The sequence below is a fragment of the Micromys minutus genome (genome assembly GCF_963924665.1).
Source record: "Micromys minutus genome assembly, chromosome: 15".
NCBI lineage: Eukaryota > Metazoa > Chordata > Mammalia > Rodentia > Muridae > Micromys > Micromys minutus.
This window is the reverse complement of record NC_137984.1, coordinates 3,496,335-3,633,252: the sequence shown is the minus strand read 5'-3', so window position 1 is coordinate 3,633,252 and position 136,918 is coordinate 3,496,335. Positions and strand designations below refer to the sequence as shown.

Below are 136,918 nucleotides of genomic sequence, written 5' to 3'. Positions count from 1 at the left end.
AGAGAGACGGCTCTGCATATAGGTCCTCAAGATGCACATGGAGTATGAGGTTAGCAGGACCAGTGGTTGACAATGGGAGAAAAGGCCACCCCCAAAAGCAATCTTAGTTTATCTTCTCATCACCACTGAGTCAGCTTACCAACCACCCATGAGAAATGGGCTCCCCATTTCATAGTCAAGTATACTTTTTTTACCCCAAACTTGGTTCTGATTTTTAATTTGAATGTTTCCAGAAACCTGATGAAAGGACAAAGTTTCCCTCCATTAGAACTGGCCAAATACACGTCAAAGTTTCTAGAAGCGCTCAGCAGACAGTTTCCAGAGTGGCCTTCAGTCTGAAAGGAAAATGGAATAAGTGTGTATTGTCAGCCACCCAAAGCAATCAATGATGGGTGAGCTGTCCTCGCTGGAAAAGTCAATGCTATCTGCAAGGTTACAATGTTTCAAGCATCTGGGGACAACCAGGAACCATTAAGGACTAAGGCACCCCCTGTAGACAAGACAGAGAGTGAACACATTAGCCTGTTAGCAACAGTTGCCAGGGTTATACAAGGATTATATGCCTAAAGTGGAGACTCAGATTAAAGAAACAAGCAGAAAATTTAAATGCTTTTGTGAGTTTTCCAGATCACAAAATGTTGTGTATGCTCTCACACACAAGCACATACCAATCTTTAAACACTTTTAAAACTAAAATAATGTAGCACATCTGCAGGGTGGATCTGGGAGACACGCCACCAGGATGTGGCTTCTGCCCTGTGTTGATGCCTAGCCTGCACCATTTGGGTTTTTATAGGTAGTTATGAAAACGTAATTAACATTCCAAAATCAGAAGAATATGGCCCATGTCTAGCATACCACTCAGATTGTTTAGCCACAGACATTACATTGCCTTTGATAAAGTCTTGCCTCTGTTTTGTTTATTCTGAGCGGTTAGGGCCACAACATCTTACTCCAAAGTATAGTAAGATCACGGCAAGTAAAACATCACCGTGGCTTCTCCGGGTGAGGTGAAAGGTTAGTGTTTGGTCTCTAGGCCTAAATCAGCTGTCTCTGGGGCTATGAACTCAACTTAGCACATTAGCAGAGATGGTACTCTAAGAATGTAAAGGATTTCTTATTTTATTATAATTTGTAAATATTTAAATTTGGTCCTCTTGGTACCTGAAATGATAGATGTTGCTGAGGCCAAAATACCGCTGCAAACCAGTCCACTTGCACTGGAGCTGCGCCATCCCAAGGCTGAGAGACACCCTTTGCTTTTCAACTTTGACATGCGCTGATGAGTTTAGCAGCAGCTGCTAATTTCTCCAGCTCTGTCCTCTTGGCCAATCTAATCCTGAAAATATCAAGGCAGGTCTAAAAGGAGAAATCCACAGAAGGTTTTCATCTGTATGTGGTCCAGGAAAAAAATAATATCATGACTTTTGTTTGTTTTTAAAATTTTGTTCGGCATCCTCATTTTTTTTCTTTTTTTCTTTTTAATAAAAACCCTCTACAGCACAGGGGCCACATATTCCTGGCCCCTGACCCCTCCCTGGTTCCTTCACTTATAAGCTGATAGGAAATTTCACTTTCGTCTCTAAGTGCCAAGAGATTGTTCTGCATTTCCCCAAACTTTAACTGAAAATCCCAATATATTATTTCCACAGTTAAATCCCCCAACCACCATGCCTACAAGAATCCAGAACTATTTCATAAATTATGCATATTTTATACATAATCTTGAGGAAGGGAGCTGCTCTGGGGCATGGGTTGAACAAGGGGGAGGGAAGGCAATTCTTCACATTGGTACTGGACACCATCTTTGCCACCAACACCCCATCTCCATTCTTCCTATATTTATCTCAGTCAAAATCTGTCACTGGTAGATAATTAAATTTTATTGACTTTATAAACTTAAATATTTATTAAATATAAATACTAATATGTATTAATAGCATTAATGACAAATAGCTTTTTAATAAAACTTTCTTAGTTTTACTAATGTTCATATTATGACATTTACCCATATGATTGAGCAGCTGTTAACAGGTCCAGTTTAGAAACCTGTCATCTGAGGAAGTTTCTTCCTGTACATTTATAGTCCAAAACCTGCTTCTGAGCGGGAGAGACGGCTCAGCAGTTCGAAGCACATACTGATCTTGCAGAGAACTGGAGTTCAGTTTCCAAATTACATCTGCTTATAACTACAGCTTCAGGGAAACCAAATGCTTCTGGCTCCAAAGATTCTAACACTCACACACACACACACACACATGCACACGCACACGCACATACATACGTGCACATACATGCCCACTTAAAAATAATAAAAATAAATCTAAAAATACTGCTTTCACTTCAGCCCCCAACTTTTAAAATTACTTTATTTTTCATGTATGAGCTTGTCTTTTTCTAAGAAATTTATGTAAATGGTATTCTATAGTAATTTGTGTATGATTTCATTCACTGGACACATTTAATCTTCCATTGGTGCTTGCCCATATAGGGATGGTTCTTTACTCTGAATGGACGTGCCACATTGTATCTTTTCACCAGGCCCTGAATGTTTGTATCATTCCCAATCTGAGCTATTATTAACTTCGCCACTGTGGACCCTCACTGTATGCCATTGAGAATCAGAACCTCTGTGTTGCAGAGTGAACAAGCAGGAGTAGAAATGGGATTGAATGTCAAACATGGTTTTAACTTTTTGAATGATTCATTGTGTCAGACTTTTCTCATTGCCATGACAAAGTGTCTGGCAAAGACAAGGAAAGGATGAGTTTACTTGGAGTTTGAGTGGCTGGAGCACAGGACACAAGGACTGGAGGTCACTGGTCACATTGTATCCATAAAGCCAAGGGAGGAGAATTTGCTTTCTTCTATTTATCCAGTCCAGGACTCCAACCGATGAGAAGGCACTTCCCACAATCAGGATGGCTGTTCCCCGAAGGTAAACTTCTCTTTTAAAAAATGCAGATACATATGCCAGACGTGTATCTAGATAATTCTACGTTCTATCAAGTTGCTAGTCAAGGATACCCAGCATGCCGGGAAACTGCTAAAATGAAAGTGATTTATGAACAAGCAAATGAAGCACAAGGATATATTGTCAACTTCTACGCTCAAGAAGTCTACCTGTTATGATGGGATGATACTTACCCTGTAAATCATACTGGGGAGACTCGGCCTCTAACTGCTATGCCAACTGCTCTGTGAATGTGCACATTTATGCGACCTTCAGTTTTTCTCAGGATTGACATCACTATTAGACCATCTACCTCCAGCTCCCGATCCCTTTTGCCTATTTTTTCTTAAACATTTGATATTCTTATATTATAACTGGAATTATTTTTTTAGTTGCACACTTAGCTAAAATGACCTAAGTGTTCATTGCAATATACAAGAAAGTTTTGTGTATTTACTTTGTAACCTGTGACTTACTGGTTTTGACTGTTTTATTTGGTATGGTTTTAGAGATGTCTTAAAATTTCCTAACTATAAATATCTGTAGCTGTACATTTTTCTCTAACATAGACTTTGCACTGTATCCATATACATTCTATTGCATCATATATGAGTATATTATATGTAATATAATATATATTGATATATACAATTATATATTATGTATATTCAGTATACATAATACAAACCTGAAAGGAAAATAGTAGTTACTGAGAATATTGTCTTTGTTTGCTTTGTTTGACAGGGTTTCTCTGTGTAGCCCTGACAATCTTGGAACTCCTTTTAGAGCAGGCTGGCCTTGAACTCAGAGATCTGACTGCCTCTGCCCTCCAAGTGCTAGGATTAAAGGCGTGTGCCACCATGACTGGATGAGAGTATTGTCCATTTTTATATTGGATTTGGGGGAGAATTTGTTGATCCTTTCATACTCATACAGTTGGAAATCCGCAACAGAGATTCTCATATTGGATATCAGATGCTTTCTATATTTGTTTCAACTTTTAAATATCCAAAACTGAGGCAATACTTTAAAAATATAGTGGAGGTCCATGGAGAGCACCTAAGACAGCAACAGGTCCAGATCCATAAATGTCAGAGTCTGTCCTGGGGATATACCAGATGGACCTGCAGAGTAACCGTGTCCCCTTGGTCTTCATTTTAACTCTAGACTAGGGAATCTCTGCCTATACCTGTCCCTGCTCTGAAAGGGCAGACTCATGTCGTTACGGTCACTTTCTGTGTCTTTAAAATGACTCATAGGAATCAAACAGCCAAATGTGTGGAAGTGAGTTGAGACTGGAGATGTCTGGGGCGGGATTCGTTCTCCACTGGATAATTGACGTGTTGTTCTGAAACAATGAGGGTTTCATGCTAGATGACAAAGATAACAAGGGTCAGCTAAAATCTCTTTGGCTCCTTATTCAACGTCGGAATTTTCTGAGCATAATTCAGTCTCCGTAGGCAGCTTTACCTGGAACAAGAAACTGCCAGCAAAGGACCGCTCTTTTTATACTCATGGTGGGCATGGTGCCCGTTTTCTGGAAATCCTTTGAAGTTTTAAGGAGCCTGCATACAACAGAGTAATTTCTTTTAAACCCTGTCCTCCTGAATCACCAGAGATTGAATGAGGGGATTAAGAGTTGCATCAGTACCTCAGGTCTGTTGGTCTCTTTGTAGTTACTCATTCAGGGAAATGAATACGCGTGTCCTTCCTGTTAGTTTATCTGTTTCTACTATGCCCCGATGTTTGAGAGCCAGGCTTGACATGGTGGCCTTTCCCTTGATTCCGTCACAGATTCCTTTGCATCCTCACTGTCTACAGTCAGGGTCTGGTCTGAGGTGATCCGTGAATAATGCCCACCATGTCTTCTGAGATGCTTCTGGCCATGGCTGACTTGTTTTCTCGGCCCCACCAAGGTTCAGAAATATTTTATAGCTCTCTATACTCCTCAGTTTGTGGTACAGCTGCAGGTGCTGCCGAGTAAAGCCACGCCCTCCACCCCACCCTACTCTGAGTTCAGATTTGACCCCTGGCACAAGAGTCACTTCCTAGAACACTGAGAGCCACTTATTACATAAGCCATTAACTAAAAGCATTCCAAATCCTCTACTGCTCGTGGGAACTTCTAGATTCGTCTCTTCCTACAGAGCACTCAGTGTGTGCCTCAGAGTTCTGCCTCAGGAACCACCAGAGCACACTGCCAAGTTATGTCTCATGTGGAAGAAACTGGTTACCCAGCATGGACGACAGAAACAGAACCATCTTCCAACAGGACCCGTTCAGAATGAGAGGAGAAAACATGTCAGTCCATGGCTTTCTGTTCAACTTACTTAATAATCCCAAATCTACAGTTCATCTTACTTAAAGACTGCGTAAAATTGTGCAGCTGAGGGTGTCCTCTAACTCCTTTCACACGTCCGCTTTTCACACTACACACAGTGAGGACTCAACTTCCCCTCGCTCCATGAGAGCGGGAACTCACTGCCTGCCATTCCTTACATCCTGAGAATAGCATTGCTAACACAAAACGCAAAGGGGGAGGCACTCTGCTACTCCATAAGAAAAAAAAAAAAAACAACCTTTGAAAGAAAAAAATGTAAATGTATACAGAAAACCCATGTAACTGTGTATAAAGAAAGTTAAGAAGCACCCGACAGCTCCTGTTCCATTCCATTCTAATATTTTGACAGAATGGGTAACAGTATTGTCCCTCCCCCCCTGAATTTATAAACATTTTACCAGATAGATAAAAACATAAAAATTCTCCACTTTAATGGATGCTGTGCTGTATGAGTTTAGATAGTGTTTGTTTAAGTTAGTTAATGTTCTTAATTTTCTTTTCTTTTCTTTTTTTTTTTTTTTTTTTTTTTTTTTTTGAGCAACTGTTTTCTGTAAAGCATAGGCTAAGTTACACCATCAGCAAGAAAGTAAAGAGGCTGCCTTTCTCCACATGCTTCTCAGCTGGCTCCAACCTTTCATGCATGTTTCAGTCTATGTTTCCTCAGTGATTAGCGACATTCGCCATGTTTACTTTTATTCCTTCAGAGGTCTTATTTTGAGGAGTACTGGGGGAGGGTGTTATTTTGCTATTGGGTTCTAGCTCTTGCATGCTCCAGGTTTCAAGGATCGGATGCAGGGTTCCACTTATCTTCCTCATTTTTCACTTGTCCGGTTGCCTCAGTGATCATGGCCTGAGGACATGCAGAATTTTACTTTCCATGATCCCATCTCTCTATTTCTGCTTTGGGTTCCTGTCCTTTTGGAGTCTTAGCCAAGAGACTCTTCACCAATTCCAACATTCTGAAACGTTTCTTGTTTCCTTAGTTTTAGGTCTGACATGATTGTATTTAACCCGCTTTGAGTTGACGTTTACAACTAGTGAATGGGAGGAACCAACTTTTATTCTCCTGCTTGTGATTATCCAGGTTCTCCTGCACCAGAAAACCCGCCCCCTCTGTGATTTCTGCCTTACATCTTGATTATGAGGTGTTCTGCATGTATTCATTATTTATTCGTTTATTGTGTGGGTCCAACTGTTCTTACATCCTGAGATGGGTCCTGCTTGATTATGATGAATAATCTATTAAACACACTACTGGGTTGGTTTCTGTTGAGAATTCTTGCACTGAAGTTCATCAAGAGTGTCTGTGCTGACTTTTAGCTAGCTAGCTTTCTTTTCCTTCCGGGTATACACATCTAGTTTGGGTATCAATGTAATGGTTGCCGTGTAGAACACGTTCGTAAGAATCGATCCATCATTTTGTTTTTTCAGTTCATTCAAGCCAAAGCTCACTCCCTAAACCAGAAGTACAAAAAGTCGAGACGTAACTAGATTTATATGCGGAACACCCTGAACCAGGTATTTTGCTAGGAGGAAGTTTTGAGGATAAAAATCTGCTTGACAGTTAGACTAAGTGGAAGGTTAGATTCTGCCTGACTCTACACCCCCTCTGTCAGAAGAAAAGTGGCACTCTTTGTGGAGAATGTTAGCGCAGAATGAAGCAGCCTGTGGGCTCCTCGACTCCAAAACAGACAGGCAATAAATTACTATATTAACATGTTTAATTCACTGCTGTATAACTACCAAGATAAAGCATGATGTAAGTGTTCATAACAAATGTCAGCACATGTATGTACTTCCCACCGTGTACCAAGGACTCTGAGGAGACAACGGAGACTTGAAAACAAAGGAGCATCTTTTTCTTTCCCAAAGGTTCTAGTCCAGCGTGCTAGCAAAAGTTATTATAGTGTGTTAAGGGACACAAAATGGGGAGCATTGATGGGAACTCACAGGAAAGCAACCAACCCCAAAGTGAGCGCCACAGATCACATGGTCATTGTTGTTTATGTGATGTGAGTGTGTGCCTCATGCACTATGACCATGGCTCTGTTCCCACTTTCATGACTAATAAGAGCAGTGAATGTTATTGGGGGATGTTTTTGTGCACTGTGCATTCGAATGCTGATTTCTGCACACGTAGGACTGGTTGCTGGACCTTGGTATTGTTATTATGAAGCCGTTACTATGAAGTATTTGTAACAATAGTGATCTCCATCTTCTACTGGTTAAATAAAGACCTGAACAGCCAATAGCTGGGAAGGACAGAAGGTGGGACTTCCAAGCAGAGAGGGGGAGAGGGTCTCAGGACAGACCTGGTGAAGAAGTGATACTAGGAATGCAGATAATGGGGCCACCTGGCTGAGAAGCAAGCTGAGCTGTGGTCTAAGACCAGCACTGTCCAGTTAGAATAGCTCAGAACCTGCCTGGCTAGCATGCCTGAAGCGTATTAATACACAGTTCTTCGTGTGATTACTCAAAGCCTAGGAGGGTGTAGAAAAGCCTCCACTTTTACAGAATCTGGACAGTTGACTGACTTTGCTGAGACTAAGTTTTGTTGTTGTTGTTTTGTCTTCAGCGATGGGGTTTGCTGTCCCCTGATCATTTTCCATAAAGTATTCCAATACTCAAAATGTAGAAACCGAGGCAAATGGAAACAGTATTGGGCTGAGTTAGCAAAGGAGTCTCACAGACACAGGACAGGAAGCACAGATGGGCCTTTGGTGTAAGAGCGGAAGAGGAGGAAGGAGCCTTGATGTCCCAGTGCTCTACCTACGTCGTACAGGACTCCCCCCTACCTTGCTCCTTGTCTTTGGATTTTCTTCTTCCTTCACTCCTACAACAACCACCTTTCTATTTTGCCATGGACTGATTTTATTGGATTCGTTCCTTTCCATACTAAAATCTTAACCACAATGGAGGTCACAGAAGAGTTCCTGAGGGCAGTGATTTCTGGGTAAATTTGAAAAGCCAGTGAAAATTAGTCAAAGAACGGAAGGAAGGAAACAGACATGAAGACTCACAGAAGTGAGGTGGCAGATGCCTATGCAGCAGAGGGTGACATTCTCTGACATCAGTGGGAGGAGAGGCCTTTGGTCCAGCGAAGGCTCCTTTCCCAGTGTAGGGGATGCCAAGGCACTGAGGTGGAAGAGGGAGGTTGGGAGAGGGAGCACCTTCATGGAGGCAATGGGAGGGGAGGGGATGGGATTGGGGGAAGGGGACAACATTTGAAATGTAAATACAGAGAATATTCAATAAAAAAAAGTGAGGTGGTACAACTCCAGAGGGACCAACCGCACAGCCAACACTCGGCACAACTGAGGCTCGTCTCTGCTTGACAGAAGAGACCAGAATGTGCATCTGGCACCCTAGGAACAGAAGGACAGGGTAACTGAATGAGGCCACCCACCTCTTCACACATCCCCTGCTACCATTCGAAAGCTGAAGTATGAGTTCCGAAGAGTCTGATAAGCTAATGGAAAGATGAGCTGGGATAATCCGACCCCACGGAGAAGCCTGGCGTTAGTGTTGCTGTGGGTAAATACTCCATTTTGAAAATTAACTAAATAAAGAAAAAATAGGTTTTCAAACTGTTGCTGTTAAAGAGCCTTATGTCGGTTTGTTTTAAAGTCAGTATGAGGTGGATAGAATGCTAATCACTCACAGGTTGTAAATCTTCGACAGAGACCTAAATCAGGAGATGCTGGTTACTAGGTAAAGATCAAGATAGTGATGGTTAGTTTTTGTCAACTTGACACAAGCTAGAGTCGTTTGAGAAGAAGAAATATCATTTAATAAGACATGTCCCCAGCAGATTGGCCTGTGGACAAGCCTACGGGGCATTTTCTTAACCGATGACTAGTATGGAAAGAGTCAGCTGACTGCTCAGTGCCACCCTTGGGCCTGAAAGCAGGCTGCAAAAGCCACTAAGCATTGCTCCGTAGACTCTGCCCTGCTTCCTGCCTCCAGGTTTGTGCCTTGAGTACCTGCCCTGACCTCGCTCCAGGATAGGCTGTGGTGCAGATGAAATAAAACCCTTCTTCCCCAGGTCACTCATGACATTTTATCATAGAAGAAGATACCTTGCGACAGAAATAAAATCAATTTAATAGAACAGAAAACATCTACAAGTCTCCCATTTTGGATCATTTGGATGGTTATACTTCTTTTCGAAGAGGTCTTAAAATTGCAAAGTATTATCAAAGTACCAAGTTTACATGAAAATTTTACAAGTAATTAACATCAGTTACTAATGGTGCTCTCTCTCTGTCTGTCTGTCTGTCTGTCTCTCTCTCTCTGTCTCTCTCTGTGTCTCTTTCTCTGTCTCTCTCTCTCTCCCTCTCTCTCTCTCTCTCTCTCTGCCCCCCCCTCCTGATCTCTCCCTATCTGTTTTGAGAAAGGGTCTCACTGTATAGTTCTGGCTGTCCTGGAACTCTTTCTGTAGACCAGGCTGACCACAGACTCACAGAGACCCACCTGCCTCTACCTCCAGAAGACTGAGAGCAAAGGTGTGCTTACCAAGAGTTGTAAAACAAGAGGTGGAAAGGTGGCTCAGTCGCTGAAGAACTTGCCTTGTATGTACAAGTTCTTGAATACAAATCCTCAAGCATCCACACTGACAGGACAGTGCCTTTGACCCCAGCTCTGAGACAGGTGAGACAAGAGATGTCTGCAACATGTTAGCCAACTGACATAAACAAAAAGAAAGCCATTATCTTTTAGGTGAGAGATCTTGTCTCAAAAATAAAAAATTGCTGAAGAACAATTGAGAAAGACACCCAATATCACCCCTGGTCTCACAAGCATGCACACCCAGGTTCCCACCCGTCAGCCTACATATGGACCCATACAAACATATACCCACACCATCCCATGAAAACAGAAAATTTATATTAAAATTTAACTGTATGAGTGAGATTAAATAAACTCAAGCAAATATGTATTTTAACGTACAGTGTTACTTAACAAGGTGAATAACATTATCTCACATATATTGCCATCTGACGCTTCAGCTTGATTCTCTGTAAATGCATATTGTTATGGTTTGCCTCTCGAATGTCCCCTGCAGTCTTATGACTTGAATATCCAAGTTGATGGACAGTTTAAAAGACTGTAAATTTCTGAAAGCGAGTCCTGGTTGGGGGAAGTAGGGCAGGGCTCAGACATTGAAGGGAACATCCAATGCTACCTCCGCTCAGCTCTGTTTTCCTGGTTAGCTGCCTTGTGAGGGAAGTTTCCACCAAAGCATCTGGCTCCCACACTCCCTGGCTGCCACAGACCGATGCTCTTCTCTGCTCCAATGGGACAAAGTCTCTCTGAAACTGTGATCCAAAAGAAAAGTTTCCCTCCCATGCTCGGGGATTTTCTCACAGTGACTAAATGAAACCAAAGCATATCTTCACACAAACTCATATGCATGTATATGTGCCGTCTTTCTCATTCTCTCGTTCATAGAACACGGGGGAAGTTCAACTGTGAGAAATAATATGGCAGCATCCAGTACCTGAGGGAAGTCTATGCAGTTTCAGTTTCTGAAATCACAGCCGTATGTGTTCGATCCACTTGGATTCCCATCACACTGAACAGATTCAGGAGAGAAACTAACGGTCACGTCAGCTATCTGAGATGGTTAGGATAAGCCTGGCCTGTGGGAAATGGAGGCGCCATTGAGAGGAAATATGTCACTGTGTAGACAAACTTTGGGGTCCTCTGTGCAGGATCCACTCAGTGTAGAAGAGACCATCTTCCTGGCTGCCCATAAAACAGTCTCTCCTGGTTCCCTTCACTTCAAGATGAGGAAATCAACTCCTTCTCCAGCAACATGTCTGCCTGCAAGCTACTATATTTCTTGCTATGATTAATGGACTAAACCTCTGTGGTGTCTCTGTACTGCAATGCAAACCCTAACTAAGACAGAAGTTGGTACAAGAGACTGAAGCTTTGCTATGATAGGCCAGACTATGCTTTTGTTTGGAGGTATGTGGGTTTGGAGACTTTGGATTTGAAAAGTCATGGAATTCTTTAAGTGAGACATGGTGGGCCAACCTAGTGGGAATATGGAAGGCATTGGCTCTGAGGACAATTTGAACTTTGGCGATCATTCTTACAATGTTTTGGTGAAGAATGTTGCTGCTTTTTGCCCTTGTCCAAAGAGTCTGCCTGAAGCTGAGGCAAAGAGATTTAGATTAGTTGCATTGACAAAGGAAATGTCAAAAGAACCCAGCACAGACCTTGTCCTCTGGTTTATTCTCAAGAGACACCATGACCAAGGCAACTTTTAGAAAGGCAAATGTTTAATTGGGGCTGGCTGACAGTTTCAGAGATTTTTGTCTGTTATCATTTTAACAGGAAGCATGGCAGCTTGCAGGCAGACACACATGGTGCTGGAGAAGGAGATGAGAGATCTGCATCTTGATGTGAAGGAAACCAGGAGGAGATTGTCTTATGGGCAGCCAGGAGGAGGGTCTCTTCTGCACTGGGTAGAGCCTGGACATAGGTCCCCAAAGCCTACCTACACAGTGACACATTTCTTCCAACAAGGCCACACTTCCTAATAATGCCATTACCATGGGTCAAGCGAATTTAAACCACCACACTATGGCTCTGCTGAATAAAACTTCAGTCTCATTCACTTGTTCGTTCTCCTTTTTAAATTTTTTTATGTTTTTACTTACTCACTTTACATTCTGCTCACTGACTCCCTCCCAGTCGCCCCAAAATACAATCCTCCATCCCCTTCCCTTCTTCTCTGAGCAGATTACCCCTGGGTACTACACACACACACACACACACACACACACACACACACACACACACACACACACACCCTGGCACTTCAAATCTCTGAGAGGCTAAGTGCTTCCTCTCCCACTGAGGCCAGACAAGGAAGCCAGCCAGAAGAATATATCCCATGTGCACAGGCAACAGCTTTGGGGACAGCTTTTGTGCCAGTTTGGAACCCATATGAAGACCAAACTGTACATTTGCTACATATGTGTGGGGAGGCCTAGGTCCAGCCCTTGTATGTTCTTTAGTTGGTGGCTCAGATTCTGAGAGCCCCAAGGGTCCCATTTAGTTGGTCTTCCTGTGGAGTTCTTATCCCCTTCGGGGCACATAATCCTTTCTCCAACCTTTTAATTTAACTCTGCACCAAGCATTTATTAAGTCTGTATAGTAAGCTGACAGCTGGCCCAGGTCTGAGCTACAGCTAAAGGAACATCAGCCCCACAATGAGACTAGCGCATACTGGAAAGAGATTGAATTATATCCAGAAAACATAACTTTACAGCTCATAGGCAGTGGCACTACGGTAAGAAAGTACAATGGGCCAGAAGAACACATCTCGGGAATATCAGAATCAGTCTGCAGGGCAGAGTGTGGTTAGAGGACTGATGTTTGCCCAAGATTTGAATGACATACAGGGTGTGGATAGAGGAAGCAGAAACAGACACAATCTTCACAGGAAAAGTGAGACGGGTTAGATATGGTTGAGTCATGAACTGAAGACTCACTTCTTAGCTCCCAATCTTTTTCTTCTCTTTCTTTTTTGAGATAGGGATTCTTTGTGTACCCTCTCTGACTGTCCTGAAACTCACTCTGTACACCAGGCTGGCCTTGAACTTTCAGAGATCTGCCTTCCAAGTACTGGGATTCAAGGCATGTGCTACCACTGCCCAGTTCAGTCCCAAACACTTCCATATCAGAAATCATCCAGAAAGGAGGTGTTTGAATCTATCTATCAGTAAACAAACTTCAAAGGGCAGGGAATGATAAGATGCCTTTGAAGAGTGATTCAGATTATATGCATGTTAAAAATGGTAACAAAACCAGTATGTAAATTACACATTTGAGAATAGATAAGAATCATTTTCAAGCATAAATGCTCCATGACTTGCTAGCTGGCTATATTCTAATACAACTCTGCAAATTGAAAATACTATGATCCAAAAATGCATTCAGCACACTTAACTGCCAACCAGCTCCCTCTAGCCCACGATAACCATGCTTGAAACCAGTGGGTTGGTTTACAGTTTACCAAAGTGTTGAGCATCTCCAGCGATTATTGGCTATTGATGCTAATGTAGAAACTGGCGTATATAGGTGAGACTCCTACAGAAAGAATATTGCTTGCACACCGTCTTAAAGGAAAACATTGCAAATTGGGAATTGTCACTACCACTATAGCTGTACATATATTTTAAGTGTAGATTTGCATGTAAACTCAGTCTATTTAATGGAAAATGGGTTTGTATATGAATCTATGTAAAATACATATTTTTGAAACCAAGGACAACCACGATAAAAGTAGAGACATTTGAATCTTAGAGTTCACAAACTGTAAAATGTATCAAAATTATATTTTTATAATTTGAATTAAGTTTATTATTTAAAAAACCTGGAAATAAAAAAATCACATGCAAAAAAAATTAACCACACTCAAAATCTGTACAGTTAGAGTAGGTTTCTGACATTGTGGGTTTCACAATGGATTTTACACTTTCACTACTGAATATATTCATATGCCACCAATACCAGAAACTTCCATGACAGTTAGGAAAGCAGTTAGGTTTACATCCTCTCTCAGAACTCACAGCCAATCCTCAGTCCTTCCTCTTCCCTTAATATTTAGCCTTTTTGTTGTTTGTTTGCTCTCTTTTCTACTTGCTATACTGTACCCATATGTACACTTGATTGCAAATGAGTGTGTGTGTGGTGTATATGTGGTGTGTGTGTGTGTTTGTGTGTGTGTGTGTGGTGTGTGTGAGACTGTGGTATGTTGTGTGTGGTGTGTGTGCATGGTATATGTGTGTGTGTGGTGTATGTATGTGTGCATGGTGTGTGTGTGTGTCTGTGTGTTATATATGGTGTGTGTGTGTGTTTGTGTGTGGTATGTGTGTGTTTGTGTGTGGTGTGTGTGTTCATCTGAGCCAATGTCTCTATGTCACCTGAGATTTCAGAACACAGTGTACATCTATCTCTCAGTATCACAAAGATAAACTTGTCTCTGTCTTCCAAGAGCTGGGATTAAAGGTGTAACTCCCAGACCCAGTGTAAGGCCTGGACAATGGCCCCTTTTCTGAATCATAGCTGGTAAGATGTTCTCCCATTCTGTGAGCTGCTGTTTACACTGCTGACTTTTGGTCCTTTGGTGTCCTTTCTGTTTTCACATAGTTCATCTGTTGACACTTGGGTCAGTTCCTGTACTATCCGTGTTTTGTTCAAAACATTGCCTGCTCCAGTGTCTTGGAGGGTACTCTCTATGTTGTCTTCTAGAATAAATATTTGTGTGTGTGTGTGTGTGTGTGTGTGTGTGTGTGTGTGCTCCCTTTAAAACATAGGATCTGGAGAAGGTAGGTCACAGTATCAGGCCACTTTCTGTCCACAAGGCAGCAGTTGACTCACAGTTTAGAGACAATGCCACCTCAGGAGATGGTGGCCGGCAGCTCTTCCACAGCTGCTCTTGCAGGTAAGTGAGGTAAGCAGTGATGAACAGAGACAGGACCGACTCCAAGGACCCACTCAAGCGTGCTTTCTGGCAGTAAGCCATGACCAGGGCCAGCTGGAAGGCAGCCACTGCTGGGAGGACAGTCTGGCCGCCAACGTGAGATAGAGTTTATGTTTTGGAGCCAAGTCAAGAAAGGATGACTTTAGTAGAAACTGATATAAACAGCCATGAATGTCCCCCAGGAGCCTTGTGGGAAAATGACAAATAAGAAAATGACACCAGCTGTCACTTAGCCAGGCACCTACAAAACACTAGGGCTAAGTCGTAGGATGAGTCTCTGCTTGGGGAATACTTGGTGGTTTTTATCCCTAACAGTGGCAGCAGCTGTCAGCCTCATGCAGAGAGTAAGGTGTGCACAGTACACCACAGCAATCTGTTTTACCAATGGACCTCGGGCGTTAGGTTGGCTCTGTCTTAGGAGCGCCGTGTTAGAATCATCCCCTCTGCCTGCTATAGCTCCTGCTGCAGTAAGTATTAATTTGTAGGACTTGTTCCTTTATCGGCCCCCGCGGTCTCACCTGGTGGACGCTGCTCTAGTGTTGGAGCTGAGCACGTGGACTTTGTCACTCGGTCCACAAGCCGTGCTCTCCGCACAGTTGCCTCTGCAGGCGGTTCACTCGGCCCACCCTGTTGCTTCCGTCCCGGGTGGGTAACATGTATAATATCACTGTTTGCACCCACCTTTACAGCAGACATATTACTCGTAGTATTTTTGATTTCTAAGGAAAACAGTCCCTTATGTACAGCGAATGACTTTACATTTTTGTCAGCCATGCTTGAGGGTTTCTGTGGCAGCTTCCAATTTCTGGGTACGGCAAAATGGCAACGCGGATGCTTTTTGTGTTGCTTTTTGTGTCCTGGTACCGATCCTAAGTGGCCGACGCCCATTAAATCACTTTATTAAAAGCATCTGAGGAATAGGCACAGCATTAACTTGCTATCGTCACTTTTGGATGAGGGATCTGAGGCAAATGACAACTAACAAATTTGTCTCTGGTGCCGGAGAGCGATGGCTAAGCCGATAAAAGCAAATGCTGTGAGTCTAACGGGCTGCGCATGGTTCTCTAACCCTTTCCAGGGGAGGACGGAGAGAGCTCACCAACCACACAGAGCTGTCCCCTGACCACCACACGTGTACCACGGAACATACACACATACCCATCGACGTTAGAAACAAATTCCATCCTGGGTGATGGGATGAGTTGGTCTAGCGGGCTTCAAAGTCCAGACTGGGCTCTGTGACTCTGGTTATCCTGTGCACGTGAGTGAAGAGGATGCCTGTATACTGTTCTTATGTGCCCAGTGTATAAGAAGTAACCTCCATGCAAGAATTTATATTTCTCTTTCGGTGAATCAGGCTACTACTCACCAACTTTCCTATGAGGAGTAGAGTAGCTAATGTTTGTGAAACGACTCTTTAGACCGCACATATGTACCCTATGCATACATGTTTTTGTTTCGGTCTTCTAACTAATTAAATTATTATTATTATTATTATTATTATTATTATTTCATTATCACACCTTTAATCTTCGGTGTTTTATATCATACTTTATTGTAAAGAATCTTCCCTCTGAGCTGTTTTTTAGTTCTCTGGTGTTATGCTAGCTACTTTTTAAAGTTTCTACATTTTACTCTTTGGAATATCTGTCACTGCTGTGTCATGATAGATGCATGTGAACTTTTCAGTGTCCTATGTTTGGATACTCCAGTCCTCTTAAATTACTCTCTCTCTCTCTCTCTCTCTCTCTCTCAACTCCCTTTAAGGCACCCCAAACCACTATTATCTAACTATCCAAGTAAAGCAGAAAATGCAGTCGAGACCATTTGGTACTCGGATTTATCTACTTTACATTTGACTGTGTATTTTATGAACCAGTCAAGGCCGTCAAGAGACCACTGTCCAGATATCTTTTGTCTCTCTTACAGTGGTTCCGAACTTCTGCCTTTTCCCTGGGTGATTACATCATCTGGGGGGCACAATGTCAACGTAGATACGCAGCATCGTAGGTGGTCCCTTGTCCCTACAACTGTGTGATGGTTTTCCTCGGCACAAACTGAGCTCACATGAACATTATGAGACAACTACGTCTGTTCTTTCCTGTTAAGCCTTAAGATACTTGGAAACATATACTCTGTTAATTCATTGGCCCCACGAGCCAGGCTTGAGCCAAGACCCCACTTATTGTTTGGCATCATGAGCTCTAGTCATTGGAAGACCTTGATGTGACCAGATGAGAGATGGAGCCTGGGGTAGCAGTGCCAAGTAAGGCATAGAACTGACTGTTCTGGGAATGCCTGGGTGTTTTTGTTTCCACAGAGAAAGTGGCTATGGATTCATTAGAAAACAACTGTACAAAACCATTAACACATGTACCTGCTATGATAGACACTGGTGTCTTATCTCATCTGCTTAGAGAGACCCAGTCTGTGACATAGTTTAGTTTATAAGGTATTTGCCTTGCAAGCATCAGGACCCAAGTTTGCCCAGTAACCATATTTTTAAAAATTTTCATGGCTATGTCCCAGGGAAGAATGAAGTCTGCTGTTGATAATGAAGCTTCTTTCCTACAGCTAAAAGTTGCTATACAGGCTGCGAAGGGAGAAAGTCATTGTGGTGGTTTGAATATGCTTGGCTCAGGGAGTGGCACTATTAGGAAATGTTGGCCTTGTTGAAGTAGGTGTGGCCCTGTTGAAGGGGGTGTGGCCCTGTTGGAGTGGGTGTGGCCCTGTTGGAGTGGGTGTGGCCCTGTTGGAGTGGGTGTGGCCCTGTTGGAGTGGGTATAGCCTTACTCGAAGAAGTATGTCACTGGAGGTTTTGAGACTTTCCTCCCAGCTGCCTGACAATAGTCTTCTCCTAGTGGCCTTAGATGAAGGTGTAGAATCTCAGTTCCTACTGCACCATGTCTGCCTGGACACTGCCACGCTCCCAACTTCATGATAATGGACTGAACCTCTGAACCTGTAAGCCGGGCCCAATTAAATGTTGTCCTCTGTAAGAGTTGCCTTGGTCATGGTGTCTGTTCACAGGAGTAAAACCCTAACACAGTCATCAATAGTCTTATCCAGTTGTGAACTCTTTGAGCTTATGTTCAACTCGGTCAAACATCCCTTGATGTGAAAGTGACATATGTGTTTAAGGAGAGTAGCCAACCACTTTCTGATTTAAGTTAAGGCACCCACAGGATAAAATTCATACCCAATACTATAAACCTGACCAAGAACTCATGACTTAGGCCCTAGACTATCTGCCAGACAATTCTACTGCAATTACTTTGTTAAATGCTCACAGTACCAAACAGCTTTCTAAATTTTTATCTATACACCCCACAGATTGCTTTCAGTCCTCGACAGAGAAGCTTCTTTCTGTAGTACATGGTGACAAACACAGAAACTTACAGCTGATCACAATGCACAGAACAAGCAACTGTTGAGTGCCGGCCCTAAGTAGGATCTGTCAGTCATCACACACCCTCCCCACTCATAAAGAGGACCTGTCAATCACACATTCTCCCCATGCATAAATGGGACATGTCAACCACACATCCTTCCCACTCAGAAAACATTATGGAAGAGGAAAAAAAGATTTTAAGAAGCAGAAATTTGGGAAGACTCCTTCTAAACAGTGTTGTGTAGATACACTGCACTTAGGGACTCAAGGTAGCCATGGCTGCCTGCACAAGACTAAACCGGTCAAAACTGCATCATGGATGGGGGAGTGCTTCAGCAACTGAAGGTTTCTGGGACAGGTAGAATCAATTATCTTCAGAGAAATGGCTCCTGGTAAGCTGATCTAGTAGATGATTTTTACATGCATACATATATGGACAGCCCTGACTGAAACACAGAGAAAAATATGGTAGGATGGTCTAGAAGGAATTAGGTGGGCATGCAGGCTTGATGTGATCAAAATACATTGTAGACACAAATGCATTTGCCAAAGAAACATTTAAAAGAAAGATCAAGCCTAACCTTAAGTCCATGAGATATGTTTCTAAAATTAACTTGGATCTGGCAAATATACCAGATGTGACATATCTGGGGTGTCTGTATTCATCCCTGGGTCATCCATTCTTGTTTCCTTTGTAGTTCAGATATCGATTGCGTTTGTTGTTTCCCTGGATCCAGGGATACCATGCTCCTCCAACCACCTTCAGAGGTCTTAGAGTAAGCTCTTTGGCTGCTACTCCTACAGGCTGCTCACTTGACAACACCACTCACTTCATTGTAGATCTTTAAAAGGTTGTGTGTGTGTGTGTGTGTGTGTGTGTATGTATGTGTGTGTATATATGTATGTGTGTATATGTATGTGCATGTATATGTATGTGTGTATATGTGTGTGTGTATATATATATGTGTGTGTGTGTGTATATGTACGTGCATGTATATGTATGTGTGTATGTGTGTGTATGAGTGTGTATGTGCATGTATGTGTGTGTGTATATGTAAGTAGAGGGGGCACATGCCTGGAAGCCAAAGGACAACATGTGACATTCAGTTCTTTCCTTTCACCCTTTCCTGGAACGAGACTCAGGTGAGGTCAAGAAATGTCCCTGTATTAAGTCATCCCACTGGCCTGGTCATATGCCTTTAATTAGGGGATTTAACCTCCGGAGATGAGGAGAGGAGAGGTGGGTTCAGGAAGGGCTGGAAGTGTTGTCAGGCTGTGCCCAATGTCCCTGAGTTCCCAATGGCACACACCATTGTTTTGGAGGTTCCCCTGATTAAGGTGTAAGTAAAGAAAGTCACGTGGATGAGGTGAGAGCTGCAGCCTGAATGAGGCTGAGTCCTCCACACCCTGGAACGGGTGCAAGCCCAGAGCCAGGACATTGACTTCATTCTTCACTTGACTTCCAAAGTTTAAAGTGGAGAATAATTAAGATTCTGGAGATGTAGCTCCGTAAAGCATTGACCTAGCACATATAAGGAACGCCAGTTACATTAGATTCTGTTAGACCAAGGACTGACTTGACCCTGGTCCAGCTGTGTAGATTTAACCAATTTGATTAGCCTTGGAGCTCCTGCCGTGATTACTACTGAGAAGTTCAAGTTTAAGGCAGAGTATTCCTACAGATAGCACTGCGTACTCTGGTGTGGCATTGGTTTCCTCTAAAATTCCTTGAATTGTTGCCATGTTTCAGCCTAAATAAATGTTAGTAAATGGATTATGTGAGCATCATGTCATTTAAATTGGCAGTCTTTTCTATTCCGTGCTGAGAAAGGTTTTTAAATGTCTGTGAGAGTGACTTTTCAGCTTCTGGTCCTCCAGTCTCCACCCTCCAAGCACAGGGATTAAGGGCCTGTGTGGCCACACCCTGGTTATACGCTCCATACATCCTCACTGCAAAGGAGGCAAACTAGTTTTTCTAAACTGCTCCAAACTGCAATACTTCCCTGCGGTGATGGCGGCATGAGTCTGACATTTCTGAGGATCCAAAGTAAATTTATAATTATACAGGATGCTGAGCAAGAAGATGATCCTGTATTCCACTGTAAAGTTTGAATATTTTTTTTAGAAAGTGTATTCTTCTGAGATCAGAGCTGCAATAAAGAGCTGCCCCCATCCCCCACTCCCACTCCCCACCCTCCACCAGCACCTCTATCCTCTACCCACACACACACACACACACACACACACACACACTCGCACTATAATTATCTTCACTCCTAAAGAAAGAACATAAAGCTTACTTGCTGTTTGCCTGTCTGGCTGCGTCCCCAGCCTGGCTCCTTCTCACTTCCTTTGGGTCTGTTACTCCCAGGTGGCCTGGAGCACAGTTTGTTCGCTGCCTTGCCTTCATCTGGTTTTCTGTTTGTTTGTTTTGTTTTGTTTTGTTTTGGACACATAAGCTTGCTAGTAGCTTGACCTGGCATCAAATTCTTAATCCTTCCTCTTCAGCCTACAGACCTTGTCTATAACATGTCGAATTTTCAGATAATAAGCAACATTCGAACATCCTTCCCTAAGAAAAATTCTCATGTTCCGTGCCTCTCTTTAACTACCCTCTGCCTCTTTCCAAACACTATTCTTACCATATGACATGCATGCTAATAGGAACATTTGCTGTTGCTGTTATAACTGTGAGTAGCTATAGATTTTGCTAACTTTAATCAATTCTTGGAGTAGAAAGAAGTCCTTATAAGTTACCATTTTGCTATGCAATGGCTCTTTGAAATGATTCTCCTGTTTATATCAAGAGCTAAAACTAAGCTTGGAAAGATGGCTCCCTGGGTGAGAGCACTTGCTACAAGAACATGGGGGCATAAGTTCAAACCCCAGCCCTCATGTGCTGGCTGCCTGCCGAGTTCAGTGGGAGACCTCTGTAAGAGATTGCAGGGCACCCTCCTCAGGCCTGCACTGTACACGTGTGTACATGTACACACATACATACACATGTGCAGTGTGCACACATACATACACATGTGCAGTTGGACAGAAGCTACATAAATAGTTTTAAAAGAATCTCACCACGGGAAATCATTAAGCATATTAATTAAGCATGATCTGTTTACATAGCATCCTCTCCATCAGAACAATATATCTACATGTCTTAGACTTGGGGATCATCTGCTTTACTTAACAAATGGCAGGCAAACAGGAATGGAGGGAAAGAAACGTGTACCAAATTGAATAATTCCAGTTGGTCGTTCTCCTTAGTCCAATCGTTGGTGAGACAGCCAAATCCCTGTTCTTGGCTGGCATCCCACACGGTCGGGATAGAACCCAGATGCTAAGAGATAATTGAGGCAGGTGGAATGGAGGACAGCAATGGCAAGCAGTCCCCCTCTTCTCCACGGTCAGGACAGCGGGGCCCACACTGAGATCACGTGTATTTAAACCGACAGTCTGCTGTGGAAGACTGTAGATATTAGACCGCTGAAAGCTATGTGTGCTGAACCATATGTTTGCAGGAAAAAAATATTTTTTGATGTAATACAATTCTACCTTTGAGAAATTGTGAAAAAAATGTTTGTGTTGTTTATTGTTGACTTCTGGAACATTGAGATGGTCTTTACATATCCCCTCCTTTCAGTTCCCTGTGAGAAAGGCTTGGTTTGCATCCCAGAGCTCAGGTCTGAACTGGGAATGCCCTTTGTTTCCCACTCTCTGCTGAGTGCCTTCAGCATCTCTGGGCCACACAGGAAGCTAGCCTACACTCCCGCAGAGCAAACCGGGAAAATTCCAGGTCCTAAAACATGGCAATTTCCCATGAGAGGAAAGGAAGAAAGGGAAGGGAGGGCATGGAGCACATTTGTCTGAACACAAGCCTTTTGCTAAGTAACTGTAAGGAAATCCATCAAAACCAGATTTCACTGCTGTTCTCAGAAACTTGTGTGCAGGATTAATCACCCTCTGATCACTCTTCGCTCTCCACATCCTGGAAGTGAGCCTTATGAATAAGAGCGTACTAACGTCTCAGAAAACCATAGGAAAGTTGAAGTCATGTCTACTAGGAAACCTAGGAAAGACTCACCCATGCTTTCTATACCTGCCAAACTGTCTTACATATTCTCTATGTTCTCTCTATACTCTAGTGTGATCATTTGTTGCAGGGGCATCAAGATGGACATCTTTACTGTCTGCCAGAATGATCTATTCGGGCTTACAGAAGGGATGATTGGTTATCCAATCATATATAGCTTTTTTTCCTATAGCTTTCTAAGTCTTTCTATAGCCAAGACTTACTGAGCCCTGAAACTCCTCCATGATTAGAGGTGACCCTACAGTCTTCACATTCTGTGATTAGAAACTGTGTTTCTACTGCACAGAGACCTCCAATCTCAAAAAGGACAGGTCTAACTTCCCAGTTAAGGCTGGCTTCATCTCATTTATGTCACATGCTGGCCTAGATCTCAAAGTCAAAGTTGGCTCCAGTACCCCATTAGCAATACATAGATGCTGGGAACACATCATTGCTGTTACAAATGCTGCTCATTAGCTTTGACACTTTATGAAATACAAAACAAAAACAAAAACCCTTATTAGGATATGAGCTATCCGGCTGGAGAGATTGCTCAGTGGTTACAGCACCGACTGCTCTTCCAGAGGTCCTGAGTTCAATTCCCAGCAACCACATGGTGGCTCACAACCATCTGTGATGGGATCTGATGCCCTGTTCTGGTGTGTCTGAGGACAGCTACTGTGTACTCAAGTACATAAAATAAATAATTCTTTTTTTAAAAAAAAGGATATGAGCTATCTTCTCTAGTACTTCTATATAATAAAAGATTATGACAACTTAGGGTCTAATACATGAAGGGAAAAGAGCATTGTGTTTTTAACTGACAAATGGATAAGGAAGTCAATCTACACATTTGGTTTCACTTTGTGTCAGGCTCGCACTGACAGCACACTCCTTTGGAAACAACAGTAGCTAGTGAGAAAAAAAATAAAAAAGAAAGTCGGATCGGATCGAATGTGATCCAGCAAAGCAAGGGGTAGAAGGAGTTTCCGGGAAGCCCACGGCGGATGATCAGGAGAAAGTGTCCCAGAAGGATTCAGAATCGCTTTTAGAACATACAGATTTCTATGAAATGGCATCCCCACGTTTCTTTAGTGGTCAGGCGCCCTGGTTTCTGCTGCGTTCAGCGTTCCCTCTGTCCTCTGCCATCCAAAGACATTGATTCTCACAGCCTGTAGTTCTGCGTCCTCGCTTCCTGTGTGCCCAGGTCATCCGCCTCGAGACTGTTTTCAGAGCACCGAGCTCTCACCTCGCTCAGGTGACGCGGTGACGCAGCAAGGTCCTTACGCTTCTGTCTAGCCATACACGAGACAGATAAGTAATAGAAGCCTAACAGGCATGTCAAGTGTCGCAGTGACCTTTGGGGGAAGAGGGGATGTGAGTAAGAAGACACCTAATATGTACCATGTAGCCAGCGGTAAAGTCTCTGGACTAAAGCGGGAAGGAGCCCAGGATGTCTCTGGAGATGGTTGCAGTTTTCATAGTGACCATCAGAGAGACTGAGGTGATGGATCCAAGACTTGAAGAAGGGGAGGGAAGATTTGCAGGAAGCATTACCCATCAGGTGCACAGATCTCAGGCTGAGCCAGTTCTTTCCAAGGACTATGCAGATGATCAACGCAGCCTGATAGACAGGAATATGGGTTGGACTGATGGACAACAGATGGATAAGATGAAAGAGATAAAGAGGCTGTCCTTGGAAGACAATCTGACTGGCAAGAGTAACAACCTGACCTTCCCCTCCCTCTTCCTAAATCTTGAATACTCCAAATACTTCTTCAGTTCTCCCCCTAAGAAACCAGTAGGACTTCCTGTCCTTTATTTCTAGAACAGTCAGAGGATGCGCTGTACATCTCCAGATCATCATCCCTAACTGGACCCTCTTCCCCTTTAAGGCAACTTATTTCTTGGTTCCCTCACTAGGAGTGATGTCAAGTTTTTACAAGTACTTTCTTATTTGCTTTCAGTTGCTATGGGGATAGAAGGCTATGGAGCCGCGTTTGCTGATGGTTTTGCCATCAGTTAATCTAAGGGCAAGAAAGGGGCACGGGAGAATTTACAACTGGGGATAAGCACGTTCTATCAGGTCATTAAGAGGATCAACAAGAGATAACAGTCCTGGGGCAGATGAGAGATGCGAGCAAAGAATTCTCGTCCCAGTTGCTCTAAAGCTGTGACAGGGTGTCCCCGACGTCCACAGCCATTGTGTTGCCACCGCACTGGATAAATATGTGCTTCCCAGACAACAGCAGCGGTTGGTAGATTACGCTGCTCTGCTCCATGTCCTTGGAGGGTTGAGGAAGAAGGATCACCGGAGCCTAGGAGTATGGGGCCAGCAGGGGAAGCATTCAAAACCTTGTTCTCTCAAACCCCCGGATGCCATAGGGATTTTAACCTCCTACCTCACCGTATCCAGATAACAGAGTGTCCTCGGATCCGACCTTCTGATACTACGACGTTGTCACCTACAAAGTCCACGCTCGAGAACCGCACAGTCAAAAGACAACTCAAAACGTTTTAAGTACATTTATGATTTTGTAGTGGGCCACATCCTTAGCTGTGTGAAGTTGCAGGTTGCTTGTGCCTGCAGGAAGGAGCCTTAAACTACTTTGAGTCCCACACTAAATTTGGGAGACAGACAGTAATGATTTATACCCTCTGTATTATAAGTCTACCTTACTGTCTTTATATTCACAAACATTCCATAAAATTCGTCTGCTCTAAGGGCTATTAGGAAGAAGACTTTCTTCTGTCCCAGATGCTGTGTGACCCGTGCATTAACTCTTCAGGTGTCCTAACTTATTTAAACAGTCTCCAGGTATCACTATGACACTTTTGGATGAAAATAGTGGTGTCTGGATGTTCAGGAAATGTTCCTGTCACTCCAAAGCACGGCTCTGTGCCTCTGCATACAGTTAAAGGCACACATCTACACCTATTTTTTTTTCAGAAGGAGGCTTAGAAAACACTAGACGAACCCAGCAAAGCACTACAAAGCAACAGGCAGATGGATACCATCAAAACTATTGTCAGAGCCTCATGGGTTTCTCTGCTGGGTGAGGGATACATTCTCCAAGCCATGGCTGCAAAGCTGTAGGAAACCTTGGCTTCTTTGTGGTTTATAGTCTGCAGTAGGCTTGTACTAGACACAGACACATTGTTTCAGTTTTTCCACGACTGAGTCCAGTATCAACCAAGAAGCTCAGAATGTTGTGCCTGGGTGGTGTGTGTGTGTGGGGGGGGGGAATAATGGAAAGAAGCTAAGTGGACTGAGAGGCTCCCGATTGCTCAGCTGCAGTGTGGAGAGGCTGATCCGTGGCTCCACTTTCTCCTGTACTCAGGAGACGCAGGACAAGAGGTGGTGAGACTAGAAGCCCTCCTGGTGGAAGACACTGATAACTCCAAGACACACTAGCTGTCCTGAATAACCACTACATCTGCAGCCTCTCCGTCCACAGATTCAACCAACCCTGTGTTAAAATTACCTGAAAGGGGTGATGAGTAAGTGTAGGTTTATGTTAAGGTGCTGCCTGATTGCACAGTGGAGAGGTAGGCAGGGAAAGGGCTGGAGGAGTGCAAGAGGAGGCGGTAGGCAGAGATTGAGGGAAGAAGAAGATGTAATCAGGTGTGTATGTTTCTCTCAGTGAATCTCTAGCTGTGATAAAGTTACTATGATTATTTCTAGGGTCTCTATGGGTCTAATTTATCTCATATAGATGGGCAGTTTATATCTTTGTGAATTGGTTGTAAGCTTACTATGTAGAGGGTTTGTGGATTGAGAATTTAACATATAAACCTGTTTGATAAGTTAATGGATGTGGAGTCATGTTTGTAGGGGGCGGTGGAGTAAACCTCACCTGAGTTCTTAGAGGTGGCATTGAGCGCCAAGTTAGAGATCCCCTCAGTGCCAGATGGTCCCCATGGGAGCCGGCACTAGGGTGGGATAAAATGTTTCCACCTTTTAATATTTACCGCAACACTTGCCTTTGCATCATTCCCTAAGCAATAATTTGCACCGCATTAGGAATGACAGGCAACTCGGAGATGGCTTTGCACCTGGGATTGATCACAGTTGTTTTACAAATGCTATACCATTTTCTATAACAGACTTCAGCATCCCAGAATGCAAACTCCCTGGAGTTTTTTCTACAAGATTATCCACACACTTTCTCTGAAATTTTCCTAGAGCTTTTATTTACCAAATTCCACCCAAATTCATCACATTCACAGAAAACTAAATCACACATATGACTTAGTGGCATTCTAAAAAGTTCCATATTATTTACTTTTGATTTTTCACAAGTTGAATGAATTTTTTTTTCATGATATACATTATTATTTCGGAAATTCATTCTACAGTGAGGACACCTTTTATATAATTCATATTTGAATATATGTGTTTGTGTGTAATATATTCACAGTCTTTTAACCTTTTCTTCTAAATGTTTTTAATATTTAATGTTTTTTTAGTCATGATAACTTTATTGTTAGAATTTTCCTTTGATGCAGGGCTACACTCTTAATAATGTGGTTCTTTTGTACATAATGTAACAAACATTTCTCACTTTTCATTTTGGCTCATGATTTATCACTTCACATTTATTTTACATTTATTTTAAACTATGGAAATATATGTTAATATGAAAGTTATGTTAGTCAAAAACAAACTCAAATTGTTTTAATTCACATTTAAAATGTTTCATGAACATGATGGGATAGCTAGGGACTGGACCGCTTATGTGTCCCAGGAACTGCTAACACAAATACAGGTTAGCAAAGCACATAGTAAGCTCGGAGATCATGCTCATTAGCACTGAGCAAAGGAGAGATTTGTGGAAACCAGTCCTTTGTGGTAGGATGTGTAATCCATTGGGTCTATGTCCAGAAATGGTGTAACCGAGTAATACATACAAAGTTTTATTTATTTAATGTATGGGTGCTCTGCTGCATATATATTCAATGCCTGAAGAGGGCATCAGATCCCCCTATAGATGGTTGTGAGCCACCATGTGGGTGCTGGGAATCGAAGTCAGGACCTCTGGAAGAGCAGCCAGTGTTCTTAACCACTGAACCATCTCTCCAGCCCAGTAGATCACTTTGTTAAAAAATTAAACAATTACTTTTATCCTCATTCATAATGGCTTCATTAATTTTCATTCCCCCAAACAATAATGAAATGTTCCTCTTTTGCAAATTCTTATCAACATTTGCAATCGAAATTCTTTATAATAATCATTCTAATTGGGTGCTTTATAAATGTAATTTTAATTTGCATTTCTCCCATAAGTAGAGTCTTTCTACAATGAAAATGAAACAGAAACTCCATAGATGCCCATGAACAAAAGAACACATAATAATAATGTGTGTACATTCACAAGGTCATTTTATTCTGCTTAAAGAAAGAAATTAAATCTTTTACCCTCCTCACTCTTTCTTTTGTCTTTATCTACCTCCCTAACCCCAGTTAGAAAAGCCCATTGTCTTAGTCAGGGTTTTACTGCTGTGAACAGTCACTATGACCAAGGCAACTCTTATAAAAACATTTAACTGGGGCTGGCTTATAGGTCAGAGGTTTAGTTCATTATCATCAAGGCAGGAACATGGCAGCATCCAGGCAGGCATGGTGCAAGAGGAGCTGAGAGTTCAACATCTTTATCTGAAGGCTGCTAGCAGAATACTGACTTCCAGGCAGCTAGACTAAGGTTCTTAAAGTCCATACATGCCCACAGTGACACACCTATTTGAACAAGTAACACCTCCAAATAGTGCCACTCCCTAGGCCCATAGGCTTGTTCCAACACATGAGTCTATTGGGGCCATATCTAGCCATAGCATAATTTTTAAAGTACATTTTGTCCAGCTTCCAAAGACCCTATAGTGTATAGCAATATGAACAATGTTAAAAGTCCAAAGTTCAAAGTCTCTTCTGAGAGTTGTCCAATTGCTTAACTGGAATCCCCAAGTCAAGACAGAAAACCAGCTGAACAAACTCCAAACTCAGCATCTCCATGTCTGATATCAAAGCAGTTTTCAGATCTCCAACTCCTTTTACATATTTGTTGACTGCAACGAACTTCTTTTCCTGGGCTGGTTCCACTCCCTGATAAGCAGCTTTCCTCATGAGATATCCTATGGCTTCTGCATCTGGAAAATCTTTGGATCGCTGAGGCAACTTGAATGTTACAGCTTCTTGCTTGAATATCTGGGATCCACACAAGATCTTCTGGGCTCCTCCAAAGGGCTAATATCACATCTCCAGCTCTGCCCTCTGTAGCACTCATGTTGATCCACTCCACTGTCACTGCTGTTCTTGGTGATCGTCCCATGCTACTGGCATCTCTAATACACTGGGGTTTCCTGCTACAACTAGGCTTCACCAATAGTCTCTCATGGGCTCTCTTTATGGTGCCAAGCCTCGACTTCTTTGCATGACCCTTTCATTCCTGGACCGTCAACTACAACCAAGGCTGCACCTTCACCAGTGGCCTTTCATGGTCTCTCACAGTGACAAGCCTCATCTGTTCTTCATGACCCCTTCATGCCTTCAAAACCAGTACCACCTGGGTAAGTCTTACACATTACTAAGTCCAGCTGCAACATGAGGTACAACCTTGGCTATCTCTGTAACACAGCTTTGTGTTCTCAGAAAATTTCACCTCAGTGATGCTGGTCTCTTCTTAATCACTGCTAATTACTTAGCTCCAGCATCAGTTGTCCCAGCCATCCCTTCTATTCTGGACTCTAAAGCCAGAGCCACATGGATGAAGCTGTTGAATTCTGCAACTTGCAGGAACTGAAACATGGCCCCCTTATTGTATTACATTGTCACTAGCTTTCTGTTTTCCAGCTTTTTCATTGCCTAAGCTTGGCTATCCTGGATCTTGCTATGTAGATTGGCCTTGAACTCAGAGATCTGGGTACCTTTCTTCTGGGATTAAAGGTATGTACCATCATGCCTGGGTGGAATCTTGCCCCAAAGTCTCACTCCCTTAATCTGCCATCTCCTAGAACACAGGATTAAGTTCCATTTTGCTTCCTGGTGCCCGTTACTACTCAAACCATATATTTTATATTTTTCCTTTCTAAGCTTGATATGCATATTCAAAATGTTCTTCACGAGACTTAGCCAGAGAAAATGTTTTCTCTGCTGGACATTTTTAAGATTTCCTTTGTCAATTAGCATAAATCTTTTTACCTTAACCTCAGGTAGACTCTTCAGACATGGGCAAAAAGCAGCCACATTCTTCACCCAAATACCACACAACGGTTTCTAGGCCACATATTAAAATTCAATACCAAAACTCTTGGAACAGGTCCACACAATTCAAATCACTCTCAGTAACAAAGTCTTCCATATTCTTACTAGGATGGCTCATTAAACTCCATTTAAAGCATTTCATTGCTTTCCAAATCCAAAGTTCCAAACTCCACATACATTCTTCCAAACAAAAGCATAGTCAGGCCTATCACAGCAATACCTCAGTGCCTAGTACCAACTTCTGTCTTAGTTAAGGTTTACTGTGGTGAACAAACACCATGACCAAGGCAAGTCATAAAAAACAACATTTAATTGGGACTGGCTTACAGAGGTTCAGTCCATTATCATCAAGGCAGGAATATGGCAGCATCCAGGCAGGCATGGTACAAGAGAAGCTGAGAGTTTTACATCTTCATTTGAAGGCTGCTAGCAGAGTACTGGCTTCCAGGCAGCTAGAACTAGTGTATTTAGGCCCACACCCACAGTGAAACACCTACTTCAACAAGGCCATGCCTCCAAATAATGACACTCCCTGGGCCAAGCATCTTTCTCATTTTCCTTTAAAATCACTATATAAACAGCTATTTTCCTCTCTTTTTCTCCCATACCCCTGAATGCTTCCTTTATACTTTACTGGTTCCTGGAGTTACTTGAGGCTGTACATTCAAATCTCAAAGTATGGAGCTTGAATCCTCATAAGCAAGATCATCTAACACTTGTTTTTCTGAGTATGGGTTATATAACTCAACATTACTTATTATAATTTAATCTGTTTACATGTAAAGTTTGTGATTCTTACCTTTATTTACATGTAAATTCATTCCAATATTATATATGCACCACATTTTCATTATGCACTCATTGAAGGACATTCAGTTTGCTTCCAAATCCTAGCTGTTGTGAACACACCAGCAATGATCATGGCTGAACTATCTGTGAAGTAGGATGTGACACAGCTGAGTAAACTGAGAGGTTATTTACTTACATCTGCATTATTACTTTTATATTTTACAGTCCAGTCATTGCTCCCCTTCAATATGCCCTCCCACAGTTCCTCACACCATTCCTCCCCCCCCCCACTCTTCCCCAGGCCTCCCCAGTCCCTGGAACCTCAAGTCTCTCCCACTGAGGCCAGACCAGGCAGTCTTCCTGTATGTCGCCTGGTTGGGGCTCAGTGTCTGAGAGATCTCAGAAGTCCAGGTTAGTTGAGACTGTTGGTTTTCTTATGGGGTCACCCTCCTCCTCAGCTTCTTCCAGCTTTTCTCTAATTCAATCACAGGGGTCTGAAATATCAATCTAGTGCTCGGTGATGTGCCTTTGTCTCAGTCATCTGCTTGTTGGCTCTCGCAGAGGACAGCCATGCTAGGCTCCTGTCTATAAGCACAGCAACCTTTGAACCCTGAGAGTCTCTCACCTCCCAAGTCTCTGGTACTTTCTAGCAGGTTCCCTCCAGGCCCCCCTCTACCCAAAATTGCAGTTTTTCATTCATTCTGCAGACTTTAAGGATTTCTCTCCTGTCTCCTCCCACCCATACCCAATCATGTTCCCCTTTCTTTAAATATTATTTTCTTTAAAAAAAAAAAAGTCTTTAATTGAAATAGAATTGCATCATACACACACCCTTCAACTCTTTCTAAGTACCCTGTCTCTAACCTCTGTCACTCCCTACCACACTCTACAGCTGATATCCTCTCTTCCTTTACTCATTATTGGGGTGTGTGTGTGTGTGTGTGTGTGTGTGTGTGTGTCCTGGTGTATTTCATGAGGGAAACTCCTTACTTAGGGGCTCAGCACGTTCCTTTAGGAGCTTTCTACAGTCAGAGGGAAGCAATTCTTTAGTGTTGTAGCCACTGGCAAGTTGTTCACACTCTAGTTCATAACCCTACACCCTTGCACAGGAAAACTAACTAAACTACACACACACACACACACACACACACACACACACACACACACACATACACAGAGATATGAACTAGAGAATGGTGTGTTAGGAAGATGAAAGGGGTCCAGAAGTGCTATAAGGGGATTAGAAGAAGGGAATGGGGATGATAGTAATCAAGTACATTAGATACATGTAAAAACTGTCCAAAATAAAATTACAAATATATAAAAACAAATGGACAAAGAAACCAATTCACTTTTTTAAAATTAAGATTTCTTCTTTTTTGTTTTTTTTATATTTATTTATTCATTGTATATGAGTACACTATAGCTGTCTTCAGACACACCGGAAGAGCAGTCAGTGCTCTAACCACTGAGCAGTCTCTCCAGCCTGCCAGTTCACTTTTATCTAGTGGGCAAATTCTTAATGTGTTGGTTTATTAAAACATATCTTTTCCTATCTCTCAGTAAATAACTCCGCGAATTTTTCTGTCAGCACTAAAGAAAGGCATTGCTACCATCAGGCTGGGGGGACGTGGGTGGGGGGAGAAATTAAAAAAAAAAAAAGAAAACATTTGAGGCAGACTTATGTGAGCCACTAAAAAGCTAGCATCATTTCCACTGACCTGGCAACTAACAGGGAGGCGACTTCACCTTCTTCCTCTCAAGTATAGCGAGTGTACGTTGACTCAGGTCTGTGTGTGAGAACTTGTGTTCAGAGAGGGCTCGAAGGCCCCCTCGGCAGTTCCCACAGGAGAATTGAGGTCAGCGCGATGGCTGATTGAAAAGAAAGTGAAGTTGTCAAGTTGAGCAGACATCTGACCCTGGAAGCACGGCTGAAGAGAAAAGCACAGGTGTTTGCCTGAGAGAAAAGAAAGAGAGAGAGACAGAGAGAGAGAGAGAGACAGAGAGAGAGACAGAGGCAGAGAGAGAGGCGGGGGCGGGGGGGAGAAAGCTTTGTTTCCAGGACCAAAAAAAAAAAAAAAAAAAAGTCCTTCAGGGTGGAGTTAAATGCTGGGTGTTTGCAGAGATCTGAATCAGGAAGGAACGCCTCAGATGCTTTCTCCGTTTTGGTCCTCACGTGCTACATGAAAACCTGAACCTCTTTAAAGCACCCGTGTCCTTGAAAGCTGCCTCTCTTGTGTATCCAGGCCCACCTCCCCGAGCTGGCTCCAACTGCTTCTCTCTCAGTTGGTTCTCGCTGTGGAAGTGGGATGCAGTTAAGACTCCCAGGTCTGGACCACGGCTGAGGCTCTGTGGGTAGAGCATCTGCCTAGCACTCATGAAGCTTGGGTTAGATTCCTGGTGCAGCATTAAGCACAGCGTGGTGGCACGCACCTTTCATTCTGGCACTGGGGAGGAGGTCAGGAGTTCGAAGTTAGCCTTTGCTAGCTACAGCGAAAGTTTGTGCCAGTCTACGATATGATACATGAGAGTCCCCGTCTCAGAACAGAGAAGAGAAAGAAACTGTCCACAGAGAAAGCTTATTTACCCAAAGGGCGGAGGTGCTAACCCACTTCCTGTGATCACGGGTGACTCTGTAAACTGAAAGGATACAAAAGTTGGTAGTGCTGCTCAGTGGTAGAGCTGCCCTGGGCTCAAGCAAGCAAGAAGGGAAGAAGAGAAAGGAAGGAGAAGAAGGGAGCATATAAAAAGTCCCAAATTAACCTCACCTGCCTATGAATTGGAATGCTGGGAATTGTAGTTCTTAGAAAATAACAAAGCCTCATGGGAAAGTATGGTGCCTATAGGTTTGTCCTTATAAAACCCTTTCAACATGTGGCTCAAGGCCATCTCCGCTGGGAAATTCCAGAGAATGATCCTCATCAAAGTACATCTTTTGGTCAGAATTTAATATTTAATAAAGCTTGCTTTAAATTTGTCTCAAAATGGTGGAATTGGCACTTCTCTGGTGAATCTCAGGATTAACGGGGTAAAGGAGGGGCAGAGAGGGAGGAGGACAGGAAAAAAAAAAGGACACAGAAAGCTGAACCTATAAATGTCACTTACAGACCCTTGGTGGCCCAGTCTCATTAAAATATGAAACGACAGTGTGACAGTTGTTTCCTGCTTTATAAATGGGACTCCAGAGTTTCCCAATACCTCGTTACACTCTGGAAACGGGTAACCTGCTAACTCCGGATAAGAAGGTCAGTTTGATTACTCCAGTTCAATAAACACTTTTGAATTTGGGCTTCTGTTCCTTTAAAAGTCACGCTTACCTTCAAATTAGTTTTGGTTTATGGATGCCTCCTCGGAAGGAAGAAGTGCTGAAGAAGAAAGGAGCCTTTCAAAGAGACCTGGGAAATGTATGAAAAGATTCTTTGAAGCCACCACACTGGAAACTGCCTTCCAACGGCTGCTGTTGGCTGTGGCGCTCAGTTTGAATAAACTGAATGGCTTGGCTTTATTTTTAGTTCCTAATAGTTCACTTTTTCCTACTATTATCAAGTAAACCAACTATCCTGCTTTCTGCTGCTTGCTTTACAAGACTAAAGACACAGAAGTAGCATTCTCTTCCTCTAGTAACTTTTCCAGAGAATTCTGCTTGTCTGAGACGCCGTGACTAAAGAGAGCTCTAGGCACACATTTAAGAAAATAGACATCTAAACCCTCATTTTTGTTAAATGGCAGTGCTGTCTGAACACTGCGCTTTGGGGATATGGAATGGGGGAAGGTGTCGAGTTTACTAAAGAACTGGCTTCCTGGATGACCTTCTTTAGACAGAGGTGGAGGAAGGGAATCACCCTTTCCAACTCTGTGTGAGCGTGTCCACAGCACAAGTGTTCACAGAGGCAGAGGAAGGAAACTACTGACATGCCCAGTCCACGGTATGGTCAAGAGGAAGGTTCATATCATGGGTAAAGGAGAAAAAACATCCAGAGCCTTCTGGAAGGGTACTGAGCAGAGAAAAGGGAAAGCTGACAGGATATGGTCAGGGAGAGAAGAAAAATAGCAGAGACAAGGGGGAGGGAGGACAAACAGGTTCTTGGGAGGAGGGAAGCTTGTAGAGGTGAGAAGGGTCAGGATGCTGGGGTCTTTGAAATGTATCAACAATCCTTGTGAGTAGGGAATGAAGGAGCTGAAAGCTAGTGTGAGCTTTGACACACATTTCTAGGTACCGTATGCCCCCTCTGGCCAGGGGTAAGGGAAATGACTCAGGGTTAGGCTTTGGCAGATGGGAACTGATTTCACAAGTTCCCAAGGAATGCTGGCTTTTATCTAACTGCCAGAAATCTTTCTGTAGTCCAGGTTGACCTCACTTCTGGACATCTTGGGACTAACACCAGTGTGGTGGATTCTGACCATAGACTATCCACTCATCCTCCTGCAAGGTTTCTAACCTGAATCCAGTCAGCCCCTCCATGCTCCAAAGCTGTTCTCTGCTGATGCTGACCTCTGATGAATAAAATAAGTATTATGCTAAGCACCTTAGGCTCACAAGCAAACTCAGTGCTCACAGAAACTCCTTGAAGTGGGTACCATTTTTCCCCTTGCTCCTACAAGGGCAGAGAATGAGACCAGGAGTTCCTCTCAGACAGTGATTAGTCTGATGGTGATAGAAGCCAGAAGAGCCTGGTACAGTTACACCTATCCACTCAAAAGCACAGCTCTCACTTCAAAGGGGATGATATCATTAACTTAGAGCCAAATAAAAATGACTATGCACAGAAGTACAGGTTCAGATTATCCGAAACACCATACTTCAACAAAGGAATAGTTTTGTGGGACTTCTATACTAAGAATAGCCACAAATTGAGGCATTAAAAATACATCAGTGAACTTTCAATGCAGCAGTTTGTGTAAGAGTAGCCCCTTGGGTGCAAATCCTGAGATTTGCCATAGAAAACCCAGTTGTGCCATTTTGAACCAAACTTAAAACAAGCTTTATTAAATACTGACCAAGATGAACTTTGGTCACAAACACTGGAACTTCTAGTTGGGTGGCCTGAGACACATTTTGCAGGCATTTATAAGAAAAAAAACCCATAGGCCACCGTACTTTCCCATGAGGCTTTATTATTTTTCAAGAATTACAAATCCCAGGATTCCCAGAAGTTACCCAGTCCTTAGGTGAGTGGGGCTTACTGGTTAATTCCAGGTATTATACAGGCTTATCAGTTTAAATGCTTAATCCCCAGTTTATGCAATGTTTGGGAAGGATTGGATAGTGTGAACCTATACAAGGTGTGTCACTGGGGATGTGGGCTTTGAGGTTTGGAAAGCCCACGCCATCCCCACATTCCCAGTATCCTCTCTGCCTTCTGTTTGCAGATCAGGATGTGAACTCTCAACAGTCCCTGCGCCATAACTGTGCTTCGTCACTGTGGACTCCAACCCTCTGAAACAGTAAGCTCAATTAAATGCTTTCATTTAGAAGTTATATCAGTCACAGTGTTTTGTCACAGCTATAGAAAAGTAACTAAGACAGCCAGGTAGGTGGGTTACAGCCAAGCCAAAGAGTCTCTACTGTGGGTCTCAGATGACTTTGTAGGCCTCAGTGACATTGTCAGCCTTTGGGTTGGGAGAAGCTAAGGATTGTGCACATTACATTAGTATTTTACTAATAGTTACAAGGATCATACACAATAATAACCATGTAAGGGTTTAAAAGTATCCCAAGATAGACTATCATGGAAGAGGGTGCTAAAGAATGGGAAGGAACACTGTCTTAGTCAGGGTTTCTGTTGTTGCACAAAACATCATGAAGCAAGTTGGGGAGGAAAGGGTTTATTCAGCTTACACTTCCATAGTGCTGTTCATCACCAAAGGAAGTCAGGACTGGAACCCAAGCAGGTCAGGAAGCAGGAGCTGATGCAGAGGCCATGGAGGGATGTTACTTACTGGCTTGCTTCCCCTGGCTTGCTCAGCCTGCTTTCTTAAAGAACCCAGGTCTACCAGCCCAGGGATGGCACCACCCACAATGGGCTGGGCCCTTCCCCCCTTGATCACTAGTTGAGAAAATGCTTTACAGCTGGATCTCATGGAGGCTTTTCCTCAAATGAGGCTCTTTTCTCTGTGATAACTCCAGCTTGTGTTAAGTTGACACAAAACCAGCTGATACAAATCCTGTAAAACTCTGTCCCCTGGACATGACCCCATTTTAGGCATGGATTCAGCCTCAGTGGCTATCCACACAGGATCTTCACAGAAGTAGGTCCAACAATATTTCAGGATGGAGGGTAGAGGAGCTCACAAGGTTCTCACCTTCCCCCAGGAGCCACTGGAAGCTAATGGATGATGCGAAAGTAGAAGTCGGTAGCCCTGCTTGATGTGGTCCCTGGTAAATTGTCCTTGCTCAAGTAAATTAATCTCCATCTGTGCCTGGGCAGACCAAAGACACTGAGAAACTAAAAAGAGGAAGGGGGTCAGTGGGAGAAGGGAAGGGGACGATCATGGGGCATGCTCAACTACATTTTGTGTGTGTGTGTAAAACTGTTAATAAATTTCTTTAAAGCTCAAGATAATTTGACTCTCAACCTGCTTTCCACAACCACTGTTTTTTCATTTATCAGTTTTAGGGTGCTTTTTGTGTGTTTTATCCTGGAAATGCCAGCTCACACCCCCACATGTTTCTCTTACCTGAGGTTCCCCTAAGATGGACCCACGTGCTGAACTCAATCTGTGGGATTCTAAAGAAACAGAGATCCCAGGTGGGAGTCATAATAAACCACGGATGTGACATCAACACGGATGTGACGTCAACACGGATGTGACGTCAAGCCTAGACGAATATCTTCCCCCTGTGGGACCTGCCACACAACGGTATAGTACAGAATAGTTTATTCAGGTCATCGGAGGGTTTAGAGGGTGGTCGAGGCAGAGAGAGAGAGAGAAGAGAGGGATAGAGAAATAGAGGAGTAGTGGCCATGAGCACGTGGAGAGAGAGAGGGGAGAAGGGAAGGGGGAGAGGAGGGATAGGGGTGGGAGAGCAAGAGGGAGCAACAGAACAAGAGAGAGAGGAGGGAAAAGCAGCCCCTTTTATAGTGTCAGGTCACTGGGGCGGAGCATACATGGCTATTCCCAGGTAACTGAGGGGTGGGGTTTACAGAATCCCCACAGGAAGCGTATTGGCAGTGCCTAAGGAGTCCTTAGCCAACAGCTCCAAGCTCTTCTGAGGATCCATGAGACTCATCTGTTGTGTTTTACTCAAAGGCCGCCTTTCCACCGAGATAACTGTTCCGGCACAAAGGAGCCGTTGTGGTTTAGAGCTCACAGCTGATTGCTGGGTTAAGATAAGTGTGGTTCTCTTGCTTGTTCCCCCTGAGGCCTCAGATAGTCCAGTACCTTTGACCTTGTGAAGCAGATATCCTCTTTCCCACTGGGAATGAGAGGGGGAGGGGGAGGATTGAGGCATCCATTCTGTTTCCACCCCGCACACAAGCTGGCAGACATCTCCCCTCAACAGACAGCTGAGGACAATGTAGTGATCAGAGGCCCCCAGATAAGTGGAAACTCTGTGAGGACAATGTAGTGATCAGAGGCCCCCCAGATAAGTGGAAACTCTGCCCCTCAAGTAATCTGATGACCAAAACTAGCACAACTAACAACATTCCTCTTCAAAGCATTCTCTCCTCCCTCGTTCTTATGTATCTATTTTTCTTTCCAAAATAATTACAAAAGGTACAGAAAATCAGTACTGTAAAAAAAAAAAATAGGAAAATCAGTACTGTAAAAAAAAAAAATAGGAAAATCAGTATTGTAAAAAAAAAAAATAGAGAGCTTGAAATCCAGAGGCAATTGCCATTGGGCGTTGTATAGATTTCTAAAGCTTTCACTGGATTTTAGTTTATTATATTTGTTATTTTTGATTATATATATATATATATATATATATATATATATATACATATAATGTACTATATTACACCTTTCTTCTTCCACCAAACATTCCCAAACCCCTTTCCACTCCCTCTCAAATTCAGAGCAGCTCTTTCCTTATATGAACATGGCCTTTGCTCAACAACAACACATCATGAGGGGCTTTCCTCACGAAACATTACACATCTTCTTTGGCTGCGGCCCTACAAACTGCAGAACCTGGGTGCGGTCCTACACCATCAGGTTCCTTGTTACATTCGGCCATATCTGTCATTCTTGCAGTATTGAGCCGATTGTCTCCTCGAGGTGAATGGCCAAAGCTCAACACTACTTTAAGGCTTTGGAAATATGTTTCCAGAGAAAGATAGTATTCTCTGATAGTTTCACTAGAACCAAAAAATAGCATAAAGACCTTCTAAAAGAGCAGAGCAAACTGAGGAGTCCCCACAGTGTCCCACCAGAGCCAGCAAGCCAGGGACTTCTCTGTGACATCATAACCTGACTCTCAATATGCTGACACCAACTCTTAATAATTCACACCAGAGGATGTAAACAACTGTCCCTCTGGTATCCTCAGAGAAAAGTTGTGAGGTGCAACAGTGGTAGAGATAGTTAACAGCCTAGAGCAGCTCACACTGATCTGAACAAAATTGCCACTGTGTGGAGCGTAGGAAGAAGGCACAGACAAGGCCAACGTGTGGTGTAAAAGCCGGCACACCTGGGGTCCAGACTGCTAGATATGAATCCAGTACAATCCATCGCTTAAATGCCAGCTCTTGTCTGGTTGGCTTATAAATCTCAAGCTTTTCTGATCTCATAGTAATCTTATAATAAGGAAGATGACGTTTTGATCCTAATTTTTTCCAGAATAACACTTTGTGAGTGTTAGAGTTCGTATGTCTAACCACAAAGCTGCTTTGCCCATTAGATGTCCCTGATCACACTAAAATTATTCCCAGCAGTGTCCGAATCCGGGGGTACTGGATGCCCCATTCTCCAGTGAGCAGGAAGCTCCCACTGGGAGAGCCTCAGAAAACATGAAGAAAACAACGTTGCCCACAAAAACAAAAAAAAAAAAAGCCACTCCATCCCCAAAATAACTAAAATGAGTTTATATAGCAGTGTGCTCCGTATCCAGTTTACTCCTGGTCTCTCTCGGTATTCATCAGCTTTGGTTACCCTATTTCCTGCAGAGACGCATCTGTTTCTGTCAGTAAACAGAACTAGGAAATTTAAGTTCTTTGTCCCTTTGACACATGTCATACCTCTCAGTCTGAAAAACAGCCAGTTTGAAGGTTCTGGGGCTCAATAAATAGGATCGGGACCGTTTGCCTGATGTCTCCTCTCTGCTTTCAGCTCCGTCCCTATTCCTTGCCTTCGTGAGCTTCCAGCTGGCATAGGAATTTGCAGAAATTTGCAGAGGATAATCAGATATGTTGAAAGACATAAGTATGTAGGGACATTGATCAGACAGATCTGATAGATAATAGACTCACATGTAATATTACATGTATTTAAAATTCAGCCATGTGATAAAATTTTCACACAATTCAAGACCTTGCATTATTTAACTTTAGACGGCTTCTTGTTCCATGAGCAATAGAATTCGTTCTTAAATTTCACCATAACTTGTCTTCTTGTCTGCGGTTGATGGAGAAATCAAGCCCATTGTTGCATTTTTATTGATATGCCCACTCACACAAGTGAGCCAGCGCAGGCTTCTACTCTGCTACAAAAACAGCCTGAGGCTTTCTCATCCTAAAAGCATACACATGTGTGTGCATGCTCACACATACCCTAACCCCCACACACACCTGAACACCTACATACACAGTTACCATCTGCAACCCTGCATTCCTCTGGGCTCCAGATGGCATGTTATCACTAGTCCTTAAATTCATCAGACTTTAAAGTCTTTAATCTGTGTCATTGCAATTTGAATGGCCTGAACCTTGAGTCCTCAAAAATTCAGATGTTAGAATCCTAATCCCCAAGGTCAAATTCAGAGATGGTGCCCTTTAACATGTAGTTAGGTCAGGAAGTGGAGGCCTCACAAAAGACAAGCTGAGATCAGGTAGCTCCTGCCACCATGTGAGGCTTGGAGAAGATGAGGGTGTAGCCTTCAGAGACATCAAATGTCAGAGCACTGATGGAAGACTTTCCAGGCCCCAGAACTTCAAGGAGTTTGTTTCTGCATCTATTTCCTAGTCAGTGGTATTTTGCTATAGCAGTGCAGGCTTAAGGCGTACCCCAGAGCCTCAAATGCTAACCCAGCTCAGTCAATCTGAGCATTTACCTCTCCATCAAGCTAACAGATTATTATAAAAGAAACTTTCATACACCACCTTTGACCCCTTCTATCTTTCCCACATGACTCACGCCTTTTATTAATTACACACATTTTAACTAATGATATGTAATCTTCCGTACTCTTAAACATTGTTTTCAACAGCACCATTGTTAAAATTTTCCACATCACTTCCAGGATTTTCTTTTACGATACATGTAAGATCATAGGGCCACACTCTCGTGGGATGTCCCTGTGAGTTCATGTCACACTGTGTCCACACGGCTGCTGAAATCATTTCTATTTAATCTCTAACTTCATTCCTTCCTAAGTCTAGATGAACACCTGAAGCAACCATTGCAGCTTTAATGAGCTACATTGCTGCTTTGTCATTTTATAATCTATAAACTTAACTTTTCTTTAACACACATCCAGCGTATTCAGGAAGCGTGATGATTCAGGAAGGTTTTTGCCAAGTAAAATTATTAACGGCAGCCATCTATGAAGTGTGAGTCACCTCCTAAGCCACCTCTCCTCACTTACTATTCCCCTGCATCCCCTTCCCATGTGGTTCCTTACCCATGATTCCCTCCTCCTGGAGAGGCAAGTGGGTACCCTAGAAGGTAGGAGGCAGAGAGAGGGATGTTAGAAGAACAAAGACGAAAATGAATTCCTGCTATTCTATCAATTGTTGAACTTCCCAGTATATTATCTTCCTTTTCTGCTCTATGATGGGAGGTGGCTCACGCTGCCTTGCAAGCCACCGGAAACCATCAGACCAGCTAACGATTTTCATGTGCCTAGAGGCTTACCTTCTAAGAAGCAATCTTTAAAACCACACGGCCACAATTGAGGGACTGCTTCATAAAACTTATTATAGCCTTTCCTGCTTCTTTAAATTGGCTGTTCTAAATATACCCAAGCGCTTTGCCAAAGCCCCTGTTGATTAACATGAGTTGATTCTGCCTTTGTTTAGTCTCTGTCTTCTACTTTGTTGTTGCTTTCTCTCCTGTGCATATTTTTTTCCTTCTGATTTCACTCCAACAGGTAGGGTCTCTCCTGCCTGTGGGGTTTGGGGTGTCTCTCCCCTCCTTGCTTTTGTCTGATGGCTTGTACCTTTTGCCTCTAGTTTTTCTCATTTCCACAGCAAAATTGTGCTGGAGACTGAATACCATCACCATCTAATTTCCTGCATTAAAAGTCTTGATTAACAGGACAGCCTATTCAACAAATGGTGTTGGTCCAACTGGCACTCAGCATGCAGAAGAATGAAAATAGACCCTTTCTTATCTCCTTGTACAAAGCTCAAGTGCAAGTGGATCAAAGATCTCCACATTAAACCAGGTACACTGAAACTATTAGATGAGAAAGTAGGGAAAACCTTAGAACTCATAGGCACAGGAGAAAATTTCCTGAACAGAACACCAATAGCTCGAGCTCTAAGGTCAAAGATTGACAAATGGGACTTAATGAGATTGCAAAGTTTCTGTAAGGCTAAAGACACTATCATGAAAACAAAACGGCAGCCAACGGAGTAGGAAAAGATCTTTACCAACCCCACATCAGATAGAGGCCTAATATCCAAGGTATACAAAGAACTCAAGAAGCTAGACACCAGAGAATCAAACAACCCTATTAAAAATGGGGTACAGGCTTAAACAAAAAGTTCTCAATCGAGGAATACTGAATGGCTGAGAAACATCTGAGGAAGTGCTCAACATCCTTAGCCATCAGGGAAATGCAAATCAAAACAACCCTGAGATTCCACTTCACACCAGTCAGATTGGCCAAGATCCAAAACTCAGATGACAATAGATGCTGGCGAGGATGTGGAGAAAGAGGAACACTTCTCCACTGCTGGTAGGGTTGTAAACTGATACAACCACTCTGGATCAGTCTGGTGGTTCCTCAGAAAAATGGACATAGTACTACCTGAAGACCCAGTTATTCCACTTCTGGGCATTTACCCCAGAGATGCTTCAACATATAACAAAGATACCACAATGTTCATTGCAACTCTAGTTATAATAGCCAGAAGCTGGAAAGAACCCAGATGTCCTTCAGTAGATGAATGGATACAAAAATTGTGGTACATTTACACAATGGAGTACTACTCAGCTATCAGAAACAATGGCTTAATGAAATTCTTAAGAAAATGAATGCATCTAGAGAATATCATCCTGAGTGAGATAACCCAGTCACAAAAGAAGAGACATAATATGCAGTCACTGATAATGGGATACTAACCCCAGAAATCTCTGAACACCCCAGAAACAACTCACAGACTGTGTGAAGTTCAAGAAAAAAGAAAAAAAAGAATATATTTTAATTAAAATAGAACTGCATCACATCCCCCTTTCCTCCCTACAGCCCCTCCCAGTTTCTCTCCTATCCCCTCAAATTAATAGCCTCTTTTCCTATATTATTGTTAAATATATACATATGTGTATGTATATGTACCCACAAATACTTAATTACAACTATATAAAAATGTATTCATATACTTTTATGCAAAAATGCTTAAAAATCTGTACATTTATTTAAAAAAAAAACAGGACATTCATCTGTGACTATATTTACATACAGAATCTCTATAGTGGGAATTAATGACCATGAGCTCATATGGTGGTCCCAAGTCAGCACAACTACTGCTCTTGGCTGTGACCTGCTGAGATATTAGAAGTGTTTGCTTCTTTTACCTACTTCTGGTTAATAATAATGATGATAATAATAATGATAATAATAATAACAGACAATGTTAGTTTTAGATTTTAAGATAACATTTTAAATTCAGTCTAGGTATCCAAATTCATGTCTGTTTAACTCTGATTTTTTTCCCATTTGTTATTCACCACCACCCTTTTGTAACGTGTATCATTTCCTCATGAGATATTAAACGTGTGTTGGAATTTCTGTTAATGACATGGATAAAATGAAGCATGTGTGAGAAACAACTGGTGAAGGAGTCACCTCCTAAAGCAGAGAGAAAGCTTGAGTGGCACAGCCACGTAAGCTCAATCAATGTGAACTGGAACGCTGGGTTAACATCTGAGGGGCCCAGACGTGCCTCAACCTCCCTGGGAGCCCTTTCCACCATGGGTCCACACTAAAGGCAAACTCAGCATTTTGCCACATCTCTAAAACAACTCCAACATCCTGTGCGTTTGTAAGTCACACCAAGAATGTCTAAAGAGTAGGGTTGGGAGGTCGGGGGACGAGGGTAATAGATTACATCACACATCACCCACAAGAATCTCGGAAAAGTTAAGCTTCCTGCTCACCCCCAAACTCCTTTCTCTCTTCTGCCCATCAGAAAGAAAAGTATTTTCTATTATTATTGAATTTAAGTTCAGTTTTTAACAAGAGTTCTGTAACTACCAGAAAGAAAGCCTGGCAGATAGCCAACAATGTCTGTCATAAACAGCCCTCATCAAAATTGCATGTCAATCAAAACTATTCATGAAGTATATATAAAAATGAATAAGGAAGGCAACAAAATAAATTTAAAAATAGGTGCTATAAAAAAATACCTGTGTGTGTGTGTGTGAATGTGTGTGTTTGCATGAGTGTTTATAGTATATATTGTATGTGGTGTTTGTGTGTGTGTGTGGTATATATTGTGTATATATATCTTTGTGTGTGTGTGTGTGTGTGTGTATGTGTGTGTGTGTTTGTGTTTGTGTGTGTCTCCATGGTTTAGCTAGGGCCCACCCCAGAGTTGTGTTTCAGAGGTCTTCTTTATTTCTTGTGCTTGGGCTTGTGTAGGCACTAAGCCACCACCTGTCCTGAAAACACACACACACACACACACACACATCAGCCAACAAACCAACCAAGCAAATAAGTAGGCCTGCCTACCTGCCTGCCTGCCAGTTGGATTTGTTAAACAGTTTTTGACTGATTTTATTTCACCTCTGATTGTGTATCTTTCTTAGGATAAGAAAGTAACACAATATTGTACTCATAGGGATCATTTTACGATGAGCTGTTTTCTGAGTTTTGTTTATGTTACAAAACTGAGAAGGTGGTGAAATGTCTCTCCGTGTATTTTTGGGTGTCTGGAAAGTCGCTATATAGACTGGGTCAGTTGTCGTGACAGATATCTAAAAGTTGAGAGATTACTCTCACCAAGTGGGTACATACAGACACTCATATGCCCAGAAACACGTGAAAAAGCACCCATTTGAAGAGAGACAAGCACTCTTTCAGCTCTGACCTTAGCCTCTCCTTGTCCCACACTTTGCAGCTGATTACTTGGAGCTCCAGGTGACAAGATGGGGCTTTGTTACTTAAGCTGAGTCTGGAAATCCTGTCCCATGCAGTCTCTCAGAACTCAGTTTTGTAAAGAGAAAAATGCACATTCTTGTCACGTGAGACAATGTATGCATTCCCTGACTCTCTGTGTGTACATCCAAATATTCCACATGCCTTAAAGGTACACAGTACAGTACAGTTAGTAGTTTGAAAAGTGTTGCAATAGTGTTTCTTAGAACACATGGAACCTTTCAAAACAATTATTTTTTTAAAAAATAGCCCCCCCCCCCCAAATTCTATACTGCTATATACCCATTTCCTATACTGCTGTATGATTCATTTGGCTGATCAAGATGAATTTTAGTTAGAAGTACCCAGACAGCTTTCTCACATCGTGAGCATTCTAGCCCCAACCAGCATCTAAAGCTATGTAGAACAAACGGGTAAACAAATTCAGCTTGACAGCTGTCACAAACCCAAATTCCAGCTCTTTCCCAGCCATTTATGCCATCACTCGGTAACCAGTTAGTAATTGTCCAGCTGCAGTTTCCAAGCATGTGGGCCGTGGCTTGTAAAGCTGGGGTGGCCAAGGAGGAAAACCTAGCCTGCAAAGTTTCCATCAAACCCCCCTGAAGTGCAGACAGGGCTTGAGTCATCCTGACGCTGCTTGCTTACTGGAGTTATATGGAAACTCTCGTCCATGCCTTGGCGCTGCTACGGGCTCCACACCTGCCTCCTTCCGGTCTTCGGGCTCCTCCGCTAACTCGTCCCCAAAACACAACAGGCTTTCTTCTAGCCTCTTCCACACTATTTCCATGTTTCAAGATGTGTACTCACAGCTTATCTCTGTTGCTCCTGTTCCAAAATAAAGACAGTTTAGATCTCAATACTTAATTCCATATTAGCCATTGCTTCTCAGAACCAATCAGCTATGCAGTGTGAGTTGGCTGCTTGGCTGCTCTGGACATTCTTGATAAATACAACTATCCAACCACGTTCCCTGAATAACCCTTTCTGTTCTCCCCGAAAGAGGTAGCATCTCTCATCGCAGCCTTATCTGTGACTCTCCATAGCCGTCTTCCATTCTGATCTGGGATGTGGAAATACCAACTGGAGAAATGATTTCCTTAAGGAAATATGCATTTTTCCAAAGGCCAGTAAGAGCTAAAATTAACATAGCACAGCCTATATGGGAACAGTTAAGAGCCCCGAGGAAAAAGCTTTCATGACAACGAATCAAGCTGCTTTGGGGACATCCATGCACTTAGTGTGAGAGGCTGCACTCTGGGGCATGGTCCTCGGTTTTCTGAACCTCACTTAGGGCAACTGTGTAAATGCTAGACGTCAAAGCTTTGTGTGTACAAGGTGTCTGCGGGGGGGGGGGGGGGGGAGTGGAGAGAGGAGTGATTAGCATCTGTGGGGGTGGGGGGGTGGTCAGCATCTGCAGGGGAGAGTGGGGGGGAGGAGTGGTCAGCATCTGCGGGGGAGAGTGGGGGGAGTGGAGAGAGGAGTGGTCAGCATCTGCGGGGGTGGGGGGTGGTCAGCATCTGCAGGGGAGAGTGGGGGGGAGTGGTCAGCATCTGCAGGGGGAGAGTGGGGGGGAGGAGCAGTCAGCATCTGCGGGGGAGAGTGGGGGGAGGGGTGGTCAGCATCTGTGGGGGAGAGTGGGGGGAGGGGTGGTCAGCATCTGCGGGGGGGGGGGGGGGAGTGGAGAGAGGAGTGATTAGCATCTGCGGGGGTTGGGGGGTGGTCAGCATCTGCAGGGGGAGAGTGGGGGGAGGAGTGGTCAGCATCTGCGGGGGAGAGTGGGGGGAGGAGTGGTCAGCATCTGTGGGGGAGAGTGGGGGGAGGGGTGGTCAGCATCTGCGGGGGTGGGGTGGTGGTCAGCAGTTCCAAGTTGTTTCCACATCTTAATGCTGTACGACAGGCACATCAGGTGTGAACATTGGTGAAACTGGCCAAAGAACAACCCCGGGGCCCTTTGAGCTATTTTTTTTTTTTTAACTTCTTGTCAACCTGTAATAGTTTTCATAATATACTTGGAAAATTCCGGAAGACACTTTTTAAAAAAATCTTCCCAGAAGACTTCCCATTAAGCTAATGAAATAATGCTAAAATTTAGTTTGCCTCATTTGTAGTATATTTTATATCCGGAAGTTCTATGCCTTCCTGCTTTAGATTTCCCTCTCCCAACACCCCCCGGACCCCTCCCCCTCCTCATGCTGGTCATTTAAACCCCCTAGTGCCCAGAATACAAGCTTTTCGATAAACGCCGAGGGAAACAATAGATTCAACAAAGCTGTCCGAAGGCGGACATGACTGGAGACGTGGATGCCGCAGACGGCCCTAGACAGGCAGGGCAGGGAGGCAGACAACGGCGTCCTTGGATGGATTTCCTCTCAACAGAGTCTAAATCGGGGCTCTTGACTTATGAAAGTTCAGTGTATGTCAGCCCGAAGGCAGAACCTGAGGGAAGAGCTGGTGGACCCTTGCAGAAAAAAAAAAAAAGAAAAAAAAAGTTTTCTGAGCTGTGAGCCAGATCAGGTGAAAGATTTGTCTGAATTGACTGCTGTGTCCAGTCTGTCTGACCCACTGTGCCTGATCCTGTGTGAATGTGTGGTTCTGTTTATAACCTGTTCAAGTAATACGATTGATTGTGCCATGATATTTTCTATCTCTGCATGTGGAGGATAAAATTATCCTTAGAATTCAAGGATATGCCAGTGACTAGGGACTGTCATCAAGGTTGGCCAAAGGAAAAGCCCAGGGCCGCCACAGTCAGCAAGGATGGACTGACTCATCGTACAGGAAGTAGGGGAGTCAAACTTCCAAATCAGAGGAACCACCAGCAGGCACCATCAGCTCCTCTGCTGACACTGGGCCTGACCCAAGCTGAAGGGACTTCCCTGGTTTCTTTCTGTGAGCTCTGTCAGCTATCCGGAGCGTGTGCAATACCTTCAGTGTCTGGCCTGTGTCCACTAACTCACTCTGTGCCGTGGGTACCTCTTGTGGAGAAGAGAAAATTCAGCTGTACAAGCTAAAGTCTGTACCACACACACCACCAGGGAGACAGCATTTAACCCCACCCCACTGTCTGCAACTTAGGGATGAACTCATAGCCTCTAGACCTGTGATTCTCAACTGGGGAGTCAAACAACCCTTTCACGGGGGTCCCCTAAGACCGTCGAAAACCGCAGATGTTTACATTATGAATCACGACAGTAGCATAATTACAGTTATAAAGCAGCAATGAAAATAATTTTATGGTCAGGGTTCCCACCGCCTGAGGGACTGTCCTAGAGAGTCACAGCGTTAGGAAGGTCTGGGACAACTGATCCAGGCACTGCTGGCTTCTGGTACTCAAGGATGCTGTGCTAGATGAGTCTCTGGGGCTCATCAGCAACAAAGAAGGCAGGTGCCATGTTAGGAGACAAAACGGAAGGAATCGCAATGGTCGGTGGGAAATTTTCTTAATCAACTAATTGCCGCATATTATTTCATCAACTCCTAGAAACTGCCGTTAGTTCAGCAGATACTGAGTGGCCTCCCCAGACTTCTAAACCTTTGAGCCCTAATTTGCACACTCAGAAACATGGAAAGGGTGGACAGGATGGAGCTGCGCCCTCAGCTCCACATCCAGCGGCACACTTGTTATTCCGGCTACACTCATCCTGTGGGTTTGGGATGAGTCTAAATTGCCGATTCTCTGTCATTGAGGTTTGCTGCTGTCTGGATGTTTATCCAAATCCCAGTCCCCTGATGGAGGGAGTGATTGTGGTCCACCAGAGACACAGTGTAAGGAGGAAGTGATTTCCTCCAAGAGCCGTGTTTGTGTTTCTGACAACTGTTTCAGTTTATAATCCATTTCCATTCCCATACCCTGCCCTCCAGAAGTAAACAGAGGACAGCCATGGTGATGTGGGGGTGTGGATGGAGGAGGAAAGAGATTTCCCCAGAGCGAGAGGATGTTTTTAGTGAAGCAAAATTTAATTTGAAATAAACTCAAGTTCCCAAACCAGATGGAACGTAGACATTAAGAGCAGCCCAGTTTCAGCATAAACACAGCCTCCGGAAGCCATCTACGTACACAAGACAGCCACACATGGTGAGAATTCTTACACCGGGTTCCATTAGCACTGGTGGCTAATGACACACTTCTTCATGTGAACAGGCACACTTTTTTTACCCACCTTCCTTACCTGTCTACCCAACCACACACCAGGGCAGGTGCTCTCTCCTGGATCAGAAACCAGTGACATTTATCTCTAAGTCTTTGCAGGAGGACAGACTCTCTTTATCCTCAAATCATGACCCTGAAAACCATGAGTGTTTGTTTCTTTAAGGATACAATTTCACCAAGAAAATACATTTTTCAAAACTCAGACTAAGTTTAGAAAATAAGCCAACCTTTAGAGTTTCTCTTCTTTCCAACTCTGTTCCCAAGACCTTAGCTGCCTCCCTCACATTAGAAAAGTCTCCTCTCTACAGAGATAATTCACTGCAATTCCTTTTTTTTTTTTCCTAATTCTGAGACTTGGTGTCTTTGTGTAACCTTGGCTGCACTGGAACTAGTTCTGTACACCAGACTGGCCTCAAATTCACAGAGGTCCACCTGTCTCCCCAGTGATGGGATTGAAGGCGTGTGCCACATCTGGGCTCACTGTAATACTGATTCAGTCACATCGCTCATAGAAATATCTTTTATATATGCCTATTAGCCGAACTATAAGTAACCAAAACTACCAGTGGCGTGTGGTCTACTTGTCCCGCTGCAGGCATTTCAGCCGCGTTAAATACCATCTATTTAAAAAGCCTGTCAAGGATGCTGGAGAGATGGCTCAGGGCTGGGAGTACTGGCGGCTCTTTCGAAGGCTCCAGACTCCTACATGGAGGCTCACAGTCATCATTAACTGCAGTTCCAGGTGACCTCTTGGATGCTTTCTACCTACCACAGGCACCAGGCGTCACGTGGCACACGGATGCGCATACATGAAGGCAAAACTCTGTACAAAACAAGATTTTAAGCCTTTTGAGGTTTTTGTAGTTACATATTTTACTGCCAACAGTCAAAAAAATAAAAATAAAAATAAAAGGAGGAAAATCCCATTGTCTGAGATTATTGAATTTTATTATATAAAAGTAAAATACCAACTTGTAAAGACCAAGGCGTGATTATTAGGGATGCACAAATTATTACCACATGCCTGGCACTTACCATGAGCAATGGCCACGCAGGTCTTGGGGACCAGGCTGCAAAGCAAAAGTCATTCACCGAAACGTCAGATAGCAGTTGCTGTGCTTGCTTCAGTAAGTTCCGCTTTCTGATAGAATGGGCTTTCTTTTTCCACGTTATAAGCGAGCATATATCCGTTATATAGAGCGGACGTCATCTGAAATTCTGTGCACGTGTACAACGTATTCTCAGCGTGTTAACTCCATGACCCTCTCTTGACCCCGCCCCTCCCTGACCCTTCCTCTTCCTAACCAGCCCTTTTCTATTTCCATGCCCTTTTATTTATTTATTTATTTTTAAGAAAGGAATTTCTAAATCTTGAAAACACATTCTCCTAAAAGTTAGAAATTATCTGGGGGAAAAAACATTTGCTTCTAAGCCATGGTAATATGAATTGACATTTTCCTAAGTCCCGTATTTTTTTTTAAAGATTTGTTTATTTTGTTTATATGAGTACACTTGTAGCTATTCTCAGACATATCAGAAGAAGGCATCAGATTCCATTACAGATGGTTGTGAGCCACCATGTGGTTGCTGGGATTTGAACTCAGGACCTCTAGCAGAGAAGTCAGTGCTCTTAACCACTGAGCCATCTCTGCAGCCCCTACGCCCCATATTTTAAAACTATGTTTCAAAGGAGAGCGATGCCAAAGGCCATGGGTCAGTAGGCTTTAATCATTGTAAACATTGGTCTGGTCAATAAGATTACATGAGTTTAATACTTACATATGTAAATGTATAATTTTCTAATTAATACACTAGATAGATAGAAGGATAGATAGATAGATAGATAGATAGATAGATAGATAGATAGATAGATAGATGATAGATAGATAGATAGATAGATAGATAGGTAAGTAGGTAGGTAGGTAGGTAGACAGACAGACAGACAGTATGAGTAGTCTTGTAACAAATATATACCACTTTCAAAATGAAAAATTTCACTTTTGAATGGGTTGAAAAACCATGCCTCATTGAACTCAGAATTGGAAAATAGGCCCGATAAGTAGATCTGTAGCAATGCACTCATTTTAAGTTGTAGACATAGAAACTATCCGTTTTAGGAAACTCGCCTGCAAGATACATGTCCCAACACAGAAAGGTGCATATTTGCAATGTTAGTCATTGCCGTAATTATGTCGGAGACAACCTACACATAAATGTGAGGGTCTCCACAGTCTTCACACACCACACAGTGAAAATGCTGTGCTTACAGAACAGAGTCTGTAAGCACCAGCTCAACCATGGGAGCACTGTGGTTCAGTAACAACCACACAAATCAACAACCATGTGTTTCTGCTGGAGGGATGGCTCAGTGGTTAGAGCACTGACTGCCCTCCCAGAGGTCCTGAGTTCAAATCCCAGCAACCACATGGTGGCTCACAACCATCTGTAATGGGATCTGAAGCCCTCTCCTGGTGAGTCTGAGAACAGCTATAGTGCACTAATATACATAAAATAAATAATTCTTCAAAAAAAAAAAAAAAAAAAAAAGAGAGAGAGAGAGAGAGAGAGAGAGAGAGAGAGAGAGAAGTAAGCACTGTCGTGTTGAGAGTAAATGGGTCAAATGACCGCAACACATTGTCATAAAGCTCTCTTCATGTTTGCCTGATATATAACATACGCATATGATACACACATCCTTACAGAATGACTTAAATGTTCGTAATTGAAGCTCAAATGGTTATACGAGAATACTTTATGCTCTTTTTGCAGCTTTTCCGTGTATCTCATACTCTAAATAATAATTGTATGGTAGTGTTTACATTTTAGATTTAAAATGTAAGATTTCCCTATAGAATAAGGATAGCATACTGAAAATCAGAGCTGAGGTTTCAATTCCCTTAGAGTCCCTAGTCCTTCAAATCACAATTTATTCCTTCAGGATAATATTTCCCATTGTCTTTTTCCTTGTTTTCTCTCCCCCTTTTTTTTTTCTTTTGCTAGCCACGCTGAAGACTGAACCCAAGCCATAAATATAGTGGAGTGAGCATGCTACCCTCAGAGAGCTACAGGCTCAGCGTTGCATATGTGTGAGGTTTTTGTTTATTTATGACTCAGGGTCTCACTCTGTAGCCTTGGCCAGCCCAGAACTCTCTAGGTAGACCAGGATGGCCTCAGAGTCACAGTGATCCCCCTGCCCCTGCCTCCCAAGTGCATGATAGAGGTACATGTCAGCAGATGATCCTCGTGTTTCTCTGTAATGAAAGTGAGGGATGGAAGGAAGGCACACCTTTACATAACCGTTCCTCAGACTGGCCTTGGTATTTCTAGGTCAAGCACTCTACCATTTAGCCATTACCAGAGGATCCTGCAGGTAAACTGGTTTCCCAGGCTACATGTAGCTCAGGGTGGGTAAACATCTAGCACTTAGGTTTGCACAGAGAAGTCTAACTCTGTGCAAACCTAAGTGCTAGATGTTTACCCAGAAATTGTATCTGTGTTGGAGCCATGTTGGAATAGAGGAACACGGAAGGGATTCTATCTACGAGTTTCACGGCTGGACATATGGGAGGGTGTCCAGCTTGAGTCCTGTCTCTCTGTAGAACACAGCATCACTTCAGCACATAAAATGTCATGCTCGGGCTGGGATGACAGCTTTGTGTCTAAGTTCACTTGCTGCACCCACTCCAGCTCCAAGGGTCCAACGCCCTCTTCTGGCCTCCTTGGGCACCAGCACCGGTGTGTGTATATACTCAGGGGAAGGGAGGAGAAGAACAAATAAAATGAAATAAATTTTTTTTCTAATGTTTATAGAAATAAATTAAGATTATAATTAAAACATATAATAGGACTTTACGGATTAAGGAAAAATAGAAAACTTTATTTTATAATCTCTTTGACAGGCAATGTCTCCGTTTTGTCAGATGGCTTTATACACCCATTCAAATAATGGTTTCAAATGTGGGCAAGTATGTCTTCAGTTGCAAAATTTCAGAAACAGGCTGTGCTTTTTCCTGATAAAAGTCAAGGCCAGTGAGGAGTTCCACATCTCGGACCCGGGCAGCGTGTGCTTTAAACCTCTCTTCAATCCAAACATCTTCTGTTTGGTTTTCCTGAAAAATGAAACACAAAGCCATTTTCCTCATGGTGAATCTTTTCATTGTCATAAAGATATTTTACTACTTAGGTATCTGGTTTGTGACTTTTTTTCTTTATTTCCTTGGCTCTTCATCTGACACACCTCAATTTTGTCTAATCAAACTAAAGTCCAAAAGGAAATGCTGTTCACCTTAAACCCATACTCTCTGTGAACTTGCTTCAGTCACAAGTTTGTGTGGATGTGTGTACTGGCTGGTTTTATGTCAACTTGACACAAGCTGGAGTTATCACAGAGAAAGGAGCCTCAGTTGAGGAAATGCCTCCATGAGATCCAGCTGTAAGGCATTTTCTCAACTAGTGATCAAGGGGGAAGAGCCCCAGCCCATTGTGGGTGGTGCCATCCCTGGACTGGTAGACCTGGGTTCTATTAGAAAGCAGGCTGAGCAAGCCAGGGGAAGCAAGCCAGTAAGTGACATCCCTCCATGGCCTCTGCATCAGTTGCTGCCTCCTGACCTGTTTGAGTTCCAGTCCTGACTTCCTTTGGTGATGAACAGCAATGTGGGAAGTGTAAGCTGAATAAACCCTTTCCTCCCCAACTTGCTTCTTGGTCATGATGTTTGTTCAGGAATAGAAACCCTGACTAAGACAATGTGCATACGTGTTCATGTGTGTGAATGTGTGCACATGCATGTGGAGACCAGATGCTGATAGTTTCTTCATAAATCAGTTCTCCCCATTCATTTTTAGGGTCACTCACTGAAGCTGGAACTCAGTGATTGGGTTATTCTGACTGGCTGGCAAGCCCCAGAAATCCTCCCACCCCAACCTCCCCAGTGTTGGGACTGCGTGTGTATGGCACACCATCTACAGTGAACTCAGGTCTTCCCCCTTGCCTGGAAAGTGCTTATCGATGGAGCTGTCTCCCTAGGCCCTAGATGCAAAATTTTAAAAGAAATACCATCTAGGTAGTATCTTTTTTTGTTCCTAGGTTCAGAGCTGACATTACGAACATGCATAAGTCAGTATGAACCAACAGTCTTTACACTGTTACTACACATCAGCATTCGGTATATAGCTGGATTGTTTTCACACTTACATTAAGGGCATTGTGAGTGCTGTGTCCCCCAGTTATTCTTCATTCATGGCCAATTTTATGATCTATCCATAATGATGGATGGAGATTTAGATGGGTAATCTGTTTTAGCTGCAGCCTCTGATATTCCTTCATTACAATTTGACTCAGTTTTTCAAAATTAACAAACTAATAGGATGGGGTATTTTTCCTATTATAAGTAATAGTGTGATGAATAACTATGGATATTCTCCCCTGTTTAAGAGCATATAAGTGAAATTGCTAAGTTATTAAACACATGTAATTATAACTACAAAATATGCATTCTTTATTGCTGCGGTAAATATTACAATTCTCTGTTGCTATTGGCACTGTGGTCACACTCCGCGGACGCTGCTCTAGTGCAGGGCACCTGGACGTTATCACAGGATCTGCAAACCGCCCTCTTTACTTGGCTCCTTCCCATGCGGTTTGCTCCACCCTCTCTGCTGCTTCTGTCCCTGGTGGCCTACAACCTCCCCAGCAAGTTACATTAACATACTGTCATCCACCGCCCAGTACAAACATGACTCACAATCATCAACTTTTCAAGCAGGTTTCTATGTTAAATTCTCATTCCACAAACCCTCAGCGTCCAACTGATGGACACAGATACAAACCACCCATCCAGAAGAGGTAAATTAGAAACCCTAAGAAATAATCATAACAACCTCATCAAGCTAGAGATGCACTGAAACATACTCGTCCGCTTCTTCCTTTCCTGCTTGAATCTCCGCCTCCTCCAGACTCTTTCCCCGCCCACCTCTCCACTGTCCCATCCTGTATCTCCTTAACATAAACCTACAGTTAGTTAGTTTTGACTCTTGTAGGCTGTAGAAGACGATCCCTATGTCTCCATGCCTTTAACCAGTATGAAATGGCAGTTATTACCCTAAGTCTCCATTGTTTTCAGCCCATCACATTCATCATTATAAATGTCTCACCCATACTGCTGCATTTTAATTCCCTCTTCTGTACATGCATGCATGCATACACACATGTGAACCGAATCTAGCATTTCATGCTTTAAGGTGCCAGAATTTTTGTTTATATGTTCATTTAGGAAAACATTAATTTAATGTCAACCTTAGTGTAGAATTTCAATGCTTGTGTCCAGAAAAAAAAACTAATATTACCCTAGTGAGTATCAAATACACTGACTTTCACAAATATATATATATATATATATATATATATATATATATATATATATATATATTTGTTTACATACACAGATTTGTGTTTAGTATTCTATAGATTATACATCTATAGATCTCTACAAAGAGAAGAAACCTATGTTTTAGGTAGAGCGGCTTTTCTGACAGCTCAGATGAGATGAGAGTCGCTTCCTGGCCCCAGGTTCTCCAAGCATACTCACGGGACAGCTTTCCACGTTGGTGGGCCGGTGAGGGACGATGAAGGGCAGGACATCTAGCCACCCAGGGCAGCTGTCGGGTGTGTGGGTTTTGTTTTTACAACTTGTCAGGACCACAAAGTAGTGTGTTGGGATAGGAACGTCAGTGCCAGGCACATATCTGAAAACACAGTTGAAGCGATTTGATATTAATACAAATGTCTTTTTGATTTCATAGCTTTAAGGAAAAGGCAGGGTGGAGGAGCACTGAAAGGACCAGGTGGGAAGGACAGACCGTGTGTTATGTTTAGTTTTATCATGTATGACTTCCGTGTCAGTGAGCCAGAAAGCTCAAGTCACAGTCTATGGTACGGTCGTCCTAACATCATAGCAAACCATTAGAATACAAAGAGAGCCCATGGAACTCTGCCTCCCGTGTTCCCACGGGGGTGTCCTCCAGTGGGGCGGGTGCTGGACACAAAGGATCCTGTCTTATGTCTGCGCACTGCTGCTGCACGCGTGGATCATCTGTCCCCTAAGACCCTCATCTAAACAACTGTAATGTGGAGGTATCCACACGGGCCACCTGGTGGTAGACCCAGACAACTGACAGTGTGCTGGTTGTCCTAGTAACAAACAGGAACGTAGTTAACAGTTTTGAGTGAAGTTGAAGGTAAGGAAACCTGTGAGCTCCTATAGACAGCAACATATGACTGATTCGGGGTCAACTATCTGCATCTCCTTTCTGCCTTTGCCAAACCCGTCAGACAAGTCACTTAACCTCTCTTAGAACCTGACATCAAGTTGTTTTGTAGATTAAACAAAGCCTGTGTAAATGCTTTGAAAACTGCCTAGTGTGTAGGAAAGAGCTCTCAAAAATATGTGTTAGGATTAGCAAATGATGAGACATAGAATCTACTAAACAAACAAACAAAATCCAGGTGTGGTAGCATCCCTCCACCCCCAGCACTGGGGATACGGAAGCAAGAGAATCAGGAGTTCAAATACATCCTCTGCACCATACTGAGTTCAAGGCCAGCCTGTGCTACCTTTGACCTCAAATGAAGAACAGTGATAGGAAAGAGTGGGAAAAACACAGGTCTGGCTGTACACCTAGTGTGAGGCTGTACACCTAGTGTGAGGCTGTACACCTAGTGTGAGGCTGTCCACCTGGTGTGAGGCTATACACCTGGTGTGAGGCTATAAACCTAGTGTGAGGCTGTCCACCTGGTGTGAGGCTGTACACCTGGTGTGAGGCTGTACACCTGGTGTGAGGCTATACACCTGGTGTGAGGCTGTCCACCTGGTGTGAGGCTGTCCACCTAGTGTGAGGCTGTCCACCTGGTGTGAGGCTGTACACCTGGTGTAAGGCTATACACCTGGTGTGAGGCTGTATACCTAGTGTGAGGCTGTCCACCTGGTGTGAGGCTGTACAACTGGTGTGAGGCTGTACACCTGGTGTAAGGCTATACACCTGGTGTGAGGCTGTATACCTAGTGTGAGGCTGTACACCTGTTATCAGGTGTCCATAGAAACCGGAGCTTTGCAGACTCTAGGCTGGGTTCCTACCATTGTTTGTTTTTATCCTTGTGACATTTTGATAAGGAAGCAATGGGACGTCTTTCTGGAAAAGCTTAGCACTGGAAGACACTAAAGGGGACAGTAATTCCTAACAGCCTGTTGTAGTGGGCTTAGTACGAAGGTGTGCAGTCTGTCTGGACTGCTTTATACTGAACTCCATTTGCCTCCTCTGTTGAGACTATTTTGTGGATTTTCCACTGTATCTGTGAAACTTACTCCAGTAAGCTTAGTCTGATTTTTCCTAATTAGAGTTGGTTTGACTCTATATTTATCGATATGGCTCTGACTCTACATTTCCTCCAGAAAAGTCTCATTTTGTCTTTGTCCACATTTAAAATTTTTTCCAATAAAACTTTTTGTTACAATTTTACCTGGAAGCCATTAGTTTAAGTTTTGACCATATAATTTTTTTTGGCTAAATAGTCGGGGAGTTTAAGTGGAAAATTGGCATCAATAGTAACTGAATATGAGTGTGCTGTGCATATACTGTGCACTATTGAGATTATTCAGTATCTAGTTAAAGTTGAGATTTTCCTTTCTGATGCTCTATTGCTAAACCAAAAAGTCAAATTACTTACTGTGTGATTTCATCTGGAGTATCAAAATGGCCGTCATAATTGTAATCAAATATGGGTCCACTGGCCACATTCACTCCATTTCTTTCCACAGCATATTTTATAAGGAGAACTTCATGGAAGTAGTCCCACATTTCTAAAAAAAAAAAAAAAAAAAAAAAAAAAATGAAAAAAAAACCATGAGGTATTTAAAAATATCTGATCTTACTAGATGTGGAGATATTGTCTATTGTTGGTGCTTTTAAGTAGCATCGCATCCCGCGGTGACTGGCTAATTCTGTAAGATAGTTATGTGACTAAAGTGAGCGCCTATGTTGATGAGAACTTTTTGTCATTTCATTAGAGCAAAATATGTCTCCAAATTCCTTCAACAGTGAATATTAACAATCATCGGACACACATGCTGTCTAATTAATTATCATTCTAGATACAGACATTTACCTTTCTTTTCCTTATGACGAATGTTAATAAAGTTTAACTCTATCAGTAGCTCTTAACAGGTAAGAATTAAGAACAAACTTAAAACAACAATTAAATTCTAGCAACAAGTCAAAATTGTAGTTAGTTGCAAGCAAAACGACATCAAGAGGGTTTTTTCTTTCTTTTGCCTATATTAAAATAACAGAATAACATGACTCTGTAAATAACAAATTACAATAATAAAACATGGATTAGTTTGGAAGGCCAAGACGCTGCTTTATTAGTTAAACATTAATACATATGCACCACCAAGCCTGTAATCCCAGCTGTTCTGGGGGATTAGAAGAAAAGACAAGGAGTTCAAGACCTGCCTGGACTACAAAGTGAGTTCAGCATCAGCCTGGCCAACTAAACCAGACCCTAGAGCACAGTCAGCAGGTGTGAGCCCCTAAGTTCAATGCCCCGAGTGGGATGGGGGAGGGTAGATACTTACTTTTGAACTCTTTATACATTGGGACCAAATTACTTGTAATTAAAGCATCATATTGGCTCTCATTAGTTCCTTTGATTGCTGTAAAACAAATGTGGGTTTTTTAGTAAATAAAGCATTTCGGTGACTCCTTTTCTTTTATTAAGCCTCTTTTTACTATATCCGAATCTCTAAGTCGGATCTCTTAAAACAACTAGAGTCACATACCAGGTGTAAACCATTCCCAGAAACTGATGTTGAAATTTTCATGAATACATGAAAAAGACATTCCCAGATGAACAGGGGTGGGAGGGGGAACCCCAGTTTTAGAAAAAAAATCACACTGGTTTTTATGTGATCCCAGGAGAGATCCTCCCTTTAAAAAAACACAACAACAAGAAGTTCATTTGGTTAATTTACAGTTCAAAGGAAGGGCCAGCTTTTGATCTTTGTGCGAAGCAGCTGCCTTCTCTGTGAGGACCTGGCCAGAGATAATGTTTTCTTAGATGCCTGTGTCCATTCCAAATACCTTTCAGTTGTAAACTTAAACTAAAACCTGCTGAACTCTCTCCACATCTGGGCCTGATTAGATCTCATCTGTGGTTCCCACAGAAACATTTATTAGCCTTTAAGGAAGCTCTTGTACCACCTCTGGGCAGCCCTCGGCCACCGAAGCCTCTCGGGTGGAGAATATGCTCAACGCACACGCCACATCCCCACATCCGCTGACTGAAGGCTTCCTAACCGCCCAGAAAGAGTTTCACTAACCAGGAGGGTAGAGGAAGCCATGGTCGATATTCTTGTCTGCTAAATAGAAGGAACATTTTTGGCTCTCAGAAGGAGCAACCCTGACATCAGCCCGCAGACAGTCTGGAACTGTGGGAGGAAGAGATGATGTGTCTCCCTGTTGAAAGAGAGCAAAGGGGGGGAGGATTACACCCACAGTTGTGGCTTGTCCATTGCCTTATTTGGTTTATGACTTCCTAGACTGTTTTTCATTTACCCTCTTCCTATTTTCTTAGTGAATCAGGTCTACACCAGCGACAGGAGTGGATGTACTCAGCCATTTTTTCTCCGGGAGGTTCTCTACTGGTTAGGTGGCATAGGGGGGACACAGCAAATGGACCTTGGTTTTAGACTACAACCCGAACCGAGAGCCAAGGAATAACAGAAATTACGGCTGAAAAACAAAGTCGTTCCGGGGATTGAACTGTTCTGTAGGGATATGTTGAACATGCAAATGAGAAATGTGTGGGTGGGGACTGTTGAGGCCGGAGGGATGACTCAGTAGTAACAGCCCTGGCTGCCCCTGGGTTCAGTCCCCAGCACCCAAATGGCAGCTCACAACTGACTCCATTCAGGGAATTTGACACTCTCTTCTGGGCACATGGTGTAGATACAGAGATGCCTGCAAAAACCTCATATACTTAAAATAAAAATAAATAAATCTGTTCTTAAATTGGAAAACAAAGTGTAAACATATATAGATAAGAATCAATGTTGCTTTTAAATGGGGTAAAAAAAAACAATTCTAATCAGCCTAAAATTAATTCAAAGAGCTATAGCTACTTCAAGATAATATAACATACATAATGTACTTTATTTTTATAATATGTATAACAAATGCAACAAATATGTATATATGTACATACATATATCATGATGGGAAAAAATCGTATGTACATATATGTCCAGGGTCTCATGTTTACCAGGTTGGCATTGAGCTTGCTACGTAGCCAAGGATCTTCTAACTCTTCACCCTCAGACCACCACCTCCTAAGGAATTACAGGTATGTTCCACAAAGTCTTGTTCATGTAGCAGTGGACATGAACCCAGAGTTCCACACCCACTGGGCAAGCACTCTGCTAAGCAAATTACATCCTCAGCCTCCAAACGCCCTTACTTTTGACGTAAAATACGTTTGTAAGGTAACTCATAAGATAGACTTTTAAAGTTGTGGTTTCTTTTCACATTACATTTAGAGACTAACACTGAACCTCATCCACAGAATTATCCTGCGAACATGATTGGTGGAGGGGTTGGTACCCAGCCTCCACATTGATGAATACGATGCAGTATGAAGTCCACACGGATGAACACATACAAGTCAGAACTGTGCTATCTGCCCCCATCATTCCGCAGGCTCTGATGTACTTATTCTGTACTGTAGCTGGTGGATATTGTCCTGAAGAAGGAAACTTGCAAAAATTTATTTAACAAGAAAATTATGCTAAGTTTGCCCTGTTTCCTATTCAGTGCCCTGTCTACAGCAAATGTCAGCTACGTTGCATGTCTAGCACGTGCTAGTTCATAACAGAGGGCAGTGCCACTGTGCTGTGTTCGGACGGGAGACCACCGTCAAGAACGCCGAGCAGAGAAGCCAGTCAACAGCATTTCAGAAGCTCAGTCCGTTTCCCATCATGTTTAAATATGTACTTTATCGTTGCTTTCTCCTAAGGCTCCTGAAGAGGCATTAGTCATGGAAACAGGCAAGAAAAATACAATACATATTCAGACGCTAAAAAGCAGGATGGAGGGCAAACAGCTAAAAGCTATTCCTACCACACGACTCTGCTCTACGCCTGAGCACACCTGCTCTCCGGTGCTTTCCTACAGCACTGCTGGCCTACACATCACTGAGACGGTAAACACCACGTTTACTGCAGTATGATTCACTACAGAGGCTCAGGTAAAGAAAGCATGCTACATATACACAATGGAGTTTACTTAGCCAGGAAGAATAGAGTTATGTTGTTGCAAGAAACATAGAGGCAACAAAAGAGATATTAAGGAGTTTATTTAGCCAGGAAGAATAAAGTTATGTTGTTGCAAGAAACGTAGAGGCAACAAAAGAGATATTAAGCAAGTTCAGGCCGTCTTCGAAAACAAATATTGTATGTTTTCTCTTATGCATGTCCGATATGTGTGTATACATATATACATACATATCATCTATGTATCTTTGACATGAAAGCAGAACCAAACTGTCTTGGCGGCAGTTCTCAGTGTGTGAGTCATGACCTCTTTCTGGGTTGCATGTCAGATATCCAGAATTTCAGATATTTACATGATGATTTATAACAGGAGGCAAAATTAGTCATAAAGTAGCAACAAAATGTTATGTCTGGGGGAGACTCACCACAGGGGGACTGTATTAAAGGGTCTCAGAGTAAGGGAGGCTGAGAACCACTGGTCTAGGGACAAAGGGAAACCTGAGTAAGAGGAGGCAGGAGGTGGGGGAAGATGCTCTGTATATAATGTATATGTGTATGAAAAGGTGTGAACTCAGTACCAGGTACAGTGATCATGTAAAGTGAAAGCTAAATTCAGTGAGGTGAAGAGAAAAAAAGTATACAGAAGTTAGAAAGCTGATAAACGGTAACCAGACAGAGGAGGCCGGCGAGCAATGAAAATCAGCAACCTGTCCTTGGGGAAAACACAAGGTAACAGCACAAGTCCCAAACGGCAGAATTCGAAGTGTCCTAAAAACAGAGGAACATGTAGGCCTGACAGAAAGCAAGAGAGCCGTTTAAAATCTACGAGGTGGGAGGGGTAAATAGAACATTTAACCTTCTGGGGAACTTAAATCCCAGACTGCCACAGTCAAGGGAACGGTGTATGTATAGCAAAAGCAGACATACTGACAAGAACAAGATGGACCTCTGAATGATCAGTAACAGGTACTAGCCTGTTATTAGCCCATTTCATTACCCGATGTCGACTACACATCGCATGGGTTAGAAACGTTCTTTCTTTGGGAAACAAACTGGTCTGATAATAAAACAATACTTGTAGTTGGAAGAACATGACACGATGTCTCTTTTTAATTGAACTATAGAATCCTGTGAATTACAAAGCACCAACGGCATATAGCTCAGTGCGCCCGACACCCAGGAACCTGGCTATGGCGAAGGCTAGCATCAGGCCAGCATCAGTGTAAGGAGAAGGTCACCTCAGCCGTTGTGACTCCCTGTAAGTATGCTACCATGGGCTGTTCCCTGACTCTACACCATACGAAGAAACCAGAACATAAAGACATCTGTGAATACCGTCCTTACCCCTGTCCCTATTCTCCTGACTTCTACAAGTGGCAGGGATCCCTGGAAGCTGTGGTGTCCCATCTCATGCATGCCCACAAGAGTATCACTACCCTCCAGGGAGAGGACATAGTCTTTCTAGCTACAGACATTAACCTGCCTGGGGCCGTGGACTGGGTGATGATGCAGTCCTGTTTTGGCTACCACTTCATGCTGGTACTCGAGAAGCAAGAGAAGTACGAAGGTCACCAGCAGTTCTTTGCCATCATCCTTCTCATCGTCACCCGAAAGCAAGCTGAGAACTTTGCCTACAGACTGGAGTTGAATGGGAACCGGAGGAGGCTGACCTGGGAGGCCACGTCCCGGTCCATTCACGATGGCGTGGCTACAGCCATCGTGAACAGTGACTGCCTTGTCTTTGACACAGCCATCGCTCGTCTCTTTGCAGATAATGGGAACCTTGGGATCAATGTCACGATGTCTACATGCTGTCAGTGAGGCTCCAGGAGGAATTCCTAACCCCGGGAAGTTATCTGGGCATACCGCTCTATGTTTAATAAAAAAAAAATTTAATAGATGTTTTATCTAGATGTTTTATTTTATTAGTCTTCCCAAGTCAGGACCCACAACTGCCCTATGTCTTATTTAAACAACAGCTTCCTGTCGGGCACTAACAAAACAAAGTTCACTGAACTGTGATAAGTGGGTTTTGGCCTGTTACTCGTAGTAATTTGGAGATTGTTCTGTGATCTAGAATCAACTCTATTCTATTTACTTCCTCAAAGCCCTTGACAGATTGCTCAGGGCTGCCTCACCCCTGCCTCATCCTGAACCAACAAAATCAGAGTGACATTCATGAGACTCCCTTCATTTCTAGGAGGTAGCAATTGCTTTAATGCCTTTCAGGCTGGGTATTTACACAGACTCACCTGGAGTGCTCATCTCTAACACAGAGCCAGAGAAGCAACAAAGTTGAACAACCTCATCCTCTCAGAGCTTGAGGATTACTGGCTTGAATTGTGGGAAAGGGTCCGGGATCTAAAGGTCCTTTAAGGCCATCTGACACCCTTGCTGACACCCTTGGTCTCTACTGCCCTCCCTCAGCCTCTGCACACACCACTAAAAATCTATGAGGACACAACTCCTGGGTTTGCCTGCCCTCGGGCTCTCTGTGAGTTGAGAGTTTTCATAGTTAGTGGTTGCTTACCACGTAGGACCACTTAAGGCTTCCCTCGGAAGCTCTCCTTGTCTGTAACTGGTGTGAAAGACTGGATCGGGGCTTGGAAGAGCTTGATAACCAGTGTGTCACATGCTTGCCATTTTTAAAGGCATGTGTCAGTTGTGTGGATTTAGTTGTTGTTTTTGTTTTTATCTTTACACATACACCCACACACTGCTTAATTTTTTAATAAAAAGAATGAGCTGATGGCCAAGGAAAGACCGAAAGGCATTTGTTGAGCATGAGACAGAGAAATACAGGAGACAATAGAAAGCAGAAAAAAACTGAGAGAGGGAGAGAGAGAGAGAGAGAGAGAGAGAGAGAGAGAGAGAGAGAGAGAGTCTACTTTTTAAAAATGAAAGTAAAAAAGATAACAAAGAAATCTTGGCATTCTTAAGACATAGATAGCAGAAATAAAATGTGTAACATGATCTGGAAGATGTTGAAGATATGTCTCCAAAAGAGAAATAAAGGCAATCAGGTAGTAGAAAGTATGGAACTGAAATATTAGACTGTCAGACCACCAAGTATACAGTTAGAATAAAGACATTTGAGACACACATGCCCGTGGTCCCTGCATCCACGGTGTGAGGACACACAGAAGGCTAAGGAGTTAGAGACAATTCTGAGCTAAATGAGAACAGGGCCAAACAAAGTACTTTCACTTCTTTCTAAGAAAGCTCAAAGAAGCAGACCAAAAAAAATATAAAGATATTTGGCTAAATGCAGTAGATTAGTGTGATGGGTTGAATATGCTTGGCCCTGGGCGTGACACTTTTAGGAGGTGTGGCTTGTTGGAGTAGGTGTGGCCTTGGAGGAAGTGTGTTGCTTTGGGCCTTAAGACCCTCATCCTAGCTGCCTGGAAGCCAGTCTTCTCCTAGCAGCCTTCAGATGAAGATGTAGAACTCTCAGCTCCTCCTGCACCATGCCTGCCTGGATGCTGCCATGTTTTTACCTTGATGATAATGGACTGAACCTCTGAACCTGTAAGCCAGCCCCAATTAAATGCTGTCCTTATAAGAGTTGCCTTGGTCACGGTGTCTGTTCACAGCAGTAAAACCGTAACTAAGACACTAACAGTCACCTCACCCCCTCCCTTTAATAAGATGCAGAGCTCACTTAAACCATTCTAAGAGTTGCAGAAGTAACGGTTCTGAATGAGCAGGTCCTCTAGGTGGCGATAGAGAGGCATGGGGCTGTGTAAGGACAACTTGACTACAGAAGAGTAAGCTCCAAAAGCGCCGGGCTATTGTCCGACGGGCTACATTTTATAATTCTATCTGACGTCTCCCACAGCAAGGTTTTTCTGTGATCAAACTATTAGGATGTAATTCTCTGCAATTACAGCCATCAAAATATTATGGAGGGAAGCCTGTTGTGATACAGAAGCAGACCGTAGCTTAAAAACACTGACGATCCAGTCAGCCCAAGTGCTCACAGATTTATCAGAGTGAAATGCACATTAGACTGAGACACATAGACCACATGGCTGAAGGCCAAAAGCATGAAAACATTGTCACACACTATCTGCTAACTGAAAAAAAGTTGAGTTTGTTTTCATATATCAAACTTGAAGCCACCAAGAGACACGCACCAGGACTAGGAACAACAGGATATAACCTGCTTTCTGGGGGTGGGATGAGGCACGAGACAGCCCAGCCGTGGAAGAGTTCAGTCATGGCCTCCAGCCCTGCCCTGAGGGAAGAGATGGCATGAGGCCCTCCTGCCCCACCTTCACCCAGCACTCCAGCAAAGCTTCAAGCCCCATCATGTTTCCAGAGCCCCTGGGATTTATGAACTCCAGAGAAATGCAGGAAAAACAATAAAGAAAATGCAGTCAGAAAATACATACTTCCTATCTCTTGAAATTCTTCAAAGAATGTGAAAATGAGCACAGGTTACAGAGAGACTCTTTCTTCCCATCCTGAGGTCTTGACCAAGTGGTGAAAACAGCTACATTGAAGTGACAAATGCCTCTTACCCGTGGGCTCACACAAAAGCTATAGCTGTGTCTTACGGTGCAGTTGACAAATGCGCACCTCTTGAGGATTTGTTCATTTTTTCCCCTATGGAAAAATGACTTTTTTGTAATTCAGGATAAAAAATGTCTGGAACATGTATTGGGCCTGGATATTTAAAGACTTCCAAACATGATCAGGTCAGAATTTACAGGAACCAAGAGGGTTTTATAACAAAATCCCACTCGGGGACAGGAAGTCGGTTCAGCAGCGGGTACTTGAAGCAGGTTGGAGGCAGAGTTTATTTAACCATGAAGAAGAATAAAGTTACCTTGTTACAAGAAAAGTAGATGCAATAAGAGATGATTATATTAAGCAAGTTCAGGCAATCTTGGAAAACAAATATTGGGTGTTTTCTCTTATGCATGGCTGATATGTGTGTGCATATATGCATATATATACATATATGTGTATATACATATATACATATATATCATCTGATTCCCAGAAGCCACATCCCAGGGCTCCAGCAGCAAGTGGAGCCAGCAGAGGCTCTGGAAGTTTGAGACACAGCTTGTGTGGCTTAGCTCGGCCATGTGCAATAGTGGCTTTGTCTGAACAAGGCAGAAGCTGATCAACAAAACCTACAGACATCTTCTGATCTCCATGTGTACATTCACACATATATACATGAATGCACACACAACACATATACACATACATACTTACACATAGACACACATACACAACACACGTACACACACAGATTTTAAAAGTTCCTAATGATGTAGATGTGTATATATGCTATGTTTTAGATAGATAGATGATAGATAGATAGACATACACATATACACACACATACATACACACATACATATATAGTACATATATACTTACATAGTGCTTTCATATTGAATGATAAGTATTTTTCAATATTAGCTAATTTTTAAATCAATGAAAGTCTCTGACTTCATGCTAAATTAAATCATGAAGTGTCTCCTTTAAACAGCCGCTGCAGTCTGTGTTTTGTTTTCAGTTTTCTGTCTAATTAGACAAGTAACTCAGCTCTTCCTCCTGAGCAGAAGCAGCTCCCAAATCAAACCTGACCAGATCTAAGGCTTCCAGACTTAGCTGCAGGAGGACCTTGCCTCTGCATCATAGTTCCTCTGCAGAACTCCCGAGAGAACAGAAATTACAAACACCCACCAAAACCTCAGGAAAACAAAAGCTCCATCTAACCTAAAGACAAACCAATTGTGCCAGTGCCCCAAGGGCTTATTTAAAGCCCGATTTCTCAGACAGGGAGCTGATCTACAATGTTTTATGTGAATCTCCAAACATCCTTCTGTGTAATTTTCTCGAACCACAACACATGCACACAGAGTAATCTCTGAATTAGAAAGCAGAAAATTGCTAGAATCCCTTCCTGTCATGTGGACAGAGAAATACACAAGCTCCTCTCTGGGACTGGAGGAGGAATGGGGTCTTCTGGTACTAACAGTCTACCTCAAATCCAATTACCATCTGTCTCACTGCCCTTGCCAGAACCCCTGCTCATTCGCGTTCAGGAATGCCAGGGGGAAAGGGAAAGCATCAACACTATAAACACCCCAGATAACCCCACGCCAGCCCTGCCAGCTTTTCACGGTCAGGAACTAGATAAGGAGCCTGATCTGGAACGTTACCAACCCTCTCAAAGCAAATGCAACATAGAGATTATTTCAAGGGATGCTGAAGAAAAACACAGACACCTGAATAGTGTGCCTGTTAACAGAGCAGGGAGGCTACCAGCCTAAATAGGGACTCAGGCAATTGTGGGATGTTTGCCCACACTGGGAACAGACACTAGCATTCTGTCAGCAGTGGCTGAGATGGAATCATCTGTGAAGAAAACTTTAATTAGAACTAGAGAAATATGCTTTTTCCCCCCCTGCAAATTGCCTCAGTTAGACCAAGAAGAGTAGATAGACTAGAGCCCTCAGCTCAGACAGTAACTGCTAGGGTTCGTCATGATCTTTCCACACTAATGCTTCCTGGTTATTTATCCATCCTTCCCCTTAGTGATAACAGCTTTGTCCTTAAAATGGTGAGACTAATTCACCCAATACATATCATTCAGCTGGCAGTGTTCAGAGACTGCTATTACTGTCCTGCAGACCCAAATGAAACTTCCCTCCCCACAGGGGTTCAAGGATGGTTGGGGGTGGACTTCCTTCTCTCTTCCCACCTAGAGAGGCCTTTTCATTGTAACTGTAGCATCTCCTTATGAGCGACAGGAGTCCACACTCACTTTGAGAACTCTTCAGTAAATTCAACCCTTGCAGAGCCCGCAGCTGGAATCTTTCTGGTGCTCGCTGGGCTGTCAGCTTACCGGTTTGGGAACAGTGTACGAACTCCATATGGGCATCTTCATAGCTTTTCCAAACGCACTGATGTATTCCCTGTGGTAAAGGAGACAGTGATCTTTGTTCTTCTGTATCACCCTGGGCCTCCCAAATGGCAAATTCATTTTCACTGTTGCAGCAACTAAAATGGAAATGGCATAAAACATTTGTGAAATTAGTAAAAATCGGTAACCGACAGTCTGAGTATGTGCTGTACACCAGGTATTTGGATTAACGTTTTACAACAACCCTGGGAGACAGGTTATTATCTGCTTACACCCACCACAAAAGCAAAGTTCAGATAAGCCAACCCAGGGACTAAGTGAAGATCTGAAATCTGTCTTCTCTTTAGCTTCCTATTATTTAAGAGCTCACAAGATACAGCTTAAGAGGGAAAAACAGTCTCAAAACAAAAGTGCATATTTTACAAGACAGATAATCCTCGATAATAACTGTCATAGAAGAAGTATTAGAGTTTTATTTAAAAGTATGTCTGCTTTGCTCTGAAAGTTTATACCTTTCCAAAGTCAGACTGAAATCCTGACCCTCACGGTGGCAGTGTTTGGAGATGATTTAGATCATGAAGTGAAACCCTCATAAAGAGGACCTGAGACTTAGAGGTGAGACCCCAGAGAGATTTGTACTGATGTCTGCTCTGTGAGGTTAGGATCAGACGGCAGGGAATCTGCTGATGTGAAATCTGCTGACACCTTAACACTGGACTCAGTTTCCAGAGCTTTGTGAAGTAAACTTCTGTTGTTGCTAAGCCACCAAGTTTACAGTGTTTTAACATCCTGCAGGAGGTTTGTTATCCATCTGTCAGGACAGAAGCTGATGGCTGCTAGCATCTGTCTACCTAGCTATGTATCTATGTATCTATTTATATATGTATCTATTTATCTATGTGTCTATGTATCTATTTATCTATGTATCTATGTGTCTATGTATCTATTTATCTATTTATCTATGTATCTATTTATCTATGTATCTATGTATCTATTTATTTATGTATCTATTTATCTATGTATCTATTTATCTATGTATCTATTTATCTATGTATCTATGTATCTATGTATCTATGTATCTATTTATCTATGTATCTATTTATCTATGTATCTATTTATCTATGTATCTATGTTTCTACCTACCTATCTGTATCATCTATTTCTGTTTATGTGTTTGTATGTATATGTTGTTATATAATTCAACCAAAACAGCTTGGCAATATCTAATATATATTAGATATTTATATAAAAGTATTATCTATCTATCTATCTATCTATCTATCTATAGATAGATAGATGTACAAATAAATTCGAACTAAATATATGGAAGGGTTTATTTTTATCTTATCATTCACCCCAAACAATGTACTATAATCACCATTCTTACAACACTTATATTGTTTTGGATATTATAAGTAATTTAAAAATGGTTTAAGGACTGGAGAGATGGCTCAGTGGCTAAGAGCACTGACTGCTCTTCCAGAGGTCCTGAGTTCAATTCCAGGCAACCACATAGTGGCTCACAACCATCTGTAATGGAACCTGATGCCTTCTTCTGGTGTGTCTGAAGAATGCAGTGTATGCATATACATTAAATAAATATTTAAAAAATAAAAATGATTTAAAGTTTATGGGAGGACATAGACGTTGCATGCACTTACAACACCTACTTATATAAGGGACTTCAGCATCCTCAGATCCAGGGTGTCCACAAGAGGTCCAAGAATAATCCCCTATCGATATCAAGGATGCCTGCATCCCTATTTTACAAAAGATGCAACTGAGGCATCATGAGTTCAGTACAAGAATACTTACAAAATAATGCATAATGGTAATACAGGGAAACACCTGAAATTCTCTCCATGGACTTATTAAAAAATCTTTATAACTGCATGAGGTAGGTCCAAGTACCGCAGATGTAGAGATGGAGCCACAGTGAAAACAAATGGCTGGCCCTGGGTTAGACAGCGGACAGCTACAGAGGAGAAAGCCCAGCATCTTCCTCTGTTCCGATCTTAGACAGGGACTAGCAGACATGGGTGAGGCACAGCATTAGAAGGATATCCTGGGAACGTTGTAGCTCCATGCTAGCTACTGCTATTAAGATTCTGTTTGCTTGCTTGTTCCTTTCATATATTGTCCGTAAAAATCTATATTCAAACAGCTTCATGATTTCAGCTTGGGAAATCTCCAAAGGCTGGAGTTACGTAGTGTTAGCTCTCGGCATCACGGTTACTACTGACTTACCCTCTCCTTCAGTGAGGTTTAGCATTTGGTTTACTTGCTCTTCTTGATTATGCTGCAAGGGGAGAGAGAGAGAGAGAGAGAGAGAGAGAGAGAGAGAGAGAGAGAGAGAGAGAGAGAGAGAGAAATGGATAAATCAGTGTTAAAAAATGACCAAGTGTTTTACTATTGAACAAAGAACCCAGACTAATTTACTAATTTGAGATTAAATTTTAATTATGTAACCACCTGGAAACACGGAAGGATTCCTGCCCCCCATGCATGTGTGTGTGTGCGCAGAGATATTGTTAATGGGAACAAGCATCTTGACCACAGCTGGCTTAAACTGGGATGACTGCATCCCATTGCTTCTCAAACTTTGAAGTGAATACAGTTTCCTTTAGGACTTGTTAAACTTCCTTTTCTGACTGAGCAAGCCTGGGGAGAACAGCCTGAGATCATGAATGTCTTTCTGACTTAGAAGAGATGTATCAACTGGTTCTGAGACCACATTTTGAGCAGCAAGAGGCAGTCTTTACAGAGAGGGACTCCAGATGTAGTCAGATGGACTAGGCTTGAAAGACCTTGAAAAGTACATCTAATTTCTCTTGGGACCCTATTATCTCTAAAATGTGGAGCAAATCACCCATTTCATATTATTGACAATTTTTATCACAGTTCTACTGAGGCTGTCTGGAATAGAATGTAGGGACTCCATCTGAAGTTCTTTTCTATGCACAGAAGAGAATGCCACGCCCCTACTAGGATAGTTTCCTGTGGGGCTGAGCTTTACTGGACTTTCTGCCCTTTAAAGTCTTCACCCACCGTAGTGAGGAACAATTGCTACCTGTACCACTTATATTGTAAGTTCTCTTTGTCCTTGGGTCTTTTCCCAACAGTGAAACTTAACCTTATCAAGAGTCCCCTGGAATCTGAAGCCCCACTTCTGGACCCAGCCCAGAGCTTAATCTGTTAAATATTGGCTGGCTCAGTACTAGATTCTACATTACTGTTCAACAAATGCCACACAGCACACACACTACTGAGTGCCTAAAGCCAGATTACACTCCCTGCCCACTCTGTTCTAAGTAGCTAAGGCTGGTCATCTGATTTTACCGTAAGAAAAGGCTTTCAAAGAAAGCTTACAGAGCACAAAGTGCCACTACTTTAATGGTTGGAGAGTCGAACACACTCACACACTTACTCATATAGTGTATACGCCATAGTTCCTCACTTCCTGATAAAGTTCAGAGAAACCATATACAATTACTCAGTAAGATGGTGCCTTTGTTACTCACAGTCAGTAGTATGGGGCAGGAGCAGTTTAGCGAGTCTTTAGGCAACGATGTAGTAAAGCCACAGCCAGCAGACTTCGACAATTCTTCTGCGTGCGATGGCTCATAAAATGGTACCTTCAGAAGATGATTCAGACTACCGTGAGAGCCGTTGTTTGGTGCTGGTTGAATGCGCAGAAGATCTGTTTTAAATAATAAAGAATAAGTTCAATATAGCTTGAAAATGGAAGGCAGCAACATTTTTGTGGGATGTGGAGGACAAAATCACCCACGGTGTAATGCCTGCTATCAGTTTTTCAGTCTGTAATTAATTATACTTCCAGACATGACTTAGCTAACTGACTTTCACTCCCCAAAGTCCCAGCCTCTCGTCCGTCTACACTGGAACCATCCCCATGATGAATCTGCGTGAACTTCCATTTCTCTAGAGAAAAGCCTCACCGCTTAAATGACTGCTGCCCCTTACACGTGCCCCCAGTGGTAAGTATTAAGATGCTATCCTCTTTGTTGTTCGTTGGTACCGTTGAGACAGGATCTCACTATGTAGCCCTGGTTGGCTTGGGATTCGCTGTATAGACCAGGGTGGCCCGGAACTCTAATGATCCACCTGCCTCTGCCTCTGCCTCCCTAGTGCTAAAATAAAGGCTCTTACAGAGGACCCTAATTTAATTTCCAACATCCACATCACTCCCAGATGCCCGTGACTCCAGTTACACACACACACACACACACACACACACACACACACATACACACACACACACACGGCATAATAAAATAATTAAACCAGTAAATTTCATTCTTTATTTACAGGACATTTTCTCTTTTTTTCTAAAAAAAAAATATATATCAAATATTTTACAGTCATTACCTAACCTCCAAATGATAATGGGGTCATTTGAAACTGTGCCTAACTATTTTTGCTGAAGAGGGGTTCTTTCTCAGGTCTAGTTAACTAGCTTTGGTGAGACAAATGAAGGCAAACCACCTTTCCCTGAGGCACTGGGCGGGCATCTACAGTCAGAGCTGTTACCAATCTATTAAAAATCACTATTAGCATGGTTGCTTCTATGCCCTTAGCACTTATCTCAAACAAGCGGCAGACCTTCTGCCTGCCAGACAGCTGCTGATTCCTGAAGGCGGAGCCGCGGGCGGGGCTGCTTGAAAACCCTTCCAAATGGGCTCGGTGTAGTCGCCACCCACCGCGAACTGTAGTTCACCCGCAGTCATCCACACCCGGGTCAGACAAGCCACTTCCCTTGCTCTCTAACAGAGGGAACACCATGACCCGGTCCACAATTGGTAAGACGCACAAGTCTCAAAAGCAGTGATTGGTGCCAAGAGGCAAATGGGTGATTGTCCCAAACAAATGGCTGTGATTGGTTCAAACAGCCTGCCAGACGCTCAGAAAAGGGGCTGGGAGACATCCTCCTGAGCTGCCTTCCCTGACGTTATAGATTCTGGCCCAACGGCAAGGTTTGTCTTGCACGAATGGTCTTGTAGGTCTATTGTGCAGAGGTGCAGGATTGAGCTTGCAGCACAGAGAAAGCAGCTGCAGAGGCAGTGGGGAAATTCCAGAGGCAACAGATTGGAAGTGAGCAGTCCACAAACCAGGCTGTGAACGCTCAAGGCAGGGGACAGCTGAAGAAGGTGACACCCTGGCCTCCTGAGTGTCCTGTCTAAATGCCTGCAACCAGTCCTGGCAGAGCATCTTTCCTGAGTACTCCACCACCAACCAGCTGAAGTAGCAGCCTGGTCAGAGAAAAGTAAGGGTAGTGCCAACTGAAAAAGATGCGCGTGGAGAGAGAGAGTGGACAGGCAACACCGAAGAAAGAGAGACGGCTATATGTAGACCTGGGGTCTCAGAGACCTGGTTGAGGACTGTTGCCAAGGGCCATGAGACCTGGTACCCAAGACCTGCACGAGGACTGAAACACCAGAGGGCACCATTGAGTCTGTTTTGACTTAACTGCTGCTGTTGCTCCTGCTATTCAAATTCTGGTAGAAGCAGAAGCTGACAGAAGCCAGTGCTGGTAGAACAAGGGAACCCTCAGCAGCAGACCACTGACTGGCCACAGCACACTGCAGAGAAATGTCATTCACACCATGGGGCTTCAATGAGAACAGAATGATCGTCTCCTAACCAAGCCCAGTGCACAGTCTGTCTCTGGGCCACCTCTCTCTTCCGTCCTAAAAGCTCTCTGTACCCTAAAGTCCCCAAGATAGGTAGATGGGGGAGGTACATGGGCCACATCATGAATGTGAGGATCAGAGGACACGTTTCAGGAATCGGGTCTCAGTCCTCTCCTCCTCATACCATGTATGCTGTAGGACTGAACGCAGACATCGCCTCCGCCTGCCGAGCTATCTCACCTCACCAACTTCTTTTCTTCTAAGTCGTATTCAGTTATGGCAAGCCAGCAGCAAGATTAAAAAAAAATCATAGTTTGTACATCCTACTGGCAGTAAAACTGCAGCTTCCTCCCTGGATTGTCTAAGCAAACGATCTCTTGATGTGGTAGATTAGAGCAAGCATGTAGAAGATTTGGTTCCTGAAACAGTAATTCTGTCAAGTTTAACACTTAGTGTAATATCTATCTAAATGAGACTTTATTATCCTCTTCAGTTCCCGGAGACTTCTCAATTGCATGAAAATGCTTTCTAGCTGAGTTAGTATATGTATGTTTGTGCCTGTGTGTGCACTTGTGCACACATGTGCCTGTATGCATATATGACCATGCACATGTGCATGTAGGTGCACACATATGTATGTACATGTGGAGACCAGAAAAAAATGATATCAGGTTTCTTCTTCAACCTCTTTCAAACGTATTTTTTGAGACAAGGTCTCTCAATGAGGCTGACTCAGTTGGCTACACTTGCAGGCCAGCGAGCCCCAGGGATGCGCCTGACTCTGCTCCATCAGTAACTATAAGGAAGGCATCACCATAGCAACAAAGATCCAAACTCAGGCCTCTAGTGTGTGCAGCAAGCAACTTACTGACTGAGACAACTCCTTGGAGTTAAGAGTGTTTATCTTTTTTAAAAAATTATAATTATTTTAATTTTCTACATTTTACTAAATTATATAGAAAGTAAAATACTTTTTAAATCCAATCTGGGTTTCCTAGAATACAAGATTTATCATTATTAGTAAAACAAAAGGAGTCACACATGTGACTGAAAAAACTCTGAATGAACTTTTCTCCTTAACTTTGCTTTCCATCTTCTTAATATAGGGCACCTAGCCTTCAATTTATCCTTAGTTTCAAATCAGAAGTCTATTGCAAACTCCATACCTTTGAGTGAGCTGACTTAAACATACTCACCACACAATAGGTTATAGACTTCAATATTTTCAAATGGTTCGATAACAGTCTTCTCTCTAAAGCTGGGTCCGTGTGCCAAAAAGATCGCCTACATGGTAAGAATTGTATTATTAATAAATGACATGTGACTCACAAAGTTTAAGAAAACACACACATTTCCTTCCTGGGACAACCTCCTATTTGTTCCGTAGGCCTTTTAAAGAATCTTTTAGGGATGAGAAATGTGTTTTAGAACAGTTTCCACCTGTGACCTGCACCAGTCACACTCAACTGGGATCCAAGATGTGTTTGCTGCTGTCTTAGCAGAAGGTGAGGCATAAGGGGACAGGTTGATGTTCTGAGTGTTAAACACTGGTGTAAGTTCCTAACGCCTGTATTTCTCTGACACCTCTTCATCACTTATGGGATAGAGAGGCCCAAATGTTTGATTCATATCTAATTAATCAATTCTAACTTGGCATTATTTAACAGATCTCTGTTATTTAAGACTGCAAACAACTAAAGTCACAAACACAGAGTCTTTTGGCTAATGGTATAACCAAAACAATTGATTTTTTTTTTTAAGGTAGGAGATCAGGTTGCAGAAATCACAAGGCTTGAGTGTGAAAAGCTGGTGGCTCTCCACGGTCCCCTTCATGGGCTTTGGCCACCAGCTCCTCACTACCACCGAATTCTACTCTTTACTTGTAGCTGTTGGCTCCAAAGCTTCTCCAAGCAGAGATGCCCCGCACTGAGCACCTGGTCTCTCTCTGCATCTGAACTCAATCACCAAACACAGAACCTAGGCTCGTGTTCAACATCTCTTGTTTCACATTTACTATTCTCTGCAGACTTGTGGCCCAGCTAGTCTCTTGCTCTCTCCTTGCACATCAGCAACAGCCATGGTTGAACACCTCTCTGTTGTTGCCAAGGCTCTCTTGTCCCTAGGAACTGATGAACTGCAAACTAGAGCCTCTGAATTGGCTATTTCTCCTGCACGGGACACTCCCTGTTCCTCAGTATTGGAAAATTAATGGTTATATCTTCAAATCTCTGCTTAAATGTCACCCTGGAATCTCTGGTCCTTTCATACTAGTTAACATTGCTTAACACCCTCAAAGGCACCTACCCCAAAGCCTCCCCAGCAGCCCCTCACTATGCCCTACTTTTTCTCTGTGCCCCACAGCCCTTCATCCGCCATGCCAAAGCACACGTGCCTGCGGTCTCAGCCATCTCCTCTCTGCCTTGTTTCTATTTAAAAGCTGCAGAAAGTTACCTCCATACTCTTGAATTCATTGTTGTAACCGTGTGTTCCTCCGGCACAGTTGGAACTCCCCTGGCTCCTGCAAAGGTAACATTGTTACTCACTTGTCTGCATGCGAGGTTAGTCTAAGGCAAGCTTTTGGTTGGCTCTAGGACATTAGTTAGATTTGCTTCACATATTGTCAGGAACCCGTTCTCTAAGGAACCGGTTCTCTAAAGCTGAAGACAGAAAAGGCTAAAACACCCATTCTCAAAGAGGGGCTACTGCCCTCTGCTGACAAGATGGGGAACTGCATACTGTCTGGTCAAGCTGTGCATTTCCAGGTTAATTTTAGACTGAATTCAGATAAGCCCACAACTTCTCTTCCTACACACACACACACACACACACACACACACACACAGAGAGAGAGAGAGAGAGAGAGAGAGAGAGAGAGAGAGAGAGAGAGAGAGAGACCGACCAACGCCCCTATCTCACCTCACCTTCTCTTCCTTTTGAAGGCATGTTTTGACCACTGTATTTCCCCCAGCATTATTGAACTGATACAGATTGGCCCAAAAAATGTTCATGCATACTTATATTAAAAAAAATACTAAAAGGATACTTTAAAAATCAGGATCAGGACAGGTGTGGTGGCACACACTTTTAATTCCAGGACTCAAGTTAGAGAGGCAAGCTGATTCTGAATTTGAGGCCAGCCAGGACTACATAGTGAGACTCCATCTCAAAAACAAAACAAGGAACAAGAGGCTGGGGAGATGGCTCAGAGGTTAAGTGTAACCCTTCCAGAGGTCCTGAGTTCAATTCCCAGCACCACATGGTGGCTCACGACCATCTATGAAGGGATCTGACGCCCTCTTCTGGCCTGCAGATGCACATTTAAACAACAAACAAACAAAAAGCTTAAAAAAAAAAAACAAGAAAGTGAATCACTTAGTGACAAGAAAGCTATCCATATCTGTTTTCTGTCTTGTTTGCTTGATCTTTCCCACGGGGTTGTTTTCTCCGCAGGAAGAACGTGACTGTGTTGCAGACACCTGGCCACACAGGCACGCATCTGGTGAGTCAGGGAGTCCTGGATTATTTAGAATGCTAAATGCTAAGTTATCAGTATGACTGATATAAGTCCATCAGAAGATTATCTGATGAGAGCCAGGAAGACATCCCATCTGTCACTCTCAGCCTGGATGGTGACAAAGCCTCTACTCTTATCTGTTCCTTGAGAGGCAGCGCATTCAGTGCCCTAGCTCATGCCTCTGGAGTTAGTGCTAAGAATTCTCAACCAACCTCCTTCCGTCTTTTGATCTGTATTAGGAAAATTAAGATGCTAACAGCAATCGCCTAACAAGAAGCTTGGCAGCAAGGAAGTGCTGAGTTAGCGGGAAGAGGCCAAGGAACGGTCAGAGTCAGAGAGTTTACCCCGAAAGCGGGAGGACCAGGGCGCAGAGCTTACAGAGCTCACAGCCAGAGTTGTCTGCTGGGAGTACATGAGTAGACACAAACCTGAAAGCCAGCCATTGCCGGTCCACCATTAGATGAACTTTGTCAATTCTGACATTATTGGCATAGTGCAGTCGTTTCGGCAAATCAGGAGTCAGGTAGGGTTTGAAGTGTTGATCGGGTTTTCGACACTGAAAAAGCATGGAGGCATTTCTCCCGTTATACATCAAATCTGCAGGCTACCTTTTACGTTTTTAACTTAAGGCAAGTACTTGAGCAGGTCTTAGAAATCGGTGGATTTGGGCAGGAGCAGTGACGGCTCAGCAGTGAGAAGCACTTGCTGTGCCTGCCAAGGGCCTGGGTTCAGTCCCCAGCTCCCACGTGGTGGCTCACAACCCTGTGTAACTCCAGTCCAGGGATCCCATACCCTCTGTGGCTTCCTCAGGATTCTGCAAGTACGTGGGCACATCAACTCATTCAGGAAAACATGAATTAAAAACAAGTAAATGGAATTTCAAAATAAGTATCTTGAAGATTAGCTAATTCACTAGCAATATTACCCTATTATCTACATGGTCAAATATAATAACATAGTTATTATTACCACAATCATTGTGATAAAACTTAAATTTTGATTGTTTGAAGTCTTTCTTATGTTTTTATTCTTAGGTAGTCATCTGAAACCTCCACAAATTTCTCCTCCATTTTTTTAAAAATGGAAAACAAAGTATATATAGATTTGTACTGAGATTTATATATGTTAGCAGATATGGACACATACACAAATTAGTTTAATTATACCAAAAATCCAATCAGAAGGGTCATCTAACCTTAAGCAGATTTTGAGACCATACATATGGTCTACTATTTGTGAAAAGGTTCATGGATTCATCACGACTTAGCAATATTTTATTTAAAAACTGTTCAATAATTACTATTTTAAAACTTTGAAAACTAGAACTACACCAGCATCTATTTGCACAAAATAAAAAATGAAGAAGTGAGAAACGGTTACCAAGAAACTTTCATACCGCGGGAGAGACAAAACAGGGGGAAAATAAACATATAAGCAAGACAGTGAGGAACTGAAAACTCCTCCATTCTCACATATTTCAAGCCCTAAATCCCATTTTCATGAGTGAGTGTGTGCCACTGTTACCTCTGGCATGTGCAGAGAAAAATGAGGAACTTTGAGACATGACATAGAAATAAATTTCTAAAGAAATATCAGGAGAAAGTATCAGTGGAAGAGGAAAGGAAGTATTTATTGCATTATCTCTGTTATTTTTTTGTTCACATGTTTTCTCTGTGTGCAGTTGGGACAGAGCAAGAGTACATATGGGATTAACGCCCACCTCAGAGGAACCTGGCGCAAGCCCAGATTTCAGGCTAAAATGTGTCTCTCGTCATCGTTAGCATTCGGTGGCGGTTCCAGTCCAGCTCCGACTGAGACTGCGCTACTCCACATTCTCCCTCTCACTTGGAGAACTGCAGCCCTTTGCTCCCAGACTGCACAGGTCCACCCCCAGCCTGCAACCCAGCCTGCAACCCAGCCTGCAACCCAGCCTGCAACCCAGCCTGCAACCCAGCCTGCAGTGATGCTGGGGATAGAGGTCTCAAAGCCTGTATTCCTCAACCCTTTGCACCACTCGGATATTAGGGATGTGCTCTTTTAGGCCGAAAGAACCTCAGCTGCTTTGAACAGCTCATTACTCGATGGAACACAGAACAATAAGGGGATGTTGAGAGAGCAGGTGAAACCTTTGTGCGCCTCCCCTTGTGAGCACGGCATGTATGCAGCTCACCGTGGGGTAGTTTATGGATGAAGGATTTCTGCACTAGCGCCTCGTAGTTCCAGGCGACATTAGCCCCTGTGCATTCCGTGTTTCTTTAGCCTCAAATTTGCTGTGTCTTCTGGGTTTTTTCTGACTGCTTTCCACCCATACCTTCAACAATCTAAATGCCATTCCTAGCAATAATAAACTCATAAATTCCAAGCAATAAGAATATATCTGCCAGTGTACTTTAAATACAATAATAATACACTAATAGATCTTAAACATAGAAATATGTCATAAAATGTTCTAAAATGGACTTACACTGAGGTTCCTGACAATCTCTTCAGAATCAACTGTTTCAAAACAAAAAGATAAATCACATTACTCATAAATCACTGTCCACAAAAAATGTGCATACCTATAGCAAACTTGACCCACACATTACTGTCATCTTGAAGAATTGAATAAAAATTATTTAAATCAAGGAATAACTTTAGAACTAAAGCCTGGAGTTTGGGTCCAGCAGTGTGAGAGAACAGCACAGACGTGTATCGCGAAACTCGGGATTTCTCACGTGCTTCGGTGTGGATTCTCCAAAGGGCCAAAAGGCAGTCTCTAGTCTCAACGCGCTCCTGGAGAGTGGGAGCCGTGGCTACTTTCTCAGCGTCTCCTCCTCCTCCTTCATACTCACATGTAAAGAAGTCCTGAGGTATATTGCGAGTCCTGATTCGAGGGGCAGGTCCTTGGTATATATAGAAGTTTATCTTAGGAAAATAGTCTGTCATATACTCCACTCTGTCGCAAGAGGTCTGATCCATTCCTGAGTTAGAAAATAAAATGAAAACCTCATTGGATGCGTGTAAAGGGTAACAATTATCTAGGTTTGGTATTGTCAAGCCTGAGATGTTTTATGTTACAAATCCGAAACACAGGCAAACTGAAAATCAGTACAATTTAATCCATTGTTATTATCATTCTTTAAATGGCAAAACTTGAAATGGAGGAGGTGGGTGAGAAGAGCCATATTCATGGAGAGAGACTCAGCGGGGAACATAAATGGCCCTTCCTTTAATACTGATGAATTAAAGGACCCAAAAGTATTTTCTTTGGAAGGTACATTTAAAGTTTCATATGAGCGCCTTTTAACACCTCCCTTTAATAAAATGTGCTTGAGAAGTTCTTCCTGGGTTCCAAACAGTAGGCAAAGATACAGAAAATCATTTTAGAGACTTTAAATGCACAGGGCAGTGAAAGGGAGTCCCCCGGGCAAGGAGCAGGTTTATGTTGTGAATGCAGTAAGGGGTGTGCTTGTGAGTGCACGGCCCACAGAGAGAGGGGTGTGCCTTAATGTACTATTTAGTACAAGAGTTCGACTCGAGCTGGGAAATGAGAAGCTATGGGGCTTCCGTAAAGATGCTAAGAACGATGCCGAGCACGCAACTGCCTGTGTAATTTAAGGAGCTTGGTAAGGCTCGCCCACGCAGGGAAGGGCAGCAGCCGTAAAGCACAGCCAACTGCTGCAAAGAAGCCATGGCTAAAAGGCAACCCGAAGCACTTTGTAGACCGAGTAACAGGTGGACTGCATTTTTGTTAGCTAATGTTAACTCTATTTCACAAAAAATAAAGCATCTGAACAGATATTCAGGACTATCAAATAACTAAGGTGGAAACTTTAGACCTCCCCTCCCGTGATCTACCACAAAATCTATTCTTTGCGTCTTCGGTAGCATCTATACCTAGAAATTCAGACATAAAAATAGCACTATCTTCCTTTTGTATTATTATCTTTGGAGGGAAAATATAATCAATGGTTAAAATATAATTTAAAAAACACCATACCATGGTCGGCCAGAAGGACTATATTGACACAATTGTGTAAATTCCTCTGTTTCAGACCCTCCATCAACATTCCAAAGGCATCGTCAACTAACTGCAAGGCTTTAATTACCTCAAAGGGAAAGAAATGAGAGTTAAAATTGTCATTTTAAGTCATTTCAGCTCTCTAAATAATTACCCAATCAACAAAAATAAAACAAAAAAGCCCAAAACATTATTTTTATTTTCTTCTCTAAAATTGTTGGGATTTAAGAGACAGCACCTGTGTTACAACTTACCAAAGACAAATTTTTTCAGAATCTATAAATAACAACAACAAAAAAATGTTGAAATCATGTTTCCTATAAAGTCTAACCAGAGGGCTGTAAGATATATAAAAGATATTGAATATCGACAAACACCATTTGACTGTGGATGTTTTTCTAAGAATGCCTGACGGTAGAGTCTCGAACTTCTGAGAGCCAGAGAATTGCACACATTCTGGAGGATCATGTGATAGTAGTAGCCAGATAGTTAAATAGAAGGATATTCCACAACCATATAATTCTATTCCTATGAAAATATTACTTGCAAAGAAACTCATCATGTTACCGACTTGCAACTTTAATTCTAAGAAAAATAAATTATGCAAAAATTTCAGATGCACTGTGGCAGGACCTTCTCCTAATGAATAAAGATCTCAGGGGACCAATCACTGAGGAGGAGTAGGCGGGACTTCTGGGTCAGAAAGGGGAAGAGAAGAGGCAGAAAAAGGGTGACTTGCTTTTGCACAGGGAGAGCAAGATGTAATAAACAAGAGGACTTAGCTTAGGTAGAAGATTTAACTTAGAAAAGTTAAAAATTAGGATAATAGTTGCTGCGCCCAGAGACTGTGTTACCTGTAGATTCTAAACTAAGTTTGTGTGGTGTTTTCCTTCACCTGGCGACTCAGCTTAGTTCCAGAGAGAAAGGTACAGAGGTAAAGGGTGGGTTTGCGAGAAGCACACTCTGGCTAGCCATGTGAATTTGGATGCGTGGGGCGTGGGGCTGGCGTGGCAGCGAGCCGCCATGGGCATCGTATGGAAAGATCTGAGTTCCAGACAGAGTGTCTCCACGAGGTAAGAAGACACCGGGGCCTTGCCAGCAATAGCGTGGGTTGCATTTTTTAGTATTTCCCGCTACAATGCATATGTGATAGATAGTTCTGTGTGTGTGTGTGTGTGTGTGTGTGTGTGTGTGTGTGTGTTGTTTGTGTGTTGTTGCTGTTGCTGTTGCTGTTGCTGCTGGACCCCAAGCTCACAGTCACAACATGCTAGGCAAGCTGAACTACTTATCTATAAAACGTTTTTACAGAGAACAAAAGCATAGGAAAATGTTCAAATACCATGTTAACATTCACAAAGAAAATCAAGCTGTAAATTAAACCATTCATAGTATACAACCCTGGTTTTATATGTAAGTATCTCACCCTTTTTGAGCAAAACCAAATGGGCAGCAAACTAACAGAAATATATCAAGTTATATAAAAAAACAGTGAGTTGGGGTTCATTTTCATTTAACTCTTTAGAGGCCCTGTTTCACAGTTGTTTTCTTTGCTTCATTAATATTATACATTGAAATGACTTAGAGTCTGATGAAATTCCAAAGTTGTAATTTTCAGTGTTTTTACTGACAAGGTGAGTATCACATCAATGGCTTAGAGAAGTGTGTTGTCTCTCTTACTATCACTATTTATGTATCTTTATCTTTAGAGACAAAACTTTACTAATGAGATGGAGCTAAAGACATCAGTGCCTTATCACATGAAACAGAATGCTCTCTCGGGTGTGGCTGTGATGTTGGTATGTCCTCTTGTAAAGGCTTAGCATGCTCATGGGCCTCACAGAAGGGAGCCCAACCTATGGTCTTTCTTATACTGATCTATCACCAACCAAGACGCCCACCTGACTTAGTCTCAGAGCGTTTACAATCTAGTCTGTCCATCCCTGTCCCAGATCCCAATGTCCCATTCCCCATCGTCACCCCTCCCTGCCCTCCCACGCACACCAAGAGCCTGTCCTCTTCCTCCAGCACCTGATACCCTGCTGCCCCTGGACTTCCCATGGTCGCCTGGTCATCCTTCCTACCCCCGAGGTCAACACAGTTCATGCAGGGTGAGAACCATATGCCTTAACTAACTACACTGCTAACCAGCCTTGGCATCTTTTAGGAATTTATACTCCGCGGAAGGAGAAAGTAAGCAGCGTTAAGAACAATACTGTGAAAAAGGACAGAGCGTGGATGGCTGTCCACTGCAGAAGGTACGGGGCACTGGGTGTCTAGCATCAGGGGTGGAGAAAAAGTTCTGCTTTTCATGGAACCACGGTGCTTCACCTTCTCAGTGGACATGCTGGGAACAGTTTCTGAGGTCCTGCTGTCATGGGTCAACTGGTGACACAGAAGTGGGACTGTGCTTCATCCAGATAAGCAAATTCTTCTCTAGAAAAACTGAATTGAGGTTGCAGAGGATCCAGCTGCCTAGAAGGTCTACACAGCAACACTTTGCCAAAGCCCACTGTCCTCTCAGATGAAGCCTACCTCTCTGTTTCTCTACAGTGGCGCTCTCCTGGGCTCTGAGCATTGTCAGCACTGAAGCCAATCTGAGTGTAGCTTCCTCTTCAGAATGTTCCCTCCTAACTCTTCATTCTACTGAACATGTGTGAAGTGATTCCTTCTGGACAGTGAGTAACATGTATGGAGGCCAGTCTGTGAGTGTTTCCCCTTCCATACTAGGCAAGAATGACTGTCAATACTCAGGAGGCTGAGGCGAGAGAGTCAAGAGTCCAGTGACAACTGGACTGCACAGTGTGGCTCTGTGGGAAGACGATGGAAGGAAGGAAGGAAGGAAGGAGGGAAGGAGGGAGGGAGGGAGGAGGGAGGGAGGGAGGGAGGAAGGAAAGAAGGAAGGAAGGAAGGAAGGAAGGAAGGAAGGAGGGAGGGAGGGAGGGAGGGAGGGAGGGAGGAAGGAAGGAAGGAAGGGGAGAAACAGAGAGAGAGAGAGAGAGAGAGAGAGAGAGAGAGAGAGAGAGAGAGAGAAGACAAGGAGAGGGGAGGAGGAGAGTAGAGGGAAGAAAGAAGGGAAGGAGAAAGAAGAGGCAGGCTATTGTTAAATGAGACTGCTCAGGGCATCTCACTCCTGGGAGCCTTTACATTATGGCCTCTGTGGGGTTTAAAAGAGGCTCTGGTGAGGTTTAAAAAGCAGACGCCTCTGTGTGTTGAAAACAGAGTTTCAGGACAACCATCATGTGGGGAATTGTGTGAGAATTGCCTCGTTAATGAAGAGATTGATCCGAGCCGCCACCCCGATGTTAGTGAGACCCGTAAGAGGGGTCGGTGCCTGAGGTGCTTGGGGACACTATGAGAGACAGAGTGTACGGTAGACACCCATGACATGCCACAGAGGCTGGCAGGTGACTTCACTTAAGATGTCCTTATTACAGTGCTGAGTGGCCATGCAGTATCTGGCCTTGAGTTTTCAGTATGAGAATTAACAGTGCCTCATCAAAGTATTCACTTGGTTGCCAATCAAAGGAATTAAGATATAGTTAACTAGGCAATTATTCCTCCTAGAACTTTTAACAATTTCATGATTAAACTACTAAACTGAAATATTGATTTTAGACTCTTAATGACTTGATCTCATGTATTCCTTAAATGTGTGTGTTCAGTAGAGCTTTTTAAAATCCTGTCTTATTTTGCAGGTTTAGGCCTAGATGATTTCCCACCTGTTGAGAAACAAACAACTAACCAAAACCAACAACAAAATCCCATCTTACTCCAGCACTGACTGGTCCGTTCTTGTGCCCTGCAGAATCAGGTTCTTCCACATAGATGGTATAAAAACTGGGTCTACGGGTAAAATTGAAGCAAAGGAAAACATTAATTAATTAATTAATTAATTAATAATTTGGGATAAACCTCCAGATGGATTTGTGCCTTTGTGGATCATGAGCTTGCCCTACCCCCACCCCAGCTCCTTATCCAGGCAAGAGGCTAGAAGATCCACTTGGCTTCAGTTGGCTTGAGTAGAAATGAGTCCCCTAATGGGAGGTAAATAACACCCTCCCAGATGGAAGCACTACTGTGGCTTCTGTTGTGAAACACCTTGCTTCTGTAGCTCAGACCTCTCTCAGCTGGCCAGCCCCTTTCCACTTCCTGGTGTCTGGCCTTTGGCTGACTCTGTTCCTTCTATGCCTGGCTCCTCTATGAATATGTGGTTTGATGTGAAGTAACCGGATAGGCTCTGACTCCAGCCTGTGGCTCTGGCCCCTGCAGCTCCTCAAATCTATCCTCAGACACAAGAACCAGGGCCTCTGTTATTCCTGCCCCAGTTGAACACGGTTGTGAGATCTGTGGGCCTCGCCTATGGGGGACTGACTCTCTCTCTGTTGTTGGGTTAACATGGACCCGCAGAGCACCGTGCTCAGGACTGAGTCTTGGGAAGTGCTCGTTAAAAAGCAGAGGCGATAGCTGGTTTAGTGACACCTGCCTGTGTCAACTGCAAACACTACTCTCACCCCAAGGAGGATAGAGTTTACTGTGCAGCCAAATGCGACTGACCATGGCCTCAGATTCAGTCTGCCCAGAATCCTACCTTCTAACACAAAAGCAGACTCATGGAACTCAGTTATGGAACAGAGGAAGCCATAACTCAAGGTGCCTTCGAATACAAACATCAGAGAGGTGGGGTTACAGCAAAGACGGACAAATCTGTCATCATCCCAGAAGCTATTTGGCAATACTGTTAGCTCTTTAGGGGTTGGAAACTAGAGTTTCCTTAGGTTAATATATTCATTTTTTTGAACATATTAATTACTGGACGCTAGGTCTGGCACAGAGCTGGATAAAGCCTGGCTATTTAGGGGGCTGCACATGGTTGAAAATAAATTGTAATTTGGCTCCAGACCTTTCCAACTCTCCACACAGTACTAACAAGTTAATCAGCCCTGGAGAAGGTTTCAGTTAGGAAGACATTTCTAGAAATGTCTGTCATTCCTGCAGTCATATGCAGCCTGTCATACCAGCACTCGGTAGGCAGAGGCAGGAGGATTGCAAGAAGTTCAAGGCAGCCTGGTCTATATAGTGACTTTCAGGCTAGTGGGGCTATAACCAAACCTCTCAAAATACCAGAAGTGGTTGGGAGCAAGAGGGAAGAAAGACAGACAGACATAGAAGGAAGGGAGGGAGGGAGGAAGACAGACAGGACAAAGAGGGAAGTTCAAGGATTTTCGTTTGTTTTTCACCAGGGATACTACAAAAGGTCCCAGTCTCGCCCATCGATCTATACATCACAGTGGAGCACTCTCGAAAAGAGCTGTCACTCACCGGTCAGCTTTGGGTAGGTCCAGCCATTGTAATAGTGTAGCAATCCTGCTCTCATATGGGATGGAACTAAAATTTTAAAAAAAGTTTTGAAATTTTAATCAAATAATTCCAACATGTTCTTTCTTAGGGAGATGAGTTAAGACTTATGCACTCATTCTGTAGTACAGGAGCAAAACACGGAAAGGGGCGTGGCGTGTTCCACTGCAATGGGCATTGCACACTCAAAGTTTCCCACTGTCAGAAAGACTTTCCGCAAACACATCTAACCAAAACAGATCACTTTCTTTGCTTTTCTACTCGTTTCTTCTTTAACTTTGCAAAACTGAAATGAAAACCATTGATTATGAACAAGTCAAGTTGATAACATTTAACTGTTGACTTTTATTCATTATGCAGTCACATGTATCAGTTGTCTATTGGCAAATGGTGTCCTTTCATTTGAGATAGAGTTTGATCAGTGAGGGAGAAGCCTTGAAGACTTTCACTCCGGCTGACACAGTGTGATGGTTGGCCTCATACGTTAACTCCTCCTTTGGGATCACTTGAGAAAGATCTCAACTAAGAAATTGTCTATATCAGGTTGGTCTCTAAGTTTATCTATAGGGAATCATCTTGACTATTAATTGATGTAAGGGGGCCCAGCACACTGCAGGCTGTGCTATCACTAGGCAGGTGGGTAAAGCAGTATCACCCCCCTCCCTGGTTCTGCTCTGCACAGAGCAGACTGGACTGGCAAAGGGACCTTTGTGATCTATTGAGAACAGATCACAGGTGAGAAGAAGCAGAAAGTCGTGGAGGAGCCTCAGTAATACAGGCGAGGAGATGAGCGTGCAGACCAGAGCTGCAACGAAAGATTCTCAAGCCACGCGGTGGTGGGCACGCCTTTAGTCCCAGCACTCTGAAGGCAGAGGCAGGCAAATCTGTGAGTTCATGGCCAGCCTGGTCTACATGGCCAGCCTGGTCTACATGGCCAGCCTGGTCTACAGCTCGGTTCCTAGAACAGTCAAAGCTACACAGAGAAACCCTGTCTCAAAAAAAAAAAAAAAAAAAAAAAAAAAAAAAAAAAACAAATAAATAAGTAAATAAATAAAATAAAAAGCCTCAGACTGTGTCTTCTGTGAAAGTCAAAAGCACGGACTCTAGGCGAGGGACATAAGAGGCTGTACTCTAAGTATGGAGAAGTCAAGCTCAGCACAAGCGCGGCATCCATTCTCTCTGAGCGCTTCACTCTAGATGTGATGTCATCAGCTGTCTCGTGCTTCTGCCTCTGAGGCATCTCTCAGTGACAGATTTCAACTCAGAAAAGCAACCTTAAATAAATGTCTCTCACAAGTTGCTTGACATCAGGTTATTTAACCACAGCAACAAAAATAAAACTACAACAGCAGAAAGGTGCCTGCCACCGAGCTTAATATCCAGAACCCTTATGACAGAAGAGAACTGCCTCTCAAAATGTGTCCTCAGACTTCTACATGTGCTGCATGGTGCACTTAAAGACAGTACACACATACACATGTATGCACACACATACACAAACACACATGCACACATATGCACATACATACATACATATGCACATGCACATACAAACACACATGCACACATATGTATGCACACATGCACACACATGTATACACATGTGCACACATATGTATACATACACAAACACACATGTACAAATTAATCTTAAAGGCAAACAAATAAAAGAGGATAGCAGTCCTATAGATCGCTGCCTAGATGGATGCTTATGGGAAGGAACTTTCCCTACTTGCTGTAATTCCTGTAGAAGGTAGGGAAGGAGCCATTGACAGCCACATCTGATCCTGGCCAGTAGTAGGAAGCAGCTTTTAAACCTTGGTACATTGCCGTTAACCAAATCTATAAAGAGTGAAAGACAACAGGACAATTATTTTAAAACAAACAACACTATAACCTCCTGCTAACAACTATTTTGACTGAGAATCTGTTCTTGTTTTTACGATAAGTGAAAATTTGTAATCAATCAATCTCCCTCAACAATAAGACATGTACTAAGGTAGTTAACATTTCATTATTTCTCCCACACTGATAGAATTGCACAATTCTTCACCTTTAAAGAAATTGCAGAACAGCATGGAGGGAAAATAGATATCAATTAGAGCATAATTGATCCATCGATGATACAATACCCAAATTTCAACACAAAACTACCTGGGTAAGCAACCATAAGTGTTTTTTAAAATTCAAATAGAAATAACAAATTGCAGTAAAAAGTTCACATCTTCGGCTATTAGACACTACATGGATGCTGAGAAACTCAGGTAAATGGAGAAGCCTGAGTCATTGTCAAGTGAAAACAGAGGCCAAGATGAGATTGCTACATACCGGCTGCCCGCCCCACCAGGCAGGGTTACTCTTCTCCACTGAAGAAAGTGAGAAATTCTTGTTGAGGTGCACGTCGTACATGCTGTTGTCAATGATGCCGTGTGACTCTGGATACAAACCCTTTCATTTTTATTACAAAAACAAGATTATGAAGTATGCTTTAGTAAAACATGGGCTGAATAGCAACAGATCTCTACCCCTACCTAGGAAGAATGTGATACACTTTTCAATGTAACAGACGGGAAACTAAATGTCAGGGAGAGACAGGATTCTTGACAATGGACAGCAGCAGATGTTTTGTACTGATTTCACTGTGGTGTAACCTGTTAAATGTCCCCACAGGCTCGGTTGCTTTGACCCTTGGTTCCTGGCTTGTTCTGGGGGAGTATAAAACTTTTAGAGCAGTGGTTCTCCACTGTCCTAACGCTGCAACCCTTTAACAGTTCCTCAGGTTGTGCTGACCCCCAACCATAAAATTATTTCATTGCTACTTCATAGCTGTAATTTTGCTACTATTACCAATCATAATGTACGAATCTGATATGCAGTATACTTGATATGTGATCCCCAAAGGGGTTACAAACCACGGCCTGAGGACCACTGCTGTAGACAGTAAAGTTTTGACAGAAGAAGTGGGAAGTAGGTCACCCGGACAGTGTTAGTTTATACATTCACTTTCTGGGCATGCACATGTGTGTGTTGTGGGGTAGGCACATGCTTCACAAGCACAGGGAGGTCAGAGGACAACTTTGAAGAGCCATTTCTCTCCGCTCACTTTGTGAGTCCTGAGCATAAAAGCCAGGTTCTCGGGTTTGGAGACCAGCACGCTGACCAGCTGACCATCTCTCCAGGCCTTGGAGTTCTATAGCCCTGGCCTACTTCCTGTTCTCCATCACCACCTTCTTACTACACGTGAGCACAACCAGACCTACTTCCTGTTCTCTATCACCACCTTCTTACTACACATGAGCACGACCAGACCTACTTCCTGTTCTCTATCACCACCTTCTTACTACACGTGAGCACGACCAGACTAACTGGCCACCGCCTACTGCCACGTCGCCTAGTGATGGAATGGACCCTTCCACCTGTGCTCCAGAATGAGCAGAGTGCTTCTTTTCTTCTTTAAATGGCTTTCTGTCTGGTACGTTCTTCCAGCAATGAACAAAATAACTAACACACTATAGAACACAAAATACATATACTGTTTGTTACTGTCTTTTTTTTATTTAATGAGGAAAATTTATTCGCTTTGGTTGTCTTATCTTTTTAAAAAGTCACTAGAGGGCTGGAGAGATGGCTCAGAAGTTAAGAGCACTGACTGCTCTTCCAGAGGTCCCGAGTTCAGTTCCCAGCAGCCACACTTGAACTGAGTTCAATTCCCAGCTCACAACCATATGCAATAAGATCTGATGCCGTCTTCTGGTACGTCTGAAGACAGCAATAGTGTATTCATACATTAAATAAATAGATAATTTTTTAAAGTCACTAGAATGAGTCCATTTATGAAACAAAACTTCTGTCAAGTAATACTAGTCATATGTATGTGGGGGGGGAGTCTAGAAAGATGGCTCAGTGGTTAAGAGCACCGACTGCTCTTTCAGAGGTCCTGAGTTCAAATCCAAGCAACCACATGGTGGCTCACAACCATCTGTAATGAGATATGATGCCCTCTTCTGGTCTATCTGAATACAGTAACAGTGTACTTATATATAAAAAATGACACACACACACACACACACACACACACACACACATACATGTCTAGAATTTTCCACATGGAAGTATCAGTGCTTACATAGTGTCGCACTTCCCAGCTGACTTTCAGTTTTAAAAAGGGCAATGGAAAATACAGGAGAATGGCATTTCTGGCGTGGCAGAGGTTGCTATGGCCTCACAAAGGTGAGTGAGTTATGTGTGGTTAATGGACAGCAACACTAAGCCATGCCTTTCTAGCCTGGATTCAGCTGTGCAATTGTGAAGTGTGTGGCACAAGCTTCCCCAGTTGCTCGGTGTGTCTATGTCTGCCTACTACAGTCAGTCCCCTGCCCCGTGGCCTGGCCGTGTTTCACTGGGCCAAGCACTTACCGTGACAATGGTATAATGATTCGGGAAGGTTTTGGTGGGATACACTGCTCTCATATATTTGGAATGGATTCCACACAGTTCTGTAAGAAAATAGAGTAAGACATTAAAGAGGTGTTTCTTGTAGGTAACTAAATACCAGCAGGTTTCCCGGAAACAGAGAGAGAGAGAGAGAGAGAGAGAGAGAGAGAGAGAGAGAGAGAGAGAGAGAGAGAGAGAGAGAGAGAGGAGAGAGATTAAAGATGGAAAGAGAGTGGAATTCTGACTCTGAAATTTTGTCCATTATTAGAAATATATAAATAAAAAGAGTCCATTTCTATTCTGAAAATATTCAGGTGGGCTTTGTTTTCTGGGAAGAGCCAGGGGGCAGTACTGTTAAGCTTGGTGAGGCCATGAAGTTTCTGCTGCCGCAGCTCAACTCCATTTTTTGCACGATACACTACAGGCAACCAACCCGTACATAAGGAATGTCACCGCGGTACAATACATGTTACTAGTGGACATCAAACTTCAAATTTCAGATAATTTTACATGCTGCAGGATTGTCTTCTTCTCTTTAAAATCATTTAAAATTCACTTAAAAATAATCCAATTTTTAGCATATATGGAATCAGATGCATTAAAGGCAGAGACAGGCAAGGAGCCCCAGCCTGCTGACCTTTAAGATGAAAGTACCCTGGCATGCACACCACTGGCCCTGTTCTCTTTTGGTTCCTCTCTTTATGTGTCTGATAATTACAGTAATGATTTCTGCACAGGATCTGGCTCTCAGCTGACAGCTCCCACATTTAAAATATCGGGCATAAGAAAAACCATCAGACCCCACGACACCGCTGAAAAGGCATTTGACGTGTACAGCTGAGAAAGTCCGGCTGCCCGGTGACATGCTCACAGTACGTTCAATCTGCCGCTTGTTAGTTTTGGGTCGGTTTCCATCTGATCTCTGAAGTTTCCTGTTCGAACTTTTCCACAAAGTATGGCATTAATTGCTCTCCCATTGTCTTTCTGTTTTCTGTGGTGTGAGCAATAACCCCTGAAAGGTCAGAACTGCTGGGGCACACTGCCATTTCCTGTGCAGTGTGAAGACAAGGAATGTTTCCATACCCAGGTCTCACGAACTCTCACTCTCCCATGATGGATTATATATAAATTAAAACACAGCCGTGAACTTGGTCAGTTCTGTATTCCATGTGATCCTCTGGAAACCTCTAGGGTCCAGCTTTCCCTGGCAGGGAGGGAGGATTAGAACATCCATCCAACAGCCAAACTTCCCAGTTAAAATCCAAGTGTCAAGTTATTCCTCTCACGGGTTTAGAAGATCTGGGGTAACCCAGCATATTCTAATTCACCATAAACCGAAGAAGGATAAACAAGTCTGTGAATGTTCACCCACTTTCTCATGCTGACCAAGCTCAGCGCCTATGGAATGGACCCTATGGAATGGACCCTATGGAATGGACCCTAGTTCAGAGATTCCCCTGGACTACACCTAAGCCTCTGTGTTATCCACGGTCTAAGGTACTTTGCCTGGTACTGAAATAACATACCCAGCAAAAGCAGCTTAAAGGAAAGGTGATTTATTTCGGCTCACAGTCCTTTGTAGTGGGGAATTCAAAGCTACAAGAGTATGAGGCACTTGGTAACATTTATTCAAAGTAAAGAAACATAGGACAATGAATGGTTTTGCTCCTCTGGGTTTGTTTTCTTTTCATACAGTCTAAGATCCTACCTCAGGGAATGGTACTACCCTCTCTGTATAGGCCTTCACACCTGATCAAGAGAATCCTCCAGAAGTGCTAAAAGCCCAACTTCCAGATGGTTCTAAATCTCATCAAGCTGACAGCTGAGATCCATCACCAAAACCTGCCTTGTAGCACTGACAGGAGTCAGTCAACTGGAAGTCAGTGAGATAAAAGCCAAAAGATGTATCTAGTGTCCTAATTAACATGCTGCCTCTCCATCAACGCAAGAAAAAGAAGCAAAGAGTCCAGGATCCCAACTTATTTCTCTAGGGTCAGAAAGAATTTCAAAACTGTCTAACAATGATGAAACTGTGGTTCAGTCTTGCTTGTTTGGATGAGATCAGACATACGTCTCATGCCTGTACATCCCCTAAGAACAAAGAAAAAACGTTGAACCTTTTGAGAGGCCTCTAGCTATATAATCAGGCTGATTGGTAACTTTTTTTTAAACAAGGCCAATAGACCGTAAGTAAGAAAAGTGACTGTCTTGTCTAATAGACATGATTGACGTCTATAATTAGTGAAGGAACAATGAAGACAACAAGAAAACAAGTTCAAGACAAAGGAACAAGACAAATTGTCAGAAGCTTGCCTTAAGCAGCAAAGTATAACTTATCTAACAGCGAGTTAAAAATAGCGGTTGTAAAGAGCCTTATTACAAAAGCACAATTCCATAAAACAGATGGACCGTATGTCAAGTTTACTAAAAAGAAATCACAGAACCAAAGACTACAGTAACCTCACTGAAGATTTCACCCGAGCTCTGCAAATTCAGACTAGATCAAGAGAAAAGGGTCATTAAGGTCAAGAATTTCACTGGAAGCTATTCACACAGAAGAACAAAAGTTAGAAGTGATGACAAAGAGGAGATAAAGGTGAAGAGTCCTACAACGCATCGAGTGGACCATTATACACACCATGGGATTTTCAGAAGAGGAGGAGAAGAAGGAGCTTAAAAGTTTATTCAAAGAAATAAAAACTAAAACACCCAGATCTAGGAAAGGGGACACACATCCAATTCCAACACACCTGCAGATACCCAAGAGACATGAAACCTAACAAAAGTATCAGAAGGGGAACCTCTGTAGGACTATAAGTAGATTCCCCCCTAAAAAAAAACAGAAGTGAGAAGAATAATGAATTCAAGGTGCTGAAAGAAAGATTAGAACCTGCCAAACAACAACACTGAATTCAGAAAAATTCCTCTGTGGGAAAATAAAGAAAAGAGAAAGGGAAAGGTAGCAAGCAAGAAGAGCCAGAAAGGTGGAGAGGGGGAAAATAGGTTGCCATGGAAACCTGTCTTGAAAAGGATGCAGAGATGAATCACATAAGTCAGGAAGCTCATGGGTAAAGGTAGGCATACAGACAAATACAGACTATCTTAACTCTGTGCAAGTGGTCATAAATCACATTTAATTCCAACAGAAAACAGAAAATGAAACAATAGTGTAAGTAGACACGAGGATAGGTGTGTAATATACATAGGTAGAGACTGTGTATGAAGGAGCCATGGCAAATACAAAGGAAATATCTACAGGCATTATACAAAACCAAACTGGAAAACCTCAAGGCATGCTTTAAATATTAAGCACAAAAGAGGAAAATCAGAACTAAAGTCAAGCAGAAAGTGATTCATAAAGGTGACAATCAGGAATCTTTGATCACTGATCATGTGAAATGTACATTTCTGATAAATAGATAGAGGATATATATGTATGTATGTGTGTATATATATATATATATATATATATATATATATATCCAATCCAAGTATATGTTAACTATGAGACTTGATTTATACTTAAGAACACAGAAAAGACTGAAAAAGCACATACAAAATTTGTCATGTAAAGTGGGTGTGTTTAGAGGCCCACTGTAAACACTGCACTCGCAGACAACGCTGCCTCATGCACTCAGCGTAGATCGAGTGCCAAGTGCTCTGATCAAAACCCAGCAGAAAGCAGAGAGAACGGCCTGCAGTAGAGATTGGAAGAGGCTTACTGTTTGCAATTGCCAACCTTGCCAACTTACAACTCCAAATAAAGATCCTACAAAAGAAATTTGCTGAGTTTTTACATCTGCTCACTTCCTTGAGCCTCAGTTTCTACCTAACTTTCCAGGGAGGAAGCTTGCAACCCAGGTCAGATTGATTCCAGCTCACCGGAAGGGCTCCAGGTCCCGTCTCTAGGGAGTCTGTGTGTAGAAGCTGCCACACTAAGATGAAACAACACCATAAGCCTGTTAGTGTGTGCACAGCATCCACAGCCTCATCCACTGAGTCCTTATTGATATGTCTCACTGCTGTGTGGTTTGAGATCATACTCAGCTTCCACAACTATTGTAGCTCTCCCATGGCAGCTTGATGGGACACTAGAGAGGGACCGTTACACTTCCTTAAGAGTGATGCCTATTTCACCCACCTGAAGTCACTATAATGCAGATCCTAGTTCATAATTTCTTTTCTTTAATCTAAGCTTTATCTATTTATTATGTGTAGTGTTCTGTCTGCATGTGTGCCTGCACACCAGAAGACACCAGATCCCATTACAGATGGCTGTGACCCACCGTGTGGTTGCTGGAACTTGAATTCAGGACCTCTGTAAGAATAGTCAGTGCTCTTAACCTCTGAGACACCTCTCCAACCCATAATATCTGTTCTTAATCCATACATTACTTAGCTTTCTATCAGTGTGGCCAGAATCTGGATAAGCAACAAGAAAAGCAGGATTTAGCTTCGATTATGTTTTTGGATGGTTTGGGGTTTAGTCCTTGGCTACTGGGTTCTGTGAGGTTGAGCAGAACACACAAGAATGTGTAACATATGAATTCTCCTTCTCCTTTCCAACATTAATTGGCAAGAGAGCAGCAAGAAGAAGCCAGGAACAATACCCCAAGGACCTGCTTACTTACTTTTTCCAGGTAGGTTCCAATGTTTTTGCAAAACTTTCCAAACATCCTGCAATAAAGCCATTGGCTGAGAACCAAGTGTTCAAAACACAAGCGTGTAGGGCAGGGGTTCCCTGGAAACTAACAAGGAGGTCGTTCGGGTTCACAGACTTACGTAGTGAATTTTTCATCTTGACTATCAAAATGGCATCCAGATGGCTAAAAATGTGTTTTAAGCAGAAACCGGAAAGCTATGGTTGAAATGTTTGGAAAAGACATTTCTCATGTTCCGGTTCTCAGTGGGATGAGGAAAATCAAGTAACATCCCCTGAAAACAGATTCACTCTTGCCCATTCACCTCCCCTTTTGAACACAGGATTTGATATCTGTGTCACCAAATAAATATAGATAATAAAGTAAAAAGTAAGAGGGGTCACTTCACTCTCCATGGTGCTTGGCAGAGAGTAGCAAGCTCTGCACTTGGAAAGTTCTAGGTCTCTCTTGTCCAAAAAAAAAAAAAAAAAAAAAAAAAAAAAAAAAAAAAAAAAAAAAAAACCTGTCTAAATGAGGGAAAGCTGGAGTTTGGGGCCAGTGTTGCAGAGAGAAGCAGGCTGTCTTTCCACGCCATCTTGGCATGGGTTTAGCTGAAGAAATCTTGTCTTTTCATTTTACCAAGCCCAGAAACTGAGGCTCAGAAAAGTCAATCGGCTTTCTCAAGCTTAAGGAGCCACTTACCAATAATTTGGAGATAAGTCAAAACAAGAATCCAATAAAACAGATTGTATTTGAGAGTTTGGGGAATACAGAAGTCTGGGGAGAAGGAAATGAAAGACTGGAACTGTGGAATAGACAATGCTAGGAGCCCCCAAGTTCATTCTCAGCCTGTGAACTTGGGCCTTTGTCAGTACTGTGTTGAGTTTCAGGACAGCCCAGTGCCCTAACCCAAGAGCATTGTGCTGTATAATAAAGGTGGTGATGAGAAATGTATGTATCTTAATGTAAGGCCTTACAACAATCTGACAGTGATCCTGTCCATTTGGAATGACCATCTCACAAACCCGAGGTCTCATAGCTGTGAGTGGCTGGAGTCAGTTTCTATACCATCTGACCCAGAAGTAGACGTGGAACCTGAAGCTCTGAAGAGTCTCTAGTACAGAATTAGCAGATGGCAGATGTACCCAGCAACCTTGCTGTGACTCAGAAACAAGTTCTGACAATGCCTCAAGTGAAACACATAACAGGTTCCCATAGTTCAGAACTTACACTCAGAGAGGGAGCCCCTCAAAATAAACACAGCAATGAGCTCGCTGCTTAAGAAAAAGTCAAGAGGAACTGTCAAGTAGAAAAACCTTTTTCCTAGTGAAAATATATATAGACCACAGCACTAAGTCCCGGAGATCTTGAGAGGGCCTGGGGCTAAGACAAGCCGCCAACACTGTGGGGGCGGGAGAAGCCCACCTTCACGGGGAGAACAGCGGCTCCCTACAGTTCACACTGAGTTGGCCGGCCGACTTACTCAGTTTGTTGATGTTCGGCATCAAGGTGCTCCATGTTTGTAAATACTCAGCTCTGAAGCCGTCCATGGAGAACAAAATCACTGGTGGCAGGTCAAACCTGAAAATGGAAACAGAATCTGTATCTGTGATCTTGGTACTCCTGCTTAACCGTGAGAAAAGTGTTTTAAAAATATGACAAGAAAATGGTCCTGGGTCAAGCCATCTTTTGAATGTTCCTATGATTTGGTCTCTGGTGGTGACATAGTTTTGTGGTGTGTTTCTTACTCTAAAGCTTGCTTTATTTATTTATACTTAGTATATTTTAGGATATTAACGGGTATCCACAAACCTTAAAGCTCTTTTTAAATTTTTTTATTTAAGTATACTGTAGCTGTCTTCACACACACCAGAAGAGGGCATCAGGTCTCATGACAGATGTTTTTGAGCCACCATGTGGTTGCTGGGATTTGAACCTCTGGAAGAGCAGTCAGTGCTCTTAACCGCTGAGCCATCTCTCCAGCCCTAAAGCTCTTTTAAGACCAGTATTTAACATGGAATGATGAACAACAATTTGGAGTCATAGCCTTAGGCTGCATTTTTAAAACTTGTTATTTATCTTTGCTCTTTGTCTTTAGTGTATATGATATACATGTTCATGAGAGACTGATGCAAACCTTCATACATTCTTATGAGCCAAACTCGGCCATGTAGCCATTACTGAGAAAGAGAAGCTACCCTGATTCCTTGTCCTACTGATGTCCCAAACCCTGCCTCCCACAGTATTAGCAGGAGAATGAGCAGCATCTTGACTTTTAAGAACAATTGTTCCTACTTTGATACTGAATTTGCATATAAATTAAATCAATCGCATAGTATCGTATGGACTCCTCTGTGTTTTGCTTGGCATTTGTTGTGTTTGTGACTTATCTGCCTTGTGACTTAAAAGGTGACTTGAAATCTTTACGCTCATGAATGAATCACAGCCCCCTCCTCCAGGTTGACAGGTATTTGGGTGTTTTTGATGTGGGTTTGTCATGAATAGCAACTATGAACAAAGTAAATTTTTCATCATATTGCTTTAAAAATGGATATAACAAAGCAATTTTGACCTCTGTGCAAGGGGTTATATATTCCATTTTAAATAAAAGCATACTTTTAAAGCTACCTAGAGTAGATCCTTAAAAATTTTCTAATAAATTACCCAAATATGGCTGAAATCAAAAGTCTGAATGTCAGTGCTGTGTAAAACAAGAAAATTGCTTCTGCTTCCTCAACATGGTTGAGTAAAGCTCGAAAAGTTGGCCAATACAGTCATCACTTTCATATCGTAGAAAAAAATCATGAAGGGAATCTAGAACAACAGTTTGCTTGACTGCTTAGAATACTGGTTTATTGCAGATTAATTAACAACAAATCTCCAAGTACAACTCTGTGCCAGATGCTGAGTCTAAAGGCACAAAGGAGCCATGAAAGCAAGGTGACCTGCACAGGACAATGGCTGGACCTGTGAGGCGTTCTAGGAGGTGTGGCTGCTAAAGAACTGATAAGTTATGTAAGAGAATGGGGCTAATGTCCAGACCGGGCAGGACCCTGCATTCGTGCCCAGAGAGAGCTGATACGTACACGTGAGTCTCAAGACCACAGTTCTAACAGTGTTAGGGCAAGAGAGAGCCAAGGGTGGGAGGGCACACACTGTGGAGAGCTTTTGGGGCCCCTTCTAGAAACTTAGCAGGAATTTGACATTGGGCCAGGACAAGGAAGTAGACTTCATACAGGAATTTGACTTTGGGCTAGAACAAGGAAGTCAGCTCAGACAGGAATCTGATTTGGGGTTAGAACAAAGAAGTAGGCTTCAGGCAAGAATTTGACTTTGGGCCAGTACAAGAAAGTAAACTCAGGAAGGAATCTGCTCTGGGATTAAAATGAAGAAGTAGGCTCCATGCAGAAATTTGACTTTGGGCCAGGACTTGGAAGTATGGTCAGATAATCTTGGTCATCATGACAAGCCCATGGAAACAGTGATTACAGGATGATGCTTATTGTCCTACTTGTCCCCTGCCTATTTCTGTTTACTGTCTTACTTGTTTCTTAACCTAGAACTGGCCTTATTATTACTTGCATGTAATTAAAATGATATAAAAATTAAACCCACCTTTTAGCCTCAGAACTGGCTGGAGTATTATAATGTTGTCTTCCTGTCTTCTCTCTTTTTAATCCTCACTCCCTCCCTGTTGACTGACTAGGCTAGCTTGGTCAATACAGCATGGTCCCATTGATGGCAAAGTCTAAATTATGGCCCAGTGTGGAAATGAATCAGAAGCTAGTCGCCTGGAGACACGGGCATCTTATTGGGGTGAAAATATTCTGTGTCTTATAAGTGTCCACCATTTCAGTGCTCAGGAGGTGAAGGTAGAAAGATCTAAAAGTTCAAGACCAGCTGGGATTACGTGAGACCTAGTCTCAAAACTGGGGGGGGCGGGGAATGGGTAGGGGTGTGAAGACTGCTTACCTCAGAGATTTTACAAGGAATAATGTATAATATTCCTTTACTTCTCTTTATATGTTATATTAAAGTAGCAAACGTCCCCTCTTTCTTTAAATCTTCTACTTCTGACATAAGGCCTTCTGAGCTTGGAATCGTTACTTTTCAGCATTAATTATGTGTATGTACATGTATGTTTTGCATGTTGCTGGTGTCTGAAGGCAGAGAGGACATTGGATTCCCTAGAACTATGGTTACAGATAGTATTTGAGCTGGACAGTTGAGATGTGGGTGCTGGGCACCAAAGTTGGCTATTCTATACAGGCAGCAAGCATTTTTGGCCAGAGCCGTCTCTCCAGGCCCATATTGTTATTACTTGCCTCATAGATGAAGCTCAGAGAGGATCCTAGTGCAGAGCGCCGTGAGAAAAGCAAGTATTTAAGCTTTGTTGTACATGCTTGCTGTTCTGCCAGAAGCTGATGCTGGAGAGGGCTGGGGAGTCTAAGAACCGGTATGAGCCAGATCACCTGACATAGAGCCAAGCACTTTATCCCAAATGCAAGCATGAGAAGAAGAGATGGTGAGGTTCACCAGTGTAACAGGCCCAAGACAAAGGGATTATCTGTCCTTCCGAGTGTAGGGGAAGGTGGTGCTGTTTTGATAAAAGGATACCATATGTCTATCTAAGTAGCTATGTTCATGCTATTTGTAGACCAGTGCTGTTATCAGTTTTGGTCTGAGAATTATCTATTTGCAGTGGTCAGCATTTAATTCAGAGACTCATACCTGGTCAAAGTGCTGAGAAAAACAATCCTGAATGCTTAGTCACAAATGAAATGTCTATGTCACCGAATCAAGGCTCAGGGACTATTGTGGAAAAAGAAAAAGATAGGATATAAAAGATAAATGAAGGTAGGTGTGTGTGTGTGTGTGTGTGTGTGTGTGTGTGTGTGTGTGTGTGTGCTTGTGTCTATCTGTGTGTGAGTATATGTGTGTCTGTATGTATATGTGTGTGGGTGTGTGTCTGTATGCGTGTGTGTGTGTGTGTGTGTGTGTGTGTGTGTGTGTGTGTGTGTGTGTAAAATACTGACTTCCAGATATGGCTGTTGCAATCTCAGAGCAGCCAAGATTACCTCCATAAGATAGGGCCTATCAACACCCTGGCCTGGGGGGTGAGCTGCTCACAGGGCCTTGTTTCTTCCCTGAGGATACATGCAGATGTGTGGTGGGGAAGGAGAGGTATTTTCTGCAGGGACAGAGCCATGAATGAGAGCCCTGTGCTCTTGTAAAACAATCCTACCCACAGGTTTATAAACAAACAGTCCTAATGACATTCACTAGGTCAGATCCACCTAGGAGAAAGACACAGAAGTGGGTGGGAGGAACTTGTCATAAAAAACAAGGGGATTAACAGGAGTGAGAGGGAAAAGAGGGGGTAAAGAGATGAATGCTGAGGGGACCCTGCAGGGAAGCAAACCCTGAAGAGAGCTCAGTCCAGATTGACTTGGCAAGTCTGATGCCAGACAGTTCATTGTCAGCATGTTTAAAACAGGGTACAGTGGGGGGGGAGTTTCCAGGCAACAATCATTCTCATTCCAGGTGCACAGTAAAGTCTAACGCGTGTAATGTGTGATTATTTAGGATCTCCTTTACTGAGTACATAAAACTGTGAGGGTAGATTCTATAGCTAAAGGGATTAAATCTAGTAGTCTCTGACTGAGGTAGTAGCAAAAAGAGGTCAGCAGGTGTAAGACCCAAATTGAGTCTTATCTATCTGAGGTTCCCGTGAATGAGACAAGAGATTGGGGATCAATGCAGAAGCAAAAGGTTTAATAGTCCAGTGCACTGGGATGGCCTACATCCAGAGGAGAGGCGGCCCTGAGCCCTCTGTCAGTATAGTTTTCATACACTTAGTAATGGGTGGGCTACAGTGATGGTGACCAGGCATACAAGCATTGGTGGGTTTAGTTGACTTTCAAATCGATTGGCTACTGCCAATGTGGGTTGCATCTCAGGACCTATGTTCTACATTCCAGAAATGCCCAGATAAGACACTGCTTCCCAGGAAGGAGTACTGCTTGGCACCTGCCTGGGTCATATATTAAGGTTCTTCCCTTACATTCCAGGGTCTGCCCAGATAAGGTTGAAGCATTCTTCCCTGGGACCAAAAATGTTCTTAGTGGGAGGGGGAAGCTGTAAGTCCCTCAGTGGGAAGGGAGCTGTAAAGAGGGTGTGGGAATGTAAAAGGCCTTAGGGTCCCTCACGAGCTATAAAGTACATGTGACATACCCCATAAGGGTGGATTCTATAAACTGGGAGCTAGGGAGGAAGAGTGTGGGATAAACATTCTTGTGTGGTTGGTTGAGGTCTACCTCTATAGTAAAACATAGATGAGCTCTGTCTCCATAGCTGGCAAAAAACAGTCACCAGGTCACTAACAAAATCCACTTTCAGCCTTCTGGGCAGGAAATCAGGTATTTTATCTCCTCTGTGGAAGAGAGGACCCTGTATGTTTAACAATTCTGGTTTCCCTAGTGATCTGTGGACACAGAACCTTTGTGCCCACAACAGAATAGACTCCAGCTACATTAGGTAAATGTATATACTTAATAAACATTTTATAAATTTTACTCAGATCTTATTCATGCTTCCTTCATATCTCTGCCATTTATGTATAAATTAAATATTCATATAATTAAATATATGTATAATTAAAAATACTATGCTCTCTTCTCTGAGACAGTGAAGATTTTCAAGCTTCTACCTAATTTTGCTGCTAAAAGTTTTGGGTTCTTATTCTGGGACTTGGTCTTTCTGGTCTAATAGGTATCTACTTAGACCTTATATTTCCAAGATCTGTCTCAAGAGCTATAATTTAATATGTATGATATACCTTTTTTTAAAAAAAAAAAAAGAAAGAAAGAAAGAAAGAAAGAAAGAAAGAAAAACATCATCTCTTTGTTTCTTCAACTGTCTTCCAACTCCTTGGCTCAAGTGATCCTCCTGCCTCATTCTCCCAAGTACCTGGGACTCCTTATCCTGACATACAGCCATGCCCAGGACTATAAACATTTTTCTTAATGAAATGATATTATCTTATGAAATGATACTATAAGGTGCTGATTCTTTATAAAGCCAGGTATTCTTTCTGCTTTTGCCACTCCCACTCCTGCTGTCCTCTAACTGCTGGGCCCATTGTGGGTGGTGGGCAAAAGGAGGAAGGTCACCCTGGTGGGAGGTGACAAGAGACAAGTCTTTAGGCATAAGAAGAACAATGGTCACACATATAAGAAAAGAGACATGGTGGGTGGTTGTCTCCTGTGTCCTGTCAGCCTTTTTTCCCCTTCACCTCCCCTCAGCTGAAGGATGTGTTAAATGTAAGGATGTTAATTGACTAAAGAGTCCCAGTGAACATAAATTTAGTCTGAATTCCAGTGCTGCCCATTGGGCCCTGGGAATGTTGGTATATGACAAATAGGTCCAGAGTGAGGTAACCCAGACAGAAAGGCACATGCTGTGTACTTACAAGTGGACATTCACCATGAAGTACAGGATAACCATGTTATAATCCACAGACCCAAAGACCTCTTCTTATTTCAGAAGAGGAAATAAAATAGTCATCTGGGTGGAAGAGGAGGTGGGGAGGAGAACAGGGTAGAGAGCAAGTGTTGGGAGGGGTGGGGAGAGAGCCGGTCGGGAGAGAGAATGAAAATCAGTTGTGGGCTCTTGGATAAGCCAGCAACGAGGGATGAGGAGGCTCCTGGGAGTCTATGGGGTGACTCTAGCTGAGACCCCAGCAGCTGGGAATATGGAGCCTGAAGTGGTCACCTCCTCTAGCCAGGCAGGACTTCCAGTGGAGGGGAACACCAACCTACCCATGAAACCCTTGACCCAAAATCTGTCCTGTCCACAAGACGTGCAAGGACAAAGATGGGGCAGAGATTAAGAAAACAGCTAAAATATGGGCTAAACAATGGACGAAACTTGAGACTGAAGGACCCAGCCTCACACCTACCGCCTCAGGGCCTCTGGTCAAGACTAGACTAAGTATCATCTTCCTACCTCCAGTCAACCTGCAGAATGTACTGACCCTCTGGTCCCAGATAGAGTTCAAATGCATGTCATAGGCTTACTAGCCAATAGATTCAAAGGTCAATGTGCTTAGCCAATAAGTATAAACTGTAACCTTGCTGATGTAACCTGTGACCCCTAAAAAGTATAAAAACTGCTTGTTACAGCCATTCGGGGTCACCTTCCAGACACTCGCCACGAGGAGCTGTTTGAGGGTCGACCCCGACACACTGGAAAATAAACCTCTTATGTTTGCATCAATCTCCAGTCTCTTGTCTTATTCAAAGGAATCTCTGTTAGTTGAGGCTTAACTCTTATAAGACCCTTCCCACAGGAGAAAGCCAACTCCTGACACTATTCAAATATAATCAAATAATATGCAAAAGTAATTTGTCATCGACAAAGCAAATAAATGCCTGTTGATTGCAAATCCACGAGGAGAGAGGACAGTGTGGAAACTCCTTGGTTCCTCCTTAACAGCATCATGGGCCTGCTATTAAAAGAAGATGACGTCTCATACCCTTCTGGACACTGGGGCTCCTGGGATGAGGCACAGGCTTCTGTCACCCATGGGTCTTCTCCTGCAAAGCAGATCACAAATTTAAGACAGCTGTGCCATACAGAGGGAAGCAGGGGTTTATCTGGGTGTGTCTTCTCCAGCTGCTAAACTGCTGCCAATCTGATGACTGATGACTAACTTCTAGGACACAGCACGCTCTATCTCACATAATGACAAGGGCAGTGGCTGTAAAGGCTGGAGATCAGTGATTTACACTGCTGAGTGCCAGGAAGGAAAGTCACTCCATCCAGAGAAACAAAGTCCTCAAGCAAAAAGAACATTTCTTCATTAAACGGGTTTGTTTTTCTCACGTCCTCACCTCAAGGATATTTTCACAATGGTGGTAGAAACAACAGATTTAATAAAAACCTGAAGAAATGAGGAAGGAAACCATGAAGAAAAGAAATGGCTAACGAGTGGTTGGTATTAAATAAAAAATACTGAAAAATCTTAACCACAAAAGTTTGCTGTGTGTTTCCCTTTATAAAATATGCCGGCTCACTGACAGAAGAGAGAAGACAGAAGACTTGTGTGGCTCTGTGCGACTCCTACTGACACCTCCCCCTGAAGGTACAAGCACACATGCTGTGTATCATGGAGGTCAATAACTCACTCACTCAATAGCAGAGTTTCAACAATGCTCTGGCTCTAACTTCTAAATTTCTGGAAATTTCTGGAATGGTAAATTACTTAGGTCACAAAGGATTTAATCAGCAAAACCTAGACTAGGAGACTCTGTAGAACAAATGACCCCATTTCTCCAGAATATAAAATGTCAGAGGCACAAAGGGGAGAGCGTAGCTTCCTAAACAACTTGAAATGCATGAGTCAGTTGCAGTAATAAACACATATTTTCATTTTGCTTCAATATTTTAAAAGCTATTATGAAACAAAGATTGGATAGTTCAAGACCCGAAGTAATTATAGTTATGGGTAGTATTATAATGTCATTAAATCTGTAATTTTTTCAAAGCACATACTGAAAATGTTCCAGTGCTGTGATGCTAAGGTCAGCTTTGAAATAATCTCTGTTGAGAGGGAGAGACAGAGACAGCTAGAGACAGAGACACAGAGGAGGAAGACAGCAAGGAAAAACACGTGTATATTTTTGTTTAAAAAAGTAGAGAAAATACAATGTTGTAGAAATGGCTCAGCTGTTAAGAGCACTGGCTGATCTTCCAGAGGACCAGGGTTCAAATCCCAGCACCCACGTGGAGGTTCACAACCATGTTTAGCTTCAGTCTCAGATCTGTCACCCTCTTCTCCACCCATGGAGAGCAGACACAGATGTACATGTAGGCAAACACTTCCACACACAAGACTATTTTAAGAAGAAAAGATATGATCTGGAGATATGTATTTTCACAGCCCTGGATTCTAGATTCCATGGCAACGCCTCACTGTGAATCATCTAAGAGGTCAGACCAGCATCACTCTATTACCTCGATAAGCAGGAATCTACCTGGGTTACTCCTTTGCGATAACAGTTCACTAGTTGAGAACAACTAGAGATACAGAGTTCAGTCCTTGCCTAATAGCAAACAAAGAGCGGAGTGTTCTCTAGGAGGACAAGGAATTTCAACCCCGCCAGAGGCTACAAATTCAGCAATTTTATTTCAATAGTCTTTTTTATAGTCAGGTTTATAATCCAGTTGCTTATCTTACTGAGTTTACCTTTGCCTTGTTCACTCTGAATTATCTGCAAGTCACACTATGTTTACTAAAAATTATGCTTTGTCATCAGGAGGGGGGGTTGACCATGAAATGTTGTGTTTCAGGTAGGCAGTGGACAGACATGAGGAAAACACAAGATGGCTCTCTGTCTCTGCTTGATAGAAATTAATCGGAGTTTTTCAAGCTTTCTAAATTTGTCAAAATATAAAAACCACAAGCAAGTTCTTACTCCAAAACCATTCAAACTCCCTCCAAACTACTCTCTGAAACTATTTATTTAAATCTAAAACAAAAACAAAAACAAAAACTGTGTCTTTAGAATGAGACAGCAGTATATTTAATTTGGAAATAAAGAGGCAACTAACTGATTAGCCCACCAGACTAACAAATGTGTATAAGACTAAATTTCAGCCCTGTTTATAACAACCGATTCTCATGGTACAGCCAAGCAATAAACTCAGATAAAATTTTACATGACCTCAGCCCTCAGCACAAGCCTTCAGATAAAATATTAAAGCTACAAAATTGAGGCAAAAAGGAGAATACAAGGCCAACAAAAATTGCAGTCAGTGGAATTAGGAAGTTAAGCCAACCATAAACCGTACTTGGCTTTCTAAATACTCAGGAAAAAAATTGTGACTCAGTAGTTACTATTAAGTATTTGGAAACTGTTACCATCTCAGGCCACTTCCCAAGAAGCCTGGCTCTGATTATTTTTAAATATTTTTATATAAAAATATAAAATACATATGACTCATATATATCAATACAGAACATACTCTCTACTCTCAGACTACAGTGAGTAATTGTGAGACAGATAAGAGTCACAAACAAAGGATAAAATGATCATGGCCTGGGGGGGTAGCAAATCCACTTTTTGCTTTCATAGAAATTCATAAAATAAAGACTGAATTAAGGGCCCAAGGCATGCCCCAATCCCCCATGTTAACATGTAAGAGTTACAAATATATCCTACTCATGGAGAAGCTGAGGATGCCTCTCAGAACCGGCCCTGTTATAGTTGCTACTGCTAACCAATTAGCAGCCCATAGCTGAGCTCAGACATAGGCCAGAAGGGACCAGGACACTACATCCTGAAATCCCTTGTTTGCACAAAAGATTTCTATGGGAACTTCTCTGGTTGCCAAGTTTTTTCTTTCTTGCAGTTAGTCAGATCTACAAAACATTGCAACGAAGATACCTTAAAGAAGAGAGAATGTATTTGGGCTTAAAGTTCCAGAAGGATAAGAGTTTGTTGTGGCAAGGAGGCTTACCCCAAGGGGTGTGGCAGCCAGGGTAGAAAGCTGGAAGCTCACATCCTTGACCATGCACACAGAGAGAGAACAAACTGGAAGTAGTAAAGAGATTTTATCTCTGAAAGGCCACCCACAGAAACACTTCCTCCAGCAAAGCCATGCCTTCAGAACCTTTCCAAACAGCACCTTGCAACTTGGGGACCAAGTATTCAAATTCTCAAGACTACAGAGGACAGTTCCTATTTCTATCATTTCTAGATTAAGAGAACCCAGATCTAGCAACATCGATAGGCTAACTTCTGTCTCTTATTTCAAAACTTAGACTCCAATTTAATTTCTCTAGCATATTTAAAACATCAATTTGGTTCAGCACAGAGCTACAGGGACAGGAACTGGGGTGCAAAGCAGATCAATGCTCACACAATGTGCATTTTTCATAAGCTGTCATGTATGCTGAAGCATTAGCAAACTTCCAGCGATGTGAGATATTTAGGAAGCACCTGACACAGCCTGAGTCACAGGCTTGCACTGGGACCCTGCATCTGTGGTAAGTCCCTGAGGGTTCTCAGTCTGGAGAATATTCCGGACACAGATCACTTAATATTGCTGGTATAAAACCTTCTCAGCATGCTTTAACTTTGAGCACTTCCAGCTACCGTCTCAAGCCACATGTCTACATGGCATTGTCCCCGGACTGGAAACCCTTTGCTGTCTACATGGTGGCAGGAGAACAAAGCTCTTTATCTCTTTATGAAACAGACTTCCCTTCTAAACCCCACTTCACCTCACTCTAGAAACATTCCATCTCTTCTTCCACATGAGTAACAGCTAAAATGTTCTTTCAAAATCTTGGTAGCTTGGAATAGCTCTACAAGACGTCAAGTTCCAGTGAAGGCCGGGAGGCAGATGCACAGGTGGCCACTGCTTACCCACTGCTTACCTTGGCAGACGGTCTTGTAGTCAGTGCAGCAGTCCTTCCTCTGAAGACAGTCATCCGCACAGGAACAGAGGGCTGCCTGCAGTCTGCTCTCCCCACAACGGAATGGGTTGCACCTCCATATTTGAGCTGAAAAGGTATTCAACGCGGTTCTGAACCCTTAGGTTGCAGGATACAGAGACCACCAATGCCACATGCTCCCCTGCATTATTACAGTCAGACTCTTGGTTTATCAGACTCAATGAATGGAAATACATCAGAAAGAAACAAAACAGAAAAGCTGTGACTCCACTCTCCTTGCATGGGCAGCGGAGAGTGATGGGGCTTCTTAAGTTGAACTTAGACTCTGTGTTTGCAGATGTTCCGGATCCCGGCCCTATTCCGTCTCAGGTGTGGGAAGTCCACGCGGCAAAGCGTCAGGAGCAGCTTTGCCCAGCCTCGTCTAAGGACAGCCAGTCAAGGGGAACAGAGGTCACAGAATCTGGGAATGCCATGGAAACCAGGTTATTAGCTCCCATTTCACTTCCTGTACGATTATCACTCCACTGCGGTCAGTGAGGCCCCTGTGTGCACCTTGTGTAGGTATCCAGACAGATGCTACGTGCAGAACTGCGCAATGAGACGGAGAATAATCATGTGACAAGGGACGTCGAGGAAGGCTATTCGAAGAGACATGGATCATGTGACAGTAAAGGCAGAGGGAGGCTGTCAGAAATGTAGATCGTGTCACAGTGTAGGCAAAGTTGCGATTTTGCCAGTGACAAGCCAGACCCTAGAAAAGAGGCTGAAACTCTTCTCCCTCAGCCAATGCTGCCAACATCTAGCTGTTAGATTTCTAGCCTCCAGGGTTGGAAGAAAGGACTTCGCTTTGATGTTTGTTGTTTTGTTTTTAAAGCTGCCTAGACTATGGTACTTTGTTATGGTAGCCCTGGAAACTAACACAGAGCAGAAAGCTGTGCTATCAGAATGCCGTCAGCATAATTCACATGCTAGTGAACAGACGCACAGACTGTCAGAGCCCTTACTGGATTTTACACAGGTGTCCTCGAAGTCCCAGCAGCAGTCTCCTCGGCCTTTGCACCCCGAGTCACAGCGGCAGCCCTCCAGTCCTCTGGGTGCCGAGTCAAAGCATTTTTTCCTGCAGCTGCCTGCAGGAAAGACACAGGACAGCCTCTTACAAGTTGGCCAGCGTTATTGCGCATGTTTATGGTCCAATATGAGGATGTTGGGCCCAGTAAGAGGAATGGATGTATACAAACCATCTATCTGCATATCTGGGAGCACGAGGGGTAGAACCAAAGCAAGCAGGGAGCAGGGTGACTGCACTGCCTCAGGAAAGGGGCTGGGCTCTTCGTAAATTAGCAATGTGTAGTTTGGGAAGGTGGCTTTCAAAAGATGTGAGGACAGGCGCTCGTCTACCCTGCTGAGAAGATGGAGGTCCAACTGTGCTAAGGGCAAGTCATTAGAGCTCTTGAAAACACACACACACACACACATACATACACACGTACACACACATACACACACATACACACACACCATACACACACATACATACACACACAACACACACAGCACACACCACATACACCACACACACACACACCACACACATACACCACACACACACATACATACACACACACCACATACCACATACACCACACACATATACACCACACACACACATCACATACCACACACACACCACACACATACACCACACACACCACATACACCACACACACCACATACACCACACACACACCACACACATACACCACACACACACATACATACACACACACCACACACACACACACACACACACCACACCACACACACACACACACATACACCACACCACACCACACACACACACACACACACACCACATATACCACATACCACATATACCACACACATATACACCACACACACACACCACACACACCACATACACCACACACACCACACACACATCACATACCACATACACCACACACATATATACCACACACACACACCACACACACACACCACACACACACCACACATGTACACCACACACACTACATACACCACACACATACATATACCACACACACACATACATACACACACACCACATACACCACACACACACACAACACCACACACATACACACACATACACATACACACACACACACACACTAGCAACGTCAATTTTAGAAACTCACTCCAGAAAATAAGTGTCAGAAGATTATTGGTATAAGACGAATGTGCCACCGCACCCAGGTGATGGGTGCTGGTGATTAAACCCCATGGCCTTACACATGCTAGACAAGCAATCCACTAGCCCAAGTACACATAAGTGTCATTTTAGCTTTGTTATATTTCAAACATTGTGGTGGGTATCAGAGTAAAGTGGCGGGAAAAACAAAAAGGTGGCCATAGAAACTGAACATTAATAAAAGACTCCTTAAATAATGTAACAAAATGACATCGAGTTTCACTTATTAGGACAACCAGTCAGTTGCAAGGGGAGAAACTGAATATGTGGCTTTTGCTGCCTTTTACAGAAGCCAATGAACACAGAGGCCAAACAATATATAAACAGCTTGGGAGTCAAGGATGGTATTTGAGACTACTCACTTCAAAATGTGCCAACAAACAAACAAAAAAAAAACCTTTCAAAAAGGAAGTAGAGGGGACTGAAGATGGCTCAGTGGTTAGGGGCACTGGCTGTTCTTCCAGAGGGACTGAGTTCAGTTCCTAGCAACCACATGGTGGCTCACAACCATCTGTCATGGGATCTGATGCCCTCTTCTGGTGTGTCTGAAGACAGCGACAGTGTGCCCACATACATGAAGTAAATAAATCTCTTTTAAAAAGTAAAAGGAAGTAGAGCAGGAAGGCCAGATGAAGACAGTGGTAAAACTCGTAGGAAGGTTTTAAACCTCACAAATCTGGCCTACTCTATTTGACCCCAAAATATATGAAACAGGACATTCAGATTATCTTTAAGGTGGTATTACAATAGATTAAAACTGAACAGCTGGATCTTATATCCTAACTAGTACTGCCCTCAACCCTGCCTCTACCTCAAACCCAGCTCAAGTAGGAAAACTGTCTTTCCAAATTTATAAACAAACAAATAAACAAAGAAAGACCATGGGGCTCTCCTGGGGGCATCTCCTTTTCATTTTAAACATGAGCTCTACCCAGACAAATGGTTTCAGGATCCAAATACTTACTGCCACCTGCTTCAAGACAAGTGAGCTCGACTGTCCCGGGCCCACCTGTATACACTCTCTGCTTCTGTCCCCATGCTTCCATGTCTGGACCATGGCAGCCTTAGCTCATGCTCCACTTGGAAACAAACCAGACTCTTCTATTCCTCAGCTCAAACTCTCCAGTCCAAACCCACGACTAAGCTCTGATATACCAGCCCTTAGGGATTCAGCGCTCCCTGGCCGACCCCATCCTGTGCCGGCCTTGCTCTGGCCCTGTTAAGTGTAGATCATGGCCTTCCTGCTGTCTCCTCAGTGGGACACAGCAGACATTTACTCTTCCTGGTTTAGGCCTTTGCATTTGCTGTTTCTCTGAGGAAGCGACAGTCTTCCTCAGAGAGAATCCCCACTCCTACGAGCTCATAACTCAAATGTCAGTCACTTTGCACCCCCACCATTCTCATAAATCTGTCTGACATAAAAGTTTATTCTTTTTGGTTTCCTTTATCTTTTCCCTAGGACCCCCATTGCCCCTCCCCAATACTATATAGCTGGAAACAGCCTTCAACTTCTGCTGCCTTCTCAGTGCTGGGACTATAGGTTTGCACCACCACATCCAGTTCATGCTAGGCAAGTACTAGCCCAACTGTACCAATGGGACTACATCCTCAACCTAGAAATGGACACTGTTAAAAGGGCCTTTGCCTGTCTTCTTCACCACTACACCCCAGTTAGAAAACACTGAACACAGGTTGGTGTTCAGTTTTCAGTGAGTACATTAAAAAAAGAAAGAAAGAAAAATGCACACATGACTAAGTTTTAAAAATACATAAACATTTTTAAAACCTATGCATTGCCAGTTTACACTGAAAATGAGTAAGGATTACATAAAACAGAGAACGGTTAAAGTTGCTCAGGATTTGGGCCTAAGAGAAGAGGGCACAAGAATTACTAAATGGGCTGACTGTGCTAAATGCCACAGAATATTGAAAAGGGGCCCTGATTGAAGAGAGGGGGCGTGAAACGCTCTAGGGGAGACTCTGGGAACCCAGGCAGTAGGTATGAGGAAGTAAATGAACCAAAATGCTGAGACAATAGGGGATCTTGTCTAGAGGTTAGTCTATGCTTTTTGAAGTCAACGTGAAAGATAAAATAGCCAAGAACTAATGTCCATTAGTGCATGTCACACCATGTGATACCGCTAAAAGAACTTGGCAGCTTTTACTCTAGCTGGGAATAGCCACACCCCTCAGAAACAGCAGTCTGGTGACCACAAGATGACAGGAATTTTCCATTTAATGCCAACTTTGTGTTTTTAATCTCTGTGTTCCTGTGTTGCTAGAAGAATTGTGTGTCAGTTCTCAAATGGAAACATGACTGGAAATTTGTCAGCTCACCTCCCCAAGTGTCTCCCTGGTACAGAGATGCTGAGTCCTTTCTCAGTGAAATGTATTAATCACACTGAAAGGGACATCAAGTGAGTTAAAAACAGGCTTCATATTTCACCCGACTTAAAACACAAACACAATCCACTAAGAAATATAGAATTAAGTTGGCTCAGAAAGTTAAGGTGTTTCTCATGTGAGCCAGGTGTCCTGAGTTGAGTCCCAAGAACCCAAGAACTAAGTGAGAAAAACCAGCTCCTCAGATTCTTGTCTTCTGATTTCCACATGCATTTGCACGTGCACACTCGAGCACACACACACACACACACACACACACACACATATGCATGATACTCAATAAAATAAAATTTTAAAAATTATACAAAATGCTTATATTGTTACTTATAAGTGGTATATTGCTATTCATACCAGTAGGATAAAACAAAGGGACTATGATCTCATAATTAAGAGTATATATCTCCAGCTGGAGAGAGGGCTCAGTGATTAAAAGCACTGACTGCTCTCCCAGAGGTCCCAAGTTCAAATCCCAGCAACCACATGGTGGCTCACAACCATCTGGAATGAGATCTGATGCCCTCTTCTGGTGTGTCTGAAGACAGCTACAGTGTACTTACATATAATATATATATATATAATAATAATATATAAATACATATAATAAATATATATAGTTATATATAAATATATATAATAAATCTTCTTTTAAAAGAGTATATATCTCCTATTTGTCTTTGCTTCTTTTTTTTAAAGATTTATTTATTATATGTAAGTACACTGTTGCTTTCTTCAGACACACCAGAAGAGAGCATCAGATTCCATTACAGATGGTTGTGAACCATCATGTGGTTGCTGGGATTTGAACTCAGGACCTCTGGAAGAGCAGTTAGTGTTCTTAACCACTGAGCCATCTCTCCAGCCCCACATTGTCTTTGTTTCATTATAAGAGAAAAATGATGCTTTTATTATGGCCTACTTTTTAAAAATTTGTCATTGATTAACCGTGTAATGGGATGTGAAAATTGTGACAATATCAACATGCTATTGAAGCACAGAGGAGGTAGCCATAGCAACAAAGAACTTGAGGAATCAAGAGGCTGAAGAAGTGGAGGTCAAGGGCCTGGACACAATGGGAGTTAAGAGGCTAGACAGAGTCATCAGACATGTCTAGTAACTGCAGGACCTGGGACAGAAGGTGACTAGCTCCTCTGGACTCCGTTTCCTCTCTGTGCACAGGGTAAAAGAGGAAAGTCCATGAACAACAATCAGTAACACTGATGGCCAGGGAGCTAGGGGAGGGCTTGGGGGCCAGAGAACAGACAGGTTCCAAGGAGTTAAAGCCAGAAGAGGCTGGTTTGGTTGAGGGGAGGGGGGCATATTTTGTAAAAATGCCTCGGTCTGTACCTTGCTCTTCACGTTTCCTGAGTCCCAGTCCCAGGCCTAATCCAAGTGATACAATCACCAACAAAGCAAGAAGAACCTATTACAGAAAGGAGAAGTCATCTCTGTGGCTTTTAAATACACAAACAAAATGACAAACATGTACCTTTCCTCTAGACAGCAATCAATTCACAGTGTAGGCATCCTGCTAATTATTAAAGGTTTCAGACGCAAAACAAAAGCATGTCATTTCATTTAATGTCCAAGAAAAGAGATTTGTTTTTATTCCTGCTTCTGAAACAAGTCCCCATGGAGCCTAGGCTAGCCTCAAACTTACCGTCTCTCCAAGGATGCTCTTTAACTCTCATCCCTCCTTCCTCCATGACTGGAGATCAAACCCAAGACTTCATGCTAGACAAGTATTCTAATACCTGAGACACATCCAATCCCATGAGAAAATATTCTGTACACTGTTTATTGCAGATGCCCAGATTCGAACACTTTCATATTTCAAATATATTAAGTTAACTCCAGATTGAGTGAAAGCAGGCATTGAATCCACCGGGGCTATATACCCTCACCTTTGCCCTTTTTATTTTTCTTACTAGACTTTCCCTCGGAGAATATTCATAAGAATTTGCTCTGGCGTCTAGTAGAACTGTGAAACCTTTAAGTGCCTCATTGCTAATTAGTCAGAGGACACCGCAAATAATTAACACACGTCAACATACAGAGTTAACTGGAAGTCTCGCCTTTGCTCTTCGGCTTGTGAACGGGACTTCACATGGTCTGGGAGCTTCCTGGCCAGTGAGTGTGGAGTGAGTTCGCTTAGCTCAATCCTGCTGGCAAAGCCTCCCAGTGCAGGAGACTCCCAGTTTCAATCAGATTAGACTCTCCCTGTAATCTAAACTACCACCGTGTTCAAGTGATAAGAATGGGCTACCGGGACTGCACAAGCCCTACAGGGTTCACTGAGATGGTTCAGCGCATAAAGGTGCTTGCTGCCAAGCCCAGTAACCTGAGTTTGATCCCTGGGTCCCACAGAGTGGAAATAGAAAGCAATACCCCTCCCCCCCGCAATGTGTTCTGTTTTCAGACTTCTGTATATGTGTGCTACAGCACACGTGCACCCCTTCCCATAACTGTAATTTTAAAAATTTAAGATCATGCTAACAGACATGAGTTCAAATTACTTTTGAAAATAAAAATAAATGTGGTTATAATTTAAAAGCGAAGAACAAACCTTTCAAGAGAACTTGGTGTGTTTGTTATACATTTACAGATTAATACATTCTGACCTCTTCTTTTGTGTTTTTTTTTTTTTTTTTTTTTTTGTTAATTCCATTTAAATGTCCCATAGGACAGTGCCTGTCTGTTTTTACTGTGCTTTAAAATTTTGTAATGTTAAAGTTTATACTTTTCATGGTTTCATATTTCTCCCTTGTGTTCCTGCTTGCCTGCACTTTTCTTTCCTTCTTTCTTTCAATGTGTACTTTATTAAAAGCTTCTTACCTAATGCTGAATACAAAGTAGGAAAGAATGTTCTAGATTCTGAAGCATACTGAGAGTCCAACACTTGGCCTCAGCTTGATGAAAGGTGTCGGAGGGTTGGGTAGAAACCTTTTGGTGTGTTATTTTTCAGTTTTGTTTTGTTGTTTAGTTTTTGAGATCAGTCTAACCAGCCTTAAACTGAGTAGGTAGCTGAGGGTGACCTTGAACCACTGACCCTAGTGCCTCTACCTCCTAAGTATTATAATTATGGGCATGTACCATGATACCCACTGAGACCTTTAAAGTTTTAACAGAAACTTATTTAAAAAAAATAAGAAATGGAACCATTAGAGTCTTTTTTGAGATATGATTTTAAATTAGCGAACTTCCTAATATATATATATAAGAAAAAAGCATGGCCTAGAAAAATGTATATCCTCAGGCCAGAGAGATAGCTCCTTCGGTTCAGTGTTTGCATTAGAAACGGAGGACCCGAGTTCAACCCCCACCACGTGCCTAGAGATGTGCACGGCCGGAGGCACATTCCATGGCTCCAGGGCCTGTATGATTATGCTAACCAGCAAGTCCCAGGCCCCAGGAAGAGCAGGACGTGTCCTGTGGAAAGAAACCTAAGTTGTGTGCCTGCCCACAGGTGCTTCAGCAAGGAAAAGAAATGAAAAATATAACAATACGTTAAGGACCTAGATTTAGCTCCCAGGGGATTGGTTCCTGAGTGACAAACTAAGATAAAGCCAATGGTGGGAAAGCTGTGAGGAGGGTCCTGTAAGTCCTGGAAGGACAACTTCTGAGGACCTACTGAGAGCTTATTGTACTCACAGGCCATAGCCCATGCTTTGCTTGATCTTTGCTAGGGAAACAGAAAGAAGAGCTAACATATGTTGGCCCGGAGGAGCCCAGGGAAAGCTGCAGGAAGACAGATGTGAAGAAAAAAAAAAAAAACAACTGCATTTGTTTTGAGATGCTGGGTGAGTCAGCAGGCACGAGTCATTCGAAGTTAAGGAAGACCTGGTGAGAAGTCAGAGATGGTGGCTTGGGTTGGGGGAAGGCATAATTTAAATAAGACCCTCAACAACATCCCCATATTATTGGACATTCAAATTGGAAACACGGAGGGAGGAGGTGGATCAGTCGATAAAGGTACACTTCATTATGGGGGGAGCACACATTTAGATGGGCCACAAGAAACTGGGGTGCTGGACAGAGTTCCCCACTTCTCCAAAGTTTGATGAAGGATAAATACAAATTAATAAGAGCAAGGAGCATTATATTTTGGGTCAGGGAATATTAAATCACATAAAAAGATGAAAGTTCAGAAGGAAGCAAAAGAAACAACGTCCACACAGAAAATAAATAGAATGAAATGGTGATGAAAATCAACAGTTCCTTAAGAGAGATGTGTTTAAATGACTCCAGCTGCTGAATTCTTGCTCGGACAAGAGCACCATTCAAAAATGGCTTGGTCTCTAATTATAAACATGTGGAAACAAAATCAGTCCAACGCGGTCTCAGATTCTGTCAGAAATAATGCTGGACACAATTTACTTAGCATTCTAACGTAAATAGCAACACAAAGGAGCCCAAGGCATCCCGTCCACTTCTGCCACGGAGCTTGTGAAGACTGAAGTTAACCGCTGTACTTACCACACAGAGGATCTTGTATTTCTTGAGACTGTCTTTCTTAACGGGCTCCTCCGTGGCTAAGGCTAGCCTGGAGTCCATTGTTCCGTAGCTGTGTAAACCTGTTTAGCCAGAAAACAAGGTTCTTTCCTCTAGGGAGGGAAAAAGGAACTGTCCTGAGGGCCCCAGCTGTGGCTGACTTTTAAATCCGGGAGAAAAGCAAAGCCCTGTAGTGATTGGTCCATTGAAGAGGGAAAGCCTTGGTCTACCGGCATTGCCCACGGAATAAAGTCCATTCCTCGGACAATGTGGACAGCTGCACTTTAACAGCCTTAGAAGAAATAATGTATAGTAATCAAGATATGCAGATAGCAGGAATAGTATATTAATCAAACTTATAAGGAGCTAATCCTTTGTTTTGTTTTAGCTCGTGGCAGGAACTGCTGTCACATTTTATCATCCTGAGCAGCAGGATTATACAGCATTTGTTCCAAATTGCAGGGAATTGAACCCAGGGCTTCGTGCCAGCTGAGCTCCACCCCAGCTCGATTGCTTTCTGGGTTTTGTTTCTGTTTGTGTTTTGGGGACAGGACCTTACTCCATGGAAGCCTGAGAGAGTGGACTCAGGTTTTCGAAGCCCTCCTTTCTCAATCTTGCAAAGGCCGACAAGAAGCCCTGTACAGGGAGTTCATAATCCATTTAGATTTCATGGTGCAGTTGAAAACTGGTACATTTGCCAAAGTACTTGCAGGCTGGAGAGACAGCTCAGCAGTTGTGTATGTGTATACATGCTGCTCTGCAGAGAAGGTTCAGATCTCAGCACCATCTCAGGCTGCTGGGCGGCCAGCTGTTCCAGCTCCAGAGACCTGATTCCCTCCTTCCTCTGCCTTAAAAGGCCCCTGTGCTCAGGCACACATCATACCCCTCACCCCCAACTCACAAACACACACAGACATACACACACCACACACACCACACACACACACCACACACACCACACACACCACACACACCATTCACACACCACACACCATTCACACACCACACATACACACACACCACACATACATCACACACACCACACATACATCGCACATACCACACACACACCACACACATACACACACACCACACATACACACCACACATACACACACACCACACATACACATACACCACACATATATCACACACACACACCACACATCCACACCACACACACACACACCACACATACACACACACCACACATACACACACACCACACATACACACACACCACACATACACACACACCACACATACATCACACACCACACATACATCACACACACACCACACATATACACCACACACACACACATACCACACACACCACACATACATACACACACACCACATAGACCACACATACATACACATATCACACATAACACAGACATACCACACACACACACTATATATATATATGTATATATAGTTATAGTTATTAACATAATTAAAATAAAATAACATGCATTTGATGATAATAGAAATTCTGAAGCTGCTATAAAGATTTTTAATTATAACAGGAGTGTGTCTTACATTTTATAGTGTCCTGAGTTTGATGGGGAAGCCCCTCCCCCATAGACTCATAGTTGTGAATGCTTAGTCACCAGAGAGTGGTGCTATTTTAAGGAATCAGAAGAATTAAGACTTGAAGTCTTGTTGGAGAAAGTGTTCATTGAAGATGGGATCTGAAGTTTCAACAGCTAATATCTTCTCTCTGTCTCTCTGTCTCTCTCTGTCTCTCTCACAATACATACATACATACATACATACATATATTTCTACCTATGGTTTGGTATGTAAAACTCTCCAAAGCTACTTCTCCAGTACTATGTCTGCCTGCATGCTACTGTGCTCGCCAACATGATAATGGACAAACCCCCCAAAATTAAGCCCACATTTAAAATGTCTTCTTTGATAAGAGTTGCCTTATTCATAACGTCTCTTCCACATACTTAGACTAGTGGCTAAGATACTGTGTTCTCGATGCTTTTTGCATTATGTGGTATTAAGGAGCTTTTCAAGTAGGAAGAAGTTAGACTGGACCAAGGGTTTCATTAGGTCCTCTATCTTACTCACAGGGCTGCTAGGGATGCAGATGAGAACATGCCACAGACTTGCTTCCTGATGCTAAGGCTGGACCCAGCAACTGACAGCCAGAGGTTGCTCCGCTCAGTCTGAAGGGACTTATAGTTCATCCTGGCAGGAAGGATTTGATGACTCTTACGATGGCTGTTTTCTCATGCCTTAAGAAATATTTTCATGCATGTTACCTGATGTCAGACTAAGGACATCTTTAGGGATGTTTGCTCAATTGGGAAGTGATTGCTTAGTGATTGCTTGCAGGTGTAAATTGCAGGCATATATTTGTAAGGAACTTGGATGCTACGCCACCTCATCTAAGGAACGTTGTTTGATTTTTCTCCTAGAGCCTACAATCTCTTTAGTCATGAGTTCTTGACTGGGTTTACAGTCTAGAAGCAAGGGTTCCGTCTTGTGAGGGTTATAAGTCAGATCAGGGAGTAGTTAAGTATCACCATAATAATTGTGCCACTACTGCATGCACCCTTTGCCTGGCAGGTGGTCTGCAGTATTGAGAGCTGGGTATAATAGTTTCTGCCTCCTGATACCCTCTGTTAGCATTCTGTCTAAGCTCCACCCCACAGTTACCCAGCAACAGCCAGGCGTGCCTGACTCACTATAAAAGGAGCTGCCTGCCCCTCCACTCTTGATCTTGCCTTCCTTGACCCTGCTCTGTCCTCTTGCCCCTTCCTTCCCCCTCTCTCTCCTTGTGCTCATGGCCCGCCTCTTCTCTCTCTCTCTCTCTCTCTCTCTCTCTCTCTCTCTCTCTCTCTCTCTCTCTCTCTTTCTCCCTCCCTCCCTCCCTCCCTCCTTCCCTCCCTCTCTCTCTCTCTCTCTCCTCTCTCTCTCTCCCTCCCTCCCCCCACCCCTCTCTTTCTCTCTGCCTTTCTCTGGTATTTCTGACAACTGGATCTTCTAATCTAACTCCAGTGGACAATCAAGTGAAATTACAAAAGCCTGCATTTGGGGGAGGGGCCTTTGGAGCTTCCCTGATCAATAACTTCCAGGGAGGTATGCCATACCTGGCACTGAAGTTTTCTTTTAGTGACCCGTTAGTTATAGGATCAAAATGATGGCCACCTGCCCATCAAACACTCCATTGTGTCTTTTAACTGGTTAACTAGAATACAGGTGCCCTATTTTGCTTTCTATTGTTGTGATAATCACCACAATCAAAATCGACCTGGAGAGAAAAGGGTTAATTTCATCTTATAAATTGCTGTCAGTCCATAGGGGAAATCAGGACAGGAACTGAAGCAGGGGTCCTGGAGGAGTACTGCTTACTGGCCTGCCTCTTTATCTTTTGTTCTTGTATACCTAAAACCATTTGCCTAGATATGGCACCACCCACAGTGGGTTGGGTGCTTCCCCCCCCCATCAATCATTAATCAAAAAAATGCCTCACAGGCCAAACTCTTGAGATTCTGTCTTTCCAGATAGATTGCATCATGTCAACAAAAGCCAATGAGCACATGCTGGCTTTTCACAGGCACCTTCATATTAACTCACACTCTCCCCACTTTTCAGCTTGGAGGGGTAAAAGCCTGTATGTGTACATTAATAATGTCCACGAGCCTCCTCGGGTCCCTGGTTTTCACAGCAGCAGAGCTGTGAGGTTGAGGGTTATGGAGATCAGCTGAGGCTGGGCACTTTGAGATGTTGGAAAAGGACACTGACTGTGGAGGGAGTAGCTTCAGTTGCAGTGGATATCCTGGGATTGGAGCGATCATGGAGAAAAGCTGAGGCTTGACATCCTGTGGCAGACTTGAAGTCCTGAAGGAGAAGCCAGGAAGCCATTGCTGTGGGTGTAGCCTGTAAAGACTCCAGCATATGGAAGATGCCGGGATTGGGCTGTGAGCAGCAAGGACACCCCAGTAGAGCCTGTCTGAGCCAATAAGATGTGCTCTGTGTTCTGTGAAAGGCCAAGACAAAGAAATGGATCTGTGCAGGCCTTTGGAGCTCAGAACACTGTGAGTAAGCCCCAGACATCAGACACTCAGCTATTTATGAGGTTGCATTTGTTTTTGTTTTTTTTTTTTTTTTTTTTTTTTCTCCTTTTCAGACTAAGAAAATATTTAACTTGCTTTTTATTTCTGGGGAGCTTACACTGAGGAGACTTTGGACTTGTAAAGAGACATTCAAACTTTTAAGCCATTGGAATTTTTTTAAAGAATTAACATTTAAGCCATGGGAATTTTTAAAAGTTGGACTGTTTTCTGTTGTGTGGTTGTTAAAGATTTATTTATTTATGTATATAAATACACTATAGCTGTCTTCAGACTCACCAGAAGAGGGCATCAGATCCCACTACAGATGGCTGTGAGCCACCATGTGGTTGGTGGGATTTGAACTCAGGACCTCTGGAAGAGCAGACAGTGCTCCTAACCACTGAGCCATCTCTCCAACCCATGTGTAGTCATTAATATCAAGGAGATCTTGAGGACAAATAAGAAAGGAAAGCCTATGGCTTAATGGTGATGCATTTATGTGTCACGTTGACAAGGGCTCAGTGGTGCGGTTTTCTCCCAACTTGACACAAACTCGAGTTACATGGGGAGAAGGAATGTTGATTGAGGATCTGCTTCAGTCAGGTTGTCTGGAGAAAAGACTTTAAGGCATTTTCTTGATTAGTAATTTATGTGAGAGGGGCCCAGCTCACCACGACCAGTGTCACTTCAGGACAGGTGATCGTTGGTTGTATAAGAAAACTGAACAAACCATGGGGAGCAAGCCCGTTAGCAGTGCCCCTCCCTGGCTCTGCAGTCCCTGTCTGCGACTGCGTGCTCCCACCCTGCTTGTGCTCTGGCCCTGACTCCTCTTCTTGATAAACTCCAGCTGTAAGATGGAAACTCTTTCCTCCCCAGGCTGTTCTTCATCATAGAAACCCAACTAAGACAAGATTTATGGGTGTGTCTTGGTTTGTTTTTAATGCTTTTTTGTTGTGGTTGTTGTTATTGTTGTTCTAAATTTGGAAATCCAGGTTCCTTGTGGTTGAAATGGAACCTTCTAGAATTTTGCTAAGTCAGCAATACTTTCTAAGTATCCATTCAGGGATTTTACACACAGGTAAGAACAAGTCAAATATTCTCTTAAGTGGTAGATTCATTTTTTTAAAAGATTTATTTTTTTATTATCTAGAAGTACACTGTAGCTGTCTTCAGACATACCAGAAGAAGGCATCAGATTTTATTACAGATGGTTGTGAGCCCGGTATATTAATTTTTCAAACTCCCAACAGAAAACGTTCTCTCCATGTGGTGGATCTTAATAGATTAATTCCAAAGGATTTGATGACATTTGTAAGGTCTCCTGGCCAGTGATGTCTCAGAAGTATGATACAGAAAGATAATGATGTTAGGAAAGATTGAGCCTGTATCAAAATGTGCCTTTAAAAACGGGGGGCAACTGAGATTTCATACATAAACATTTGCCAGTGTGGCTTGAACTCTTTCAGGCATCTGGGTTCTGAAAACCTCTGCCACTTATGACGTCCTTGAGGCTCCTGCTGCATCTGTGACGGCTAGTTTCAATTGTCACCATGGAGAAGCCATAATGTCCAGTTATTGGATCGAGTGTTGGGTGGAGGGTATTTTTGCGATGGTGTTTTGTAGACACCTAAGTCTACAGTAACCACCCTGTGCAAACCAGCACAGAGAGTCCTCTTTAACTCAGTTGACTTTTAAAAATAACTGCCTTTGATAATGTAACGGCTGCAGAGATGGCCAAGTGGTTAAGAGGAGTGGCTGCTGCTCTTCCAAAAAACTCTGCCCAGCGTACGTATCAGGCAACTGACAATAGTCTCTGTAACTCCAGCTCCAGGGGACTCAACACCTTCTGGCTTCTGTGGGCTCCTGCATACACTTGGCATGCGCTTGCATTCATATGCACATACACATAAATAAACATAAATATTGAAATGATGATGATGTAACTAGCCAGTCCTAGTTAGGGTTTTATTGCTTGGAAGAGACACCGTGACTACGGCAACTCTTATAAAGGAAAATATTTAATTGGGGCTGGCTTATAGTTTCTCTAGGTAACATACTAAAATTCTCTACAACCTCTTGAGCCAGGCACTCACAGTTCAAATCACCCTCAGCATCACCGTCTTCCATGCTCCTATTGGTATGGTCCAATAAGCCTCCATTGGAACATTCCATTGCTTTCCTGATCCTAAGTCTCAAAATCCATACAGAAGTACAGTCAGGCCTATAGCAGCAGTACCCCAATCCTAAAATCTATCTTAGGGTTGCTGAGAAAAGACAGTGTGACTATGGCAACTTTTACAAAGGAAAACATTAAGGGACTGCCTTACGGTTTCGGAGATTCAGTCTATTATTATCATGGCGGGAATCAGGGAGGTGCTCTGGTAGGTGTGCAGTTTCATGAACCAAGAGCTGTACATCGTGATCTGCAGGCAACAGGGAGAGAGAGAGAGAGACTATGGGCATAATTTGAGATTAGACCTCAAAACTTGCTTCTGCAGTGACACATTTCCTCCAACAAGGCCATGCCTCCTAATAACGCCACTGTTTATGGGCCGAACATTTTCACAGAAGTCTACAGGATCCACCCTGTGCAAACCAGCACAGAGAGTCTTCTTTAACTCATTGGTGGGACTGTGACATATCTCACTTGGTAGAGTGCTTGCCTAGAATTTGCAAAGCCTTTGCTCAATCAATACCACATAAAACTGGGCATTATGGTGGTAAACACTTCTAAAAGTTCACCAGAAGATCACCTCAGCTACAGTGGGACTTCAAGGCCAACCTCAGCTATATGAGGTCTTGTCTCCCCCCCAAAACCAAAAGTGGGGAGAGGAGTAATAGGCTACTCAATCTCGAGAGGTGGCTTTAGCTTGCTCTTCCTCCTTCAGGCCATTCTGGTCAATCCTGTGGATTTTAGACATGCCAGACTCCAGGATACTGAACCAAGTCCTTGACACCTACATTTTCCATGCTCCCAAATGCATTTTTTTTTTTGGAGAAACTTACTTCTTTTGCATAGTTTTAATTTTTATACTTGGATAAGGTAAAGTAGTCTTATTTTAAGAAACCCCCCTTTACTCAGAACACTAGGCTTTAATTCCCAATCTTGACATTCTATACAGTAATTTGTATGCTTTTGCTCCCAAATGCTTGCTAGTTCTGAGGCCCCAGCTGTACGCTGGGTACAGAAATACCCAGATACTGTTTTCCAGTTCTCCTCAAGATGTAGCTTCATTCTGCACCGGACGCCCTGACCCTGACCCTGGTTCTCCACAGTGCATTCCGTTGGTTCCCATGTTTCAGAGCCTCCATCCTCCTCACATCCTCTGTGTTCTCTCTCTATTGCTGTCACGGTGTATCTGAGACCACTCCAGGAGAAAGGGTATGTTTTGGCTTATTTTTGCGAGGTTTATGCTCATGTCAGTATGCCTGTGACTTTGGGCTGGTGGCACAGTAGGTCATAAAGTACATATGACATCTCCCCTAAGGATGGATTCTACTAACTGGGAGTTAGGGAGGGAAAGAGTCTGGGATAATCATTCTGGGGAATTTGGGTGAGGTCTGCCTCCGCCAACAGCCAAGAGGTCACCAGGTCATTCACAAAATCTACTCCCAGCCTTCTGGGCAGAAAAACACAGATATTTTAATCTCCTCCAATAAGAAAACATCCCTGTATGTTTAATATTTCTGGTTTCACTAGTGATCTGTTAAGAGATCCTAACATCTGCTCCCTGTGGATCGTCCTGAAGCTTTTATTTTAATATTTTAATGTTAATTCCACTTCACCAAGAAGGGCTTCCTAGTCACATGACTCCAACTGAACCTTCCCATTTTAATTAGTAAAATAAAGAAAAGCCAGTGACTGGGCAGGGTGAGGGAGGTAGAGAAGGCTGAGAGGTCAGAGGTCACAGGACACAGGGGGAAGATTGTGGGGACATGGAGTTTCCCAAGGACTGGCTGGACCCAGGTAGGATTTATTGGTGTTAAAAAGCTATGAACATTAAGGATTTTATAGGTCTAATATCTCATATAGAAGGGCAATTTGTATCCTTGTCTATTTGATGTAATCTTGTTGTGTGTGGGGGTTTGTGTATTGAGAGTTGAATATATGAACCTGTATAAAAAGCTATCGGGCTGTAGAGTTGTGTTTGTGGGATTTGGGGAAGCCAAGCACCCCGGGACAGAGGCAGAGAACAGGAGGTAGTAAAGTACCAAGGGAAGGGAGCTGCATGGACAAGTTGGGCTTGTGGCGGCTCAGACCGGGTGCCAGAGGTGCGCGTGGCTCCGTACCAGGGTGAGGCCTGAGGACTGAGACCACAGAGTAAAGAGATAAACCAATTTTTTAATTTTTTAATATTTACTACAATACCTCCCTTCCAATTTTTTTAAAAGAAAAAATGCTGGTCATAATAGAGACCAAGGTTGCCAATGCATTACCTCCATAACTAGTCTTATATGACTAGTTAACAGGGGACCTAAGTCAAGGTAAGCCATCCTCAGTCCACCCATCTATTAGTTAGTTTGCCATTCTTCTAAGTCTCAGAAACATTGACTTCTAGGCCAGAGATAGAACTTGGATGGTAGGTAGACAAGTTTGACCAGGAGAGTCCAGAGAAACTAGACACACCAAGGGAGTTGGGGAAAGCAGACTAAATGCAGAAGGGGGGAAAAACAAGGAGAGAGAGAGTCACTCAAAGATGACTTTGTGGGGCGGTGATCAGCTTCAGGGTAGGTTAATTACAGCGAAAAGACACAAAAATGTATGAGAAGATTAATAAGGAGGGAAAACAGGAGAAAGATAACTAATTTGGTTAGCAGTTGGTCCAGAACAAGGATAGATACAGGAGCTGTGGCTTGGGGACTGAGTTGTGAGCCTGGTTGTCATCAGGATCAGACGTGGTCCAGGAGACAGTGTTACGTGATGCAGAGATCACAACACAGGCTAGAAGATGCAACTTGTGCAGGTGAAACATAAGTGAAGTGGACGCATTGCTAGACACCCAAGCAATGGCATGTGGTGGGGTAGGATCAGTGCCTGGGCCATGGTAGCCATATTTAATAGTGTCTATGTAGTAATGAGCTATGTGATAGCCATGTTGATAGTGCCTGTGTAGTAATGAGCTATGTGATAGCCATGTTTGATAGTGCCTGTGTAGTAATGAGCTATGTGATAGCCATGTTTGATAGTGCCTGTGTAGTATGAGCTACGTGGCCTCTTCACGGACCAGTGTAGATGAGCAGTTGGTGGCTTACAGACCCCTGTGCTGGTTCTCTGCTAAGTCAACACCTCTGCGATGCTCTTCCAGCCCAGCAGGGCTGTCCTAATTCACCTCAAATACTGACATTCACCCCAGTCTCAGTAAAGTTCTTCGGAACCTATTAATTGCAAAATTCAGAAGTAATTTGATCTCTAAAAGCGCCCCGGTTTTCACAAGTTCTTGTTTATCTGTCCTTGTGAGGGGAGCATGACTGGCTACATTCTAGAAAGTCTCTGAGGGAGACAGCTGAAAATGCCTGTGCTGACTGAACCTCAGTGCAATCTATGGGGTGGCATAAGTTACATGTGGGCCACACACATGCACGTCTTTGAAACCTGGAATGAGCTGAGCTGTTTTCCTCGGTCCTGAGACTCATTTCTGACGTGTCCACTACTTGGTGACAGGAATAAAATCACTCCTGCTTTCCATTCATAGAGATGTCTGTCTCCTGCAAGACATTCAAGGAAGATTTATCAAACAACTTACTCAACTGCTTTAGTAACAACACAGAAATCTAAGCCCCGCCCATACATGTCTAGCGAATGAAATGTTGATATTATATAATGCGTATAAATTGGTTGGCGATCCAAATATTTCTCAACATCCAGGATTCTGGTTATTACCTCTGAAACAAAGGGACTGAAGGCTTATCTATCACCCACAGGGATGAGTAATAAATATGAGGGTCCCTGAACCCCACGTTGGGGCTGGTGCAAGAATGTTGGGCTTCTCTTTAAAGAGCCTTCATCTGAAGCAACAAGGACCAAGAGCCACAACAGCCAACCCATGTCGGTGTTTCAAGTCTGCCCAGCAGCTTTGGGTTTCAAAATAGCTCTTTCTTCCTCTATTCTCAATCATGGACACTCAGGAAGAACTGTGGAAGAACTTCTAGGCAGCTAGAGAAAAGGCAATAACAACCAAAATAAGGTAGGAGTTGGGGGGAACTATAAACTATCAGCAATGGGGCACATACCTGCAATCCCAGCACTATGGAAAAAATGTATACCTGATGGGAAGGTAGGTGGGGTGATTTTTTTTTTTTTTTGCTTGGCCCCCCTGAGTGTAGGGGAGAGAATGCAGTTGTCACTGGATGACACCATACACTCAACTCTCAGAAGACCAAATGGAAGTAGTAAAAATGGTAAGTAGATTTCTAAATAAAACATTAGATTCTAAGCAAAGTTGACATTTTACACACATTATAATTAATAGAAGATTAAGGCTAAAAGAAACTATGGCTGATTTCTAAAGTTCTGATGTCTATGTCACCAGTAAGATAACAGAATATTCAACTAGAAGATGATGCAGAAACATGAAGTATCTGATTATATAGGAAATAGAAATATTCAGTGAAGCCAACAAATTGAAGTACAAATGACTTTGAGGACAGTATCAAACAAAGCTGTGGCTATAACACCCATCACAGTGATAAACACACACACACACACACACACACAGAGAGAGAGAGAGAGAGAGAGAGAGAGAGAGAGAGAGAGAGAGAGAGAGAGATGGAGAGACTGAAAGAGAGACACAGAGAGAGATTGAGAGACAGAGAGACAGAGACAGAGAGAGAAATAAAAATAATATGTTGGTGGGCAGATCTGATCTAATATCTTCTGGTGTCCATCTAAGAGGCCAGACAAGGTGATGAGTCTACTTAACATGAGAACACTAACATATTCTGAAAAGTCAACATTGCCCTACAATGCTTTGGCCAATTTTCCTCAAGTGCATGATTGTAGATTTAAAAAAAAATTATATGGCTTATGGCTTTCACTGTTTAAATAATTTCAAGGTAACATACTAAGGGAGGGAATGAGAGAAGGAAGGAAGTAAGGAAGGAAGGAAGGGAGGGAGGAAGGAGAGAAAAGTTACATGAATAATTAAATACCTTTTTTTTTTTTTTTTGTAGCCAAAGAACTGAAGGAAGAGGAAAGAAGGAAGAGGGGGCCTAAGGGAAAGAAAGAGGAGCAAGCAGAAAAGAAAAAAAGGAAGAAGCAAAGAAAGAAAAAGGAAAAGAAATAGAAAGAAAATAAGAAAAAAGTCTAAACACAAACATTACGCCAACTAAGCTCCCACCCTGCCCACCTGAGTTCTCGCCTCAGAACCCTCAGTGGCAGAAAGAGAGCAATGACTCCTGAACACACCTAATGTGTGCTGTGGCATGTATGTACACACACACACCACACCCCAATGCCAGAACTTGTGGAATAACTAAATTCACAAGGTGCAATGGTTTGAATGGTAGCAGTTGGCCAGGTGATTCCCCCCTGGCCGACGCAGTTCCTCCTAATCTACTCCTAAATGTTACATCAGCTCTCACATTGCACATCACACAGTGAATGTGGACAGTGGGTAGGTATTAACTGATCAGAATGAATATGAGTTAGAGGGGCTACAACAGGAAGTCAGGGGTTTCAGAGATGAGCTGTTAGGAATGCTTTAATTGTCCATGTTGGTACGATAGTGAACCCAAAACAGCTGTCGGGAAGAGCTGCTGCTGCTGAGACAGTAGGACAAAACTGGGTCCCCAGCAGAAACTGTGTCTAAGCCCAAATGCATGAGCAGACAGGCAGCAGACAGACTTCTAGTAGACCATGTCTACAGAGGCCCAGAGGTGAGCTCATACCTCGGATGGTAGACAGTGCTCTAGTCCCTGGAGCACACCTGCTATCTGGTGACAGGTGGGTGTGGGACCATTGCCACTTGTTGATCAGTTTATCAACAGATGAGGGGGTTACGCCCTTTCCTTGGTCCAGCGTGTCAGATACGTTGTTGGACCTTATAAATGTCATGCTCCTACAATCTCAACTCAGTATGAGATGTTTATAGAGTGGTATCTCTTCTACTTACAGGAATAAGTCATTTGTCAGTGTTTGACATATGGGTGGTACTGGGTGGATCTGTTGTTTGTCATTCACCTAAATTTACAATCATCCTCCTGTGACAAAAGAGAGTCTAGAGCTTCTTTAAAATGAAGTCCCTGGGCAAGGCATAGCCTGAAATACCTTTGTTCTTCAGGAGGTAGATAAATTTAGCAAACCGCATAATCTAAGCTCAACAAAGAAAACAAGTTTTTTTTTTTTTTTTTTTTTGCTACTGATATTGCAAATTGCCATGAATGTATCTAAATATCTAAATAACACAAATTTATTACTTTATAGTTCTGTTGATCATAAGTCCAGTATTGATCAGAGCAGGCAAAAGTCCAGTTATCAGCAAGCCTGGAGCCCTCACTGGACTTTCTAGGAAGGTAGTATTATGGCCTTTCAGGCTTTGCTGGAAGCCACACACATTCTTGAGCTAATAGTTTCCTTCCTCCACCCTCAAGTCCAGAAACTACCCAGATTTTTTTTTAAACCATTTTTCTTTATTTAGATCATTTTTTCACTCTCAGGAAGGTGCCTACTCTAATTAAAACAAAGGGAATTAGTTTCTGCTTTCTTCTAGTCTGTCTGAAAAACACTACCTTCTTTTTCCAGCCTACTAACATAAACTAAACTCTGTTTGTCAGACATAATTAGAATCAACATTTCACCAACTCTCTGGACATCCATTAGCCACTCAGATTATCTGCCACAGTAACTTAGACCTAGTGCCAGGGAGTGAAACCCAGGGAGGCAGACAGATGTGAATGGTGTAGAGCTTGTCTTGGACAGAGATTAGAAATGCTGGAAGCAAATGATTTCTAGGCTATGGAGTAGAGAGTCAGGGGAACTAATTTGAAAACATTTCCATCAAGATGCAAGCTAGCGGTGAGATTAGTAAACAGATCGAGAAGATGCAAAGATCTGCAAAGTCTCATATTTACCTGGGTCAAATTTGCTGAATGACCTGAGCAAACTATATGCATATATGTGTATTTGTACATATATATATATATATATAGCCACGTACACACACGCGCACACACACAAACACACCTATACTCACCCACACACATAAATGCACTTACGCACACTCTCACTCACTTACACATACATACACACATCCACAAACACACAACCATAGGTCTGAATGTACTGTAATTCAAAGTTCCTGGAATGAACCTATGACTACCAATGGTGACTTCGTACCAGAACTTCAGTGTTGTGGGAAGGTTAGAATGTTGTAAGTCCAGAGCCAAATTACCTTGGGCTGTATTTAGCCCTCTTGTGATCCACGTATTTTCCTCCTTGGGGTGTGACCACATTATTTCTGTGGCTCTTTGTAATGTATGGACAGAACTATAGTTTCCATCAGCTCCAAAGCTCAGAATATCAGCCCACAGCACTAACAGAGACGCCCCTCTCTGCTGTAGCCAACCTCCCTGACTTGGTCAGAATAGCGTCAGGATAGCATCACACCGATGCACTACGTCGTCATCAGTGCACACAGAAAGCTCCATGAACCCTTGAGCTAACTTACCATTTGAAAAAAAAAAAAAACAGCTAATTTTTTGTGAGAAGAAAAAAGAAACTGCACTTAAAAATTCAGTCTGGTATCAGACACAGAGTGAGCAACCTTTAGTTGAGAGCTGTTGCTTGATTGGTCACCTTCCTGTTACTGTAACTAACAAAATACCTGAGAAAAGCAACCTGTAAGGGAGAAGTGTTTATTATAATGCATCATTTCTAGGATTTCGGTTCGAGGTCACTGGCTCTGCTGTGTTGGAGCCTATGGTGAGGCAGAGAATGTCATCGGAGGGAGATTGTGGTAAAACCAAACCACTCATCTTGAGTAATATGGCTTAATTCTACCAGGCCCCACCTCCCATAGTGTCCTATTCCAGCAACCAACTGAGCAGACGGACCTTTGATGGGCACATGCAAACCATAGCGCTAAATTCTGCCTTTTTTAATGATTTCTTAACTCTCTAAGATACACAATCCTATTATCAGAGTTCCAGTTGCATATCTGGACTATGCTACTTATAAAAGAAGAGAGTTCCTATTTTGGTTGTAAGATATTCAGAAGAGTAATCCAAGATTTTAGATGTATGAGTGTTTAAAATGCAAAATCATGCGGATAGTTGGGAAGTTGGAAAAGGCATGACTGGAGAGCCATTCTGCGTAAACTTGCATAGGAACATTATGAAGCCTGTTTAGTGTTCGGTTCGGTTCGGTTTTGTTTTGTTTTGTTTTGTTTTTGTTTTTTGACAGACATTGTGGTTTAAGGCAAGGGAGGTTACAGAGTAAATGTGTAAAGAACTCAGCTTTGACCAGAAAGAGACCTGGTCCTTACCTTGACTCCTAGAAGGTCGTAGCCTTGGAAAGTCACACCTCATAGAAGTGGCTTGGCTTCCCTAGGGAGCACGGGTCATCTAGGTGGTCTAACAAAATGATCTGGACAGATCTTGAAGAATCACGTCAACCTCTGGAGAAGCTGAAAGCTGAAGTGAACCACACGAGTTGTTATCTCGCACCTATGTGAAGTCTTGTCTGTGTTTAATTTCTGTTACTTGTCTGACAAATACTCTGAGTTAACAAGAGTTAGGGAGGAAAGCGTTTATTTGACTCTACGGTTTCAGGTATTCCATTATTGCAGGAAAACAAAAGCATTTTGTTCTCAGTCAAGAGCAGAGAAAGTAAACGCATGGCTCCTTGTTTGCTCAATAGCTTCCTTTACTCTTACACAGCGGAGAGCTGAGCCTAGGGAGTTATGCTGCCTGCCCTGGGCTGGCTTTTTCTATGGAGGTTTCTCTTATAATCTCATGTGCTACCCAGTGACCACAAGCCAACCTGACCCTGACAATTCCTCATTAAAACTCTTTCTCCAGATGAGTCCAAGTTGTTGACTGTTAAAACCACCCATTAAAGAGCATCAATAAAACCTTTGGGCACCAAAGTTTAGGTAGGTTTTCTTGATTGGCAATGTGTGTGTGTGTGTGTGTGTGTGTGTGTGTGTGTGTGTGTGTGTGTGTGTGTGTGTCTGTGTGTACATTTGCTGTTACTTGCATGTCAAGTCATAGCATATATATTGGAGATCAGAGGGCAACTTTTTTCTTTTTTTTTCTTACAACTTTAGTTAAAAAAACAGATGTGTACAGATTTTAAAGGCATTTTGGCATAAAATTATATGAATATATTTTTGTCAGTACTTGATTTTTTTTAAAGGTTTGACACTGTGATTGAAATCTTACTAGTTATAATAAGCATAAAGTACATGTAAAACAAAACGTAACATGGAAATAGTCAAAATTTTCTTGGTGTGTATAGATTAAACATAATGATTTTTAAATACCAAAAATTGCTACAAGGTTGTCTTCTTAGCTCTTGAGTTATTAATGATTTAAGGTCTAGGTGTACTATACTCTGAGAGGGTGCTATATACTTTTTTTTTTTTCTAAGAAGGGCTGAGGATTCCCCTTTATGGCCTTTCCTTTTTTTTTTTTTTTTTTTTTTGTTTTGAGCTTCATATGGTCTGTAAGTTGTTTCTGGGGTGTTCAGAGCTTTCTGGGGTTAGTATCCAATTATCAGTGATTGCATATTATATCTGTTCTTTTGTGACTGGGTTACCTCACTCAGGATGATATTCTCTAGATGCATCCATTTTCCTAGGAATTTCATAAAGTCATTGTTTCTGATAGCTGAGTAGTACTCCATTGTGTAAATATACCACAATTTTTGTATCCATTCATCTACTGAAGGACATCTGGGTTCTTTCCAGGTTCTGGCTATTATAAGTAGGGCTGCTGTGAACATGGTGGTGCATGTGTCTTTGTTGTAGGTTGGAGCGTTTCTGGGGTATATGCCCAGAAGTGGAATTACTGGGTCTTCAGGTAGTACTATGTCCAATTTTCTGAGGAACCTCCAGAATGATTTCCAGAGTGGTTGTACCAGCTTACAACCCCACCAACAGTGGAGGAGTGTTCCAGAGGGCAACTTTTGAGACTGAGTTGGTCTCCTATAATTTGAGTGCTAAGGATCAAATTCAAGTGCTTTTACATACTGAGCCGACTTCCCTTCTACACCATTGTACACAAGTGACGTGGGCACTTGTGGGTTTGGCTATTTCCATACTGTGGGTATATGCAACTTTGCCCAGTGAGAAACCCTAACATCTTCGCATGACAGAATGAGCGCCGCTTTCCACAGACATGTTGAGGATGCTCCTTGTTGGCGTCCACAGATTCATTCTGTATGTCTTAGTCACAGATTATATCTGTCTATTAGTTACTGTCTCACTGCTGGGATAGGTTCCTTAAAAGAACCCTTGTAACACAAGGACACCCTGTAAGCTGTCCTCTGACTCACACACATCCACCATGGCATGCCTGTGCACAGTACATACATATAAATAAATATAGCACGAATGTTAATACCTAGGCAAAGATACTTCAAGAATAAATGGCTTGTTTTGTTTTGTTTTTCCTCACAATGACTGGCGTCATGGCTGGGAAGATACAGCAGTAGAAGCAGGAAGCTGTCCACCCACATTGTACCTACACTTGGGAAGTAGATGAGCATGGTGTGGGGCAGGCTGAGCTGTAAAATGTCAAGTCCCATCACCAGTGACCCACTTTCTCCAGATGGGGGCACTGTTCAAACTCAAAGCCCTATGGGGAACGTTCCATCTTCAAACCGCAAGAGCAACATTCTGTCTTAACTGTTTCCCAAAAATTTCTGACACAGCTTCCACACCCTGAATTGCCACATGCTGCCAACCCATTGTTAGATTTTCACCCAACAGTACTTTACTGTGTATATATTCTAAAGATAAAGGCGTTTTTTTTCCTATACTGCCGCAACTACTGAGATCAGGGCCTAGCATTGCCCTCCGTCTCCTGTCTCGTGCTCAGTTGTTATTAGGTTTTGTCAACTTTCCATTCGTGTACGAGGGAATCTGTGGACCACGTTTTGTGTCCAGCTGTTGTAGAATACTTCTTCCGACCTTGAAGCCTTTCTCACCCTCTCCTTAGCTCTCTGAACTCTGATGCTTCGGATATTACAGACCAGTTGCTTTGTAGAATGCGCATCAACCTTAGCTTTATACTTCTCCACGAAGTCCACAGTCACTTTGGAGAATAGTGAGCTTCATGTTTCTTCATGAGGTAGATTGAGATTGTGCAGTGTTGGCAGAAAAGAAAAGGAATGCACAGTGTTCTCATGACAGTCTATCATCACGCTGGTGCGTGATTCATGTCTTCTCATCGCTGATAATGTCTGATTACCTAGTTAAGATGATGTCAACTAGGTTTCTCTGTTGAGAACTCCCCCCTCCCTTCCTACCTTTCCCTCCCTACCTTTCTGCCTCCACCCCACCCCCATCCTCTCTTGTTTTTTAATGAAAGGGTTGGTGGTTGCACCCATGCTTGGCAAATGCTCAACTACTGAGCTACATCCTTAGCCTTTATGTTTCTTTACTTGTCTGTTTATGTTAAGAAGTACTGTTTAATTTTCTGCTACCAGAAGTGGCCAGGACAAAGCTTCTGGGTGGCTGAGTCTCTGTTCTGTTATCCATGAGAAGAAATGCAAAAGGCTGGGACATAATAACTGTGCACAAACATCCCTGGAAGCAGGATGGGCACGTGGCAACTCGAGGGTTTCCCTGAATCCTTCAGCTGACACAAAACTGGATCCTTGGGTTTAACCCAGAAAGTACTTTCCAGGAAAAAAAATAGTGTGAAGTAGAGTTGGGTTTATTTAAAAAGAGGCTGGGGAGATGGCTCAGCAGTAAAGACGAATGCTGGTGGTCTGAACTCAAGCCCTGGAACCGACAGTTGACCCCCGACCTCACAGTTGAACCCTGACCTCTACACGCATGCCATGGCACACACACACAAATACATAAACAAATGTAAAATTTTGTTTGTGAAATTGTTGAGAATTTTATGTGTGTACACAGTGAAGTATGGCCCTATTTGTCCCCATTTACCACTCCAACTCTCCACATATTGCCTCAGCATGCCCTCCTCCAAATTTCATGTCTTATTTTGTTTACAACCCACTGGGCCAAGTCAGGACCGCTCACACACTCACAGATACCAAAGCAGTGGTTCTCAACCTTCTTAAACTGTGACCGTTCCATGCAGTTTCTCTCTTTGTGATAATCTCCAACTATAGAATTATTTTGTTACTACTTTATAACTATGATTTTGCTACTATTATGAATTATAAATATCTGATATACAGGATAACTGATGTATAGGATATCCGATGTGTTACCCCTGTGGGGTCACGACCCACAGGTTTCGAACCCCTGCACTAGTGCATAGAACCCCCGTCGGTGTCCTCAAAACTGAAGGAGTCTTCTTTCCCTCAAACTTATCCACTACTTTTAGCTACTCAGTAAAGGTGAGGAGCTGAAGATCATTCAGCTTGTTCATTCAAGAATATAGCTACTCAGGAAGGAGTGGAAAAGACCTGAAGGTCATTCAGCAAGTTTACACCAGGATTTCGGTGTCTAATCTGATGAAAGGCTGACACTAGTATAGGTCTATAAGTATAAGCGTACCTATTTAGAAGGCAGTTTGACAAAATGAGCTCAAGACCAGCTTAGGAACACACAAGACCTTATGTGGGAAGAGGAAGCTAAAGAGCAGAATATGGAGGAGCAATAGCATCCCAAGCCATATAAGGAAAAGATGACAAGAAAACTGAAGATGCCCATCTACCAGTCAAGGAAAGAGGCCACAGAACTGTAACAACATCAACACAAATCTCTATACTTTAAACTACCCAGTCTTTCATAACATGTCCCCAGCAGACAGCAAACGGCACATAAGTCTCCAAGCTCTTCTCCAACTAGAGAACAAAATATTTCCTCTCGGTGTTAAGTAGCCATGGTACAGTCAACAGTGATGTACCATGATTGGGTACCATTTACACTCTGCCAGATCATGACTGAGGAATCACTAGCTCCTTGCCCAGCATCTCTCAGGAAGCAGTGCTTGATTCACTGTCAGAGCAGAGCCGATTCAGTTGCCTGAACCCCATGAAAGATGGGATGGGTATGTGTCTTTACTGATAGACTGCCTATCTAGCAAGCCAGAAGTCTAATCCTAACCCCAATCCCCAATGCTAACCCTAATCCTAACCCTAAATGTAACCCCAGTGCAACCGCAACCCAAATTCCAACTTCAACCACCTAAAACAGGCACAGCAGCAAAGACCTGTAACTTGAGCTTTCAGAAGGTACAGACAGTGTGGTAAGGGCTTTCTCTTAACAAAGGGAAGACAATTTGGTAGAATGAATATTTATGAAGGTATTCATGACCCTGTAACATGGCTCACATAATCTGA

The 136,918-nt window shown here is 42.9% G+C and overlaps 2 protein-coding genes across 2 annotated transcripts; one reads left to right on the top strand and one right to left on the bottom strand.

Annotated features, from left to right (window-relative positions):
- Positions 1-52,873: 52,873 nt before the first annotated feature.
- ENPP3 (ectonucleotide pyrophosphatase/phosphodiesterase 3) lies at positions 52,874-117,444 on the bottom strand. Its single transcript, XM_080929520.1, has 25 exons — positions 117,344-117,444; positions 114,215-114,290; positions 109,218-109,340; positions 108,196-108,321; positions 104,287-104,347; positions 97,234-97,331; positions 91,093-91,172; positions 89,005-89,124; positions 88,409-88,518; positions 86,641-86,706; positions 85,092-85,164; positions 81,301-81,409; positions 80,153-80,281; positions 79,783-79,814; positions 77,747-77,874; positions 76,256-76,322; positions 75,001-75,088; positions 71,675-71,853; positions 70,401-70,452; positions 68,136-68,290; positions 59,318-59,453; positions 58,574-58,651; positions 57,664-57,796; positions 55,529-55,685; positions 52,874-53,053 (listed from the first exon to the last, which is right to left on the bottom strand). Exons 1-25 carry the CDS (start codon positions 117,419-117,421, stop codon positions 52,883-52,885), a joined length of 2,625 nt encoding a protein of 874 aa, XP_080785646.1. The 5' UTR covers positions 117,422-117,444; the 3' UTR covers positions 52,874-52,882.
- LOC308430067 (E3 ubiquitin-protein ligase SIAH2-like) lies at positions 61,081-63,085 on the top strand (the record flags this gene model as incomplete). Its single annotated transcript, XM_080929172.1, has 2 exons — positions 61,081-61,194; positions 62,408-63,085. The coding sequence occupies 2 exons, from the start codon at positions 61,081-61,083 to the stop codon at positions 63,083-63,085; spliced, it is 792 nt and encodes a 263-aa protein (XP_080785298.1).
- Positions 117,445-136,918: the final 19,474 nt, after the last annotated feature.

Coding starts and splice junctions, on each gene's coding strand:
- ENPP3 (XM_080929520.1), bottom strand. CDS start 117,421: ATGGACTCCAGGCTAGCCTTAGCCACGGAGGAGCCCGTTAAGAAAGAC. Junction 75,089..76,255: donor ATGAATTCAAGAGTATGGAG/GTAACTTTCTGC, acceptor CTTACCATGTAG/GCGATCTTTTTGGCACACGG. Junction 58,652..59,317: donor TGGCTTCCTCTACCCTCCTG/GTTAGTGAAACT, acceptor TTTGTTTTACAG/CAATCAAAGGAACTAATGAG.